Source organism: Hemitrygon akajei, chromosome 3, assembly GCF_048418815.1.
Source record: "Hemitrygon akajei chromosome 3, sHemAka1.3, whole genome shotgun sequence".
Taxonomy (NCBI): Eukaryota; Metazoa; Chordata; class Chondrichthyes; order Myliobatiformes; family Dasyatidae; genus Hemitrygon; species Hemitrygon akajei.
Genome location: NC_133126.1, coordinates 85,997,813 through 86,141,991, shown reverse-complemented (window position 1 = coordinate 86,141,991; position 144,179 = coordinate 85,997,813). Strand labels below are relative to the sequence as shown.

Here is a 144,179-nt window from a genome sequence, read left to right as displayed (position 1 = left end):
TTGACTTATTATGCTCTGCATGTCTCCTGTCTACCACCACAAAGACTTCTTCAGTGGTAGCTGGGACCAGGGCCCTAGCAGCATTGGCTTTAGCTTCTTCTGGGCCCACTAGCTTCGCGGAGCCCTTGCCAGAACCTTCTTCTCCTGCGCCCTTTTCTTGTTTTTTCCCTTTACCTGGCTTCGTCATATCGTTCAGCCCGTTACAACTCACTTCAGTCACTTAAAAAATAAGAATTAACTGCTATTTGGGTGAGTCAAAAGATGAAGATAGACTCAGCTGCTGGGATGCACGTCTACTCCATACCAAGAACCCACCCCCCAAAAAAAATCTTACTAGTGAATAGCTCTTGGTAGGTGACTGCTGTGTGAACCTTCAGTCCTGAAAGAAAATCACAATAAGACTACTGAAGGGAAAATGACATGGTCCCTCAGAAGCAACCACAGGGACATCATACTTTATTTGATAATCATAATAGAGTGAAAGTCATCTGTAAATCCTTATTGGTCCAGTTACATTGGCGTGCACTGCTACACCCATCAAACTCAGATCATGGGAAACGTTCAAAAGTAAATATTTGCCATTGATCCACGTCAGGAAGAATTTTTGTAGCATCCCAGTATTCCTCAAACGTGCTCTGCATGGTTGCCTATTTTAATTAGAGATACAATGGGGAATAGGCCTTTCAGGCCTTTCAAGCCACACCGGCAGCAACCCACCGATTTAACCCTAACCTAATCACGGGACAACTTTACAATGACCAATTAGTGTACTAACCGGCACATTTTTAGACGATGGGAGGAAACCGGAGCAGTTGGAGGAAACTCACACCTTCCATGGGGAGGATGTACAAACTCCTTACAGAGGAGACTGGGATTAAGCTCAGAACTTCCCACGCCCCAAGCTATAATAGCATCGCGCTAACCACGATGCTACCAAGCTAGGGGGTCAAAGGTGAAAATCTAGCCTGCCACACATGTGAGACATCTACGCTCAACAACGTGGACTTGTAAATCTGAAGTCCACTCCGCCCTCTGCGTTCAAAGGCCAGCAATGTGGATAGGTGACAAAGGGTATCAGAGTATAGGCTCTACATGAAGGCCTGCAACATGGACAGATGATGAAGAACATTTGTGGACGTTGAGTTGTCGCAGATCAGTGCGTCCCAGGATCAGATATCTGTGTGATCAGGATGCACGAACATGGTGAGTCTGCACTTCTGGAGTTTGAGGTCCTGTCATTGGCTAGTCCCAGGAACAACTGGAAGTCAGAGCCCAATGGCCAAAGCCTGGAGACTGGAGGCCAAGAGGCCCGGCCTGGATTTGGAGGAGTGTTTGTGTGTGGATGGGACAGAGGAAGGGGGCTTGTACTTCTGTGTTGTTTTGTTGCTTATAGTGTTCTGTGCTGTTCTGCTGAGCATTGTGGGAATGCTATGTTGGTACCTGAATGTAGGGCGACTCTTGCAGGCTGCCCCAGGAGATCCTTAGATGTGTTGGTTTTTAACGCAAACAATGCATTTCACAGTATGTTTTGATGTACAGTACTGTGTAAAATTCTTAGGCACCCTATATAGCTAGAGTGACTAAGACTTTTACACAGTTCCATAATTGTCAACCTGGAGCAGAGAACAGAGTTTGTAAAGTCATAGGATGTTGGGAATGGCATGGGTGAAGTGCTGTGGGAGGGGTGGGGGCAGGTGGCAGAGAAGGAGTGCCAGTGGCAGGTGCAGACACACCCAGCCTTGAGACACCAGGCAAAGTCATTTGATTCCAAACAGTTGGTTTATTGATCATTACAGGATGTCTCTCTGGTGCTTCCCACTCACTCCCCTCTCCCTTAACCTTTTCCCAAAAATGATTCCCCTCTCCCTGCCCCCTTCCCACTCTCAATCCACAATAGAGATCCATATCAGAATCAGGTTTATCATTGCTCACATATGTCATGAAATTTGTTTTATTTTGGTGGGGGTGGGGTGGGGCAGCAGTCCAGTGCAATGCATAAAATTTCTACAGTACTGTACTGGTAAAGATCTGAATCTGAAATTTGTGCTCTGAAGGCTCTTTCAAACAGTCGTGAGCTAATGAATTGTTTTACTTAGTAAGCAAAATAATCTAAGATATCACACCTTTCTTTTGAGTAGTACCTTGAGTAGAATATGGAGAGTATCTTTGACCACTTTGTGCACCAAGTGGTTTGACTTTGGATGGACTGCTGTTGGCTGGATGTTAGCAGCAGCGCTAGAAGCTCTTTTCTGGTACTTGTCTTATTAAAAACCAATACAGAGAAGAATCTACTGCCATGACATTGAGGACAAGTTTGGGTTTTTGCAGCTGAGAAAGGACCAAGGCAGAAGCCAAGCATAAGGGCAAAGAGAGCACAGTTCTCAAGATAAAATATCATCAATGGTAGGTGGCAGACGTATCGATCAGTTGTACAGTTTGAGTGGTCAAAGTTAGACCACAAGACCATAAGATGTAGGAGCAGAATTAGGCCATTCAGCCCATCGAGTCTGCTCTGCCATTCCATCATGGCCGATCCTGGATTCCACTCAACCCCATACACTTGCCTTCTCGCCATATTCTTTGATGCCCTGGCAGATCAGGAAACTATTAACTTCTACCTTAAGTATACCCACTGACTTGGTCTCCTCTGCAGTCTGCAGTATAGCATTCCACAGATGCACTACCCTCTGGCTAAAAAATCCTTTTCGCCTCTGTTCTAAAAGGTCACCCCTCAGGCTTCTGGAGACCCCCGCCATAGGAAACATTCACTCCATATCCACCCTATCTAGTCCTTTCAACATTCAGTAGGTTTCAATGAGATCCCCACGCATTCTTCTAAATTCCAGTGAGTACGGGCCCGAAGCTGCCAAACGCTCCTCATATGTTAACACCTTAATTCCTGGAATCATCCTTGTGAACCTCCTCTGGATTCTCTCCAATGGCATCCTTTCTGAGATATGGGGCCCAAAACTGTTGCCAGTACTCTAAATTGTGGCCTGACTAGTGTCTTATAAAGCCTCAGCATTATCTCCTTGCTTTTATATTCTGCACTGTACATTGGAAAAAGTGGAAAGTTTCCCAAGTGTTGTTGAAATCCAAAAGAGGACCGAGAGCAGAACCACGCAGCCATATGCCAGCACTCTTTTGGAAATCAGGACAGGAGAACTATAAAGTGCAAGTATATTTGTTGGTGTCTTCAAGCATGGGCAAGAACTTCCATGAGGAAATGATAAGAATTTTAGTGGAACATTTAATCCAGAGGTTTGTGCAAGATCTGCACTCTAGGGCCAGAAAGACGGTGTATATTATCAGGCTGAAAACTCCGGCTAAATAGTGCAACTTAGGCCTTTTGTGTTAGGCCCCTCATGGAAATAGATCATCGCCAACTGGAATTATAAGTTCTCTGTGATGAAGCAGCAAACAAGATCACAGGCTCACCCTGATAGTAAACTAGTGCGTGATGTCCTGTTGAAGTCCTGACATGAAAAGCTGTCATTCAGTTCAGTATTGCAGCTACATTTACTGTAGACGACATTCCCAATGACTCACTTCCAACTTGCAGGCAAACCACTGACTTTATTCACTTTCAGTAAAACAAAATGCTTTGGCCTAGGATTGCCAGGGTTGGAATCATCCCTAGAGGTTTGATCACACAATCTGACTCCAAAAGCTGGCTGCTGCACGCCACACCACACCCACAACCATCAACGTTTTGCCAACAAGCATGCGATGCACTCATCTGAGACGAGTGACCGTCATCATTAATAAACTTGTTTCCCCATTGCCATTTTTTTAAATCACAGGCAACTGTGCTAAAAAGAAGCCTGTAGGATAAAACATTATTCTTTTGCAATCTTCCTGTGCTTCATTCAAATCACATTAATGTCTTGGAAAACACACTTCAATTCTTGAAGTTATCGAGGACAATCTTGGAAGTTTAGCAAACGACAGCCTCTCCTTGACTTGTTCAAACTTTGCAGTTTCTTTAAATAAGTAGAAAATTTTTGTTTACTCGAAGCAGCTTTTGTTTTAAAAGAGAAATCTTTTAAATATGTTTCCTTCTCCTGACTATTCGCATGGAACAGTCAGAGTAGTTTGCATTGTCTGCCTGATTACCGCAGATAATGAGGGTCAGAGGCTTTGTTACAATGAAAGGACAGCATGACATGACCTCTGACCTGTAGCTTGCTTGGTACCGTTGCTTGCAATAAGCCTTTGTTCACCCTGAAGCCATAATAACTGTTATTACTTGGACAGAAGGAAAAGCTTTAACAATCACTGGAATGAGTAAAAGTTAAGTCAGTCCATCAAACCCTTTCTATCTTATGCTGAAATGCACAATCACATTGTGCTGGCTTCCCTGAGCTCTGAAAGACTGTTAAATAGCTTGTCTGAAGTCCGAAGTATCTCTGCATCACAGCAGTGTCACACTCCCATCAACAGACACACAATCTAACCCTAACATTAGTTGCAAAACAATCACTAATTGCCCCTTTCAAAATTGTTTGCGCTTTCATTCTCTTTCCAGCTGTTCTTGCCCTGCCCACTGGGTTCCGAAAGCACCACAGTGACAGAGCTTCACTTTCAGCTACAATAAGGGGTTTAGGAATACTGTAGAAACTGAGAATCTGAAATAAAACATAGCAAGCATTGTGGGAAATAAATTGTTACCTTGGTTTACACCAAGGTACAGTGAGAAAGGTTTTTTGCCCGCCATCTATACAGATCATTTCATCAGATCAGTGCATTGAGGTAGTACAAGGGGAAATGCAAAAGATGGTGTTACAGTTATGGGAAAATGCAGTGCAGACAGAAAATAAGATAAGGTTTAAAATGGTAGAACAACTAAAATAGAAGTAATAAGTATGTTTTCAGAGAGTGGCTTGCAATGAGTCACCATACTCTGGCGTCATCGGGTTATTCTAATGAAATCTCATTGACCTTAAATGTTAACTCTCTTTCTTCCTCAACTCCATTCAAAATTGCATTACTTTTCTTCATTTAACCTTCCACTAAAATTAAATTATATAATTGCAAGTGTCATTTTTCCATTAATCTACAAAATCGGGCTGTAGCTTAGAACAGTTTATTCCATTAAGTATTAATCCAAAATTACTTATATCCTTAAGGGTACAAACTTGATACTGGTTTATTAATGCAGGTGAAATTTTATCACAATCACTATTGTTAACGAAGTGCACGGACTTCAATTATCTTGATTTTTTAAGCACTGAGAATAAGCAGGTAAAGTCATTTATTGTGCTGGAGAATATATTTAAAATGAGTGCCTTTGGACCTAATGAATCATTTTAGGTTTGAAGATATAGGCGTTACTGAAAGAAGAATACATGATCAAGCAGGGTTGATGATGTTTGCAACAATTGAATCAACCAGATTTGGCAAACTTTCAGATTAACTTTCCTCAGAAGGGGATTAGGCGGGTGTATCCAGCAAATCAGTGAAACCCACTGGAAATAGAACAAAGAACAAAGAACAATACAGCACATTACAGGCCATTCGACTCACAATGTTATGCCGACCCTTAAACCCTGCACCCCCCCCCCCCCCATATAACCCTCCACCTTAAATTCCTCCATATACCTGTCCAGTAGTCTCTTAAATTTCACTAGTGTATCTGCCTCCACCACTGACTCAGGCAGTGCATTCCACGCACCAACCACTCTCTGAGTGAAAAACTTTCCTCTGATATCCCCCTTGAACTTTCCTCCACTTACCTTAAAGCCACGTCCTCTTGTACTGAGCAGTGGTGCCCTGGGGAAGAGGCACTGGCTGTCCACTCTATCTATTCCTCTTAATATCTTGTATACCTCTATCATATCGCCCCTCATCCTCCTTCTCTCCAGAGAGTAAATCTCCCTTAATCTCTGATCTCTCAAAACCAGGCAGCATCCTGGTAAATCTCCTCTGTACCTTTTCCAATGATTCCACATCCTTCTTATAGCTAGGCGACCAGAACTGGAGACAGTACTCCAAGTGTGGCCTAAACAGAGTTTTATAGAGCTGCATCATTACCTGGCGACTCTTAAACTCTATCCTTCAACTTATGAAAGCTAACACCCCATAAGCTTTCTTAACTACCCTATCTACCTGTGAGGCAACTTTCAGGGATCTGTGGACATGTACCCCCAGATCCCTCTGCTCCTCCACACTCCCAAGTATCCTGCCATTTACTTTGTACTCCGCCTTGGAGTTTGTCCTTCCAAAGTGTACCACCTCACACTTCTCCGGGTTGAACTCCATCTGCCACGTCTCAGCCCACTTCTGCATCCTATCAATGTCTTTCTGCAATCTTTGACAATCCTCTACACTATCCACAATACCACCAACTTTTGTGTTGTCTGCAAACTTGCCAACCCACCCTTCTACCCCAACATCCAGGTTGTTAACAAAAATCACGAAAAGTAGAGGTCGCAGAACCGATCCTTGTGGGACACCACTAGTCACAACCCTCCAATCCAAATGTACTCCCTCCACCACGACCCTCTGCTTTCTGCAGGCAAGCAAATTCTGAATCCACCTGGCCAAACTTCCCTGGATCCCATGCCTTCTGACTTTCTGAATAAGCCTACATTGTGGAACCTTGTCAAATGCCTTACTAAAATCCATGTAGATCACATCCACTGCACTACCCTCATCTATATGCCTGGTCATTTACTCAAAGAACTCTACCAGGCTTGTTAGACATGAACTGCCCTTCACAAAGCCATGCTGACCATTCCTGATCAGACCATGATTCTCTAAGTGCCCATAGATTCTATCTCTAAGAATCTTTTCCAACAGCTTTCCCACCACAGATGTAAGGCTCACTGGTCTATAGTTACCCCGACTATCCCTACTACCTTTATTGAACAAGGGGACAACATTTGCCTCCCTCCAATCCTCTAGTACCATTCCTGTGGACAACGAGGACGTAAAGATCTTAGCCAGAGGCTCAGCAATCTCGCCTTGTGGATCGGCCTGGGGAATATTCCGTCAGGCCCCGGGGACTTATCCGTCCTAATGTATTTTAACAACTCCAACACCTCTTCTCCCTTAATATCAACATGCTCCAGAATATCAACCTCACTCATATTGTCCTCACCATCATCAAGTTCCCTCTCATTGGTGAATACCAAAGAGAAGTATTCATTGAGTACCTCACTCACTTCCACAGCCTCCAGGCACATCATCCCACCCTTATCTCTAATCGGTCCTATCTTCACTCCTGTCAACCTTTTGTTCTTCACATAATCAAAGAATGCCTTGGGATTTTCCTTTACCCTACTAGCCAAGGCCTTCTCATGCCCCCTTCTTGCTCTCCTCAGCCCCTTCTTAAGCTCCTTTCTTGCTACCCTATATTCCTCAATAGACCCATCTGATCCTTGCTTCCTAAACCTCATGTATGCTGCCTTCTTCCATCTGACTAGATTTTCCACCTCACTTGTCACCCATGGTTCCTTCACTGTACCATTCTTTATCTTCCTCACTGGGACAAATTTATCCCTAACATCCTGCAAGAGATCCCTAAGCATTGACCACGTGTCCATAGTACATTTCCCTGCAAAAACATCATCCCAATTCACACCCACAAGTTCTAGCCTTATAGCCTCATAATTTTCCCTTCCCCAATTAAAAATTTTCCTGTCCTCTCTGATTCTATCCTTTTCCATGATAGTGTTAAAGGCCAGGGAGTGGTGGTCACTGTCCCCCAGATGCTCACCCACTGAGAGATCTGTGACCTGACCCGGGTCGTTAACTAATATTAGATCTAGTATGGCATTCCCCCTAGTCAGCCTGTCAACATACTGTGACAGGAATTCGTCCTGGATGCACTTGACAAACTCTGCCCCATCTAAACCATTGGAACTAGTCAGGTGCCAATCAATATTAGGGAAGTTAAAGTCACCCATGATAACAACCCTGTTATTTTTACACATTTCCAAAATCTGCCTCCCTATCTGCTCCTCAGTATCTCTGCTGCTACCAGGGGACCTATAGAATACCCTCAGCAGAGTAACTGCTCCCTTCCTGTTCCTGACTTCCACCCATACTGACTCAAAAGAGGATCCTGCTACATTACCCATCCTTTCTGTAGCTGTAATAGTATCCCTGACCGGTAATGCCACCCCTCCTCCACTTTTCCCCTCTTCTCTATCCCTTTTAAAGCACTGAAATCCAGGAATATTGAGAATCCATTCCTGTCCTGGTGCCAGCCAAGTCTCTGTAATGGCCACTACATCATAATTCCATGTATGTATCCAAGCTCTCAGTTCATCACCTTTGTTCCTGATGCTTCTTGCATTGAAGTACAAACACTTTAGCCCTTCTACCTTACTATCTTTACACCCTTTATTCTGTTTCTCTTTCCTCAAAGCCTCTTTATATGCTAGAAGAACAACACACACAAAATGCTGGTAGAACACAGCAGGCTAGGCAGCATCTATAGGGAGAAGTGATGTCGGCGTTTCAGGCCGAGACCCTTCATCAGGACGAAGGTGTCCTGATGAAGGGTCTCAGCCCGAAATGTCAACATCGCTTCTCCCTATAGATGCTGCCTGGCCTGCTGTGTTCTACCAGCATTTTGTGTGTGTTGTTTGAATTTCCAGCATCTGCAGATTTCCTCATGTTTGCTCTTTATATGCTAGATCTGGCTTTACTCCATGCACTATGCTTGCAGCTCTCGCATGACCTTTATCCTCCTCCACCTCACCATCTGCTCTAACACTCTGGTTCCCCTCCCCCTGCAAATCTAGTTTAAATCCCTCAAAGCAGCACTAACAAACCTTCTTGCAAGGATGTTAGTCCCCCTCCAGTTCAGGTACAACCCGTCCCATTGGAACAGGTCCCACCTTCCCTGGAACAAGGCCCAATTGTTCAGAAACATGAAGCCCTCCCTCCTGCACCAACATATTTTGCTACATTATCTTCCTATTTCTAGCCTCACTAGCACATGGCATAGGTAGCAATCTTGAGATTGCAACCCTGGAGGTCCTGTCCTTCAACTTTGCACTTAACTCCCTAAATTCTCTTTGGAGGTCTTCCTCCTTCTTCCTATCCACGTCATTGGTCCCTACATGGACCACGACATATGGCTGCTCATCCTCCCTCTTGAGAATACTGAGAACTCGATCCAAGATATCATGGACCCTGGCACCAGGGAGGCAACAGACCATCCGAGATTCTCGATCTCTTCCACAGAACCTCCTCTCTGTCCCCTTAACTATCGAATCCCCTGTCACTATTGCTCTCCTCTTTTCCCTCCTTCCCTTCTGAGCTGAGGGTCCAGTCTCGGTGCCAGAGACGCAACCACTGCAATTTGTCCCTGGTAGGTCGTCCCCACCAACAGTATCCAAAACGGTATAGTTATTATTGACAGGAACAGCCACAGGGGTGCTCTGTTCATTCTGTCTAATCCCCTTCCCTCTCCTGACAGTCTCCTGACTCTTAGGGGTGATTATCTCCCTGTAACTCCTGTTTATTTCTGCCTCTGCCTCCCGAATGATTCTAAGTTCATCCAGCTCCAGCTCCAGTTCCCTAACACAGTTTGTCAGGAGCTGCAGCTGGATGCACCTTTTGCAGGTGTAGTCATCAGGGACAATTGTGCTCACCCTGACTTCCCACATACTACAAACGGAGCACTCAACTGCCCTAACTGCTGCCTCCATTACCTACTCCTAAGCTAATTAGATTAATTAAAGGAGCTTACCTGGCCTTACCCAACTGGGAGCAAGCTCGTCCTCAGCCTCTCGAGCCAAAGCCTTCCTACTCTGTCTCCCTCTACTCCGTCGGCCACTCCATTAATCTGCTCGCTTCTTAAACTCTCCCCGCTGATCTCAGAGGCCGACCATCACACGCTTGCGCAGTCGTGCCCCATTCAAACTGCTGAAGAAATGACCGCCCCTTCTCAATCTGCTCGCTTTTTAAACTCTCCCGCTGATCTCAGAGGCCAACCATCACACGCTTGCGCAGTCGTGCCCCATTCAAACTGCTGAAGAAATGACCGCCCCTTCTCAATCTGCTCGCTTTTTAAATTCTCCCTCTGATCTCAGAGGCCGACCATCACACGCTTGCGCAGTCGTGCCCCATTCAAACTGCTGAAGAAAAACTTGTAAACATAGAAAAAGAAGAGGAGATAAAGAAAGGGAGACTGTATTCTCAAGTGTGTTAAATAACCAGAAGGACTGCAAGGAGCTTTTCTCTCCCTATGATTATCTGTCTATGACTTATACTTTGAGCCAGATGATGTTGCCGTTTGTCACTTCATCAAGTTCTTTGGGAAGTGGAGTCATAAGGAATGGGGGCAGACTGAGAAACTGGTGGAGTTCTAGAATTCTCCATGAACCAGAGCCTATGCAGACTCGGCATTCAGCACGCTGACCCTTATTTGTGTGACTTCTAGGAGAGCCACCATTTAGATAAGTAAACAGAGATGATCAGGAAGCTTACAGGTCACATCTAAAACCTAAAGGAACTAGGAACCCCTTTGAATGGCCTGGCACAAGACATGTTTGATATTTGACTTTTTTTTTACTGGACTGACTGCCCAGAATTGGCACTTTTAAATACTGAATGCAGAACATGGTCATGATTGTAATAGATGACAAATTATTGCTCCTGTGTTCAGTTCAGTTCAGTTCAGTTTCAGTTTATTGTCATTTATAAACCACAAATGCAATGCAGTTAAAAAATGAAACAACGTTCCTCCAGAATTATATTACAAAAGCACATGACAAAACAGACTACACCAGAAAATCCACATAACGTTTGGCAATCCCCAATCCAGAGTCCGGAGAGGCTGCTGCGTATTAATATCACGCTACCGTTTTAGCGCGTTCCCCAGAAAGGAGCTCCAAATCCACCAGACAAAACAAGACCAAAAACTAAAGCTACAAGTCCTGCACAAAACCACAAAGTTACAACATATAGTTACAACAGTGCAAACAATAGCATAATTGATTTAAAAAAAACAGACCATGGGCACAGTAAAAATAGTCCAAAGATGTTAAAGGACTATAAGTTCAAAAGAAATCACCACACAGTTTCCACAAGTCCCCAGGGTCTCGACAGACTCGCCATCCCACACCGGTAGCAGAAGGGAATACCCCCACTATGGACTTTTACGGCGCTGCCCAACTCAGCCTCGCAGACGCAGCACACACTGAAAGCGACCTGACCGCAGCGGACTCCGAGTCTGTCGAACCTCCGAGCCGACGACCATCCCCTCCGGCACAGCTTCTTCAAGCACCATCCTCTGCCGAGCGTATTAAGACGGCCCTGCCAACGGCCATCGGCAACGCGACCCCAAGGACTGGGGGCCTGTTCTTCCCAGCAGAGTCCCGGACCTCACAGCAGCAGCAGCAACTAAGAAGGTCTTCCTGGAGATTTCCCGATGTTCCTCCATGCTCCCACGTCTGTTTTCAATCGATTATGATTGTGCACGGCACCCCACTTCACAAATAACAGATAATCAGCACCGCTGCAAGCTGCATCGTGCTGCCATCTTGGAAATCAATGATAACTTACAGGGTCAGCGAAGCAGCCTTGCCAGAGTGAACTCCAGGTCAAGGATTATTAAGGTCATTCTTTCAACTTGATTTGATGATTTGAAAATCTGGGAGTCAATATTAGTATAGCAAGCTCTCACAAACAGCAATATGAAAATCCCCAGATTAGTTTTATTTATGATTACTTCAGCACGTTAGGCAGCATCTGAGGAGAGAGAAGCAGGCTTAATCTTCATTAGAACTTTGCAACCGTTAACCCTCTGGAGCATTGACAGAACCTGCTACTTTTTCAGGGGTGTTGACCTGAGTCTGGTCTACTCTCCTTGGTCAATGCAAAGGCTTTCACAAAGCTGCTTTGAAGGAAGCTATCAGTCATCTCTCCAGATTAGCATTTATCCCTCAGTCATCATCATAACGTGGTCATTATTACTTTGCTATTTGTGAGATATCCTTCACTCTAAATTGGTTTTGCAATTTATTATACCATTAACATTGTCTATTATTCTAAATTATGTCATAGGTTGTAAAGAGTTTTGGTACATCTTGAGAACAAGAGACATCAATGCAGTTTCTTTCCTTCACATTCCAGGAAAGCGACTCATTGTCTATACTTTCATATCCCTTGAAACACATGATGTATTACAACATGAGGGAAGAATCTGATTTTGCTGTGTACTTTTGAGTCACTAACTAACTAAGTTAAATGCTTTCTTTCTGAAATGTTCCCCCCCCCCCCGTTCATTTATGCTGTGCTCTTTTGATTGTTTTTCTAACGAGTCAAAAAGTTGTCTGCAGTGAAAGAATGACCTTAATAACCCTTGACCTGGAGTTCACTCTGCCAAGGCTGCTTCACTGACCCTGTAAGTTATAAGAAGTGCTCTTACTTGACTGGAAAAGAAGAACTTACAATCATGATAATAGGTCGGAGTACTTCAACAGTGTTTGAGCACAGAAAGAGATCACTGGTTATCTAAGTGAGCTGGGCCAGCAGGAAATGGTGGCTCTGAGAAAATCTTAGGTTCATTTTTCATTCCCCATTCCACCATGCACCAGACGTCAGTGGAGAAATTATTCTTAATGCTGTGAGCTATGGATAAGGAGGAAAATGACTGTGCTTCCTGTTGCCAATTATATCCCACCCCAAATAAGACTGACTTTGCACGTAATACATACAATATATATAATATGCTGTAATATACAATGTTTATCATGGGATATGGTTGCCTAGACAAAGAGTTGAGCCATCCAAGACCATGGCAGGAAAGAATGGGTGCTGATTTGGCTCTTTTTCCTAATCCTTGGGATGTACTGTTGCTGAAAGAGTGGTTGCTTCAAATGTTCCTGATTACAGCATCAATGTTGGGGCCTAGGGCGAGGCAGCACATGAAATGGTGAAACTGCCCATTGTTATTCACTGCTAATCAATTTTACATTTTGTTTTCATAGTTCCATCATACATTGAGCCGCACCACATTAGCACAGTGCAGACTTTGATCTATTCATACAATAGAGCTCGTGGAATAACTTAGGTCTTTATTGTTTGTAGGAACTTGTTATGCATGAATGACTACACCTCCGAAGTATATTATTAGCTGTAAATTTTTGGAAGATCTCAAGACCACTTAAGAGAACCTTATCTCTCACTCCAGATCATTGCATCTTATTTGTCTACCTGCACAGCACTTTCTCTGTAACTGTAATGCTATATTCTGCATTCTGTTAATGTTTTTTCCCCTTTTTACTACCTTGGTATATTTACATTTGGAATGAAACACATTAATGGCATGCAGAACAAAGCTTTTCCCTGCATCTTGATGCATATGACAATAACAAACAAATGACCAATTACTGCATAAGTTTAGAGTAACACACACAAAATGCTGGAGGAACTCAGCAGGCCAGGCAGCATCTATGGAAAGGGATAAAGAGTCAACATTTCAAGCCCAGCCCTGATGAAGGGTCTCAGCCCGAAATGTTGCCTCTTTATTCTTTTCCATAGATGCTGCCTGACCTGCTGAGATGCTGGATTTTCATCATCTGCAAAACATCTTGTGCTTATGATTTATTGCATAAGTTCAAGTCCTTTCATCGTGGCAGTGATCACAAAGGCTTTTGAGTTGAAAGTCCTGCCCTGTGCCATCAATAGAATTTCACTGCTGTGCCTGGGTTTCAGTAGTTAACGTAACAATGCTTCAAACCAGTAGCTTTCTGGTGGCAGTGACTTGGATGAAGAGAGTGGTTGCTTCAGCATTGACCCCCGCATTAAAAACAAAAGTGTTTTTTCAAGAGTGTCCATAATACATGTCAGCATTGACGTCACAAGTGTCCTGTTTTTCAAGCTTTGTTACAATTAAGCCCTGTATATACCACAATTTGTACTGCTTTATGATTCACTCTTGCGAACCCTTATGATGATGCCATAAGTGCAGTGGCACAGAGAGTGGGAGCAGTGCACTGCGCTGGAGGTGAATGCAAGTGAGAATATTTTATTCAGCGTACATATGCTGGGTAATGTATGCCTGCTTGCCGGGAACTCTTCAGTAAACAGATAAACACAAAACAACAGCAGGCTTCAGAGGTTGAGATTAGGCCAAAACAAAAGGAATTGACTCCCTCTCATGGAAGTCTAATTGAACAACTGCCAAACTGAGCTCCATTTAACTTGACCACAAGATGCTTAAATGATGGTAACTAAGTTGTGTGGATACTTGTATTAAGTGATTAACAGAATTTTAATGCATTACTAAATTTTACCATTTCGCTCTCTCCCCGCTCGGTATGACTCTCCTTGTCCCAGAACAAATGCAGATCACAAGGAGGATGAAACTAGCTGGCCTGATACGACTGGAGCAAAGCTACACAAAACAAACCTATACCTTTTGCTCTTTCATAGCAGATAATCTTCTAGGACCATAGGGAGGGAGAGTGGCAGAGAGAATTAGGCGATAAATTTAAAATCTCTCTCTCTCTCTCTAGAAAAGTAAGGTCACTGGTAGCAGACATCCCACCCTGCAAAAACTCATTTCAGGGAGGTAGCACCCCCGCCTGGTTGACCTCCAAGGGTGTATGTAGTATTTTGTTTAGTGATTTTGTCTAATCTGTAAAGCAAGTTGGGTATATGCAGAAAATATGACATTAAAATATGTACTTATATTATCATGGAGTCGTTTTTTAAAAATCTATTACAACTTTAAGCAAGTCTACAGGGAGTTTGGCCTCATCACGTAGGACATCAATAGAGTAGCTCCTTAGCAGCTAGCCAGCTAGTTTAAGTAACGTTAGCTATGCTAATGAACGAATGACACCTGTTAAACTCACCACAACATGTCTTTTACAGTCATTTAACCCACCATGGGCAATAGAAAAGTCACTGTTGCGAACAGCGCAGCGAGCAACACTCATTATTTTTGACCGCTATTAGACAGGAGTACACTTTAGTGTAGTCTGGGGTGAAGTACGTTTAATATTTTCTTTTTTTGAAACACTCTGCCATGGCGCAGCAGGACACTAAACTGAACTGATGGCCAATGAAAGAGAGAGGTCGACTGTAAAGCCCGCCCACAGAGAAAACTGATAGGTCTACTTAGCACAAAGAGAGACCAATCAGGATGCTCCCTCTCGCTCTCGCTCTTCCTCTTCCTCTCTCTCTCTCTCAAAAAATCAATTTCCGGGATATTGTATATAATTTGTGGGCATCAGGGAGCCGCTATCAATATGCGGGAGACTCCCGGAACTTCCGGGAGAGGTGGGATGTCTGTGGTAGCAAGGTGAAGTGATGAAAGTTAAGGATTTTCAAAGGACCAGAGAAAGATGTATGTTAGATAGTAGAGGAAGTTACAGAGATAGAGTGACAAGGCAGGATTTGACTGTGGGAATGGACAGTTCAAGGCTCAAAAGCAGTATCTAGTTAGATTTCTTACCTTGGAAAGAAAGAGAAATGCAGGTTCGATCCTGACCTTGGGTGCTGTCTGTGCCCTCCCTGTGACTGCGTGGGCTTCCTCAGGGCGCTCCAGTTTCCTTCCACATCCAAAAGACATGTGGGTTGGTAGATTAATTGGTCACTGCAATTTTCCCCGAGTGTGTAAGTGAGCGTGGAAATCTGAGGGAAGTTGACGGCAGTGTGGGGAGAATTGAGACACCATTTATAATCATAACCTTGAGAACGTCTGCAGATGCTGATGATCCAAAGCAGCACAAATAAAATGCTAGAGGAACTCAGCAGGTCAGGCAGCATCCATGGAATTGAATAAGCAGCCGACCTTTTGGTCCTGACAAACCGAAACATCGACTGTTTTGTCATTTCCATAGGTGATGCCTAACCTGTTGAGTTCCTCCAGTATTTTGTGTGTGTTACAATTTATAATCAAATGTCCAAGGTTTATCTAGTTCATCATTTTGATTACAATAGTGTTCGCTAACTCAACAAACAATCCTGATTGGTCAGCCAATGCCAAAGATAAGGAAAACTCCAAGAATGGGACAAGGCCTTCTTCCCCCTTCATTTCCAGTCCTGATGGGTCTTGGCCTGAAGCATTGACTGTTTATTCCTCTTTGTAGATGCCACCTGACCTGCTGAGTTTCTCCAGCACTTGTGTGCGTTGCTGAGGAAAGACCTAGTAGTTCAGAGCTTCAGAAGTCATAGGTACAAAGTCACCATGTCTCCTGTTCCTTATTGCAAGTTCTGCCTCAGATTACTCACATACACAGTTTCTGAGAACTTTTCCTTCCTGAAAGAAATCTGCTATATCTGCATTTGAATGAATCAATACGAATTGCATTCACCAACTCCTTAAAGAGCCTCCCATAGGTTTCTTGTTAAATTAGGCTGCAAAATTCAGAAAGGAAAAGGTATCCTTTGTTTGGTCAACAATTCCTTCATTGTGCTGGAGAAAGAGTTCAGAATGGGAGAGGGGAGAGGGGGGAGGGTGGTTTAAAATTATGAGAGGGTTTAACAGAGTTGAATCTGTTTCCACGGGCGAGTGGGCGGGAAACCAGGATATACATATTTTAGGTTGTATTTTTATTGTTTATCGTATCACCAGCAAGGGAACAATTTATTGACCATCCCTTACTGTGTTCCTGAAGGTGGTCATGTGCATTTTCTTGATCTGTTGTGGTTCATGTAGTGATTGAACTTACTTATTGTGTGATCAATTTGGTGTAACCACGTTCATGTGGTTTCTTTTGCACATTGCTCAAAACCACGTTTTGAGAAAAGTTGAACAAGTTAGGTCTTTATTCTTTGGAGCGTAGAAGGTTGAGGGGGGACTTGATAGAAGTATTTAAAATTATGAGGGGGATAGATAGAGTTGATGTGGATAGGCTTTTTCCATTGAGAGTAGGGGAGATTCATACAAGATGACATGAGTTGAGAGTTAAGGGGCAAAAGTTTAGGGGTAACATGAGGTGAAACTTCTTTACTCAGAGAGTGTTAGCTGTGTGGAACGAGCTTCCAGTAGAAATGGTAGAGGCAGGTTCAATGTTATCATTAAAAAAAATTGGATAGGTATATGGACAGGAAAGGAATGGAGGGTCATGGGCTGAGTGCAGGTAGGTGGGACTAGGTGAGAGTATGCGTTCGGCACGGACTAGAAGGGCTGAGATGGCCTGTTTCCGTGCTGTAATTGTTATATGGTTATATGTTTCTTTGCACCATAAGTCTGGGCATTAGGAAAACAGATCTTCTGACAGTATATAGGGAGGTTTCACAAGAACTCAAGAAACCTGGAGCCGGATTAGGTCCTTCAAACTTGTCCTGCCATTCAATATGGCTAATCTCTCATTTATGCTGGTGTCAACTCCTTGTCTGCACCAACTTCCATTATGCCCAAAGTAAACTTATTACCAAAATACACATATGTTACAATATATTCCCTTGAGATTCATTTTCTTGCAGGCATTCAAGTAGAACAGAGAAATTCAACAGAATCAATGAAAGACTGCACACAAAGATTGACAAACAACCAGTGTGCAGAAGAAGACAAACTACAAATGCAAAAACACTAATAATAATAATAAATACTGTAAATAATAAATAAAACTGAGAACATGAGTTGTAGAGTTCTTGAAAGTGAGTCAATAGGCCATAGAATCAGTTCAGTCTTGAGGTGAGTGAAGTTATCCACCCTGGTTCAGGGGCCTGGTGGCTGAAGGGTAATAACTGTTCCTGAACCTGGTGATATTGGACCTAAGGCTCCTGTACTTCCAGTCCAATGTTAGCAGTGAGAAAAGAGCATGGTCTGGCTGGTGGGAGTCCGTGATGATGGACGCTGTTTTCTAGTGCCAGTGCTCCATGTAAATGTGCTCAATGGTGGGGAGGATTGACACTATTGGAGTGAAGAATGTTTGCTTTCGATAACTTTCTGCTTTTATGGTGGGGGGGGGGGGTGATTGATAAGTTTGTGGCCTAAGGTAGAAGGAGTCAGTTTTAGAAAACCTAGCACATTTACTTTTCAACATAGTCCCGTCCTACACCTACACACTTAGTCCAGCGGTTGTGGAGCATATAGATCCCTTCTTTGTAGAAGTGGTTCACAACAGGGGTGATTGATAAGTTTGTGGCCTAAGGTAGAAGGAGATGAGTTATTAACTTCAAACTTTCTGCATTATCACTCAAAGAGTTGAACTGCACGTGCATGTAACGAGAACGTCTTGGACCCCCTGGTGGTCCACAGCAGGGGTGATTGATAAATTTGTGGCCTGGGGTAGAAGGAGATTAGCTATATAGCTCTCATTAGATGCACAAGCAGTTCAACTCTTAGAGTGAAAATGTAGAAAGTTTGAAGTTATTAACTCATCTACTACCTTAGGCCACAAACTTATCAATCACCCCATGCTGTGGACCACTTCTGGAGGTCCAAGATACCAACTTCTACAAAGAAGGGATCCATATGCTCCACGACCACTGGACTAAGTATATAAATGTAGGAAAAATAAATGTACTAGGTTTTCTAAAATTGACTCCTTCTACCTTAGGCCACGAATTTGCCAATCACCCTTCGTAAATAATGCTGGTGTGTTTACCCAAAAGGATAACAAGATTGCTTGCCATATTTCATATATGGATTTTCATGAAGTACTTACTAGTTATAAGTTGCTTTACCAATCACAAGCAACTTTTCACCCAGCTTCAGGAGTTCTATTCAGACAGAAATCTGCTTTCATATAGTGCCTTTCATTGTATTAGCTCGTATATAAAATCTGGAAGAGTGGTGCTACAAGTCAAACAGCTTGGTTGTGGAGCATCAACAATGTGACATACATGAGGGCAAGATGAAGAATGACATTAACAAGTTAGCACAAATGCAGAAAAAATCAGTAAAACCATGGGAACTGGTCCAACAATAATCAGATACGCTAATTCTATTGTTGGTATTACAAAATAATTTTAAGGTTCTATGGGTTTGTGTGTACCCCTCTTCCTCCCACCCCAACCTTGTGACCTGCCCATCACCTCTGTCTGATTTCTCTCCTATCAGATTCCTTCTTCTTCAGCCCTTTACCTTATCCACCTATCACCTCGCAGCTTTTCACATTATCGCCCTCCCATACCCAGCCACCGTTTCCCACTCACCTAGTCTCATCTATCATCTGCAGCTTGTACTCCTCACCCTCCTCCAAGCTTCTTATTCTGGCTTCTGTCCTCTTCTTTTCCAATCCTAATGAAATATCAACTATTTATTTCCCTCCATAGATGTTGCCTGACTTGTTGAGTTCTTCCTGCATTTTGAAGGAAGGCAATTGAGATTGTTTAGATGGGAGTCTTGCTCAGCATGAACTGGTTTCCATGTTGTACGACTCCATAGAGCACATCATCTCCTGCACATTCCATTTTCCTGGAAGAAGTGAGTGTGAGTCATTGCTTCCTTCTTCAACTGAATCCGAAAGGAATCAACTCACATAATTTAAAAATGGAAAGTGCAGGAGATCCTGTACAACTCGAGTTCCGACCTCAGATTCCAGTCATACAGCACAAAAAGAAGCTCTAGGAAATGTGGAACAAAACCTCGTACAGCAGAGATCAGGGCCCTTGGCCCAAACGTTCCATGCTATCTACTGTCTCTAATTACCGGCATTTGGCCCATAGCCCTCTGTGGCAATTCAAGTACTAATTTCAGTAACCATCAGACTGTTAGCAAAGGAATATGTTTAACTAACGAGCTTCAAGATAGGAAACCTACCATCCCACCTATGTTTGAGTAACAAAGGTTCCTCTGTCCACCAAGCCCACAGCATTGGCCTCCCCAGCAACCAGGACATTTTCACGGAGCGCCTCAGAAAGGCGGCATCCATCATTAAAGAATCCCCTCCCCCCCCATCACCCAAGATATCGCCTCTTCTGATTACTACCATCAGAGAGGAGGTACAGGAGCCTGAAGGCACACAGTCAATGATTCAGGAACAGCTTCCTTCCCTCTGCCATCAGATTTCTGAACGGACATTGAACCCATGAACACTACCTCACGACTTCTCTTTTCTCTTTTTGCACTAATTTAATTAAACTTATATATACTTATTTCTGTAATTTACAGTTTTAATTATTTTATTATTATGTATTGCAATGTACTGCTGCTGCATAACAACAAATTTCACAACATATGTGGGTGATAATCAAACCTGACTCAGAACCATCCATTCACACCTATTTACACTCGTCCCATTTTATTCTCCCCACATTCCCAATCAACAACCTCTAGAGTCCGCCACTCAACAACACAGTTGGGGGTAATTTACAGCTGCCGATTGACCTACCAACCCATACTTTGGGATGCCCAAAGCACCTGTGGGAAACCAGAAGGGAGAATGTACAGATGTCACACCACAGCTGAGGTCAGGACTGAAGCTGGGTCACAGGAGACAAGTGGTTCTACCAGCTGTAGCACTGTGCCACATGAAAAACCACACACACACACACACACACACACACACACACACACACACACACACACACACACACACACACACACACACACACACACACACACACACACACACACACACACACACTTAAAGGCATACACCTACATGGACTTTATAGGAATAGTGTTTAAAGTGTCACAATGAGACAGGGCATCAACCAACAAGCGAGACACAAGGGACAGCGGATGCTGGAATTTGGAGCAACAGCCTTTTGAATAACTCAGCAAGTCACTCAGCATCTGTAAGGTGTGGGTGGGGGTGGAGAATAATTTTGTGTGTTTCAGGACATCAACCAAGTGCTGGGAAATGGGATTACTTCAGCTAGAGTTGACGCAAAGGGCTGAATGGCTTCCTGTCATAAATTTCAGTTAAGTGCGTCAGGTACAATGACTAACCAACAGAACTGGGAGGGTGCAGGAATCTCTGAACTGCTCTACCCCAGAGGTATCCCTCTGATCGCAGCACAAATCTTCACCATTCCTTCCAACCTTCCCCTCTCTGAGGCAGAACATTCTGCCCTCAGCAAGGGTCCTACCTTTGCCCACCTTTACCCACACCTCAGTGAGTTCTGTGCCCACCATGACACCAAGCACTTCTTCCATCACCTCCATCTCTGAGCCCACTCCTTTGGCAAAAATTCTTCACCTTGTATTCCCATATTGATGACCTCTTCTCCCATATCCAACCCTCCTCTTCTTCTTGGACACCCCGCTCTGGTTCTCTGCCTGTTCTGGATCTTTTCATCTCCAATTGAAAACAAGACATAAACATCCGGACTCCTTTCTCCCCTCTGAACACAGTGCCCTCCACTCTCTCTTCACCAATCCTATCCTCACCATCAAACCTGCAAACAAACCGGGAGCTGTTGTAGTATGGCAGACCAACCTCTACCTTGCTGAGGCCAGGTAGCTACCTTCTTTTACCTACCCCTTGGAGAAGATCCTACTTTGGACCATCAGAAAGCCGTCTCTGATACTTTCACTGACCTCATCAACTCTGTAGGGCTCCCATTCACTGTCACCAAACTCATAGTTCCCCTTTCCTGCACTGTTCATTTCTACCTCCTTCCCAAGATCCAGAAAACTGACTGTCTAGGTAGACCCACTTTCTTCCTGCTCCTGCCTCATTGAACTTGTGTACGCATACCTCGACCGTTCTAATACCCCTTGGTTCAGACCCTTCCCACCTACTTTCATGACATTTCATATGCTCAAGATCTCCTCAGTAACTTTCAATTCCCTGGCCCTGACCATTTTCACCAAGGATGTTCAGTCCTATGCACTTCTATCAAGGCCTCAAAGCTCTCTTTCTTTCTCAATAAAAGAACAAATCAGTTCCCCTCCACCACCACCCTCCTAGCAGAACATGCCCCCACACCCTCAACAGTTTCTCCTTCAGCTCCTCACACTTTCTCGAGACTCCAGGGGTAGCCATGGACACCCACATGGATTCTAGCTATGTCTGCCCTTTCGCTGGCTACGTGGAACAGTCCATGTTTGAAGCCTTCCCTGGTAGTGCTTCCCCGAGTCTTCCTGTGCCACAGTGACGACTGCACTGGTGCTGCTCGGTGCACCAATGCTGAGCTTGTCAATTTCATCAGCTTTACCTCCAGCTTCCTTCCTGCCCTTAAATTCACTTGGGCCATCTCTGACACCCCCCTCCCCTTTCTCAATCTCTCTATATCTGGAGATAAACTATCTACCGGCGTCTTTTATACACCTACCAATTCCCACGGCTATCGTGACTATACCTCTTCCCACACTGTCACCTGTAAAAATGCCATTCCCTTTTCTCGGTTCCTTGGTCTCTGCTGCATATGTTCCCAGGATGATGCTTTCCTTTCCAGGATATCAGGGATGTCTTCCTTCTTTGAAGAACAGTTTCCCTTCCTCCGCCATTGATGCCTCCCTCACCCACATCTCCTCCATTTCCTGGATATTTGAGTTCACCCTATCTTTTTGCCTCCTTAACAGGGTTCCTCTTGTCTTCACCTACCATCACGTACCCTTCCATATCCAATACATCATTCTCTACAACTTCCACCATTTTCAACAGGATCCTACCACCGTGCATTTTTACCCCCCTTTCTCTGCTTTCCACAGGGATTGCTAGCTCTGTGATTTCCTTGTGCATTTGTCCCTCCCCACTAATCTCCCTCCTGGCACCTATCCCTGCAAGTGACAGAAATGCTGCACCTGCCCATTTACTTCTCCCCCCACCTCCATTCAGGGGCCCAAACATTCCTTCCAGGTGAGGCAACACTTCCCCTACCAATCTTTTGGGGTTGTCTACTGTGTCCAGTTCTCCTGATGTGGCTTCCTCTACATTGGTGAGATGCAACGTAAATTAGAGGACCATTTTATCGAGCACCTCCGCTCCATCTGCCAAAAGTGGAATTTCCCGGAGGCCAATTATTTTAATTCCTATCCCCATTCTGACATGACGGTCCATGGCCTCCTCTGAGGCTACTCTCAGGGTGGAGGAGCAACACCTCATATTCCATCTAAGTAGCTTCCAACCTGATGACATGAACACCAATTTCTCCTTCCAGTGATTTTTGTCCCCTCCTCCTTACCACTTCTTCTATTCCCCAAACAAGAGAAGATCTGCAGATTCTGGAAATCCAAGAAACACGCACAAAATGCTGGAGAATCTCAGCAGGTCAGGCAGCATCTATGAAAAAAGTAATCGACATTTCAGGCCTAGAGTCCTGTTGAAGGGTCTCAGCGTGAAATATCGACTGTACTTTTTTTTTCCCATAAATGCTGCCTGGCCTGGCCAGCATTTTGTGTGTTTCTTCTAGTTCCCACTCTCTGGCCTCTTCTCACCTGCCTCACACCTTCCCCTGCACCCCTCCTTCTCCTCTTTCCTCCATGGTCTACACTACTCTCTTATCAGATTCCTTCTTCTCCAGCCCTTTACCTCTCCCACCCACCTGGCTTGACTTATCTCCTTCCAGCTATCCTCCGTTCCCCTCTCCCCCACCCACACCTTTTTATTCTGGCCTCTTCCCCCTTCCTTTCCAGTCCTGAAGAAGTGTCTCGGCCCAAAATGTCGACTGTTTACTCATTTCCAGTGATGCTGCCTGACATGCTGGGGGCTCAGTCATTGTATTTTCTTTTCAAATATCCGGTAAGTTCAGCCATGATTTTGTTGACAGAGAGCTGAAAAGGTTACCACTGCTCTTTTGGCCTGGCCCCACCTGGACAATGAGCAATAAACCAATAAATAGTCAGCAAACTCATTTGTTTTCATTAGACATGAGGAAAGCTGCAGATGCTGGAAATTCAAGCAACACACCCAAAATGCTGGTGGAACGCAGCAGGCCAGGCAGCATCTATAGGGAGAAGCACTGTCGACGTTTCGGGCCGAGACCCTTCGTCAGGGCTAACTGAAAGAAGAGATAGTAAGAGGTTTGAAAGTAGGAGGGGGAAATCCAAAATGATAGGAGAAGACAGGAAGGGGTGGGGTGAAGCTAAGAGCTGGAAAGGTGATTGGCAAAAGGGATACAGAGCTGGGGAAGGGAAAGGATCATGGGATGGGAGGCTTCGGGAGAAAGAAAGGTGGAGGGGAGCACCAGAGGGAGATGGAGAACAGGCAAAGAGTAATGGGCAGAGAGAGAAAAAAAAAGGAGGGGGGAATAAATAAATCAGGGATGGGGTAAGAAGGGGAGGAGGGGCATTAATGGAAGTTAGAGAAATTAATGTTCATGCCATCAGGTTGGAGGCTACCCAGACGGAATATAAGGTGTTGTTCCTCCAACCTGAGTGTGGCTTCATCTTGACAGTAGAGGAGGCCATGGATAGACATATCAGAATGGGAATGGGACGTGGAATTAAAACGTGTGGCCACTGGGAGATCCTGCTTTCTCTAGCAGACAGAGTGTAGGTGTTCAGCGAAACAGTCTCCCAGTTTGCGTTGGGTCTCACCAATATATACAAGGCCGCACTGGGCGGACCAGACACAGTATACCACACCAGCCGACTCACAGGTGAAGTGTCGCCTCACCTGGAAGGACTGTCTGGGGCCCTGAATGGTGGTGAGGGAGCAAGTGTAAGGGCAGGTGTAGCACTTGTTCTGCTTATAAGGATAAGTGCCAGGAGGGAGATCGGTGGGAAGGGATGGGGGGGGGGGAAACGAATGGACAAGGGAGTCACATAGGGAGCGATCCCTGTGGAAAGCAGAAAGAGGGGGGAGGGGAAGATGTGTTTGGTAGTGGAAGGTGGCGGAAGTTACGGAGAATTATACATTGGACCCGGAGGCTGGTGGGGTGGTAGGTGAGGACAAGGGGAACCCTATCCCGAGTGGGGTGGTGGGTGGATGGGGTGAGGGCAGATGTGTGGGAAATGGGAGAGATGCATTTGAGAGCAGAGTTGATGGTGGAGGAAGGGAAGTCCCTTTGTTTAAAAAAGGAAGACATCTCCTTCACCCTGGAATGAAAAGCCTCATCCTGAGAACAGGTGTGATGGAGACGGAGGAATTGCGAGAAGAGGATGGCATTTTTGCAAAAGACGGTGTGGGAAGAAGAATAGTCCAGGTAGCTGCGAGAGTCCGTAAGCTTATAGTAGATATCAATAGATAAGCCGTCTCCAGAGATGGAGACAGAAAGATCAAGAAAGGGGAGGGAGGTGTCGGAAATAGACCAGGTAAATTTGAGGGCAAGGTGAAAGTTGGAGGCAAAGTTAATGAAGTCAACGAGCTTAGCATGCGTACAAAAGGCAGCATCAATGCATTTGTCGATGTAGTGAAGGAAAAGAGGGGGACGGATACCAGTATAGGCATGGACTGTTCCACAAAGCCAACAAAAAGGCAGGCATAACTGGGACCCATACGGGTGCCCATGGCTACACCTTTGGTTTGGAGGAAGTGGGAGGAGCCAAAGGAGAAATTATTGAGAGTAAGAACTAATTCTGCTGGACGGAGGAGAGTGGTGGTAGAAGGGAACTGGTTAGGTCTGGAATCCAAAAAGAAGCGGAGAGCTTTGAGACCTTCCTGGTGGGGGATGGAGGTATATAGGGACTGGACATCCATGGTGAAAATAAGGCGGTGGGGGCCAGGGAACTTAAAATCATTGAAAAAAATTTGAAGCGTGAGATGTGTTACAAACATAGGTGGGAAGGGATTTAACAAAGGAGGATAAAACAGTGTCGAAATGAGTTCGGTGGGGCAGGAGCAAGCTGAGACAATTGGTCTACCTGGACAGGCAGGTTTGTGGATCTTGGGTAGGAGGTAGAAATATTAAGTGCGGGGTGTGGGTACTATGAGGTTGGTGGCAGTGGATGGGAGATCCCCAGAGCTGATAAGGTTGGTGATGGTTTTCATTAGACCATCAACACCAGTGGTAGATGACGTCCTTCTTTAAGATGCGTGGCCGGAACTGACCCTCCGCACAATTTCCGAAACAACACCGAGCAAGTGAGCAGACTGGCGGGCCGACAGGGGCGGGGAGACAAATGGCCGCGTTTGGTTGGCTAACACAAACAACTTTTCGCTTGGAAACCGAAGTTTTCCATTTTCTGATTGGTGCGGAGGTTCAGCTGATATTACGTGTGGTCGGTCTCGAGACGTTGACGCGTTGCAAAGGGTAGCGCGCAGCCGCAGAGACCCAGTGTTCCGAATGCGTTCAAAGGCGAACTGAGCCGTCCGAGCCTGCGGGCGGCGCTGTGGTTGGCTAAGCGGCGTTCAGGACACTACAGGCAGGAGGAGAGAGCAGCCTGCGATTGGCCACTAGAGGCGCAGGGGAGCTCGCTGCTGATTGGCCATGTCATTATGACGAACCCTGATTGACAGTAGAGACAGGAGGTAAACAGCAGGTCGGCGCGCAAATCGCGGTGATTAATCAGATTACTGTAAGGAGTGTGCACCGTTCGATTTAACTCGACTCAGTTACCTACGGATAAGTAAGTACACCTTCAAACCACCAAGCTTCTGTCAGTGGTGCATCTCTTTTATTTCTGCATGAATCAATTGGACTTCTGTCCCCCCCCCCTTTTGTCCAATGAATACTGTAAAACATACTTGATTGTTTCTTTGTAAATATTGCGTCTACATCACTAGCGGATCAGTATTGCATGCGCGTTGTCAAGCCAGCACAGATGATCTGGTATGCTTTTCTTATCGAAAGGGTGCTGTGTCCTTTTAACAGTGAAAGGGTCAAAATAAACTTTTCTGTGTGTGTATTTTCGCTTTCTTGGATGTTAACGTTTGGGCTTTCTCGTTGTACTTCAAGCATTTATTTCACTTGTTCACATTTCCGGAACATGCCTGGGCAACAAACGGATGGCAGAAATACACAAAGTTTTTGGTTGCCAAAGGCTATTTTTGTACGTTCGGGATTTATTTGTTTTACAAGTTAATTGATGCTGTTCTGTTGACTTGGTACTTGAATTTTTTGTTTATCTTGTGCATTTATTGTTTATCTCCGATCGAAATAATTGTCCTCTATTGGGTACGGAAATATAAACTTAAGTCTGGTGTTGACAAACAGGCATAACAGTTTGGAGACTCGGGAGACAGAAGGTGCTGAAAACTGGGGTGAAAGCCTGTTTGTGCTTTTGGAGTTGTTTTGCCCAAGCTGGTTCCAAATCGGGTGTGAACCCGCTTGGGGCTTGAAATTAGGATGCAGGATCTAGGGACAAGAGGTTCACCCGAGTGCGGGGTTGTCCCTCGGTAATTCGGAAGAGTGACCTCCGTCTACGTTGTTCTGCTCTGGGAAAGATGCGCCGATAGTTTGGAGACAGGAGTTCTGAATTGTCTCGGTTTCGGGGGGGGGGGGGTGGTTTAAAGTTCAAAAATTACTTTATTCTCCTTATGGGAATATCTTTGTGCGACTCTATCCAAATGATAGTAATATCTCATTCCATCTCTAAATCAGTACCAACATTCGTAATGAAACTGGTTTTGATTACGATACATTCTATACTTGATGAGTATATTCCATGAAGGGTCTCGGCCCGAAACGTCGGCTCTACTCTTTTCCATGGATGCTGCCTGGCCTGCTGAGTTCCTCCAGCATTTTGTGTGTATTGCTCGGATTTCCAGCATCTGCAGATTTTCTCTTGTTTATTATTCTACACTTCTTTCTGGCTCGTTCCAATCACGCACTCGCTATATCTGCCGTGCCTCTCGGAAGACCTATTTACCTGTAATGTAACTTATTTTCAGCAGCTGATGTACTGCGCCTCCCTCTCTGCCCAAGTAACTCGCTGTCACAGTCTCACCTTGTCGTCCTTTGTAATTCCCCATTATCTGTGCCCCCATTGTAGTCGTGCATTGATATCGAGTGTAACTCCGTCTCACATGGTTCACTCAATGTAGCTAACATAACTGCTTTACCGCGTGTGTGTGTCAAATGTATCTCGGGCAGTCTATCTATTACGTTCACTTCTGCGCCGAGCGCTTTCCGTTCAATATAACTGTCTGATGCAATTGTCTGTTTATCCTACCCAGTTCCTATCCACTGTAACCGAGACCACGGTACTTTCAAGACATTTACTTCCGTTCTTAACTCATTAACAAACACTTCCTCCATCGTCAGTCTTGTGTGTGTGTGTGTACCTAACAAGATCAGAACAACAACGTTCTTCTCCGGTGAATCATCTGCCAAAATTTTTCGTATAACTCGAATTCCACCCCCCCCCCCCCACCGTAACTTCCTGATTGATTCTCACATCATTTCTGGATTTTTTCATTTAACAAAGAAAGCCATGGAAGGGAGCTGTTTTTACAAGTCAGCCGTCTGCAGTGTGTGCTGTCTCACACCTTGTCCCCAAACTCCCACTAATTTGGCCCGGTATTAGCCGATCCGGGCGGGCGTGTATTTGCTGTCGGCTCACATGTGCTGGAAGGCAGAGAGATTGCTTCTGACTGATTGACGGCTCGTCCCCTGGGTCCTGGCTCCTGTCTCGTGTTTACAGCTCCAGTCTACAGCGGAGCAGTTTCGGAGCCAGCGCTCCTGATTCGCTGCCTCAACGCTGGTGTAAACAATGAAGTTTCTGCGAGGCGATTTCGGAAGTGAAATGCGGCGTGTGGCCGCCAACATTACCCAACAAGGAGGAGGTTTTAGCAGTCTTATTGATTATTGTTCAGCTTTGCTATCAGTTCTTTTCGAAATCTGCCCCTATTCAGCATCTTATTCAACCTGAACTCAACGTCTGACGTCATGAAGTCAAGCGAAAAATAAATGCTGGAAGCGTTCAGCGGGCCAGGCAGCGTCTGGGGGGAGGTAAAGAGTTAAGAGTTCAGGTACAGGGCCCTTAATCAGAGTTGGCCTGAGTTCATAGTCCCTGCAACCAAACAAAGACTGTCTGCTTTCAGCTCCACAAACTGTCCCTAGGCCAGCCCCATCTGAAGTGAAAACACACAACACAGCTTTTGGTACTTTGAGACTCAAGTTTCCAGCGTTCTTTTTGTACAAACTCAAGCATATCTAAGTCCTTTTTAACGATATCCCCTCCCCACACTGGTTCTCAGACAAACACCATGACAAGCTTCTTAATCCTCGTGTTTCAGGCTCTTTTTGACAATTAACTCCACAATCCAGGGGTTCCCAACCTTTTTTTTATGCCATGGACCCTACTATTAACTGAAGGGTCTGGACCCCAGATTGGGAACCCCTACCATAATCATAACCTCCTTTACCCTGACACAGTTTAGAACATAGAACATAGAATAGTACAGCACATTACAGGCCCTTCAGCCCACAATGTTGTGCCGACTCTCAAACCCTCCCTCCCATATAACCCCCCCAACTTAAATTACTCCATATACCTGTCTAGTAGCCTCTTAAACTTCACTAGTGTATCTGCCTCCACCACTGACTCACTTTCATTGCTCCCCTTGTCTACTCCGTGCCTGATCAACTATGCCCAATGATCGGATATGGTAGATTTCTCTGCCTCAGCGCCATTCCAGCCCCCTGGGTAGCAAATTCCAAATGCTCACGACCTTTTGAGTAAAGAAACTTCTCCTACGTTTTGTTTCTGAGACTGTGACCTCCTCCACCAGGCAAAAAAACGTCCTCCCTGCGCTCATCCTTTTAAATGGGAGAATACAATCCCAATCTACTCAGGCTCTCCCCACACAGCAACCTCGCTCTCCCAGGGTGAATCCCTGTGGCAGGTGTATCCATTTTAGATAGGGAGACCGTAACCGTGCACAACACTTTGAGTGCCATGCACTATGAGGCATCCTTAATCATGTACTCAAACCCTTGCATAAAATAGGCTAACAGACTTTTGAGTTTCTGGTTGTACTGGCATTTTGGCTTTCAGTGTAATATGAGAACATCTATGCCCTTTTCAACACAAATGTTTTACCAGCATGTCCCTATTTAAAAAACCCACTGTTGTTTGTAATTAATTAGATTACATCATATCCAATCACCTGATACTCAGCCTGCCTGGTTCTCACCCAGTCACTCTACTTGCTTGTATCCCTGGAAGCCCCTTCGCATCTTCTGCCGTACCCACTATCCCACCTAGTGCTGTGTCATCGGCAAATTGGAAAACACGACATTTGGTTCCCTTATCCAAAGAGTCATATGTTCATTTTAATGTCGGAAAATGTATACAGTATACAACCTGAAATTTGTACTCCTCACAGACATCCACAAAACGAGAGACCCCATAAAGTGAATGATCAAAACATCAAAGATCCTCTCCTTTCACCCAATCAGCAGCAGATGCATCGAACCCTCAACCGCACCCCCCCACCACCATACAAACAACAGCACAAGGCCCCAAAGAGAGCTTGATCCATCAGTACTATAGTCCATAACCGTTTAGTATCTCAGACAAGCTCTCCCTCTCTCCATTGAGGGAGAGAGAGAGATCGCTCCTGCAACAACGAGAGCAGAGACCAGCGACTCACTGTTCCGATGTTGCAGTCTTCCGCGCCTCTTCCCCAAGCCCCCCATCTCAAGGACTGACAGGCTCTCACTCTCCATCAAAAGAGAGAGAGAGGGGGGGAACAGGGCCCTTTCTCCAGCTGCAGCCAGCACACTGGCTGATGTTTCGGTGTTTCAATTTCCCACCATCTGAATATGGATCACGAAGAGCTCAGGCCTAAACGCCAAGCCCTACTGTACCCCATGAGTTACAGCTGTTATCCTGAGAAGAATCTTGTTATTCCACTCTTTATCCACAGTTTCTGAATTCTACCCCTTTCACTTCTCTCTGTTACACAAAAGTTTTATTAGTCTTCAACTATTTCCCAGTTCTTATGAAAGGGAATCAACCTAAAACATTAAACTCTATTTCTCTCTCCACAGATCCCTGCCAAATATTTGAAGCCTTTTCTGTTTTACTTCAGATGTCCAGCATCTGTGGTATTTCTCTTTTGAGTTTTGCGATCTCTTCCTCTAACAGAAAACCCTTTATGTTGCACCAATTAGTACTTTTCAATCCGAGATGAAAAGATGTGTATTTAAGTCTCATTCTAGAGACACTGGCGCATAGACTCAGCTGCCAGTCAGTGATTGGTTTATTATGGTCACATGATTGCAAATACAGCACAAAGGGTTGAGCAATAACAGAATGTGGAACATCGTGTCACAGTTTCAGAGAAAGCGCAGCACAGGTGGACAAATAAACAGGTTTAAAATAATATTATTAGTAATTCTTCAAGTCATAGAATTTGGTAGGGTGATTATAATAAAGGCTATAAAAAGACCTGTTGACAGAAGCCTGCAAAGAGCCATCAAACTCTGGCATTGTATGAAGAGTTCCTTCACTGAGTATCTCCAGCATTTTGTGTGTGTTGCTTTCTACATTGTGTTTAGTGTGTCTTTTTATTTTGCCAGATGACCATTTCTGCAAATGATGGACTTTCAGCTGCATTCCCTTCCTCCTGTAATGGATCATTCTGCAAGATGATCCCAGATAGCTAATCTCCATAGGCACCTCTACACATTATCCAGGCTGCACAATATCAAAGAAGTGCTGCCTTGTTAAAGATGCTACCCTTTGACCGGACTTCAGATCATTCTCCCATCTTCCCTCTTAAAGGGCGGAGGTGAAGTTTCCCTTTGTGTCTTCACTAACCCACATGTTACAAACATACCGGCAGGTTGTTTATGGCATTGGCTGTTCATGGATCAGGGCAGCACTGTAGCAGAGCGGTAAACATAATGCTTTACAGCACCAGCAACAGGAAAATCAAGGTTCAATTCCTGCCACCATCTGTAAGGAGTTTCTATATTCTCTCCATAACCATGTGGGCTTCCTCCAGCTGCTCCGGTTTCCTCCCACGTTCCGAAGGTATATGGGTTAGTAAGGGTTAATAAGTTGTGTTGGCACTGGAGGCATGGTGATACTTCGGGCTGCCCCAAGCACAGCTTCAGAATGTATTGCTCATTGACACAAACAACTATGTTTCAATGTGTATATGGCAAATAAAGCTAATCTTTATCTTTTTCTTTATACTTGCTGAGGTCACAGTATTTGCTGCATTTTCCTGGAATGTAGCAGTATTGGCATATCCATAAACACTTTATTGTAGCCCATTTCCATATTCTTTTAATCTCCACACAGACTATTCTATTCACCTTTTTTTCTAATCTATGCATGCTCAACATTGGTTGGAAATCCAGTCAGAAGTTCCACACAGACTCCTCACCCTGTCATCTATGTATGCTACTTACCCAACACATAATTGCTGTTTTATAATCTAGAATGACAATCCCTATCTGGAAAATTGTTGAGGCTAAATCATTAGAGGTATTTAAAGAGGAACTGCATACGTTTTTGAAGGATTGGATAGTTGAAGACTATGTGGACCTGGCACAGAAGAACACTGGGGCAGACCAGCCATGTTCATATTGAATGACAGCGCAGGTTTGAAGAGAGCTCTAGGCCTCTTTTCTTCTATTCTCTCTCCAGTCCCTAGGGGTCGCTGTTGTCAGTTGTAAAGGTCTCTGTAAATACTTGTGAATATATGGCATCTGGGAACCAAATGAAGAATAATCTGCTCGTGTTCACATTGTAAACTCACCTGTGAATACAGGTTGCTTGTTTGAGATAATGTTGTATTCCAAAGGAGAAGTGAAACCAAGACTTTTATGATCTTAACAGCTTGGTATCAGGCCAGACTTGGCACTGACATACCAAAACATGAGATAACTATTTAAATCATAAAGTTGGCAAAGGACAGAACTTGCAGTGGTTGGAAAGAATTCTGTTGTGCTTGCCTCTGTAAGTCTCTGGCCTTTCAGGAGTATAACTGGAGCATGAGGTTTAGCAGAGTAATGAAGGATTTTGATGAGGATATAGGAGAAAATTGTTTCCACTGACAAGGCAGAGGCAACAGGAGTAGGGATTGAAGGTGATTGGCAGGCTACCCAGAAGTATCATGAAAATAATTTTGTTTTACTGCAGCAAGTTTTGATAAAATCAGAAGAAATAGGAGCAGAGTTACGACATTTGGCACGCCGAGGCTGATTTATTATCCCTCTCAATCCTATTCTCCTGCTTCTCCTGTATCTTTTGACACCCTTACTAACCAAGAGCTTATCAACCTCCACTTTAAATATACCCAATGACATGGTCTCCACGTCCACCCCTGGCAATGAGCTCCACAGATTCACCACGCACCAGAAATTCTTCCTCGTCTCTGTTCTATAGGGATATAATATTCTGAAGCTCTGCCCTCTGGTCTTAAATTCCCTTACTGTAGGAAACATCCTCTTCACGTCCACTCTACCCAGGCCTTTCAATATTCAATAGGTTTTAATGGATCTCCCCTCATTCTTCTAAACTTCAGTGAGTACAGGCTCAGAGCCATCAAACACGTCTCATACATTAATGGTTTTAATGCCAGCATGTCCTTTCTCAGATAAGGGTCTCAAAACTGTTCACAACACTCCAAGTGTGCTCTGACCAATGCCTTATAAAGCCTTAGCATTACATCCTTACATCTATATTCTAGTCATCTTGAAATGAATGCTAACATTGCAGTTGCCTTCCTTACCACTGATTCAACCAAGTTAACTTTCCCCCCATTTAGAAAATAGTCTATGCCCTTATTCCTTCTAATAACTATACACTTCCCCCCGCACTATATTCCATCTGCCACTTCTTTGCCCAATGTGTGCAAAACTCTTGCACTGTGCAATCTTTTGTCCAGTGACAGCAATATGTGCATACTGAATAATTTCTTCAATACTAACAGTTATAAATAAGCCCGTTTTAAAATCTGCACATTGCAACATCATTCACATCAGAAATTGGAAAAAGGAAATGTGATGGATTACGACCGTGAATTATCCTTAACATGCCAACAATTGACAAACTTCTGCACGTAATTCAAATTACTTTGTGTGCTGGTAGCAAAAGATGTGTACATGCACAAAGACACGCAGCTTAGAAGGAACATTGTCGTTGTCATAATCCATCTAATTCCTTCTGCAGATGCCCGTCTTCCTCAACACTCTCTTCCCTCCACCTCTCTTCATATCATTTCCAAACTTGGCCTCATAGCCATCAATTCCATCATTTGAATTGACATATAACGTGAAATGAAGTGGTCTCAACACCAACCCCTGTCAATAACCACTAGTCACCGACAGCCAATCAGAAAAGGCCCCCTTTATTCCCACCCTTTGCCTCCTGCCAGTCAGTCAAACTTATATGTATGCTAGTATCTTTCCTGTAATATCATGGTGGGCTCATATCTTGTTTAGTAGCCTCGTGTGTGGCATCTTGTCAAAAGTCTTCTAAAACTCAGAGCCACAGATGCTATTACTGCTTGGGGTGTCAGAGTTCTGAGTTCAATTCTGGCATCCTCTGTAAGAAGGTTTCTATGATCTTCCCGGGTGCGCATGGATTTCATCCGGGTGCTCCGGATTCCTCTCACAGTCCAAAGACGTACCAGTTAGCAGCTTAGTTGGTTATTGTACATTGTGTTGTGATTAGGCAAAGGTTAAATCATTGTACATTGTGTTGTGATTAGGCTAGGGTTAAATTAGTGGGTTGCGTAGTGGCGTGGCTCTGAAATCTGGAAAAGCCTGTTCTGCACAGTATCTCTAAATAAAAAATAAGTTAAAAAAAATACAATAAAAATAGAAGTAATTACCATCCACTGAGTCTCCTTTGTCTGTCCTGTCTGTTATTCCTCAAAGAACTCCAACAGATTTGTCAGGCAAGATCTCCCCCTGTGAAACCATGCTGACTTTGGCCTATTTTATCATGTGCTTCCAATGTACCCTGAGACCTCGTCCTCAATAATAGACTCCAAAATCTTCCCAACCACTGAAGTCCCTTACATCTTAAAGAGCGAAGTGACATTTGCGATTTTTCCAGCCCTGCGGAACCATTCTAGAATCCAGTGATGTGGATCAAGATCTGGAATGTTCTGCCTGAAGCATGAGCATGTTTCAAAAAGAGAACAGATTTATACTTGGATCAAACAGAGCAGGGGAATGGTAATAATTAGTTCATTCAAAGTCTGACATTGGTATAATGGGTGAAATATCCTCTTCCTCACTATCTAATTCTGTACCAGTCAGTCTGAAATGCTGCAGTGGTGGAGAATTGAATGACTAGCCAAGAAATCCTTCGGCAAACAACCAAAAGCCCAAAGTTCAAATCCCACAGCGGCAGCAGTGCAGTTTAAATTCAGTCTAAGTTAAGATCCAGTAAGATGGCACCACATCAGATCACAGCAGCTCCTACCGGGTCAACCAAAGGTCTTATTGTCTTTCTTAAACATATTTTTTAATGGTCACAAGACCCTGCCAGACATTAAGAACTTGAACAAGTGCAGGTCTACCCCATCGGTGATTTGCTTGTTGGCAGAGAAACTGAAGGAGCTGGACTTGACATGGATCGTGCTGCTGCCCGCATCGGAGGAGTTGGTGCGTGAAGGCGATGCGTGGTCTAACAGCAAGTGATTTTCTTAAGTTGCTTTTCTTGCGATTGCAAGACCCCGTTGAACATCGTTAATGTGGAATGCTGCAAGTCCGATTCACTGATTTATTAGCAGACGGCAGGGAAACCGCGTGGCCTTGGTCATAGCAAGGACTAGGCCTGAAGCTGCGGCGTCACTTGTTTACAGCTGCCCAAGAGAGAGGCGTCAGAGTTCACGTGCTCCACCAGAGGTGGTGTGGCTGGAATCAGTGCTGCCCCCAGTGCTTGCTCGGCAGAAGGCAAGCAGTATTGTGTTCGACTGCAGACTGCTGCAGTGCTCACGGGCTCAGGATCCTGGACTGTATTTGTTTGTGTGACTGTATTTTCCTGATATATGTGCTGTGTGTGTGACTGTTGGTGCTGTGTTTTGCACCTTTGCGCTGCTTCATTTGGCTTTATTCATGGTTATTCATATATGGTTGAATAACAATTAAACGTGAACTTCAAATTCAGCCATTGATGTTGAATTGAGGACAATAACCAGTTGGCAGTATGTATGACTGGATTGTTGGTTAAAAAATGGAGAACCCATTTGGTTCATCAGAGCCTTCTGAGGTAGGGAGTTCATAGTTTCTCTGATCTTTATGTGCCTCTAGGCACCTAGTTGGCTCTGAAGTGGTCTAGTATGACACTCAGTTCAAGAGCAGTTAAAGATAGGCAACAAGGGATACTGGCTGCTTTTGCAAGCGATAGCTAGATAATGAAAGCTAATCCTATATTTTGTGGTCCTTATGCCATGTTCATGAGCTGAACAAACAGCAACCACTTATTTTGTTTGTTCCTTATATGCTGTGTCTTATGATGTGGGCTGTCACGCTCGATCCATGACCATGATTGTTCTCGGCAAATTTTTCTACAGAAGTGGTTTGCCATTGCCTTCTTCTGGGCAGTGTCTTTACAAGATGGATGACCCCAGCCATTATCAATACTCCTCAACCCAACCAGGACTTGTGATGTGCACCACCTGCTCCTATGGCTTCACATAACCCTGATCTCGGGTGGGGGGCTAAGCAGGTGCTACACCTTGCCTAAGGGTGATCTGCAGGCTAGCAGAGGGAAGCCTTCCACCTCCTTTGATAGAGATGTATCTCCACCCTGCCACCATTTTACTTAACCACTTACTTAGGCATTTTTAAATGTTTATTTTTAAAGGATTGCCATAAACCTTAGTCAATAAAGCATTATTTCTTCTTGCTAGGAGACTGTCTATTAATGATGCCTGTCGGTTAGCAGCCAAATTAAAAAAAAAACCTTTCTTCCTGTTATTTCCATATTCATGCACCGTCAGATTGCAAAGGCTGGCGATGTTAACAGGAAACCCCACTATACCTCTAGTAAAAGGGAAGAGAGTCTGCAACAGTTATTTCGAGCTCTGGACAAAGTCAATTAGAGTATTGTCAACCGTACAGGGCACTTGGCTGGGAGAGTATTTGGCGAGCTTCACAGGAATAATAGGCTAATGGAGTTAAATTATGAGGATAGATTGCATAGATTGGACATCTTTTTTGAGTAGATTAAGGAGTGGCATAATTGAGGTGTTTAAGATGATGAAGGGAATCAAACTTGGCAATTCCATTAGCCTGAGGTATTTGAAACAATTACATAGTCATCCACCCCCCCCCCCCACCCCCACTGTTCTCCTTTAATTGCCCTCGAGAATTGAATTTGGGTTGAATTAGGGACAGTGGAGTCGGCATGACCCATCTTGGCCATCAGGGGGAGCTCTTGCAGGAATTCTGGGATTATTCCCTCTTAGCCAAAGACTAGTGTCTGACACTGGAGTATATTTAAAAAAGGAGAAAGGCTAGAATGGAACACAATGATATATCACAATAGTGCAGTACATTTTTTTGGTTGGTTCATCTAAATGACTCACTTTTTAGAAAGAAGGACCTATTGTGACATCCCATGGATCTAAAGGTAATTCAACATTTAGTAAACTTGTCAATTAGACTTCTCAACATCATTCTGCCTGGCTCCTCTGATGCAGCCAGATCACATTGTTCAAAATTAAAAGTAAATTCATTATCAAAGTACATAAATGTCACAATATACAGCCCTGAGCTTCATTTTTCTTGCGGGCATTCACAGTAAGTTTGAAGAAATGCAATAGAATCAATGAAAAGCCACACACAACAAGACAGACAAACAGCCAGTGTGTGAAAGACAACAAAGTGTGCTAATACAAAAAGATGTAAACACAAAATAATAATAATAAATAAATAAATAAATAAACAATAAATATGGAGAACATGAGATGAAAAATCATTGTAAGTGAGTCCATGGGTTGTGGGAACAGTTCAGTGTTGGGTTGAGTGAAGGTATCCCCTCTGGTTCAAGAACCTGATGGTTGAGGGGTAATAACTGTTCCTGAATGTGGTGGTGCGAGTCCTGAGGCTCCTGTACTTCCTGATGGTAGCAGCGAGAAGTGAGTATGGCCTGGATGGAGGGGTCCCTGAGGATGGATGCTGCTTTCCTGTGAAAGCGTTCCTTGTAGATGTGCTCACTGGTGGGGAGGGCTTTACCTGTGATGGACTGGACTACTTTTTGTAGGCTTTTCCATTGTGGGCTTTCCCATTCACAGCATTGGTGTTTCCATACCAGGCCATGATGCAGTCAGTCAGCATACATCTATAGAAGTTCTTCAGAGTTTTACATGGCATGCTGAACCTTCGCAAACTTCTAAGGAAGTAGTGGTGCAGGCCTGCTTTCTTTCTAATTGCACTTATGCACTGGAACCAGGGCAGGTCCTCTGAAGTGATAACGCCAGGGAATTTAAAGTTGCTGTCCCTCTCCACCTCCCATCCCCAGTGAGGACTGGCTTATGGACCTCCAGTTTCCCCCTCTAGTAGTCAATAATCAGCTCCTTCATCTCAGATCGTTGTTGTGGAACCACTCGGGGAGATTTTCAGTCTCCTTCCTGTATGTCGATTTGTCACCACCTTTGAAATGGCCAACGATGGTATAGGTATCTGACTGGAAATCTCCCCAGGGCGGGGAACTCTGGAGCATCTTTATCCATCCTGTAATGTAATAGTGATTAGATAGAGGGAAGTTTTTTTCCATCTTATTGTGTGTGCACATGTGTGTATGTATGCATGTGCATATGTCAATGGGCAGGATATTACACAAACATTAAAAAGTACACTTTCCATATCTCCATTCATCACTGTTCTGTGAAATAATCTCTATATCATTACCACCTTTGGTAAAGACATAAATGCTAATTTATTTACAGCTTTTGGTCTTCCTCCTTAAAGGTACCTTTTTACAGTATGTTCTAACTTTTTTGACAGCCAGTGAGGTACTATTGGCAGGTGGGAAGTGCCAAAGGCAAGTTGCAAACACCGAGGTTCCACTGGAGAGTGGAGTGATCACAGTCAGATAACCTGTGAGGGTACAAGCAGCTAAGTATAGACAGGAAGGCCTGGGAGAAATCTCCTGTGCTTCATTAAAGTTTTGCAACATCTTCTATGCCAATGTGAACGGGCAGAGTAATCTAAAAGTGTTATATACGGCAGTCACATTGGAGCATGGGCTTGGTTTTTTGTAATCCGGTGTAGGATTCAATGCAAAAACTTTTTGATTCATGGTGAGATTGCCATCCAATGAGTCTTGGCAGATGACTAAGGTGTGTGTGGTTTCAAGATATCCTTTATACTTTTGGAACGTGCTAAATAGTGAAACATCTTGTTTCTGTCACTGTTGATGAATCTTCAAGGACATTCTCCTCCTCCAGAGTTGGGAGATCTAACACTCACTCATGAGGCACCCCCTCAAGAGGAATATCTACTGTTCTTATGCACTCAGATTCCAAAAGGAAACATGAATCCACGGACTTCTGGCTCTGAACTGGAGTCAGCTTGTTATTGTCACGCATACCCAGAGCAGAAGCAGAGACAAGCTGGCAAAGGTAAAGCTAGCACTGGGCCAGAGAGCATAAATGTACTGAAGATGGATGACGTATCCACACACACACACACACACACACACACACACACACACACACACACACACACACACACACACACACACACACACACACACACACACACACACACACACACACACACACACACACACACACACACACCTAGTGTCACTCTGCAGTTCTAACTATCTTAGGCTATTCTTCACCCTTTCCCTTCTATTTTTCATAACTGCTTAGGAAATGTGATTCTCTGAATTCAAGAGCATAAAAAAATTCTTTCCCCAGAATCAAGAAACTGATCAATGACATGAGACTCCTTTAACCCAGCTTGTTATTGCACCAATCTGCTACTTTCTCCTTCATATACTTATCTAATTATATCCTTATCTAATATCACTTACTTGATTTGGATCCCCCCCCCCCCCACCTTTAAGTTTGCATCTAATCATCCCCAGTTATAAGGACAAGAGATTCTGCAGATGCTGGAAATCTGAGCAACACACACAAAATGGTGTAGGAGCTCAGCAGGCCAGGCAGTGTGAACAGTTGATGTCTCGGGCTTGTTACAAACTCAGGTTGTCCAGGAGTTGTTTTAATGTACTCTGGAAACACGGTTATCTATTGACACTGGCTCGCTCCCACAAAGACTGATGTGAAAATAGTTGGTGATGAGGTGTAAAGGTTGGACAGAACTCTGGGGCCACGTAAGGCCAATTTGCAAGAGGTTAGACTGGCCTGAGTTTAACCCACAAAAGATGCACAGAGTAATGTTTCCTCAATACCACACAGGAGTGACCGTGGCAGGGCCCTCGAACCCACCAAATTTTCAAAATCGTAAATCATAACTATTGAAGAACACATGACACTAACAGAGGAAGTGGTGCAGTAGGCAGAGAGTTAATCCGTGCCTGTGCCTGCTGAGTTGGAATGTTCCTGCTGTGTGCGCCCCTATACTGCATAGCATCACGCCTGGTGCTGTCGGTGAATGACTCGTGTGCTCTTGGCCATAGTGGGTGAGGCTGGCCTTTGCGAACCCGGGCTACTTGTCCTTTGGCTCACAAGAATGGCATCACTGTGGCAGCACAGTGAGTTGCAGACCCTCTTTGCTTGGGGTAGTAGGGCAGTTGAGAGGCATAGCTGGTGTCGGTGCTCCGTCACTGCTCTCTCAACTTGGCTTCAGTCCAGATCTCGGCTGCTGCGTGTGTTGAGTCTGTATATTCTCCGATTGCATGGGTGGTTTCCTCGGGGCGTTCTGCTTTCTCCCACATCACAAAGACAGGCGAGTTGGTCGGTTAGTTGCCCACTGTCAGTACAGATTAAAGATTTAAAGATTAGCTTTATTTGTCACGTGTATTGAAACAAATGGTTGAATTTAATACCGGAGAATGTGCTTCATATACAGCCTGAAATTCTTACCTTTTGCAGACATCCATGAAACAGGAAAAAAACCCTGAAGAATGAATGGGAGAAAACGTTAGCAAAACATACAGCAATATGTATTGTTTGTATTAAATCAAATCAGTGAGGCTTGTGCTGGGAGGCCCACAAGTGTTGCCATGCTTCCAGTGCCAACGTAGAACGCTCACAACTCACTGACTCTAACCGTACGTCTTTGGAATGTGGGAGGGAACCGGAGGACGCCCACATGCTCGCTGGGAGAGCATCCTTACAGACAACGGCGGGAACCGAACCCTGTTCTTGCTGTAATAGCATGCTGATATCTACTACTGTACTTTGCTTTGTAGGTAAGTGGTAGAAAGTGAGGGGAATTGGTGAGGATGGGGGTGAGGAAAGAGCGGGAATAGTGCAAGATGAGTGTAAAAGTGTGGTTCGTGGTCAGCATGGAATCAGTGGGCCAAAGGGCCTGCTTCCAAGATGAATGACTCTGTGATTGATGCAGCTTCTGGCAAACTGATGTGGATTGTCTTGAATACCTCATGAATGGAGTCACCTTTGACAATGCACCACATTTTATCAACCTGGATCTGAACTTTTCAACACTTTCTTTGCATGTACTGCTAGAAGTTCTGAAACATTTCCAGTAACTTTCTCCCTCTGCAGGTATGAGTACATATTTAGAAAACAGTGGCTCCGCAAATATTTGCAAGGGAGGTTGCCATCAGTATTGACAGATTTATCAATGTGAAGTGGATGAATGGATTTATTGAGATAGTGGATAGGTTAGTTGTATATTTGAATGTAGAATCGTAAGGGGCACATTTCTCCAAGCCATTGTTAGAAAGCTATAAAGTGTCTGTGACGAGCTGACTGAGGTGTGAGAGATGATGTCAGTTTGGCTGAAGCCCGGGATTAGCCTGGAGGGTATTCAATGCTTGAAGTGGTCCGTTTTGGAAAGGCAAGTCATGCAGAGTTGGAGGTGCATAGGTGTATAATGTGCGTTCTGTCTGAATCTATGTGCCTGTGATGTTGCTACAAGCAAGTTTTTCATTATACCTGTACCTCACCAAACTCGTGCAGGTGACAGTAAGTTCAACCTAACTGACCAATGGGGGATGTGACTACAGACCTCGATTCAGCAAAGTGACATGGGCAAACCAGGGGCAATTACTCTGGCCAGTTAATTTAGTGTACTCCTTTAGGATGTGAGAGGAAATCGGAATTCCCGAGGGAGACACGCCTGGCCACAGGAAAATGTGCAAACTCCACGCCAGCAGCACCCAAGGTTAGGATGAATCCTGGATCGCTCCGATGTAAACAAAAAGTCTGCCGTCCAAAGTTCAAACTATGCTTATTATCAAAGTGTGTACACTATATGCAATATAGAGATTTGTCTCCTTACAGGCAGCCACACAACAACAAAACCCAATAGATTGTCAAACACCTAATGTCAAAAAAAAACAAATTGTAAAAGTAAGCAAATGACATTCAGAACTGAAGGCCACGAAGCCAGTCACCACTGCAGCAGATTCAGGAGTTCATTAGTTGCAGGCCACAGCCTCAGTTCAGCACAGAGATGATTCAACCTCACAGAATAGCCAGCTGAACTGGCCTGTCCCTCACCTCCAGCCCTGACACCCTGACCTTTGATACATTGATAATAAATGTACTTTGAACTTTAAACTTTGAACATTTCACAGGTTGCTGCTCACTGCTTCATTGGTAGTCGCTGGTGCCCACTATTCAAGGATAAAAAAATCTTCTACTTTTCTTTACATTCTCAAGACTATGCAGAGACAACTTCAGGCATCCACGTTACACTCATGACCTTAATTGAACTATCCATTGCAGCCTCCGGAGTTACTTCCTCTGCAATTTGAGCAGAACCAGTGTACCTCTGTGGTCCCCATGCACAAAGAATGTCAGTGGAGCATCTTGGGACGCTTTGCATCTAACTCAACGGGGCAGTTGTGACCTCAGTTTAATATTTTGGCGGAAATTCAGTATCAGAATATTCTAGGTGTTTCAAGGATACTGGGACAAGTTTTAAAAGTAGGTTACATCATAGGTGATGGTAGGCCTACAAAGCTGCAAGTGTAGAATTTATTACTGAGGCAACATTGTGTGGAATTGCAGTCATGGATCCTGTAATGTCAGTCTCACAAAATCTCCAGTTTACGGTTATCTGAAGCTAGGTTTCATGCCCAAGGTAGCCTCTGGACAGTGAGAAGCTCCTAGAGAGTTTATGCTTGGTGCTGCCCTGTGGTAATCTGGGAGGCTGAAGCCTAATGACAGCGCTGTGTGTGGGTGGAAACCAGCAAATAGCATGGCATACTGCAGGCACCATGGAAGGTCACACAGGCACAGTTACTTTGGTTAGAAGTTAAACCAAGCATGAGAGAGTTTTTCCTTATTTACCTCCATTAAAACACACACATACACACAGTGTTTCACCAGCTTCATTAAATTTCCCCTAAATCTTCCCTGCTGTGTGGTGAGCAATACCACTAAAATGTCCTCCAGTGAAAACATGGGTTTTCTTTACGCATGCAGATCGTTAACAAGAAAGGACTATGAGCTGGGAGAGGATAAGAAGCAACATTCTGTTAAGAGCTCGGTGATTCCTTTAGTACTGTTGATCCTGGTCTTCCGTCTTCGATTGTGACACCACCTGGAGATGTAGGCAGCTGTTATAGGAGGCAGTAGCTGGTCCCTATAGTACCAATACATTTTCAAAACTTGCAGTACCTGGTTGAATTCCCAACTTTCTTTCACCATAGATTAAATCTGGCCAGTTTGTGAGAAGATTGGTGTGCTGCTGCTAGTAAGAAAGCTTAAATCTTATTTCGCATTTTCTTGGCAAAACAGAAGGCAGCCATTTTCGCCCATTGAACCTATTGTAGCTCCTGTTAACCACTCATTTTCGCTATTCTCCCCACATTCCCATCAATGTCCCCCACACTATCACCCACTTTGGAGGAATTTGCATTGGCTATAATCTACCGACCTTGATAGTAAGACAGATTGATAAAGGAGGCAGATGGCATACTTACCTTTATTGGTCGAGGATTTAAGTTTAAAAGTCGTGAAGTCATGTTGTAGCTTCAGTTAGGCCACATCTGGGCTACTGCATAAAGTTCTAACTGTCCCATTATAGGAAGGATGCCAAGGCTTTGGACAAAGTGCAGAAGAGGTTTACCAGGATGCTGCCTGGATTAGAGGGCATGTGCTACATTGAGAGGTTGGACAACTTGGGTTGTTACCCCCTGAAGCAGCGGAGCCTGAGGGGAGATGTGATCGGACTTTATAAGATTATGACAGGGATAAATAGAGTGGACAGCCAATATCTCTTTCCCAGAGTTGTAATTGCTAATACCAGAGGGCTTGTATTTAAAATGAGGGATAAGTTTGTAGGATGATGTTTGGGTTTTTGTTTACACAGAGTATTGTCTGCAGTGGAGATGGAGACCTTTTATGTTTCAGAGCCTTTTGGGTAGGGACAGGAGTATTCAGGGAGTGGAAGGAATTGGACATTGTGTTGGCAGAAGGGAATAGCTTAGTTAGGCACTTGATTACTAATTTAACACAGAGCCTGTCCCTGTACTATACTGTTCCGTGTTGTATGTTGATCTCAGAATGGGAAATCCTGACCAGGTCATATTCATTGTCCCTCATCTGCTGCCTTGAGAGGTTTGAAAGAACGGGGGCTGGTGACGGGCTGTGGAAAGCAATGAGTGAGTGTGCTTGGCAGCTTCATAGTTACTTTTTTTTTGTAATTTATTTTTTTTATTGAAGTTCATCATCAAACAAACATTTCCATAAGATGTATTTCAGACATTGTACATATATATCATATAATCATATATATCACAAATCTCCGCAAAGTATTTATCTGAGGTATAAACTTATAAAAAAGAGTGGAAAGAAAAAACAAGCAAAAGGAAACAAGTAGGGAGTGATCTTTTGTTTTACAACAGATTCATTGATTTGTGAGAATAAAATCAGGCCTATGAGGCATTATGTAGTTAAACCATTTTTCCCAGTATGAATCAAATTGTTCCAGCTTATGGTTAACAGATGCTGTTATCTTCTCCATTTTGTAAATGTCCATTGTAATTTCCATACATGTATTTAAAGTTGGGCTCTCCTGTGATAACCATTTCCTAGTAAGAGTCTTTTTACCAGCCACCAACAGTATTTTCATTAAATATTTATCTCTTTTCAACCATTCTTGAGGTATATATCCAAAATATATGGTCTTACTCTCTAAGGGTATTACACATTTAAAGATGTCTTGTAGGCCATTGTGTATCCCCCTCCAATAGTTTTTGATAACAGGGCAGTCCCAAAAAATATGATAATGGTTTGCATTTTGATTTCCACAATTTCTCCAGCAAACAGGGAGGTTACTATCATAATGGGATTTCTGAGAGGGTGTAATAAAATATCTTATCAAGTTTTTCCATCCAACTCCCTCCATTTCTGTGAACTGGTACACTTCCATTGATATCTTCATATTGTTGTCCATTCTTCCTCAGATATAATTATCCCTCCTTCCTTCTCCCATTTTGTTTTAATGTATGAAGTCGAATGTGTTTTACGATTTGACAACCCCTTATACATGCTTGAAATGATTCTACTACCATTATCTGAATTATATGCTTTTCTAAATAGCTCTATCAATCATGTATTTGCCTTGGTTACATTTTTAAGTGTCTTATTAACATATTGTCGCATCTGTAAATACCGATAAAAATCTTGTTTTTCTAATAAGTGTTTCTCTTTAAGCATTTCAAAACTGAACAGTGTTCCTTCTTTCATTATGTTGCAAAGAACTGTTATTCCTTTAGCTGTCCAGTCCTTAAATCTAGCATCCAATTTATTTGGTGTAAAATCAGAGTCATATGCACACCATTTAAGAATTGCAATATCTCTCTCTCTAGATTATATTCTTTTATAGTGGTTTTCCATATTTTAAGAGTCAATTTCACCCATGGGTTATCAATAGTATTTATGTACCTTTGCAGGTTGTTATCAGCCAAAATTGCTTGTATGGGGATGGGAAGTACCCGCTCCTCAATGTTTTTCCATTGAGCATCATATGATGGGTTGCACCAACATATCACAGCTCTCAACTGTGCTGCAAAATAATAATCTCTAAGAGCAGGTAGGCCCCATCTCCCCTTTTCCTTTGCTAATTGCCTTTTACCCTGCCAAATATACCTTGAGAGCATCTTGTTCCATTAATTGAATTGATTTTGATTAATCTCTATTGATAGGGCCTGAAAGAGATTGGTAGAGTCTGGGCAGTATATTCATTTTAATAGACTCAATCCTTGAACTGAGACTGAGAAAAGGAATCAGGCTCCATCTTGCCACATCTTTCTTAATTTTTTTATATAAAGGCTGATAATTACATTCTGATCATTTTGCCAAATCTTTTGTCATGATGATGCCCAAATATTTGAAAGACTCTGTGTGCCATGCCCAGGGGTATTGACTTTCAATTTCTCTTGGTGGGCTATAGTAATATGAAAGTAATTGGGTTTTATCTATGTTGATCTTGTATCCTGATAATTGACCATATTGTTCAAAGGATTGCATCAAATTAGGTAAAGAGTATGTTGGTTGCCTTAGATAGATCAAAATGTCATCCGCATAACAAGCCAATTTATGCTCTGTCCCTTTAATAGTAATTCCCCTGATATCTTCATTTTGTCTGATGTATTGAGCTAATGGTTCCAGATATAGCGTGAAGAGTAGTGGTGACCGTGCACAACCCTGTCTCGTGCCCCTTTCTAGGGTAGACTATTTGATAAATATCCATTGATTTTAATCCTAGCAGTAGGATTGTCATATAGTGTCTGTATAGTTTTAATAATTGTGTCTTGGAAACCAAATCTATGTAAAACTCTGTAAAGAAAATTCCAATTAACCGAATCAAATGCCTTTTCAGCGTCCACGCCTATCACTATTGCTTCGATTTTATTTTTTTATATATGATCCATAATGTGAAGTATCCTTCGTATATTGTCTTGAGTCTGGCGTTGTCGTATAAAACCTGTCTGATCATTACGTATCAGTATGGGTAGAAACTCCTCTAATCGTTGGCCATGATGGAGGTAAATAACCCATAATCTACATTAAGAACGGATATTGGTATAAATGACCTGCATTCCATTTTATCCTTGCCTTCTTTCGGTATAGCTGAGATTATCGCTTCCTTCCAACTGGGTGGCATTTGTGCCTTTTTTAGAGCCCAGTTCAGTGTGGGGAGTAAAACAGGAATTAACTCATTTTTAAATTCTTTGTACCACTCTGCCGTATACCCATTTGATCCTGGTGACTTGCTTAATTTAAGCCTACTAATTGCAGCTTTTAATTCAACTTCAGTTATGTCAGCAGTCATCCTTCTATTTTGTTCTTCGCTTAAAGTGGGTAACTCTAGAGAATTCAAGAAGGTGTCAATTTGGGTTATGCTTTCCCCTGGAACTTTGGAATATAGTGTTTTGTAAAACACTTCAAAAGCTTCTTGAATTTCACTTAGCTTACTTTTTATCATTTCCGTTCTTGGGTCCCTAATTCTATGAATTGTATTTTCTGCTATCTTCTTTTTCAGTTTCAACGCCAGTATTTTCATAGATTTCGATCCACTTTCATAATGTCTCTGTTTCAGAAACATTGTTTTTCCTGATTTCTTGCGTAGCCAAATTATTTATTTCATTCCTAATTATTTTAATTTCCCCTAATGTATCCTGTGCCAAATTCAATTTGTGTTTTTTCTCTAGTTCCTTCAGTCTATTTTGTAATTCCTCTAATGTTTTATTCCTTTTTTTTATATGAAGATATTGCTATAATTTTCCCTCTTAAGACCGCCTTCAGAGTATCCCATAAAATGGGAGGTGAAACCTCTCCATTATCATTAAATTCTAAGTAGAGACCAATTTCTTTTTTAATTTGTTCCTTAAAGTACGGATCATTGAGTAGACTTGAATTTAGTTTCCAAATAGTATTCTTTGGTTGTAGGCCAAAATCAACAGGTGCATGGTCACTTACATCTATTGTCCCAATTCCACAGGTGTTTATTTTGTCTTTGTCTTTTCCAAATGTTATGAAATAGTCTGTTCTTGTATATACAGAATGTGGAGCAGAATAATGAGTGTAATCCCTTCTATCAGGGAAAAGGTCCCTCCATATATCAATTAAACCAACATCCTCAAAAAGTGTATTAACTTTCTTATGTAAAGATTTTGTTTCATAGCTTTTTCTATTGGAAGAGTCTAAGTTTGGTTGTAATTGTAAATTTAAGTCTCCCCCGCATATCAGGAGACCTGTTTCCGTTACCATAATATCAGTAATTTTCTGAAAGAAACCAATATCACTTCCCAGGGGTGCGTATATATTCAATAGAGTAACTGAATTGCCGTCTATATTCCCCCTTACCAGAATATATCTGCCTTCCTTATCTCCCATTTCAAATATTTTTTCAAAATATAGCTTACTTGAGATAAGAATAGCAACTCCTCTCCTATGTCCTGATTTATATGAGGAGAGAAAAAGATTAGTGAAGCCCATTCTCTTTAGTTTTTTATGCTCATTATCACTTAAATGAGTTTTCTGTAAATATACTACATGGGCTTGTTCTTTTTTTCATTTTGGATAAAATTCTCTTACATTTGATTGGATTTAATAGCCCATTTACATTCAAAGAAATGAATTTTACCTTGTCCTTAGCCATCTGTATTTATCTGTCACTGTATCATTGAAATTAGAATAAAACTTAATCGATCTACTCCATGAACAAATAAGAACCAAGAAACTCAAATAATAACAAAAATGGCAACGAATGTGTGATCCCAAGGCTGAGGTCTGTAGTAAATGACCCTCCGTTGAGCTAGAGGAAATATCTAGCTGTGGGGGATAACCCCTCCTATTTGTGAGTTGAGGGCCCCCATTGCAGTATTCATAAAAGTCAGTGAACAAATCCATTACACAGAAAAGATTTCCCTGTGTACTCCTCCTATATATATACACACACACATATACACACATACACCATACACACACACACACACACACACATACACACATACACATATATGCACACATATATATATATATATATATATATATTCTCATTTTGGTGGGGAAAAAGGAGTAAGTGAGCGAATAAAGAATAACAACTAAGTAATATAAAATCCACATTATAATAAGTATTTCTCGAGATAGGTATATCACCGTGTACTTTTGCTTCTGTTTAGCTTCTCAGCATTTTTAAAGTTAGCCAAACCTTATGGCTCTTCTGAAAGGGGTGAGGACTGTCTTTGAGAAACTGCCGGTCTCTTCCTGATTTGTTTCTCTCGGCTTCCTCCTTCTCGATTCTCGCACTATTTCCCAAGCTGAGCGAGACAATTCCTCAGCCAGGCTTTCTTTTGGTTTGGTCATGCTGACGGACAACCCTCTGGCCTTCATGTCTGTAGTCACCTCTTTCACTGGCTGGTACAACCGCGTCCCGTCGTCATAAAACATTCGAAGTTTAGCAGGGTACGGAGTTTGAAATCTAATCTTATTTTGCTTTAGTACTCGCTTTACTTCAGAGTATTCTTTGCGTTTCTGGAGGACCGCAGGGTGGGGGGTAATTTTGGTCAAAATATATTAATTTATCCTCTAAAAACACTCTCTTCTTACCCCAGGCCCTTCGTAGAATCTCCGCCTTGGTGCTGTACCGAAGGAATTTAATTAAAATTGATCGTGGCTTTCTATCCTGGGTAGGTTTTGGGACTAATGCGCAGTGCGCTCTTTCGACTTCCAGCTTCATAGCCAGGGGAAGCTCCAGTGTGTCCCGCAGTAACTTTCCAACAAACTCCGTCATAGACGGGCCCTCCGCTCCTTCGGGAACGTTGTAGGTTCTGATATTTTTCCGCCGTGATCTTCCCTCCAGATCAAGCAGTTTACCTTCTTGGTGATGTATGATTTTTATTGTCTTGCTCAGTATCTGTTCCACATTTTGAACGCTATCTTCCACCTTCTCATTGCGAGTCTCTGCCACCGCTATTTTTTGATTAACGCTGGCGAGCTCTGCCTTAATATCACGGAGCTGCTGCTTTATATTTTTCTGGACCTCCATTATTTCTTTCAGGATTTCGAACATATTCGCCGCTTCGTCTGAACGAGGCCCGGCGGCTGCCCCGCTCGCACACGGTCGGGTCGGAGAGCCGTTTGCTGCACTCCTCTTGGACGCAGGCTCCGCGGTGTCGCTTTCTTTATTTCCGTTCTTTTCCCCCATTCTTGCCCCTCTTTTCAGTTCAAATATTTTTCGAAAAATACTATATTTGACGGGTTAATGGGGCTTAATACGCATTTTTCCGGAGGAGCTGGTGACTTAAGCTGCCGTTTTCAACGATGACGTCACCAGAAACCCTCTTCATAGTTACTTCTAATATATTTCCTCAAATGCTTCTTTAATCATCTGTGTGGCTAAAATAATGTCATAGCCAACAGTAATAACTGGGATGGAACATCGCTGGCTTGTGGACTTGATGAGATGATATAGACCATCCAGATCTTGAATATCTTTCATTTTATTGTAGTGACACTTGTCTTTCTTCCTCAGTCTGGGACGTCCTTGGAATTGGAACTCTTCCTGGCTTAGAGCTGCAGTTTGGCCTTTGACGAATGGTGGTGTAGTGGTTAGCACATGGGTTTACAGTACAGACAGCCCAGGTTCAATTCCCACCACTGTCTGAAAGGAGCTTTGGGTGGTTTGGGAGCTCCGCGACCGTGTGTGTTTCCTCCCATAGTCCAAAACTGTACCGGTTGGTAGGTTCATTGGCCATTGTAAGTTGTCCTGTGTTAGTTTGGATTAATTTGGGGGATTGCTGGGCAGTGTGGCTGAAAGGGCCTAGTCTGCACTATAGCTCAATAAATAAATAACTTTGTAATCATGTCCTGATTATCCAGTAATTCAGTGTAATTAAGTTGCCTAAAAGGCTGAAAGTTTAGATCATCAAACAAAAAACACAATTTTGAATTAAGAATGATTCTATTGCTGTACATTCCCGAGGGGGAAGCAGACCCTACAAATATTGGTTCTTTGCTGTCTCTGTCCAATCGTCGGAATTGTGAAAGTGAATCACAGGGAAAACTAACAGTACCTACACAAGTTTTTAAGGATTCTCAGATGCGACAGCGTATTTGTGACTGAGCAAATTATGCTTTGGCCTTATAGGACATTGGTGAGATCACCTCTGGAGTATTGTGTGCAGTAATAGTCTTACAACGCTCCTTTGGCCGACTTCTTCTGAATAGATCATTAACCCATCTTTTTCACTTCTTTTGTGGCTTTTACGTTTGTCTCTCATCTTGAACATGATTCTGGGACTGTTGGATCCTGTGTTTTGCTGTTTGGAGATGGTTTGGGTGTTTCGGAGCTCTGCCGTCTTTGAGAGGATTCTGGGAGGCAGAGGCAAAAAGGCTGCAGGATGGCGCACGAGTCAATGTATGACCCCATTTCACCGATTAGAGTAGTGGTTGCCAACCCGTCGATCGCGATTGACTGGTCGATCTTCAAGACTTTCTCAGTAGATCCCGAAATTTAAAAAAAAAATACACAAATACTGTTGAGAGATTGTTTCCGGGTTGTGGGGTTTTAGTTCCGTTCTTTCTGCCCAGTGCGCATGCGTATATCTCCATCGCACTACACAGTGTAATTCAGTGGTCCCCAACCACCAGGCCACAAGGAAACGATGAGTCAGCTGCACCTTTCCTCATTCCCTGTCACGCCCACTGTTGAACTTGAACCCATGCGAGGTCATCAGTCGCCTAAATGCCGTGATACCCTTGCGCCAGGGATCACTGGTTGGCCTCGCGCAGCCGGTGGGAAGTGCCGTTGCTACTGGCCTGGAGCGTGGACAGCTGGGCGCCACCTCTAAACCTGTTCAGCACACCGAATGTTCGTGGGGAACCCAGTGCTAAAATATTCGCAGACTATCTAATTCGGGCTCAGGGTTCCGTAGGTATCAGAGCTGCTACTGCGCTGTGATCTACTGAAACAAACTTTTGTCGGCTGATAGATCCTACAAGGGGAGCGGGCGCACGTCCTCTCGCACTCCTCGGTTGGTCGGTCGCTCTCTCCGGACTGCACTCTCTCTGGACTGTGACCGCCGCGGCCCCGGTATGGGGACCTCCGGCTCTGACCTTGTCCTCTCACCCCACCCACGACCAGCCGCACCTGGCCAAGGCGTCTGGTGGCGGACGGGCAGGAGGCTGCAGTTGGGGCCGGGAGGCTGTCTAATGAGGCCATGAAGCCCTCAAAACTGTTTCGGTATCCTGAGTCCAAGTACTCCACACGGAAAGACAAATGCGTTGAGTTTTTTCAGCAGAAAAAACGTGAGCAAGCGGGACAGTAGCCAAGTGCCAAGAACCGTGAAAGCTAAATTGCGGAATAGACTGGACATAAGGAACCTGCTTCGAGTATCGCTGTATTCTGGTCGTGTTTAACACATGGTTTCATGGCTACCCGGAGAGTTGAAGAATTTCAGAGTAGAATAAATGAACCTTTGAACCTATTTATGAAGGATACGGATAGAATGGAAACAGTTCAGATATACCTGTAATAAGCAAGTAACCTCATGAAGAAAGGTTAGACAGAGTATGTTTATATCCACTGGCATTTAGGAGACTTGATTGAAGGAGAATCTACAAACCCCATTTCCAGAAAAGTTGGGATATTTTCCAAAATGCAATAAAAACAAAAATCTGTGATATGTTAATTCACGTGAACCTTTATTTAACTGACAAAAGTACAAAGAAAAGATTTTCAATAGTTTTACTGACCAACTTAATTGTATTTTGTAAATATATACAAATTTAGAAATTGATGGCTGCAACACATTCAACAAAAGTTGGGACAGAGTTAAAATAAGATTGAAAAGTGCACAGAATATTCAAGTAACACCGGTTTGGAAGACTCCACATTAAGCAGGCTAATTGGTAGCAGGTGAGGTATCATGACTGGGTATAAAAGTAGCGTCCATCAAAAGCTCAGTCTTTGCAAGCAAGGATGGGTCGTGGCTCACCCCTTTGTGCCAAAATTCGTGAGAATTGTTAGTCAGTTCAAAAGGAACATTTCCCAACGCAAGATTGCAGAGAATTTAGGTCTTTCAACATCTACAGTACATAATATTGTGAAAAGATTCAGAGAATTCAGAGACATCTTAGTGTGTAAAGGGCAAGGTCGGAAACCACTATTGAATGCGCGTGATCTTCGAGCCCTCAGGCGGCACTGCCTAAGAAACCGTCATGCTACTGTGCCAATTATAGCCACCTGGGCTCTGGAGTACTTCGGAAAACCATTGTCACTTAACACAGTCCGTCACTGCATCCAGAAATGCAACCTGAAACTGTATTACGCAAGGGGGAAGCCATACATCAACCCTATGCAGAAACGCCGGCGAGTTCTCTGGGCCTGAGCTCATCTCAGATGGACTGAAAGACTGTGGAACCGTGTGCTGTGGTTAGATGAGTCCACATTTCAGCTAGTTTTTGGAAAAAATGGGCGTCGAGTTCTCCGTGCCAAAGATGAAAACGACCATCCTGATTGTTATCAGCGAAAGGTACAAAAGCCAGCATCTGTGATGGTATGGGGGTGCATCAGTGCCCACGGCATGGGTGAGTTGCATGTATGTGAAGGTACCATTGACTCTGAGGCGTATATTAGGATTTTAGAGAGACATATGTTGCCATCAAGGCGACGTCTCTTCCCGGGACGTCCATGCTTATTTCAGCAGGACAATGCCAGACCACATTCTGCACGGGCTACAACAGCGTGGCTTTGTAGACACAGAGTGCGTGTGCTTGACTGGCCCGCTGCCAGTCCAGATCTATCTCCTATTGAAAATGTATGGCACATCATGAAGAGGAGAATCAGACAACGGAGACCACGGACTGTTGAGCAGCTGAAGTCTTATATCAAGCAAGAATGGACAAAATTTCCAATTGCAAATCTACTACAATTAGTATCCTCAGTTCCAAAACGATTAAAAAGTGTTATTAAAAGGAAAGGTGATGTAACACAATGGTAAACATACCTCTGTCCCAACTTTTGTTGAGTGTGTTGCAGCCATCAATTTCTAAATTTGTGTATATTTACAAAATACAATTAAGTTGGTCAGTAAAACTATTGAAAATCTTTTCTCTGTACTTTTGTCAGTTAAATAAAGGTTCACGTGAATTAACATATCACAGATTTTTGTTTTTATTGCATTTTGGAAAATATCCCAACTTTTCTGGAAATGGGGTTTGTAGTTCTGGAGTCAGTGTTTGAAGATGAGTATATTATCCACAGTTCCATGGGCTCCAACCTTGTTTACCAGCCTGCTATGAATTGTGGGACTTTTACTAAAAGCCCTCAACAAATCCAAAAACACTACATCCACCAGGTTCCCCTTCATTTACTCCAGTACATATATCCAATAGATCTCCAGATGATTAGACAAGACACAATTGCTTTTCATAAATCCACGCTGCTCATTCAGATACTTATTTTCCAAAAGATTTGATGCTTCACGTTTCTCCTACCACACAGTGAGAGGGCGGGAGGTCCCTGTTTACTCCATCCCTCCTTTCTTAGTATAGCATCCACTGTTCAACAATTGCAGGAAGCATTCTAGGATTTGGGAAGATGCCTGTTGCAACAGTCTATAGAAAGGGTGGATCGCTAAGCCCTTCAAGCCTGCCTCACTATTCCATATGACTTTGGCTGATCTGGCCCAGTTTCCTGTCGTCCTCAATTCCCAGATGTTGCGCAACCAGATTATATGCTTCCTCTCTAAATACCCCCCCAGTGGTCCAGCCTCCACAATGCTGCAGGGCTGAGAATTCCAGAGATTTGACAAACTGTTTAAGAAGAAGTCATTACGCCCTCCCTCCCCAGTTGTAATTGACCATCCCCTAATCTTATAACCTCTGATATAGTTCCTGCTTTAAAATGGTGGGATTTGGAGCTGACATGTGCGACGAGAGAGAAAAACGCAAAACTGGAACTGGTTCAAAGTAAACCTGTTATCAAAATACATATATGTCACCATATATAGACCTCAGATTTGTTTTCTTGTGGGCATACTCAATAAACCTATAGAATAATAACCATAACAAAGACAATAAAAGATCGCACAACTTGGGTGTTTAACCAATGTGCAAAAGCAAACAAACTGGGCAAATACATATTAAGAAAATGATAACAATAAATAAATAAGTGATTAATATTGAGAACATGAGATGAAGAGTCCTTGAAAGTGAATCTGCTATGTACAGAACATCGGTGCAGTCCACCAGTGCTACTGTGATGTGCTCCCCCTCCCCCTCCCACCCCCACCCCCACCCCCACCCCCATCAGTGGACCGGTTGATGTAGAATGCAGCTCTTGCTGAAAAACTGAAATAAAAGAGAAGGTTTGAAATAGCAAGTCAGATCACATCTGTGGACAGAGAAGAGTTGATGACTTAGTGTCAGAACAGATCAGTCCTGACATAACGTCATAAAGGCTAGTTACATTGCCTATAAAAAGTATTCACCCCCTTTGGAATTTTCATGTTTTATTGAATGACAATGGATTTAATTTGGCTTTTTTGAGACATAGATCAACAGAAAAAGACTGTTTCGTGTCAAGGTGAAAACCAGATCTCTACAAAGTGATCCAAATTAATTGCAAATATAAAACACAAAATAATTGATTTCATAAGTATTCACCTCCTTCAAGTCTGTATTTAATAGATGCAATTACATTCTTGGTCTGTGAGGATAGGTCTCTATCAGCTTTCACATCTGGACACTGCAGATTTTCTCCATTCTTCTTTATAAAACTGCTCAAACTGTCAGACTGCATGGGATCATGAGTGAACAACCCTTTTTAAATCCAGTCACAAATTCTCAATTGGTTTGAGGTCTGGACTGTGACTTGGCCACTCGATGACATTAACTTTGTTGTTTTTTAGTCATTCACTGTACACAGGTCTCCAAAAACGTATCTCCATTTAACTCATTATGTGACTTCTGAAACCAATTGGCTGCACCAGTGATGACTTGGTGTGCAACCAATTATTTTGTGTTTTATACTTGGAATTAATTTGGATGACTTTGTAGAGATCTGTTTTCACTTTGGCACAAAAGAGTATCTTTCTGTTGACCAGTGTCAAAAAAGCCAAATTAAATCCACTGTGATTCAACGTTGTAAAACAATAAAACATGAAAACTTCCAAGAGGGGTGAATACTTTTTATAGGCACTGTATGTGAAGTTGTTGAATTAAGGACCGATCCCCAGGGATTGCTATGTGGCTAAACTTAGATAAGTGCATAGATAAGTATCGTACCTCAACTTTATTCTGCTTCCAGCCATGCAAATGTGTAACATTAATTCAATGATCTGAAAAGTTAGCTGCTTTCCTCTCTCCAGAGATACTGCCTGGCAAGTTGAATATTTCTGGCATTCACTGTTTCTGTTTCAGATTTCTAGCATATATGATATTTTTTGGCAGAGGACTAGCTAGATTTAGAGGTAGAATGAGAGGGAAGGAAAGATAAAGAGAAATGGAGTCACAGGTAAATATTAATAGAGAGAGAGAGAAAAACAAACATGATGAAAGAGCCACATAAGCAGAAACACAGAAAAAGATGTAGGTACAGGAAGAGTAATATAAGAACAATAAAGAAGAAAGAAGAGACAGGCAGGAACAGACAGAAGCACACGCTGTACAGCATACAGAAACGGATGCAGAGGGATAGAATTAGAAACACAGAGACAGGTGCACAGAGAAACAGAGACAGTGGCACACACAAACAGAAAGAGACAGAAACAGGTACAAAGAAAAAAAGATAATGGGTTAGCAGAAACAGAAAATAACTCAACCACACAGTTTCAGGCAGGCTAGAACACAGTAGGGGACTAGGAGAATGATTGTCGGACAAGAGATAGATGGAGATGCAAAAGTGACACTCAAAGGGAGCTGGAAGCATGCAGAAATGGAGTAAAGGAGACGTGTAGAGAAAAGGCCACAGAGAGGGAAACAGAGCCTTTGGGTTAAAATACAGACTTTCATATTTCCTATTATGATGTAGAAGGAAGCTATTTGTAGGGTGGTCCGTATGTGGGATGAACTGCAGAGGAGGTGGTGAGGCAGGTACATTAACAACATTTAAATGCTACTTAGATTGGTACATGGATAAGAAAGATTTAAGAGTAAAATAGGACTGTCTTAGCTGGGGCATCTTGAATGGCAGGGCCTGTTTCTATGCTGTATAACTCTGTGACTCAGAACAAAACATCATTGGCATAGCCCTTCCCTCCGTCAATGGTATCCACACGATGTACTGTCCCAAAAAGGCAACATCTATCATTAAAGATCCCCACCATCAGGACTATGCCATCTCCTCACAGCCACCAGTGGGCAAAGTTCAGAGTAAATTGATTATCAAAGTACATAAATGTTGTCATGTACAACCCTAGGATTCATTTTCTTAGAGGTATATTTAATAAATCTGCAATAGAATAATAACCATGGCAGAATCAATGACAGACCGGACCAAACTTACATTCAACCAGTGTGCAAAAGACACTGAGGTACAGAAGCCTGAAGCATCACACTACCAGGTTCAAGATTAACTACGTCCCTGTCACCATTTAGTTCTTGAACTGTCCTGCACAATCCTAATCACTACATCAGTAGAGCAACACTCGGACAACTTTGCACTGAAACGGTCTTTTTCTTGTTCTCATTGTGTCCTTTCTAGTAAAAAATGTGAATAATTTAGGTTTAATTTGTGCTTCTCCGGTGGATGTTGTGTGCCTGTGATGCTGCTCTAAGTAAGTTTTTACTGCACCTGTGCGTTCACATAATTGTGTATATGTCAATAATTTTGACTTTGGCTTTGACTCTATTTCAGTTTATTGAGTCTATATGTCAGATCTCAGAGTAATCGCATCAGTCCCATTCCACCGTGGATTTTCCCTGTAAACTATTCCCCCTACATTCCTATCGACTCCACAGATTCTACCACTCCACCTACATCAGCGGCAAATTACAGTGGCCATAATTGACCATTGGGATACAATGGCAAACTGGAGTGCCTGGAGGAACGTGCAAAACCCACATGGAGTCCCGATGAGGGGTCACAGCCCAAAACATCGTCTGTTTACTCTTTTCCATGGATGCTGTCTGGCCTGCCAAGTTCCTCCAGTTCTTGTGTGTGTTGCTTTGGATAGCGCAGAAGGTCGGGACTGAACCCGTGTCATTAGAGCTCTGAGACAGCAGCACTACCAGCTGCCCCACCACATAAGTCCTCTACATCTCTAAGAATACCGCAATTCTAATGCCCATTGGCCTTGAAGTTTTGGAAATATCCACACTGGATTTAGTTGCCCCTAGTGTGATTTGTCACGTTCAGAGATAATCAATGACCTTCCTTCATCCACTCTATTAAGGACTACCTTCTCACATCCTCCAACAGAGTGTGTGTGGTAATTACCAGCAGACCTCTGCTGTAATAAGAGCCAGAAAAATGCTGGAAACATTCAGCAAGTCAGGCAGCAGAATGGAACAGAGACTGAGAAAAGGTCTCCAACCTTCCTACCTAAAACATTGAACCTGTTTCTTTCTCCCTCGATGCTCCCTGATCTGCTGACTGTCTCTGCCATTTTATGCTTTGATTTCAGTCTTCCAGCATCTGCTGTATTTTTCAGTTTCATACACTGCAAAGACGGCCATTCACTGCATTTACTCTTCCCTGCAGCTGGCAGCATCTTCCATTTATCGTTTCCCATTGTTACTTCCTAGAGGAGGATGCACTGGGCTGCTCCTTTGCTTTCTACTGGAGATTCACCAGACAGAGAGTGAGCAATGTTACAGACGCATGTTTCACTACTCACCCCTGAGAAAATAGTGTCGATTTCACAAATTGGAATGGATTGCCAGAAAAGAAAAGATCATTGTTAAATGACGCCACTCCTGGGGCAGCAAGAAAGTGATCCATCAAGCTGTGGCCAGTGATGTTCTTCCTACAATTTGATGGTTTAAAAACCCATTTTCCAAATTCCTGCGTGAGAATAAACTTGTGTACTGGGACACTGGACAGCACCTCACACAGGGGAACAAAAGAAAGATTGGATGGATGAAAGACAGACTTGCATTTATAAACTTCAGCTGTGTTGTACTACATAAGAGTAAAGTGCAGAAGCCAATTAAGCTTGGATTAACTGCACAAAAACACTTACATCACCTGCAAGAGGGTTTTAAATTCTATTTTAGATAATTAAAGCAGATTCAGGAACGTTAGAAGCTTATGTATTGCAATTACATTTGTGGTTATTTGATATTTCTACAAAAATATGTTTCTGAAATCTGTCTAAATGAGATTGTCATTGCAAAAGTAAGAGATGGGATAAGGGAAGTGGATTAACGTGAGTGCAACAACAGACATCTGAACAGGCCATCCGAGTTGGGGTTGGAAGAAGTTAAAGAAGTGAAGAGGGTGATGTTGAAGAAGAAGTTTAGGACCTTCTTCCTAAGTATCTGTTCTCGAATTCTGTCATGAAAAGGAAGGAATGGTGGGGGTGGAAGGTGTGACCTGTGGAATTATTACCTCAGCTCAACTTTCCCCTTCCTCCTGCACACCCAGCTCAAATTGAGCCCTCGTAAGAATTTGCAGGCCTAGGGGTGTGTGCAATTTCAGGTCCCCATAGGTTTCAGGCCTGTTTACAGCCAAATAAATGAAAGCTAAACTGCTTAGTCATCTGAGTCCAAACTCACAGCACTGTTGCCATGCAGTAGGTCTCACTTCCGCTGTTTCGCCACTGGCTGATATATTTAGTGAACAAGCACCGGGTTCAGCCAGTTTGTGGTTTTTGTTCAGATCTATGAAATAAAGTTATGTTTACCTTCACATTTAAGCCTCACTTTGAGGTTGGAAAGAGGAGGGGGTGGTGATGCAGGCCAGCCAATGTGAACCCAGACATTTTGGGGACCCTCTGATTACTTGCCAAGCTTCATAATGGAAAGGAACTTAGCCTTGAGAGGGCCCTATTGATGTGAAATGATTTATATGTATTTTTGTAGGACAAAATATGCTACAGACCTAAACCTAAGCCGCACCATAGGAAGAAAAAAGGTTCTTTAGGAAATCAGAAGGTTTGTGGAACTTTATTATTAGTGTTCTGGTTCATTATGGGCAACCAATCTATCTCATCTTGACATCAGCTGAACTCTTCTGATGGGCAGACAAGAATGAATCTCTGCTTAATGTCAAGTTCCCTTCGCCTGAGGATGGTGATATAATCAGTAGGGCCCACTCAGAGACATGCAGTGCAAACCTTTCTTGTGTCTTCCTCAAAGTTAGTGCGTTTTGGTTTTTTGAATCACAGAAGTATCATCAGCCTCTGGGAGAAGACGGTTAAGACCAAAAGTCCGTAAGATACAGGAGCAGAATTAGGCCATTTGGTCATCGAGTCTGCTCCTCCATTTCATCCAGGCTGATCCATTTTTCTCTCAACCCTAATCTCCTGCTTCCCACCCCCAGATCCTTTCATGCCTTGACCAATCAAAACTCTATCAACCTCTGCCTTAAATATACATAAACACTTGGCCTCCACAGCTGCATCTGGCAACAAATCCCACAGATTTACTACTCTCTGGCTAAGGAAATTCCTCCTTGTTTCTGTTCTAAAAGGACACCCCTCTATTCTGAGGCTGTGTCCTCTGGTCTAAGACACTCCCACCATAGGAAACATCCTCTCCACATCCACTCTATCAAGGCCTTTTACCTTTCTATTAGGTCACCCCTCGTTCTTCTGAATTCTAGTGAAAACAGGCCCAAAGCCATCAAACACACTTCATATAACAAGCCGTTTAATCCTGGAATCATTTTTGTGAGCCTCCTTTGAACCCTCTCCAGTTTCACCACATCCTTTCTAAGATAGGGGGCCCAAAACGATTTATAATACTCTAAGTGAGGCCTCACCAGTGCTTTTAAAGTCTCAACATTACACTCTTGCTTTTATATTCTAGTTAAGGAGGAACTTGGTGCTGATTCCCTGTGGCAGGAAGCAGGAGACTCGTTTGTGGTTCCCTCTGTGGGATGTTTCTCTTTTCCTAAATGGTCACGATTATGGTGTCTATGAGATCTCTTAGCATGTTTTCTCTTCCCAGATGTGGGAGGTGATGCTTTAAGTTTGGCTTTGAGTGGGCCTTACTAATATGAAGGAATTATATATATTTTTACAAAATACAATAAGCTACAGGTGTAAACTCAATTCATTCACGTCCTGAACTATGTCAAACATCGTTTTCAACAGGCTATAACAATATTTGCAGAACTTCATATTAGCAAGAAGATCCTTGTGCATTAAAGGTGATAAGCCAGTCTCATTTCAACGTCAGCTGTACGATCAACAGATAGAAAAACAGCTGCACAAGGACTCCCAACTATTCATAATCTACACTTAGTAGCCACTTTATTAGATACCTTGTTAATATGGCCGCTGAGTGTATGTCCATGGTCTGCTGCTGCTGTAGCCCATTCACTTCGTTTCGATAGATAGTACGTTCTGAAATACTCTTCTGACACCACTGTTGTAATGCATACTTTTACAGTCACCTTCCTGTTACCTTTCTTCTTCCTCCTCTGACCCCTCTCATTAACAAGACTTAACTGCCGCTCTCTGGACTTTATTTTTGCTTTTCACACCATTCTCTGTAAACTCTAGAGGGTGTTGTGCGTGGAAGTCACAAGAGATCAGTAGTTTCTGAGATACTACCAACGGTTCACAGTCACAGTCACTAAGATCACATTCTGATGTTTGGTTTGGACGGAACTGAACCTCTTGACCATGTCTGCATGCTTTTATGCACTGCGTGTCTGATTAACGAGCATGTGTAGCTAACGAAGTGGCCACTGAGATGTATCAATGCTTTAGCTAAATGGACCAGATGTAATATTTTGAAGTTTGCTAATAGCACGGAATTTAAGAATATGAGGAGTGATGAGACTTGAAAAGGATATGGAATGGCTGAGTGACCAGGCGACAATATGGCAGATGTAGAACCATATGGAAACTGTGAGACTGTCCACTTTGGTAGAATAAGCACAAATGCTAAATTGTTTTGTGAGATTGGGAAATACTGATGTTCAGTTGGACATAAGTGCCCTTTTATAGAAATCATTGGAAGTTAACAAGTAGATACAGCAGGTAATTAGAAAGACAACTACAAGGGAAGCTATATGTTAGAGGATTTGAGCACAGAATTATGTGCCTTGCTACAGTTATGTTTAGCGAGTGAGGGTGATGGTATTGCATCTGGACTATTAAGTATTGCATTTGATTTTCTTACCTAAAATAGGATTACCTACTAGAAAAGGAGTGCAGCAAAGATTTACTAGACTGGTCCTGATGATGGTAGGTTTGTCAAATGAGGAGACACCGATCTCTGGTGATAAAAAGGATGCGGGATGACCTTGCCGAAAATGTATATAACTGTCAGACAGACAGAGGAGATCCAGGGTGAAGGATTCTTTGGCTAAGGGGTCTTGAATGTAAGGGAACAATTTCAAGTTAAGGAGTGGGCTATTTAGGCCTAAAAGAGAAGGCCCAGAGGGTGGCAAGTTCCAGCATGGCCTAGTCTTGGCTTGCATTCAAAACAAAGCAGATTTCTGTATGGGAGGGCCATCAGGAGGTGAAGTAAAATAGAACTGAGGTAAGAGATCAGCCGTGATCTTGTTAAATGATGGAGTGAGCTTGGTGGGGTGGGAAGTTCCCTGTTCCTTTTTATTGCAATAAAACTAGAAGATCCTAGCAACCTTGTTCTGAGATAGTACTCTGCAAGTCAGGCAGCATCTGTGGAGACAGAGGCAGGGTTAAAATTTCAGGCTGATGACCTTTCATTGGGCCTAGGAAATGTTAAATTCAGCTACATCTTAAGTTGCATGGAAGAGGGAAAGAGCGTAAAAAAACAAATGGCGGTTTCTGCTAAGCTGGAGACCTAAGGTGATGGAACAATGCAAGAGCTGGTGGTGCTGGCTGCATAGGGTATTGAGGGCTTGGTCATTTCAGCCGATCTGTCTGGAGGAGTGAACAGAATAAAATGAATGAATTCAGATCAGAGAGAGAGAAAAGAAATGCTGGAATGGTGTGAAGTAGAATATTGCATTTACAGGTAACATGCAATAGAAGAGAATTCTGGAAATACTCCGCTGATCAAGTCACATCGGTTGAGAAAGAAACTGAGTTGATTTTATAGGTCAATGATTTTTCATCGGAACTGTGAAAGTAAGATAAGCAAGGCTGATGGAGAGAACTTCCATTTCCAGCTTGCTCTACATCAGTAAACTTCTTTTGTTTCAACCCCTTCCAAACTGATGAAATGTCACCAAACTGTAGTGAACTCCACAGACACTGCCTGACCTATTGAGTATTTCCAACAGCCTCTGCTTTAGTTCATGTAAAACTTTTTGAGTATACTTTTCCAGCTGAAAATTAACTGTGCAGATTGGAGTCGTGTCTGTTTTAAGTCCATGTTAGCTGTTTGCATTTTATTGTCTCTTTCCTGGAATTTGTCTTTTTCAGAAGGTGGGTCTGTCTCTGTGCTCGTGATTTGCATGGCACTTTGTTTGCCTGTCCTTCCAACTCTATCTCCATCTGTGCCACCTGTGGTTCTGTAAACAGAACGACATTTTCTCAATAAAACACAAGGATGTTGTTGTAAATTGCCTGACGTCATTTACAGTAGACTCTCAGTATCTCACCAACGTCTTGCCTCTTCCGTGGTTGTGTTTAGGTTATGTTTTTAGTATGCTGCTGATCTGGAGCAAGCTGAAGGCACTTTTGATGTCTGCTCTGCAAGTTGTTGGTGGCTGTGCATTTGGTGTGGATGTTATTATCTAAGATGGCATTTTCTTATGTAGTACTGCAGGAGTGCTGCGTTTTGTAGTACATCACTGCCCTCCCCAGTATCTGTGAAAGAGCAGACTGTTCTGCTGGAAGGAAAACACAGCGTTTCTCCCCTGCATCCTGAGTGGTAATTGTTTCTCTGCAGCAAGACTCAAGCAGAGGATCTAATTTCTGTTTTGTGGGAACTGTGCACAAAATGACTGCCACGGTTCATAGTTTATGACGGAGATTTTAAGTTTTGTGCAAATGAAAGTGAGTGTGAGGCACTGATAGGGTAGATAGCGATAAACTTCTGTTTTCCCCAGAGCAGAAATTGCCCAAGACTAGAGATTTAAGGTGAGGAACAAAAGAATGGGTTGTGATCTCATTAATTCTCAGTGAAGCAGCCAAAGCTACAAGAGGTCTGACTAAACACATGATATTCCACAGATGCTGGAAGTCGTGGGCAGCACACACGAACACTGGAGGAGCTCTGCATTCTGCTGACTTGAGTCCTTAATCAGCTACCTGATGCTGCTCGATGCCCTGCGTTCCTCGGGCACCTTGTGTAAGGACTGACTAGCCTTGGCAACTCGCTCAGCAGACCTTCCGCAATGGGAAACCCAAAGTCAGCAAGATGCAGGCTCAGCCAGGATGCTTTTACCCTGTTGCTTTAACCAGTCTTTTCATTCTGATCTTAGGTACCATCCTCTGCTTCCATTTCCGAGAGAGCTTCTCCCAGAGGGTAAACTGTAAGGCTAGGGTTGAATGACATGGATCTGTGCGACGCGGAGGAACTTGACACTGACGATGAGGTGTTCGACCATGACCTGATGCCTCCCGACAGTGGGTACAGCGAGGCCAGAGGGAACTGTCCGCCCAGCTGGAACGCAGCCCGCCCCCGGCTGTTATCACCCGGTGCACAAACCTACGGATCGCCGTATGCCCACAGGGAACAGTGCGACAGGGGCACCCAAACATCCGGCTCCACTCCGCCGTCCCTGCACCCGGAGTTACCTAACCCCATGTTGCCCAGTGGAGTTGGAAGTGAGCCGCAGAGACTGTTCTATGGTAATCTTTTTTTTTGCTTTCCATTGACATTTCACTTGTTTACTTGGACACACAATGTTCTATTTTTTAATAGTGCAAGAGCGTACTTTTGCTTCAAGATTATTATCTCTGCACTGAGCAGCATGGTCAAGCAGCCCTTTCTCATTCAGGACTTGTTTTAAAATCGAATGCAAGGAAGACATTCAGCTGATCTCTTTGTCTCTCTTGTTTGTGCTAACTGGCTTGCTCGATCTCTGCTCATCTCGTTGTCTCTCTATTCAACCACTTTCTTCTCCCCTTGGCTTCCTTTTCCAGCTCTCCCTCCCCATCTCCGCTCTGCCTGTCGTTTCTCTTTCTTCACCTGTGTAGTGACGACTTGAAAATGAACTCAAATTCGCCAGGGGGCTCAGTGAGGGAGTATGACACTCTTTCAGCTAACTGAGTTCCAACTCGATAAAGTACGTTTAATCTTTTACTACAAACCAGCTATAAAATCATTCGATTCTTCGGTTATTCACGTAAAACAAAGACGAGCGAGATGACTGTAATTGGATCAAATTCAAACAAAGATGAGTAGCCAACAAAAAATATGCACTCTCTACTTCTCCCCCCCCCCCCGCTTTGTATGGCTCCAAGGCGGCAAACAGGTGACTATATTCACTTATTTCTGATAAAGCCACGAGACAGATAACCTTAATCCAGAGTGAGGACGTGCAACACAAGTACAATACAGACAGGCAACAGATACTTGGTTTCTACAGCCTCCATGTCTCATTTCGGCCTTCTGTGTTCTCAGCCTTCCCTTTCCACTCTTCCCTACCTCTCCTTCATGCCTCACTCTTTTTTCCCTCCTAACTTTATTTACTTTTCTCTGCTGTTCCTTTTTTTGTCTTCCCCTGTTTTCTCTTCAAGCTTTGTAAGTGTTGTTGGAGCTACACTTATCGAGGCGAGTAGAGAGTGCTCCATCACGCTCCTGAATCATGCCTCATGGATGGTGAAAAGGTTTCAGGACGTCAGCAGGTGAGTCATTCACCATAAGATATCTCAGTATATACAGTGCCTATAAAAAGTATTCAACCCCTTTTGGAAGTTTTCATGTTTTATTGTTTTACAACAATATTGAAGACAAGTGTGTCTCTTCAGGCCCCTGTACCTTCTCCCTGATGGTAGCAATGAGAAGAGGGCATGACCTGGGTGATAAAGGTACTAAATGATGAATGCCACAGTTTGAGGCATTGCCTTTTGAAGGTGTCCTCTGGGGAGGCTATTGTCTGTGATGGAGCTGGCTGAGTTTGCAACCTTCTGCAGGTTTGCTGATCCTGTGCAGTGGCCCCTCCGTACCAGGTGGTGACACGGCCAGTGAAAATGCTCTCCACGGTGTATCTGTAGAATCAGATAACTTTGGTGTCATACCAAATTTCCTCAAACTCCTAATGAAACATAGCCATTTTTGTCCCCCCTTTGTGATTGCATCAATATGTTGTGCCCAGGATCTATCTTCAGGGATGTTGACCCCCAGGACATTGAAACTGCTCACCCTTTCCTCTGCTGATCCCTCGATGAGGACTTGTGTGTGTTCCCTCGACTGAAGTCTACAGTCAGTTCCTTGGTTTCCCTGACTTTGAGTGCAAGGTGGCTGTTGCGACATCACTCAACCAGATGATCTATCTCACTCCTGTATGCCTCCACGTCATCATTTGAGATTCTGCCATTTGTGTCATTGACAAATTTATAGGTGATGTTTGAGCTGTGCCTAGCCGCACAGTCACGGGTAAAGAGAGAGCAGAACAGTGGGAAAAGCACACATCCTACAGAAGTGCAATGGTGTTGATTGTCAGCGGGGAGGAGATGTTATTTCTAACCTGCACTGACTGGTTTCCTAATGATGAAGGCAAGGATCCAGTTGCAGATGGAGGTACAGAGGCCCAGATTTTGAAGCTTGTTGATTAGTTTTGAGGGCATGATGGTGTTGAACACTGAAGTGTAATCAATGCACAGAAGCATGATGTCCAAATAGTCCAAGGCCAAGTAGAGCAGTGGGATTGTATCCTCTTTAGACATATTGTGGTGATAGGTAAATTACAGCAGGTCCAGGTCCTTGCTTAGGCTGTCATAAGGGGACAGGAGGCTGGACCCAAGCACAGGACACAGGCACTGAAGTACTAGGGGCAGGACAGGAACAACTAAACAATAGACAAGTGATGCACCATCAATAACTCTCAGAGACAGGAGGCGAACGATAGGCTTTTATTAGCATCAAAACAGAGCACAACATCTCAGAGACTGAGGGAGGGGAGCAGTGCCTCCATTCGCCTTTATATAGGGGTCTGTGGGGGGAGGCACAGGAGCAGTCAGCAGAGGGGCATGTCCAGACAGGTATACATAGTTTACCACAACAAGATGTGGTGACTGTGGTGTGCATGAGGGACGTGACATTCAAGGTGATTCTGGGGTTCCGGGAGAGTTTTAGAGTTCAGACAGGCAAGGCAGGATCCCAGAGTTCAGGCAGGCAAGGCAGGATCCCAGAGTTCAGGCAAGGAGGATCCCAGAGTTCAGGCAGGCAAGGAGGAACACAGAGTTCAGGCAGGCAAGGAGGATCCCAGAGTTCAGGCAGGCAAGGAGGATCCCAGAGTTCAGGCAGGCAAGGCAGGATCCTGGAGTTCAGGCAAGGTCTAGGAGTTCACTGGGCAGGGCCTAGACCTCCCAGGCAGGAACACAGGGGCCTGAGCAGGTCACAGAGCACCTGGATAGGTTGCAGGGCACAACCCATCAGCAGCAAGGGGTGGAAAGGGGCAGAGATCCCCACCAGGCAACAGCAGTGCAGCCAGGCTTGCCTGACAGAGGCAAGGGATAGGAAGGGAACTAGGTCCAGGGTGACTGCCACACTTATTCAAAGAACTCATCTTTAACAAGGGGAACTCCAAGCCAGTGCAACCAGATAGGCCAGACAACACACACCTCCAACTCCACACAGTCCCAAAGCCCCCTATATACACTGCCAGCCGATGGGCATCAGGTGCGCTTCCTTGAGCCCCAACAAGCCACGATGATCCACAGGTGTGGCTAATTGGGCTCAAGGGTGAAAGGAGGGACGGCTACAAGACCCGGAGTCTGGAGTCCTCGGATCAGATCAAGACCCGGAATGCGGGTTCCGGACCGGGCCATAACATAGGCAGGAGTTGATTCTGGCCATGACCAGCCTCACAAAGTACTTAATCACAGTAGATGTGAGAACAACTTGGCGAAAGTCATCGAGGCAGCTCACCCTGCTCTTCTTGGGCACTGGTATGATTAATGCCCTTTTTGAAGCAGGTGGAACCTCTGACTACAGCAGTGATGGATTGAAGATGTCGGTAAACACTTCAGAACATACTTCAAGAGGGTGAACCCTCACAGGCAGTCAGGCCCAGATGGTGTACCTGTTCTGGCTCTGAAAACCTGGCCCGCAGTTGGTTGGCACAGGTTTTTAGAGCCCGAACAGGTACAACTATGCATCTGACGGCCTGTGAGGGTTCAGCCTCTTGACGTATGTTCCGAGACAGAGGGTTAGCAGATGTTGCAGGGATTCACACAAGTGTAGTGTTATTCTCCCTTTGCAAGTGTTCATGAAATGGGAAGGGGGGGGGGGGGGAGAGGGATGCAAAACAAAGGACAAGGTGTGGGGCAGTTAGTTAAGCCTTCAGAAGAGTGCATCATCATCATTTTCATTTCCAGCATTTGTTGTTTAATGACTTAGGTCTTGTAACAATCTAAACTCAGCTTTCTTTCCCAGCGTGGTAAATAGGCAGAGCCAGATGAAACACTTAAGACTGACCGGGATGGATCATGTCAAGCAAGGGATCAGGGACTGGTTAAGAAGAAGATGAGGGATAATTCAACTGAATCTTTGTGTGGTCTTCCTGGGCTTATTTGGAAAGCTTCTTGTTTCTGTATCTTTAACTGCATTAAGAGCTTGTCATTAGAGTTCAGCAGGCACGGATAGTTTATTTCCAGGGATATTTCAGTTCAGCCCCCACCACATTGTGTGGTACTAAAACACTGGAGAAGAAGGTAGCTTCTTTTTTTTTAACGTACAAAGAAGTAAGTGATAAGCTATCTGGAAATACAGTGCCTATAAAAAGTATTCACTCCGCACCCTCCCTTGGAATTTTTCATGTTTTATTGTTTTACAACATTGAATCACAGTGGATTTAATTTGGCTTTTTTGACACTAATCAACGGAAAAGAGCCTTTCGTGTCAAAGTGAAAGCAACTTTCTACAAATTGGTCTAAATTTATTACAATTATTAAACACAAAATAATTGATTGCATAATTACTCACCCCCTTCAAGTCAGTATTTAGCAGATGCACTTTTGGCAGCAATTACAGTCTTGAGTCTGTGTGGATAGGTCTCTATCAGCTTTGACATCTGGGCACTGCAATTTTTCTCCATTCATCTTTACAAAACTGCTCAAGCTCTTTCAGATTGTATGGGGATCATGAGTGAACAGCCCTTTCTTTTCAAGTCCAGCCACAAATTCTCAATTGGATTGAGGTCTAGACTGTGACTTGGCCACTCCAGGACATCAACTTTGTTGTTTTTAAGCTATTCCTGTGTAGCTTTGGCTTTATGCTTGGGGGCATTGTCTTGCTGGAAAACAAATCTTCTCCCAAGTTACAGTTCTCTTGCAGACTGCATTAGGTTTTCCTCCAGGATTTCCCTGTATTTTGCTGCATTCATTTTACCCTCTGCCTTCACAAACCTTCCAGGGCCTGCTGCAGTGAAGCATTCCCCCCCCCCCCCCCCCCCATGATGCAGCCACCACCAAGCTTCACGGTAGGGATATTGTGTTTTTGATGATGTGCGGTGTTTGGTTTACACCAAACACAGCGTTTAGTCTGATGGCCAAAAAGCTCAATTTTGGTTTCATCAGACCACAGAACCTTCTTTCAGCTGACTTCAGAGTCTCCCACTTGACTTCCAGCAAACCCTGGCCAAGATCTGAACTGAGTGTTTCTTCAACAGTGGCTTTCTTTTACCCACTCTCCCATAAAGCTGCGACTGGCGTAGCACCCAGGCAATAGTAATGAAGCTTCTCAGCCACTGAAGCTTGTAACTCCTCCAGAGCTGTTATTGGTCTCTTGGTGGCCTCCCTCACTAGTCCCCTTCTTGCACGGTCACTCAGTTTTTGAGGACGGCCTACTCTAGGCAGATTTACAGCTGTGCCATATTCTTTCCATTTCTTGATGATTGACTTAACTGTACTCCAAGGGATATTTTGTATTTTTCTTGTATCCATCTCCTGACTTGTGCTTTTCAATAACCTTTTTGCTGCGTTACTTGGAGTGTTCTTTTGTCTTCGTGGTGCAGTTTTGCCAGGGTACTGACTTGCCAGCAGTTGGACCTTCCAGATACAGGTGTATTTTTACTATAATCAATTGAAACACCTTGACTGCACACAGGTCTCCAAAAACAGAGCTCCATTTAAATAATCATGTGACTTCTAAACCCAATTCTGGCTGCATCAGTGATGATTTGGTGTGTCATGTTAAAGGTGGGGGGGGGTGAATACTTATGCAATCAATTTTTTCATGTTTTCTATTTTTAATTGATTTGGATCACTTTGTAGCGATCTTTTCACTTTTACATGAAAGAGTCTTTTTCTGTTGATCGGTGACAAAAAAAAACAATTTAAATCCACTGTGATTCAATGTTGTAAAACAATAAAACGTGATAACTTCCAAGGGAGCTGAATACTTTTTATAGACACTATTTTGAATATGAGTTTGTAAAAAAAAAATTGCACAAGTATTGCTGCATTTGTGAAGTCCGTGTGTGTGTGTGTGTGTGTGTGTGTGTGTGTGTGCATGTGCAATTGTGTACATGTACTATTCATGCGTGTGTGTGCACACGTGTGCACGCCTGTACATGAAGTGTATCAACTTGCTGAGACGAATGCTGCCTTTGTCCTCCAGCTTCACTCCCCATGGCTAGTAGTAAAGGTTAGATGCTTGGAAACGAGCCTTTAATCTTCAGGAGCTCAGGAGCTGAGGTTAATCTTTGAACTAAATTTAAAGGCTACTGCCTGAGATTCTGCGCAGAATGCAGTCACGCTCATCTGTTGTATTATCTGCCAAGAACTTTGGGGGAGATTCATCTGTCACCCTGTTCCTAACTCTTATACTTTTTTGAGCTTTTTCCCCCAGTTCAGTTTTGAGTCTTTGTATTGATTGGAGTTTGCTGAACCTCCCATCTAACCTCGCTGGACAGCAGAGATCAATTCCCTTGGGTACTAGGGGCTCCAATAGTGCATCGCATGAAATTGAAAAGGGGCTCTACCCCTGGGAAAGGCAGCAGGCAAAATTGTGCACAGTGAGATCTCACAAAGTAATGATGACCTGTTCCAATGAGGTTAGTTGAATGACATTTACCAGAATACCACAGTTTAGCAGGGAAATAGTCTGTGGTGTTCTAGTAAATGTCACCTTATCCAAAAGAGGTAGAAAGGCTTCATTTTGGTGCCTTAACCAAAAGATGGTATCAATGATGATTTTAGTTTTACCATCGCAATCCCTTATCCTACTGTTTCTCATGCCCTGGCTTCTCCTGTGATGATCTGTCTGCCCCCAATTAAATCCACTGCCTCTCTCCCATCTTTTCCTATCTCAAAACGGCCCACAGAAATCCCTTTTCCTAAGAATGGTTCCACTCTTCAGCTTCTTATTTCCCCCACAATTGTGACATAATTTTACAAAATCTCCTCCCTCCTTTGAATGCCCTGCTGATGCCCCAGGCACTCTTTAGAGCCTGTGTCTGTGTTGGAAGAGTCATCCTATTGCATCCCTTTCTTTATCTTAACGTCATTCCTTCCTTTTAACCCCCACAATTAATTGCTCGGCCTCTCATAATAACCCATGCACCATTTTCCTTAACCCTTCCTTGCCTGTCTCCCAACACTAATGTATCACTGAGTGTTTAACTCAACACTACATTCCAATGTAACCCAAGCAACAGTTGTATTTTCTTAACTCTGAAATTATGTACCGTAGATTCCGGACTACAGAGCGCACCTGATTAAAAGCCGCTGGCTCTAATTTTAGAAATAAAATCAATTTTTTACTTGTAAAGTCCGCACCGGATTTTAGGCCGCACCGGATTTTCGGCCGCAGGTGTCCCACGCTGTGAGATATTTACACAGAAAGATATTACACGTGAGGATTTTTTAACTTTTAATTAAATCCATATGGTAACAAAAACAAATACATATTGCAAATGTTTTTTTTCGAACCGTGCCCGTAACGCGGCTACTTTTAAATATACGTTGCGTATACTTCTTTACTGAACAACATTCCAATATCTCCTAACGACTGGTAAAAAATATATATATTGCAGCCTACCAGGAAAAGTTATTGATCGCCTTTAACTTAAAAGCAGCGTTTTGGCTCCGCCGCTCCCCCCCCTCCTTTCCGTTTATCGCAAACTGGTATCCCACAAGACGCGGCGAAACCGGGTGTGACGTCATAGCATCCCGCGATGTAGTACAGAAAACAAATATAGTTAAAACTCTTCTAACTTTAACTAGAAAATGAATTACTAAGCGAAAATATTATAAACTAAATAACTGCCATAAAGGCAGCACAATGCTTTTCTTCGAGTGTTTTCCATGTTGATGAGGGTGAGTACAAATGACTGATTTACAATAATTTAATTGTGAAAGTGCGCTTGATTTATCGTACAATTTCATTGGACCTCTGTGAACTACTCATCAATTTTATTGGTCTACTGTTACGAGGCAAAATGTTTACGAGGCGGCATGAAAAAAAATAATGCATTAGCCGCACCGTATTAAAGGCCGCAACGTTCAAAGCAGTTCAAAATGTGGGAAAAAAGTAGCGGCTTAAAATCCGGAATCTACGGTACCTTGTGACAGACTGTAGCTTTCTGTGTATCCTTTTTGATCCCCTTTGGACTTTTAGCTATCACAGTAAATCTTAGATCCCCCACTTCATCTGTATGTCATTAGTTGACATTCCACTCGCCATGCTGACACTATTTGGCACTACTTATTTGTTTATGCAACTTATAGCGATTTTATGACTTTGCGCAGTACTGCTGCTGCAAAAGAACAACATTTCACATAGTGACTGTGATTGATGCCTGTGAATCTGCTGGGGTTGCCTGTTGTGTCCAGTGCTCCCGAAGGGGCCTTCTCTACATTGGCAAGACCCGTCATAAAATGGGGAACCACTTCGTCAAGCACCTCCACTCCATCCGCCACAAATGGTTCTTCCCGGTGGCCAAACGTTTTAATTCCTATTTTCATTCACGTTCCAACGTGTCGATCCATGGCCTTCTCTTGTGCCAAAGTGAGGAGCCCACCTTCAGGGTGCAGGAGCGACACCTTATATTCCTTCCGGGTACCCTCCAACGTGATGGTATGAATATTGATTTTTCCTTCTGGTGAACAAATCCCTCCCATCTCTCTATGTTTTGTGGTATTACATATACCATGCACTCAGTGGCCACTTGATTAGGTACACCAGCTCATTGATGCAAATATCCATTCAGCCGATCATGTGCCAGCAACTCAATACATGGTCAGTTGTTCAGGCGAAACTTCAGAATGGGGAAGAGATGTGACCTAAGTGACTTTGACCGTGGAATGATTGTCGGTGCCAGTCGGGGGTGGTTCAGGTATCTCAGAAACTGCTGATCTCCTGGGATTTTCACACACAAGTCTCCATGGAGTTCGCAAAGAATGGTGCAAAAAACGAAATAACATCCAGCGAGCTGCAGAGTGAAAATGACTTGTTAATGAGAGAGGTCAGAGGAGAACGGCCAGACTGGTTCAAGTGACAGGAAGGCTGACAGGAAACCACACTTTACAACAGTGGTGTACAGAAAAGCATCTCTGAACAGACAACGTGTTGATCCTTGAGGCGGATTTGCTATAACAGCAGAAGGCCATGAACATACACTTGGTGGCCACTTTACGAGGTCCAGGAGGCACCTGATAAACTGACCACTGAGTGTGGATCAATTGCAGATAGAAATGGAGAAATGGCAGATGGAGTTTAATCTGGGCAAGCATGAGGCTTTGTGTTTTGGGAGATTAAACGTAAAGGGACAGTTCTAAATTAATGGTAGGATCGTTAATAGTGTTGTTGAACAGAGGGATCTTGTGGTCCAAGTTGGTAGCACCCTGGAAGTGGCAACATAAGCTGATGGTAAAGAAGGCATATGGCATGCTTGTCTTCATTAGTGAGCATACTAGCTCATGAGGCAGATTTATAGAATACTGCATTCAGTTGTGGTTGACCCATGGTCAGAAGGATGTGAAGGTTCTGAAGAGGATACAGAAGAGATTTACCATGATACTTCCTGGATTAAAGAGTGATTTATTGAACTGTTTAGAATGATTAAAGTTGTTGATAGAATAAACAGAGGAAATCATTCCCTTGTGAACATAATGTTATTGCCTGAACCAACCCCTGCAGTTGGGATGTGGGAAGCAGATCCTTGCAGAAAGTATCATGAAAGATGGAGTGCCTTCATCCCAGATTTGATGCCGGCAGTCAGCAGAAAATCTCAGAACTGAAGGAGGTAGGTTTTTGCTGCATTGGATTATCAAAGGACATGGAACTCATGCTGAAGCAGATCAGCTGGGATTAGGCGGAGGTAGATTTTTGTCATGGAAAATTTGAACTTCAGTCATGGAGCAGTCATGGTGTGTATCACAAAAGCATGGAAAAATAACATTGCAGTAAGTGGTGCATTAACACACACAAGAAATATAAATACAAACACTGAACTAAACTTAGGAACTGCCTTGAAAAAAGAGATTTAAAAATGTTGAACATTTCCCTGTCTTTGAAAATAAAGCGAACAAGGTAAAATGAAATTGCTATGCTGTTCTGTAGAAGTCCACTTTTTGTTGTTTCATGCTTTATTCTGGTGCAAGATGTTGTATGTTGGGAGCTCTGGTGGCCTAATGGAACGGAAAGCCTTGTCATAGGGAATGAGTGGTCTTTTAGTATTAACATATTTCCAAATGGTAGCTGCAGCAGGTGTTGAAACCTTTTGATTCCACCTTCTTCCAAATCTAGTGAGCACGGCTGCATTTTTGTGTAACTCTCCATTATGCAACAAGCACAGTGTTCACTTTATGGGCCTTTTTTCAAACAAAGGAGCGCGCAGCCTCGGCCAATAGTATGAATGATGCTCCCAAGTATAATAGATCTAAGTTTGCTAATGATGCAAAGCTGTGCAGTGGAATGGATTGTGAAGAGGCTGCAGAAGGGCGTATGGCCAGGATAAGGGGACAAACAAGGAGTAGAAGATAGGAAAGAAAATATGGACATTTGTGAGCTTATTCGTAATGTGGCGGAAAGTAGGAAGATTGATGTATTTTAAGTAACGAGAGACTAAAATGAGTTGGTGTTCAGAAGAACTGACTATTCAAATTATTAAAAGTTAATGTGAAGGTACTGCATGAAATTAAAATAGTAAATGGAATATGTTGTAATGTGAGCATTATTAAAAGTAAGTTAATACTAATCGGGAAGCTGTTGGTAGCAAGAGGTGGGATCCGGGGTTGGCGGGGTCTTTACTTCTGTTCCTTTTACTCCCAGTATGCATTGTATATCGTTCCTCCACCCATGCTGCACGAGGTACCTGGAAGCCTCTGTATTGTAAATATCATTTGCCGTCCCAGATAAAGATGCTGTTTTGGCCATCAAATTGTCGAATGGTCTTTTTGTAAAGTAGAAGTTACCACATATTTTTGGCGATGAGGTAAACTGGTTTTGTGGACGGGTTGGCCCTGTTTTCATTCACGAACTGTGAGCGGGCAAGGAGCATCGTGTTCGGATGGCTACGTTCGGTACAGTGTGTGTTCGACAAGCAAATCGAGAAGTGGCCGGAGTATGAGGAAAGGTTAGGCCATTTTTTCTGTGCTAATGGAATTACTGAGGAGGCTAAGAAGCGCTCTATTGTCCTTAGTGTGTGTGGGGCAAGGACTTACAAGCTGATACGGAACTTAGCTACACTGCAGAAGCCGGGAGAACTTCCATACGACGAACTGGTCAAGCTCGTGGGGAACCACCACAATCCGAAGCCTTCAGTGATAGTTCAACGGTTCAAGTTTCATAGCCATGTCCGGAAGCCAGGTCAGTCTGTGGGCGGTTTTGTGGCTGAACTTCGACAGCTGTCGGAGCATAGCGATTTCAGAGCCGTGTTGGATGACATGCTCCGGGACAGATTAGTATGCGGCATTAATAATGTTGCTGTACAACGCCGCTTGTTGGGGGAAACCCCACAGTTGACTTTCAAGAAAGCCCTAGAGATTGCCCAAGGCATGGAAATGGCTGCTGATAATGCCAAGGATATACAGAAAGGATATGGGGGTCGGAGTCGACGGCAGTGCTCCAAGTCAGGAGGGAGACTGGTAAACAGGCAAAGCGGGTGAAATGTTTTCGGTGTGGAGGAACGCACCATGCAAATGTTTGTAAGTTCAAAGATACTGCCTGCCATGCTTGTAGCAAGAAGGGACATTTAGCTAAAAAGTGCAGGAGCATAAAGGGTGAGGTTAAGCCTGGGCAGGGGAAAGCTCAACAGACTCAGGCAGCCACACACCACCTAGGAGAAGCAGACGAAGAGGCAGCGTGTGCCTACAACATGTTTGGGGTGGAAATGGATGAGGGACCACCTGAACCATATTATGCCACAGTCACTGTCAAGGGAAAGGGCATTAAGTTCGAGGTTGATTCTGCATCGGTCATTAGTGAAGAGACCTACAGGAGGATCCAACCTGCCTCCCATCAGACCATCTAAGCTCCAACTCAAGACCTATATGGGGCTGCCCATACCTCACTTAGGGGTGTTATATGTGGATATTTCGGCCGGGGTCCAGAAGGCTGAAGCCAGGCAGGTGACAGCTAAGGGCAATGGGCCGCGATTGGCTTCGCGAAATCCGGCTCAACAGGCATGAATTTAAATATGCACACATGACGGAAGAGCATGAGGTGCAGCGTGCAGATGAAGTCGCCGATGGCAATGTGAGTGACAGACATAGTCCGGACACATTTGAGAGTGAGCTCACAGCGCAGCTTGCGGCTCTTCAGCCTATTACAGGAGCAATTGATGTCACCCCCCTCGGCACTGAAAGCCAGCACGCCACTTCTAGTACGGTGAAGCAGTGACCCAGCTCTTGTACCACCTGCATAGTTACAGCAAGTTGCATCTCAGCCTGATGATTCCGCTAACAGGAACCTGCATGTGAAGCCAGTCGTAACAGTAGCAAACGGGGCACCCGCAGACGATGTAAGAACAGAGCCTCCAGGACCACCAGACAAGCATTCAGAAAGCACTCTAAGTGATTTGACAAAGAAAGTAGAATTTTCTGGAGGCGGTGGCCCCCTGGGAATCCATGTGGTGCCTTTTAACTCTACGCTGAGTGGAAGATTCCTTGGCCTGAGTATTCGTGGTATTGAAGAGAACAGCCATTCAAGAAAAGAGAACCTGCTCCAGGAGAATGAATGTATCATCAAAATCAATGACTGTGATTTAACAGACAAGACCTTTGTTCAAGCACAAGAGGTTTTTTGAAACACATTGCGATTTCCTACTGTTGAACTCCAGATAGTTCCAAGTTATAACAAGGAATTCGATGAAAAATTTGCAATTGGGTCTATTCTGAGCCACAGTCGTGATGGTGGTTCAAAAACCAAAGTTCCTTCTTCAGTGCGTCCCAAGCTAGGTGACAAACCTGCAGATGCCATTTATCCCAATAATGCTGAGAATAGCTTGCCACCGATCTCAAAGAAGCTCAGTCATACTAAACAGTTAAGGAGCAATGACCACTTAATGCATACCAGGAAAGCATGTCTACCAGTGACTTTGCTAGAGGGAGAGACACTGGCAGAGGGGGCAGAGTCCCCTGAAGAGGATGGACATTCTCACGCGGACACACAGACCCCTCTCGTGTCCCCAACAGTAGATCCACCCAAAACATCCTCACCAGCGGTGCCTGCTGGGTCACCGGGAGTAGTGCGTAGATCGCAGCGCCCTCGCAAACCTCCTGACAGACTGAATCTTTGATTGGATAGTTTCTTTTGTTGCTAGATTGAATGTTGAATTTGCCATGTTTTCTTTTAGGTGTTTTTGTATTGGTAACCTGTTACTAATGATACCACTGTTTCTATTTCCCAGTTCTTCTATATTTGGGGAATGTTGGATTTTAAAGGGGGAGAAGTATTGTAATGTGAGTATTATTAAAAGTAAGTTAATACTAATCGGGAAGCTGTTGGTAGCAAGAGGCGGGATCCGGGGTTGGCGGGGTCTTTACTTCCGCTCTTTTTACTCCCGGTATGCATTGTATATCGTTCCTCCACCCATGCCGCACGAGGTACCTGGAAGCCTCTGTATTGTAAATATCATTTGCCGTCCCAGATAAAGATGCCCTTTTGGCCATCAAATTGTCGAGTGGTCTTTTTATAAAGTAGAAGTTACCACAGAATATACTTTAGCATTTAATATAAGAAGGTTTGAATACAGGAGTAAAGACATCTTACTGCAATTATATTGGGACTGCATCTGGATCTGCATCTTTGCTTCAGTATTCACAAGTGAAAAGGATCTTGATCAGGTTGAGGTCAAAATAGAGCAGGCCTGTGTGCTGGACAACGTGGAGATTAAGGAAGAAGAAGTGCTGGATCTTCTTAAAAACATTAAGATTGATAAATCCCCTGGGGTGGATATGATACACCGCAGGTTGTTGTGGGAATTGAGAGAAGAATCGCTGATTCTCTGGAATTGAGAGAAGAGATTAGCTATGATCTTTGAATCCTCTTTGGCTACAGGGGAAGTGCCGGAGGACTAGAGAATGGCAAATGTAGTTCCCTTGTTTAAAAAAGGTAATAGGGAGAAACCTGGGAACTATAGACCAGTGAGTCTTACGTTGGTGGTCTGCAAACTACTGGAAAGGATTCTTAAGGATAGGATCTATGAGCATTTGGAGAAGTACAGTCTACTCATGGATAGTCAACATGGCTTTGTGAAGGGAAGATCGTGCCTCACGAGCCTGATTGAGTTTTCTGAAGAGGTAACAAAAGAAATTGATGAGGGTAGGGCAGTGGATGTGGTCTACATGGACTTTAGCAAGGCATTTGACAAGGTCCCTCATGAGAGACTCATCCAGAAAGTCATGAAGCATGGGATAAGTGGAACCTTGGCTGTTTGGATAAAAAATTGGCTTAAAGAAGGAAAGCAGAGGGTAGTTGTGGAAGGAAAGTATTCTGCCTGGAGGTCGGTGACTAGTGGAGTGCCACAGGGATCTGTCCTGGGACCCCTGCTATTTGTGATTTTTATATATGACCTGGATGTAGAGGCGGAAGGATGGATGAATAAGTTTGCGGATGACATGAAGATTGGAGGAGTCGTGGATGGAGCTGCAGGTTGTCGAAGGTTACAAGAGGATATAGACAGGCTGCAGAGTTGGGCAGAAAAATGGCAGATGGAGTTCAATCCGGATAAGTTTGAGGTGATGCATTTTGGAAGGACAAACCAGAAGACTGAGTACTGGATTAATGGTCAATTACTTCAGAGTGTGGATGAACAAAGGGATCTTGGGGTTCAAATCTATACATCCCTCAAGGTCGCTGCGCAGGTTGATATGGTAGCTAAGAAAGCCTATGGGATGCTAGGCTTCATTAAACAGGGGGATTGAGTTCAAGAGTAGAGAGGTCATGTTGCATCTCTACAAATCTCTGGTGAGATCGCACTTAGAGTATTGTGTTCAATTCTGGTCACCTCATTATAGGAAGGATGTGGAAGCTATGGAGAGGGTGCACAGGAGATTTACCAGGATGTTGCCTGGTTTGGAGAACAAGTCATTTTGAAGCAAGGTTAGCAGAGCTGGGACTTTTCTCTTTGGAGCATAGAAGAATGAGAGGGGACTTGATAGAGGTCTACAAGATTATGAGCAGCATAGATAGGGTGGATAGTCAGTACCTGTTTCCCAGGGCACCAATAGCAAACACCAGAGGGCATATGTACAAAATTAAGGGAGGGAAGTTTAGGGGAGACATCAGGGGTAAGTTTTTTACACAGAGGGTTGTGAGTGCCTGGAATGACTTGCCAGGGATGGTGGTGGAGGCTAAAACATTAGGGGTATTTAAGAGCCTCTTGGACAGGCACATGGATGAAAGAAAAATAGAGGGTTATGGGGTAGTGTGGGTTTAGTGCTTTTTTTAAGGATTATATGGGTCAGCACAACATGGAGGGCTGAAGGGCCTGTACTGTGCTGTAATGTTCTATGGTTCTATTATGTAAAGGTGTAGTCCCCTACCAAAGGAAGAATTCATTTGTGGCGGGAGTGTGGAAAAGATACTACAGATTGAATTTGGATTTGGGGTTAAGCAACTGGACCTTGAGTTTGGAATGTGTAGCAATCTCATTGAAACATGTAGGGCTTGATAAGATAAATGCAGAGATGATATTTCCCCAGCTGGGGTATCTAATCGCAAAACAAGCTTCTCAGCCAGTCAAGACTCAGGTGTAGAAACCACCAGAGTCTGATATACCTTTGGGATTCACTAACCAAGATTCTTGTGGAGACTGAGTCACTGAGTCTGTATATTCAAGATAATTTTTGAGATATTAGGGGATGAAGGGATGGATATGGGGTTAGTGCAGTGAAATAGAGCGGTGGTAAATGATCAGCTGCAGTATGAGTTCACCGAATGACAGAGCAGGCGTGAGGGGACTTATGACGCCTTCCGTGTTCAATTTCTCAAGTTCTTATTTTGCCAGATTTGGCCAGGCATTGAAAAGTCCTGAGGCACGTTGCCAAAACCAAGAATGGCTCCATGAACAGGTCACCATTTGCTGCCCTTTGCAGCGTGGGACTTTTCTGTATGCTGTGCCCGTTCAGTAGCATTCCTCTCTACCTCTGTGTGCCTCTGTATGCCTTCTATGCCTGTGGCTCATGTGTCCAACCGGCTTGGACAGATTACCTGCAGACATAAACTGTACTGCATTTGAAAGCTGAGCTTTCATACACCTTCGGTAAATGTTCATCGTGGATGCTGCTTTATTCCACGTGAGAGCAAAGGGAATCCCCTGCTCTGTCTCCATAGAACTACCCTCGCAATCTTGAAGTTAACACTGTGCAAAACAGCAGCCAGTCAGATGCACATCCATCTTAAGTTCATGCTGCAGTTTGTTTAGAGCAGCCAGATGTTGAGAACATCTGTGTCACATCAGCAACAACACATACCAGGCATTCAGTTTTTCCTTTATCTCTGTGACATACTTTTCAAGCATACTCAGCAAGTATAATTTTCACAATAATATTGATGTGTTGTCAGATTACATCTCAAATGCTGTTCAAGATGCAGGCTGCCAAAAATATACGGGGGAATATTTACTACAGTGAATTGTTCCCGGGGCTGTTCATTTGCTTTGGTTTGAAATATCTGTTACAGTTTTCAGCAGTTCCCCTTCTCTCCTGTTTTACTAGCTCAGCGTTTATAGGACCCTGCCTCTACAAGCATTTAACAGGAGCTGTGCAGTCAACTGGTGCCATACATACAGTGCAGAGCAATAAAGCTCTGCTTTCATGGAACATATTTGTGGGACATTGTAAAGATCATGATCTCGTATTGCTTCTTGCTGTTTTCCTCATTTTGTCCGTGAGTACATCACTGCCACACAGGTGGTTGCATTAGTCCGAAAAGCACAAAGGCTGAATTTTAAAATAACTCCTTAAATAGTCCAAGAGAACAATGAAAATCACAGACATTAACAAAAGTTACAACATCCTTCATACCCGTGATTTCTATTTAAATTAAATTGATTGAATGTAGTAGTGGAACTACCGCAAACAACTGAATAGCCTCCCTCTCTATTCTTTATAAATTGTTATTCACTATAACATACACTCAGTGGCCACTTTATTAGGTACACCGGCTCATTAATGCAAATATCCATTCAGCCAATCATGTGGCAGCAACTCAATGCATGGTCAAGAGGTTCAGTTGTTGTTCAGGCCAATCTTCAGAATGGGGAAGAAGAGTGATCTAGCTGACTTTGACCATGGAATAATTGTTGGTGTCAGACGGGGTGGTTTGAGTATCTCAGAAACTGCTGATCTCCTGGGATTTTCACACACAATAGACACTAGAGCAGAAGTTCTGTGGGCAGAAACGTCTTGTTAATCAGGGAGGTCAGAGGAGAAAGGCTAGACTGGTTCAAGCTAAGAGGAAGGCAACAGTAATTCAGGTAATCACAAGTTACAACAGGGGTGTGCAGAGGAGCATCTCTGAACTCACAGCATGTTGAACCTTGAAGAGGATGGGGTACAGCAGCAGGAGACCTCAAACATATTGTCAGTGTCACTTTATTAGATACAGGAGGTACCTTAGTAAAATGGCCAGTTAGTGTGTACTCCATTATAAGTAGCAAATTACTATAAATAATATTGTTAATGAATACTTGTTATAATTATTATCAATATTTTGAACTATAGAACATTTTTAGACAGTAAGGTGAGTGGGGTTAACACAGCAATGCATTTCTAAGATAAAATATCAGCTGTGATTCTACTGAATGGTGGAGCAGGTTCATTCAGAATCAGAGTGCGGTTTATTACCACTGACATGAATATGTCTGAAATGTGTTGTTTTGCAGCAGCAGTACAGTGCAATTACATAAATCGTTATAAATTAGTAAGTAAATAAATAGTGAAAAATAAAAAGCATAATAAGGCATTATTCATGGCTTTATGGACTGCTCAGAAATCTGAAGGGAGAGTGAAGAAACTGTTCTTGAATTCTTCAGTGTGGATCCTCACACTTCTGTGTCTCCTCCCTGATGGTGGTAACAAGAGGACATGTCTGCGTGGTTCATGATTGTTAAAGACATTAAAAGTTACAGGGAGAAGGCAGGAGAATGGGGTTGAGAGTGATACTAAATCAGTCACGATGGAATGGCAGAGTAGACTCAACTGGCCAAATGGTCTATTTCTGCTCCTAGGTCTTACGGCCTCATGGACACCGAGGGACCTTAGTGAAAGATGATGCCTTCTTGAGGCATCACTTCTTGAAGGTCATCCGCACTGTGGGGAGCGCTGAGTTTACGATCCTCTGCAGCCTCTCGTGATCCTGTGAATTGAAGTCTCCACACCAGACTGTGATGAAACCAGTCAGAATGTTCTCCGGTGCGCATCTGTAGAACCAAATCTCTTCAAACTGATGTAGCTGTTGTGACTTCTTCATGATTGCATCAATATGTTGGGCGCAGGAGAGTTCCTCTGAGATATTAAAGCCCAGAGACTTGAAACTGCTCACCTATCCACAGTCAACCACTCAATGTGGACTGGTGCATGTCTTCCCGATTTTCCCTTTACTGAAGTCCACAATCAATTCTTTGCTTCTGCTGACATTGAGTGTGAGTTGTTTTGTTGTTGTGACATCACTCAGGCAGACAGACATACTTTATTGATCCCGAGGGAAATTGGGTTTCATTACAGTTGCACCAACCAAGAATAGTGTAGACAATATAGCAATATAAAACCATAAATAATTAAATAAAAATAGGTAAATTATGCCAAGTGGAAATTAGTCCAGGACCAGCCTATTGGCTCAGGGTGTCTGACACTCCGAGGGAGGAGTTGTAAAGTTTGATGGCCAGAGGCAGGAATGACTTCCTATGACGCTCAGTGTTACATCTCAGTGGAATGAATCTCTGGCTGAATGTACTCCTGTGCCTAACCAGTACATTATGGAGTGGATGGGAGACGTTGTCCAAGATGGCATGCGGCTTGGACAGCATCCTCTTTTCAGACACCACCGTCAGAGAGTCCAGTTCCACCCCCACAACATCACTGGCCTTACGAATGAGTTTGTTGATTCTGTTGGTGTCTGCTACCCTCAGCCTGCTGCCCCAGCACACAACAGCAAACATGATAGCACTGGCCACCACAGACTCGTAGAACATCCTCAGCATCGTCCGGCAGATGTTAAAGGACCTCAGTCTCCTCAGGAAGTAGAGATGACTCTGACCCTTCTTCTAGACAGCCTCAGTGTACTTTGACCTGTCCAGTTTATTGTCAATTCTTATCCCCAGGTATTTGTAATCCTCCACCATGTCCACACTGACCCCTTGGATGGATACAGGGGTCACCGGTGCCTCAACCCGCTAGTATATCTCACTCCTGTACACCTTCAGATTCTACCAAAAACAGTGTTGTTACGGGCAGGTCAGAGTCAGGTTTTGAAGCTTTGTGGTTAATACTCAGGGCATAATGGTCTTGTTGCTGAACTGTAATCGACAAACAGTAGCTTGGCTTTGCTGTTGCTTTACTGTTGTCTGGATGTTCCAAAGCACAGTGGAGAGCCAGTAAGGTTGCATCAGCTGCAGACCTGTTGTGGCAGTGGGCAAATTGCAGTGGTCCATGTCTTTGCTCAGGATGGAGATAACCAGCTTCTGGATCACGGTGGTTATGAATGTTAGGGTGGTAGTAACTGAGGCTGCTCACACTGCTCCTCTGATGCACCAAGTATGATGGCTGCCCTTTTAAAGCAGGTGCAACGTCACGCCTCCGCAGTGAGAGGTGGAAGATGTCTTTGAACACACAAGCCAGTTGACCGGCACAGGTTTTCAGAACCCTGACAGGTGCACCATTGGAGCCTGAGGCCTTGTGAGGGTTCACCCTCTTAAGGATGTTTTGACATCAGCCCCTGAGACAGGTATCACAGGATCGCCAGATGCAGTGGGGATTTGCATGGTGTGGCATGATTGCCCCTTTGAAAGGTGTTGAGCTCATTGGGGAAAGAAGCGTGACCACCCTTTATGATGTGAAGTTTCACTTTACAGCAAGTAATGGTGTACGGACCCTATGTCACAACTGCTGTGCATACATTTCCCTCTCTTTTCACAGGGAACAGCCTTTTCACACTTAAAATGGCCTTATGTAGGTTGAACCTGGACTTCTTCCAGGAATGTGCATTGCTGGTCTTGTGTGCCACAGATCTAGCCCTCAGCAGACTGTAAATCTCCTAGTACATCCAGGGCTTCTGGATTGGGAAAACACATACTCATCCACGCCAGTACCGATGAAGTTTGTGGCGGCTGTGGCATATTCATTCAGATCGGAAGATGAATCCCTGAATATGGTCCAGTCCATTGATTCAAAGCAGTCCTGTCAACTCTCCTCCATATGTCTTGACCATACCTTTGTGGTCCTCACCATTGGTGATGTGGTCCTCAGTTTCCGTGGGTAGAAGTACAGCCAGATGATCAGACTTGCCAAAGTTCAGGCACGGGATGGCAGAGTAAGCGTTCTTGATGGCTGTGTAATGGTGGTTGAGTGTAATGGCTCCTCTGGTTCTGCAGGTGGTATGTTGGTGTAGTCTGACAGAGACTTCTTCAAGCTGGCCTTTTTGAAGACTGCCCCCCCGATGATCAGGAAGGCATCATGCTGCACTGTCTCATGACTGTTGATCACAATGCTCTGCTCCTCCAGACCTTTGTCAGAGGTAAAATGACAAATTCCATTAAGATGGCAACATGTTTGGATGCAGCAGCCTCTTGGGGGCCAACCAAGGGTTTTTTTTGTCCTTTTTATGATTGCAAGACAATGCTGGACATGAAGAACTTCCAAGTACTGCAGGTCGACACCATCAGCGAGTCCCTCATTGGTGAAGGAGCTGGTATGCATTGTTGGTATGCATTGGTATGTTGGTATGCATTGTTCTTTTGCCTGCTACGGGAAGGCGTTGCAGTTGATCTGAGAAGGAGGTGTGCAATCCAGCAGACAGTGATTGTCTGACATGTTTCTCTTGCACTCACAAGACCCTTTTGGACATTGGTAATTTAAAATTCTGCAAGTACGTTTCCCTTGTTTATTGGTGAGATAGATGGCAGGGGGGCTGCGTGGCCTCGGTTGTAGTGAGGACTAGGCCTCAAGCCACTGGCTTGCCTGTTGCAGCAGTCCAGGAGAGGAGGTGCCAGAAGCGGTGTAGCGTGGTGTCCATGCTGAGTTAGGGGCTGGCCAATCCCATCAGTGCTGCCATCCAGTGCTCGATCATAGAATGACAAGTTGTATTGCGTTCATGTGTGCATACATTTGTCTGTAGACTGCTGAGAGCTGTTTGATCTTGCCAGTCACACCCATGCCCCATCAATACACTATGCTAATGTGCTGCCCACCACAGAACATATCACTCAAGGACTTGGACTATATATATCTATGTGACTGTTTGTTTACTTGCTCTCTTATACGTGCCTTGTGCTGTGTATGACTGTTGGGACTGTGTTTTGCACTTTGGTCCCGGAGGAACACTGTTTCATTCTGCTGTATTCATGGTGTTCATGTCTAGTTGACTGACAATTACACTTGAACTTGAACTTAAACGTACACCACTGCCAGAATAACAGCAGAGAACTCTCTCGGCAGAGAGACCGCCATTTGTTTCAGGTCAGGGGAGCAGGACTGAAATAGACCAACATGTTTGTGATGAATTAATCATAAAGCAAATGCCTTTACATGATGCTGCCAGCTCCTTAGTTCTATTTCTTAAATCCATTGATTCTTACATTTTTAAAGAATACAAGACAAGCATCACAATAATGGCACTCCCCATCCCCTTTTTTAATCAGTTGAGAATAACAAGAGAAGCATCTAGAGTCTAGATTCTAGACTGAGGTGAAGCTGTGAGAGGAAGTCACCTATGCATTAGTTTCAAGATAATTACGGAGAAGGATTGATCTGATCATTGGGATTGGGTTCTAAGGGCTTCTATAGATACACTAAGAGCAAAAGGTTAGCAAGGGATAAAACTGGTCCTCGTGAAGATCAGTGTGATCATCTGTGCCAAAGGAGATCTTGAAAGGAGACTCAAGAGGCAGGCGGTCTATAGATATGAGACGAAGCAGCAGTGAGGTCATGGACCCTATACAGGTTACAGAGGGAGAGGTGGACGCTGTTTTGAGGCAAATTAGTGTGGATAATTCCTCAGGGCCTAACAAGGTGTTCCTGTGGATTTGTGGAAAGCTAGTGCAGAAATTGGAAGGGCCCTACCAGTGGTATTTAAAACGTCCCTAGCTATGGGTGAGGTGCCAGACAATTGGAGTATAGCTAATGTTGTCCCATTATTTAAGAAAGGCTTTAAGAATAAGTCAGGAAACTATATGCCAGTGAGACTGACATCAGTAGTGGGTAAGTTATTGGAAGGGGAGAGGGGGGTCTAAGGAACTGTACATGTAAGTATTTGTATAAACAGGGACTGATTAGGGATAGTCAACATGGCCTTGTGCATGGTAAGTCGTAGCAAACCAATCTTAAACAGTTTTTCAAGGAGTTTACCAGGAAGGTTAATGAAGGCAAGGTAGTGGATGTTGTCCACATGGATATGAGTAAGGGCTTTGACAATATCCTACGTGGGGGATTAGTCAAGAAAATTCAGCCATTTGGCATTCAGGATGTCAATTGGATTCAACATTTTGCCTTGCAGAAGAAGGCAGACAGTAGTAGATGGTTGCCTCCGTGACTGGTGGTGTGCTGCAGGGATCAGTGTTGAGTGCATCGTGGCTTGACATCTATTTCAATGATCTTGATGATAATGTGGTAAATTGGATCAGCAAATTTGTGGATGGCAGCAAGATCAGGGGTGTAGTGGACAACGAGGAAGCCTACCAAAACCTGCAGCGGGACCTGGACCACCTGGAGAAAGGCGCTGAATTTTAATGCAGACAAGTGTGAGGCGTTGTACTTCAGGAGGACAATCCAGGATAGGGCTTACTGCTTTCCTCCGTGTAGGGCATGGAGGAAAGCAGTAGAACAAAGAGATCTGGGAATACCGGGAATACAAATCCTTTGAATGGGATGGTCACAGGCAGATAGGGGCATAAAGAGAATTTTTGGCATATTGGCCTTCATAAATCAAAGTATTGTATACAGGAGTTGGGATGTAATTTTGAAATTATATTGGATATTGGTATTGTGTGCAGTACCCACTACAGGAAAGTTATTAATAAGATTAAAAGAGTATGAAGAAAATGAACACGAGTTATAGGGAAAGGTTGAAGAGGTTGGTGCTTTATTCTCTGGAGCGTAGAAGATTTGATAGACGTATATAAAATTAAGGGGGCACGTGCAAGCTGGTTTTTTCCACTGAGGCTGTGTGGAAAAGAACGAGGTCATGGGTTAAGGGTGAGAGATGAAATGTTTAAAGGGAACATGAGGGGGAACTTTTTCACCCCGAGGCTGGTGAGAATGTGGAACGAGTTGGCAGTGGTAGTGGTGGATGCAGGTTTCATTTCAACATTTAAGAGATACTTGGATAGGTACATGGATGGGAGGAGTACAGAGGGGTAAGGTCCATGTGCAGGTGGATGGGACAAGGCAAAATAATAGTTCAGCATTGACCAGATGGGCCGAAAGGCCTGTTTCTGTGCTGTAGTGCTCTATGACTCAATTCAGGTTTGCATTCTGAGTGCATTTCTCATCCTCATTCCTGGCTGCTTGTGCTATCTAGACAAACTTGTATTACTTGTAAAACAGACTTAGGAAGGGAAGTGAATATGTAAAAAAATATGAGATCTGAATTTCCTTTCAGAGGTGAGAGCTTCTTTCCCCAAAAATGAACTGACTCTCCATCAGCCATAACTCAGTGGTGGAAATTCTCCCTTCCTGAGTCAGAATACACTACTTTGCAAAAGTCTTAGGCACATGTACAGCACCTATAAGAAGTATTCCCCTGGCCCCACCTCTGAAAGTTTTCATGTTTTATTGTTTTACAACATTGAATCACAGTGGGTTTAATTTGGCTTTTTTGAAACTGATCACCTGACAAAACTTCCAAACGGGGTGAATATTTTTTATAGGCACTGTACGTGCTGTAGCTAGGGTGCCTAGACTCTTGCACAATACTGCAGTAATTTTATATTTTGCACTGTCCTGCTGCCACAAAAATACCAAATTTCATGACATATGTGAGTCTGATAAACCTGATTCTGATGTGCATCTCTGTTGTGGACTGAGAGTGGGAGGAGGGGCAGGGAGAATGGTTGGGGAAAAGGGGGAGGGAGTGGGAAGCACCTGAGAGACATTCTGTAATGATCAGTAAACCAATTGTTTGGAATTAAGTGACCTTGCCTGGTGTCTCAGGGCTGGGCGTGTCTGTATTTATGCCAACCCCTGCCCCAGCACTGCTTCTCTACCACCTTTCCCACACCCCTCCCATGGCGCCCCATCCTCGCCATTCTCAACATCCTTTGCTCCCACCAGATTTACAGACTCACTCTCCGCTCCACGTTGACAAATACGGTACTGTGCAAAAGTCTTAGGCACCCTTGCTATAGTGCCTATAAAAAGTATTCACCAACCCCCCCCCCCCCACCCCCACCCCTGGAAGTATTCTTGTTTTATAGTTTTACAACATTGAATCAGAGTGGACTTAATTTGGCTTTTTTTAAACTGATCAATAGAGAAAGACTCTTTCAAAGCCAAAAAAAAATCTCTACAAAGTATACACACAAAATGCTGGTGGAACACAGCAGACCGGGCAGCATCTATAGGGAGAAGCTCTGTCGACGTTTCGGGCCGAGAACCTTCGTCAGGACTCGGCCCGAAACGTCGACAGTGCTTCTCCTTATAGGTGCTGCCTGGCCTGCTGCGTTTCACCGACATTTTGTGTGTGTCGTTTGAATTTCCAGCATCTGCAGATTTCCTCGTGTTTGCTCTCTACAAAGTATTTTCACTTTGACACGAAAGAGTCTTTTTCTGTTGATCAGTGTCAAAAAAGCCAAATTAAATCCACTCTGGTTCAATGTTGTAAAACAATAAAACATGAAAGCTTCCAGGGGAGGTGGTCGATTACTTCTGATGGGCACAGTATATACAGTATATATGTTCCTCAGACTTTTGCACAGCACTATATGTAACAATATCCTTGTGGAAGCCCTGTCAACAGCCTTGGTCTGTAAGGCATATAAGACAGTGGTTCAATAAGACAGTGCAGTCCATAAGATTGCTATTGGAGGCACTCTCTCTCAAATGGGAAGTTAAACCACTGGCTCCTTGGTTGAATGTAGGAACAACACCTCAGAGATGATCCCCTATTGTCCTGCCTTCTCTGTGATTTGAGATCTCAACATAAGTTATCTGTCCATTTGTATGTTTGCTGGTTGTGTGGGAGCTTGCTATCTGTGGAATGGCTGCTGTATATTTTTCTTACACCAGGCTCTCATCACCAGAATATAATTCCCTGAACGTTGGGGGGGGCGGGGTGTGTGTGTGTGTGTGCGTGTGTTTCTTGGAAGAGATCTGCTTTGTAATCATTTATATGTAACAGAGATATGCATCTGGTATCAGGATTGCTAGATTCCCCACTTGTGAGGACTAAGATTTTAAATATGGCTCCATGCTGTCTGTAAACTTTCAAAAATTCAAGGAGAGGTGAAGAAGAGCCAAAACAACACACACAAGATGCTGGAGGAACTCAGCAGGCCAGGCAGCGTCTATGGAAAAAAGTAAACAGTCGATGTTTCGGGCGAATGCCCTTCATCACGACTGAAAAGGAAGGGGGAGGATGCCTGAATAAAAAGGTGGGGGGAAGGGAAGGAGGCTGGCTGGAAGGTGATAGGTGAAGCCACGTGGGTGGAGAAGAAAGAATCTGATAGGAGAGGAGAGTGGACAGTAGGAGGGGGAGGGGACCCAGGTGGAAGTAATAGGCAGTTGAGAAGTGAAAGGTCAGAGTGGGGAATAAAGTGGGAAGTGGGTGTGGGTGGAAATTTGTCATTCGGAAGGAGAATTCAATATTCATGACCTCAGGTTGGAGGGTACCCAGATGGAATATAACCTATCAAGTCATCCTAGAATAGAGAAACGAGCATCTTAACCAAATGTTTCCCCGACTGTTCACTCCATCCTCCATCCTCACCTCTCACTGGAAGTCAGCAATGCATTGGAACAGGCAAAGATAGTAAAAAGAAAATAAGCCTGGATCATCACTCAAAGCTTTATTTCTTTGTAATAAAATTCTGATAACATAGCACACTCCAGAGTTTAGTGATGCTGGACCGGTGGATGTCTGGATTATTGGATGTAACGCTTGCCAATGCGTAAACACATTCTTTATTTCATTTTTTGCATCTTAACAGTAGTATAGTATTTCTTTCCAGTTAACCTGATGAGCTTAAAGGGAAAGAGAAATATACTGTCATTCCATATATATTGAGGCACGACACTGAGTCATGTCATCTGCAGAAATTCTCTGTTAATTCAGCAGTAGTTGGGTGTATAAGGGGAGGACGGGAGGATGAATACAGGGCCCTGGTGGAGGACTTTGTCAAATGGTGCAAGCTGAATCATCTGCAGCTCAACGTCAGTAAGACAAAGGAGATGGAGATGGACTTTAGGAAGACCAAGCCTGCACTGCCCCCTGATACTATTGATGGTGAGGACGTGGATGTGGTGAGGACCTACAAGTACCTGGTTGAGAGACTTGAGTGGAGCACCAACACAGAGGCTGTGTACGAGAAGGGCCAGAGTCACCCCTACTTCCTGAGGAGACTGAGATCCTTTTGAGTATGCAGGCCTCTCCTTCATAAGTTCTACCAGTCTGTTGTCGCCAGTACAATCTTCTGTGCGGTGGTGTGCTTGGGCAATGGCATCAACACGGGTGATGCCCATAGGCTCAATAAACTGATTAGAAAGGCTGGCTCTATTATAGGAGTCAAACTGGACACAGTGGAGACTGTAGCAGAACAAAGGACCCTCTAGAAAATCCTGTGAATTCTGGACAATGTATCTCAACTTCTACATGCCAATTTGGCTGAACAGAGGAGCACTTTCTATAATAGACTAAGACAACTGCACTGCCCCCAAAGAGCGCTATATGAGATCATTCTTACCCTCGGCCATTAGGCTCTATAATGAGTCAATCTATAGCTGGGGAAGTGATGACCCCCTCCTGTTAGACTGTTTCAGGTAACTTATTTTATTATTATTTCTTTCTTCTCTTCTAATATTTGTATCTCTGTGCACTTGTACTGCTATTGTGACACTGTAACTTCCTTCGGGGATCAATAAGGTACCTATCTATCTTATGGTCTTATTCCAGGCCGTGGCTCCAGTCTCAAACCTTCCCATGATCCGTACCCATGGTGTTCCCGACCCTCATCAAGTTGTGCCTTGCTGTTAGTTTATAAGCCTGCACATGGATCTCCCAGCTGACCATGTGCCACAAGTACATTGTGCGTTTGTGTGTGAGGATGCAGTTCCTATTTGCATATCTGAGGAGGCTACACCTCGGCCTTTTGGGTGCAGTTTAGCCCCACCCTGTTGGTATTTGGTCATCCAGTATGGAGGGGAGGGGTGGGGGGAGGACGTCGTATTAAATTTGCTCCTGGGGTTCATCATGTGTCCCGTGAAGTATGATGTGGGTAATCATGGTCTTTCACCTGTCTTTAATCTCTCTTTCCATCTGTTGTTCTTAATCTTTTTTCTATCTGTGACCATGGCTGTTCTTGGCAAATTTTTCTGCAGAAATGGTCTGCCATTGCCTTTTCTTGGGCAGTGCCTTTACAAGATGGGTGACCCCAGAAATGATCAATACTCTTCAGAGATTGTCTGTCTGGTCTCATAACCATTCAGTGATATGAACCAGCTGCATATAAGACCATCCATCACCTGCTCCCATGCTGTGATGTGACCCTGATCGTGGGAGGCGGGGGCTAAGCAGATCCTACACCTTGCCCAAAGGAGACCTGCATGCTAGCGGAGGGGCAGAATGCCCTACACCTCCTTTGCAGGCAGCTGAGGGTTCCACTTGGGCTAACTGTTCAGCAATTTTCCAGGGGTATGTTTGTACCCAGGTATCCCTGATGAAAGAACACAGCGAGCATCGTGGAGGTGCTCCAGGACCCTTGGGCAGTGCAGGAGATAAATTTCATTCTAAATGAGGCTGAGAAGGTGGTAGCAGCGTTTTTATTGTACTGTTGTCGTATGGCAGAGCTTGAAATAAATGTATTTTTGTAATTAAAAAGAAATGTGTTCCCAACCCCAACCCTTGCTCCTGCTGTGCACCGACCCACTGTCAGGACCACAGACCTGGCTGCACACCCTGGACGTCTGGCTCACGTTTCAGTCCAATGAGTGAACCTGCTTCTGAACCATCAGCATTTCCAGATAGTCAAATGCCAGATTATCAGAGTTGTATTAATTAAGGCTCCAAACAGGAACTGTGAAAGCATGCAGGAGGTCAGCTGGCAATTGTGTTCCAGACTCCTGTGAGTCTGTATGGAACGTGGGAAGCAGGTTTGGGGGAGAAATATTTAACATCCACGCTTTACTTCCTCACTGATTGTCAGAAGCACAACGAGCTTGGAATAAATTTTCTGTCCATTAGCTACACCATCCCAAACAGGGATCAGCCAAGGTCAGACTGAATTTCCGGGCAGGCTCGAGGAGGAGAGATTCCAGCTCTGCTTTTCTTGGGGTCTTGCGTCTGTTGGCAGAGTGAAATATTTACCCAAACATCTGTGTTCAAAATCTCTATAAAATAATCATCAAATTCATGTTTGCTTTTCCTTCATTTCAACTGGTTTTGAAATTTTATTTTGAACTATTTGCAGATAGTCATATGTCAATGCGTGCATATTCTTATTTGTATCTGTGGGTATTTCTGTGTTTATGTGAAGACAGAATAATAAGAGGAATAAGAGAATAATATTTTCAATGGAGGGGGAAATTCTAATTTAATATACATAGCCTTTTCTCATCACAAATGCAGTCCCAAGTGTTGAGCTAGTTGCAGGTCCATCCTTTTAAGTCAGGCTAGGTCCATGAACAGAATTGACCAGTTTTATCAACACACACAAAATGCTGGTGGAACGCAGCAGGCCAGGCAGCATCTACAGGAAGAAGCACAGTCGACGTTTCGGGCCGAGACTCTTCGTCAGGACGGTCTGAAGTCCTGACAAAGGGTCTTGGCCCGAAACGTCGACTGTACTTCTTCCTGTAGATGCTGCCTGGCCTGCTGCATTCCACCAGCATTTTGTGAGTGTTGCTTGAATTTCCAGCATCTGCAGATTATCAGCCGGTAATCACAGATTTTTGCTGTGTCAGTGCTTCAAATGAACCCTCAGAAAGAGCAGGACGTTTATTTTCCCTGCACAGTTTATTGAGAAGGGAGCTGGGGGAGGTGAGTGGGCTGAGGAACTGTATCTGTGCTGGGCTGATGGTTTGCTTGACTTCCCTTCCAGGTAACGCAGGGCACCGGCTGCAATTTTCGGAGGTTTTCGAAGTGCCGCGGCCCAGCAGAGCATCCCTCGGCGATCAGGCGGATGACATCCCGCTGGATTTGCTCCCGGTGGAGAGAGTGGAAGTCCGGATCGGGCAGAAACTACGGCAGATCGGGGATCAGTTCCACAGCTCGTACGTGGAAAGGGTAGGTTGCAAAGTAAACTAAAACGTGTGTGGGTCGGGTGTGGAGTTGGAGTAAAACCCATCCATGACTGACAAACTATGGTTGCAATTGTGCAGAGGCTAACTCTGCCTCCCAGGTATCCTCGTCACTGAAACGTTCGTTCAAATGTGCCCTTGGGGTGCATTGCTTTTGCATTGGTGTCAAAGTACTGGGACCCAGCTGAGGAAGTAATTTACCTCAGGCTCCTACAGCAGCAAAATACCATGTGACTGAAGAAAACTGCAGCACAAATCTGAATCGATATCAGCGGAGGTGCAGTCGGCCATACAGGATGCTGGAGAAGAGGGGTTTACTGAGTGACGTGTGAAGGAGCTGGATTAACATCAGTGGAGATACAGCTAGTGACACAATGCTGAGGAAAACTGGGGTTACCGAGTGACAATGTGAGAGCTGATGGACACTAAAGAGAGATGGTCAGTAACACGTATGCTGCTGTGGGAGAGGGGTTGCTGACGGACTGTGTGAGGGAACTGGACTACTACCATTGCTGATACACTTGGGGACACAGCGCGCTGGGGGGCGGAGGGGGGGTCTGCTGAGTGATAGTGTGGGAAGTTTCAAGAAGGCAGAAAGCAGTTTACCACCATCTTCAGGGCAACTAGGAATGGATAACTTATCCAAGCCTTGTCAGTGATGCCCAGATCCTGAAAATGATTTTAAAAAGTTAGCCAGCAGCCCAGGGTGCTGCCATTAGTTTTACAGAGTGACTGTGTGAGGGAGCCACAGTCATTTCAGCGCAGGTTCGGTGAATAACACTGGGACCTGGGAGCGGGGTTATTGAGAACTGTGTTAAATCACCAGAGACAGAGAAAGCCAGCAGGCAGGAAGCTGCTGAGTGATGAAATTAGGGATCTGTATTTAGATCAGTTGGCTATCAACCAGCAAAAGCTGATGAAACTAGATCAACGTCAGCTCTATCAGAAATTAACTTCCCTCCTCCCTTCCTCCATCCCTCCCTTCTTACTTTCTTTCCTTCTGTCCTTTTTCCTTTCTCTTGGCTTTGACATACAAGTGTTTGTTGCCTGAAACTGATACATTCTGAACACCAATGCAGAACAACAGCTTTGCACACAGGGAGCATCCAGTGCTTATATGGTAAGGGGTTATCCTTGGCAAAAGGTGAGATATGATGCTTCTTAAATGCTGGCACTGGGACCGCTGCTGTTCACCATACAAGCTAACATTTAGGATTCAGAAATACAATTTCAAAGTTGGTGAGTGAGCCCAAATTGAGTTAATACTCAGTAAAACCTAGAGTGAAAAACAAAACAACATTAATACTTTGCGGACCGGCAGTTAAGTGAATTCCAGTACGTATCTGTGGGAGAGAGTGCATTTTGAAATGGGGAATAAGGAGCCCCATGCTGTTTGGAAAATGAAATGGGTGGAAAGCAAAGGGATCAAGGGATATACATTTACAAATCATTAAAACTAGCAAGGCCAGAACAAATATCAGCAGAACACTGAGTTCATCTCCATGGAATTAGAATTGAAACGCAGGGAAGTTACATTAAATCTACTAGACCTTGGTTGGGCTACACTCAGGAGTATTGTGTGTGTTTATGATCATTGCAAAATGATTCTAAAAGAAAAATATGTTTTGAAAAAAATTTCTTAGTGCTATGTAGAAAGCCCATCTAGGTTATTTTTTCTGGGATAAGGAGCAATGAATTCTCTTTAAAAATGGTCTTAATAAAGCAGAGATGGAGAAAATGTTTCCATGCTGGTAATGGGACAGCAGGGTTCATAAATTTGAGATAGTCACAAATAAATCCAACATTGCTTCTGGAAAAACACCTTTACATTGTGGAAATGACTATTATTTGCAATGATTGGATAGTTGTATTTATGTATGCAAGCTAAATATACAAGAGGGGAAAGGAATGGAAAGATTTATTTATAGGTTAGATGAGGTAGAGCAAGGGAGGCTCAAATGGACTAGTTGGGGTTGGGGGGTGTGAATTTTCTGTTTCGGTTTAATCTACTTAACTCCATTAAGGGACTATTTACTTTAATTAAAATGGAAGGCTTAGGTGCTTTCTTCAAACAGCTACGTACTGAATAATCTGAACTGTTCTGAATTAAAAGATGATTCCAAATATACACTCTCTGTGACTCTTTGCCGGAATGAGTATGATCTCTGGTCAAGACTCAGACATTTCAAGCTGTTTCCTATCTTGTTGGGGTGCAGTTAAAAGCTGGAGATTGGCCTGCTGAAGAGTAATCTTGCTGGCTGTGCACACGGGTAACCTCCCTATGCTGCCGGGATCACAAGGACCATCCATGCACTCTGTTCCAGCGTTAGCAGATAGTATAAATAGACCCAGCCTCATGCCAGGACAGCGGGCTGTGTGCCAGTCAAGCATAGCTTGCGTGCAAAGTAAAAGGCTGTCGTTCTCTCTGCACTTAGCATGTAAATAGAGGCTCCAGAGAGACCATGTTTTAAAATTTCTGACCTTTATTACCTATTACAGGAATGATAAAACCCATGGTTTGTGGTTTCTTAGTGATTTTTACAACATAAATGTCAAAATAAAACTTTTTGTGATAGCAAATTCTTGCTTCTAATTAAAAAAAGGTTGTGGTTTTAAATTACTCTTCAGAAACATGAGTCCATAATCATTCAGTATTGGAGGCTATGTCCTAATTATGTGTTGTTATACTGTGGACCCATTTCCCCTTTCAAGTGGATATAAAAGATCCCATGTCACAATTTTGAAAGTGGACTGGAGGAAATGTTCCCAGTATGCTGGCCAATATTTATCTAGTGGCCAACATTAATTAAAACAGGTCACAAATTCCTACTGGTTGTAGGAACTTGTTCTGGAACGCTTTTCAGCTGTCTTTAGGGTAGAGTAGGCTAGCTGTTATCATCAGAAAACTAGCCCATTTAATGTCCCAAATTAAGAAAAAGCAGTGACTTGCATTTACAAGTGTGACTTAACAGGTGGATCTTCACAGACTGATAGAATGGTTATAGCACAGAAAGAAGCTATTCAGCCTATCCTGTGTATCCCACACAAAATGCTTGTGGTACACAGCATTTTGTGTGTGTTGCTTGAATTTCTAGCATCTGCAGATTTCCTCGTGTTTGCTATCCTGTGTGTGCCAGCTCTCTACCAGAGCAGATCAATAGTTCCACCCACTAACCCCTTCTCTGCACACTTGTAAATTTTTCTCCGTCATATATTTATGCAACTTTTCTTGAAGGCTAAAATGGAGCCTGCCTCCGCAATATCTGCACAGTGCAATCCAGATCTCTAATAAGATTTTTCAGCCTTAATTCTCTTCCCTTCGTCTCTCTCTAGTATTTGCCCTCTTCATCAATGGAACCAGCCTCCTACTTTCTGCTCTGTCCAGACCTTTCTATTGGCTCTCCCCTCTGCCATCTCCTCTCCAAAAATAAATGGTCTGAACCTTTGTGACTTTAGCACCTCGTGCCAGGACCATTCCTGTAAATCTCCTCTGCTAGACATCTAAAACCTTTACATCCTCCCTATAAGGAAGTGAACACAGTGTTCCACTTATGGCCAAACTAGTGTTTTGTGAAGGTTTGTCGTGATGTCATGATTCACCCTCATTTACACTCTGTGCCTCTAAAGATTGAGTTTTTCCTGTCTTATTAACTACCTGCCTTGCGACTTTCAGTTATGTGCACCTCTGCTTCTGAATTCCTTGTTGAATAATGCCCCTTTATTCAATATTGTTCTTTCACTTTCTCCCAGCCCACATTTCCCCACATTAAACCATCTGCCACTCCTCTGCCCATCCCACCAGCCTGCTTACCAGCTGCAGTCTATCACCACCCTCTCTGGAATTCACAACACTGTCAATATTGACAATGTGTCACACTCTGCTACATGAAGAGATGGTGGGGCATAAATAAGGAGTTGGTCAACAAAGAAGAGGAGAGAAAATTAGTGAGATGGGGCACTTAAATGAGGGAATTCCAGAACTAAAACTGTCATTGTGTGGAAATAAAGAAATCAAAAGTGAACAAGAGGCCAGAGTTGGGGAAGTACACGTGGAAAATAGTTGTAGAATCATCTGCTGTGTTCAGAGCAAGAATGCAAGGGACCCAGTGACCGATGGAAGAATAAAACCACAAGTGAGTCAGGGACTCACAAACAAGTTGGCAGTTTAGTTTTGGCAAACCATCAAGACCCTTTGCGGATTCTTAAAGTAAGTCTTAAGTGTTAATGCTTGGAACTGATTGCAAATTATGCTTGCTCACCCAGTGTTGCAATCAATGTCCGTTTCACTGACCACAAGGTACTATCATGATATAATGGGAATTGAAAAAGGATTTAAAAATACCTACCTCATTTGACCTCTACCATCTAGATTACTACAGGATATAACGATAAAATACCAGTGGTGGGGAGTGCAGGGAACTGTCCACCTTTTCTAGGGATATTATTTGCCTGATATATTCCTGTTTACACAGCCTTGTGGGAGCTTTCCTCTCTTTCTTTATAAATTGCTGATCATATCAAATCCCCCAGTTCCCTCTTCCTGATCCAGAGAGCTTAGGCAGAGCCCTAGAATGACCCAAGAACAGTCATAGTCATATTGTAATACAGCATGAAAATGGGCCCTATGTTGTCCAATATGTTTATTAAGGTAGTCACACTTGGCCCATACTCCTCTAATCCTTTTCTGTCCTTGTATCTGTCCAAACATCTTTTAAATATTACTACTAGCTTTAACTGAGTAACAGATTCATAAAGAAACACAGCACAGGCCCTTTGGCCCAGCTCATTCATGCCAACCACCTAAACTAATCCCATTTGCCTGCATTTGGACTACATCTCTCTGAACCAGGGGTTCCCAACCTGGGGTCCACAGACTCCACAGCAATAGTAGGGGTCCATGGCGTAAAAAGAAGGTTGTGAACCTCTGCTCTAAATCTTACCTATTCATTTCTTTATCTAAGTGTCTAAAATATTACCATGCCCAACTGCTTTCTCAAAACACACCCAGCTTTGGCTATGTGATCACCATCTTGGTTCTTACACAGAGTAACAAGAGACGTAGTTGACATTTCGGGCCGAGATGTTGACTGTTTACTCTTCTCCATATGTGCAGCCTGGCCTGCTGAGTTCCTGCAGCATACTGTGGGTATTGCTCGGATTTCCAGCATCTGCAGATTTTCTCTTGTTTGCAACAAGAGCACTACCTGCTGGGAAACAAAATGCACACCTCATTCCTGTGTCCCCTAAGACTTAATTGGAAGCCAAGAGGGACTCCTGCACGACCACTGCTTGGACTATGAAATGAGCCGGAAATTACTAGACCCACTGTATGCAGCAGACACAACATTCTGCCCACGATGAGGCAGGGTGAGTTATGGAGGAACAGGCAGTGAGCTAACTCCACCATCAGGGCATTGCTGGTGTGAGCTAAGATGAATCTGAACGGATTTTTGGAAAAAAAGCAAAAACCCAGTTCTTTAAACACCCATGATTTGTTGGATGGCTGAGCAATGGTTCCTGAAGTACTCCAACCTCCATTGCTTAATCAACAAATTCTTATCAGCACGGGCCAAGATGAGCACTCTTACACAATGGTGCCTTTGTCAATGGTGCATGCAACAGATTAGCCCTGTGGTGACTGCTCCTAGCTCATGTAATGTCTGTGTTGATGTTTTGCGCTATATTTGGTTAGTGAGTCATCGCCTGCACTGTCGGCATGAGTTGCCACAAAGTCTCAGGGTCAGCCTGCTTGTCTTTTAGTCTGTAAGTGAGGCCACTGCACGAAGGAGAGATAAACGCTGGAGGGCTCAGGATATGTGGCCCCACCTTACTCACATCTCGGAGCTGGTAATAGCTCTGCCAGTGTTTACCTCAGCGTATTCCCGCCTCGGGCATGCTCAACACGAGCTGCCTCTCCACGGACCACACAAAGGCAACAGCGTCCTTTAACCCTTTGGCTCCTTAACCTGGGGGTGAGGGGGTGGGGCGGGGCATGCAATCCAGATGTTCCCGATGCAGGTCATGACTGCAGACTTCCAAAAACAGAAGGAGAAAGGAGAGCGAGGAGGGTTTGAGAGGTAAAGCTGTGTGCAGGGAGGTTGGAGAGAAGGGGCTTAGGAGGAAGAGTGATGGGAGAATGGAGAGGAGCTTCATCTTGGCTACCACGAATGATGGTAGAGCTAACGTTGTGCTTCTGGTTTCCATCACCTGTGCTTCTGGCTAAAGTGAAACAAGTATTGACTCTGGCCGGTGTGACCAATGGGCGATGAGCACTCAGCTGACAGCGTGACTCATAAGAGGACCACAGCATAACCTATTCTGTGGCCATCACTGTGATTGGGGCTTGTGGAGACCATCATGATATCTGTGGATCACACAACATATGTGCTGACCAGTACTGTGACAATAGCTGGTGTGAGCAAAGTAGTGAGCTGAACATTGGCTGAGATTTTGCTTGACTCGTGAGGTGACCGACACCGATAGTGTGACAGGTATACAGCTTTGTCGCTGTGGGCACTGTGACCCAGGTGTGTGTTGACCCAAATGGTGGGCAGCACTCCTGCTGGCCAGTGTGAGCAACTCTGACTGGCTGGAGTAACGCCAGTGATGAGCAGCACCGATTGCCTAAAATGTCCGATGTGTTGAGCTGATGTGACCCATGGAGTCACAAGTGCTGTGACCATAGCTGGGTGGTTGGGTGTGACCCATGCTGTGACCAGTACAATGACTCTGTCCAATGTGATCCATATGTCAGTCAGCACTATCAAGTGGCTAGTGTGCCCCACGTGGTCACCAGCACCTTCAGTGCTGACAGTTCACCCATGAGTTAGGGGTTTGAGGTTTTTGATGTTTCAACTGCCATTTTTCACGATAAGTTAGTTTTTGTGCAAGGGAGGGGTTGTGGGTTTTGAGTTTGCGAGTATTGTTTCTTTTTCTGTATCATGTTCAGGGGTGGGGGGAGGAGATGATGTCTTTTCTTTCAACTACCCCCATGGCACCAAATTTCTTGGTGTTCACCTGACGGAGAATCTCACCTGGTCTCTCAACACTGGCTCCATAGTAAAGAAAGCCCAGCAGCGTCTCTACTTTTTGCAAAGGCTGAGGGAAGTCCATCTCCCACCCCCCATCTTCATCACATTCTACAGGGGTTGTATTGAGAGCATCCTGAGCAGCTGCATCACTGCCTGCTTTGGAAATTGCACCATCTCGGATCACAAGACCCTGCAGCGGATAGTGAGGTCAGCTGAGAAGATCATTGGGGTCTCTCTTCCCACCATCATGGATATTTACACTACACGCTGCATCTGCAAAGGAAACAGCATTATGAAGGACCCCATGCACCCCTCATACAATCTCTTCTCCCTCCTGCCACCTGGGAAAAGGCACCGAAGCATTCAGGCTCTCACAACCAGACTATGTAACAGTTCCTTCCCCCAAGCTATCAGACTCCTCAATACCCGAAGCCTGGACTGACACCTTGCCCTATTGTCCTGTTTATTATTTATTGTAATGCCTGCACTGTTTTTGTGCACTTTATGCAGTCCATTGTAGGTCTGTAGTCTAGTGTAGCTTTCTCTGTGTTGGTTTTTTTTTTACGTAGTTCAGTCTAGTTTTTATACTGTGTCATGTAACACCATGGTCCTGAAAAACGTTGTCTCATTTTTACAATGTACTGTACCAGCAGCTATGGTCAAAATGACAATAAAAGTGACTTGACTTGACTTGACTTGGTTTTTCTGTATTCCGTGGCTATCTGGAGAAGACGAATACCAGGGTTGCATTGTACATGCATACCTTGACAATAAAATTAACCTTTGAACGTTTGTTCATAACTTCATTTGTTATTAACGAAGCACGTATACAGCTCTGAAATTTGTGTTTCCAGATAACTACGAAACAAAGAAAGAACATGGAAGTTATTTGGAGAGAAACATCAAACCTACACATACAAAACAAGAGTGGTATCCTGATGATCAACCCTCCAGAAGCACTGCAATCGCAGCACTAGTTGCTGCATGGGTCCTGCATGCTTCCCGCCAGGCCAAATTACAATGCCAGTCTATACACAGATCACATTTCTACAGCCATCGCTCTTATTTTCTCTGTGGAAATCAGGTCTTTGGTCCTTGTTGCAAACAGCCCTGTGTCTGGTCCATATGGCACCCAGCACCGTAACTGTGGGGAAGATAATTGGAAATCCCCCTCCAAGTCACTCACCATTCTGACTTGGAAACGTCGCCGTTTCTCCATTGTCGCTGGAAATCCCCCCCCTTAGCAGCATGGTGGGTGAACCTACACCTCAGGGGCTGCAGTGGTTCAAGAAGGCAGCTCATCACCACCTCCTCAAGGGCAACTAGGGATGGGCAATATATGCTGTCTTACATCCACATTCCATAAAGGAATACATTTTTAAAAATTAGCAGCCTGTGGTCACCAGCATTGACTGACTCGCTGCCTGACACTCAAAAATCTTTCTGTGTATAGCAGTAAACTTAACCTTGACTCTGGCATTGTCTTGGGCTACCCTAACCAACACCATAAATGTGTTGGCATGCCACATGTGGTGACCAGGGACACATTGAACTACCATTGTGACTGTGACCAAACTGATAACAAGTGGCACATGTGGTAACTGCAAATGACCCACATTGTGATTTGATCTTAGCCAAGGCTACTGGATCCATGTCATTGCTAATGCTACTAGACCGATCTAGCAGTACTGTGAAGTTTGTTGAGTTCTTTGACTAATGCAACGTGTAGGACAGAGTACTCTGTTGCCATGTGAAACTAAAGAACTTCACAGTATTGAAACTGGCTATTGAGGCCCCGGCATCTCCCAATCCTGTGATTGGGCTGCATCAGATCAGTAATTATGATTGTGTCTGTGAGTGCTGTGACAGCACCTATTATGAACCTAGCTATGGGGAGGTAGGCAGCAAAAACAATGAGCCATTTGTCCACCTCTTAAATCTGTGCAAGTGATTTCTACAAGTGAAGTGCCCCAATCCCACTTGAAAGGAAGTATTTGTTGATACTAGTCTGCGCTCTGCTGGAAATGACGTGAGTTCTCCATTGTGTTTAGGTTGCCAGGAGGGGAGTGATTGACAATCTTGCCAGACACCTGTGATAATGTTGCCAGCCTGAAAGTTTAGCGATTGTGTTTACAAAGCTTTGCTGTGAGCCTCGCTCTGCAATGTTTTACCCTCAGGGCTCTGTTGAAGGACAACCAGAGATTATCACCTCTCACCTAGTAGGCTGCTTTTGAAACTGTGGGCTTGGTACAACAACACATACAAAATGCTGGAAGAACTCAGCAAGTCAGGCAGCGTCCATGGAGAGGGAAAAACAATCAATGTTTTGGATTGATACCCTCCATCAGACCCTGTTTATTTCTCTCCATAGACACCAAGCTCCTTCAGCATTTTGTAAGTGTTACTTTCGGATTTCCAGCATCTGCAGAATCTTCTGTGTTTATTTACATTAAAGCATTAGAATCATAGAAAGAAACAGCCACAGAACCAGGCCCTTTGGATCAACAACTCTGTGCTGACTACCAACCATTTAAACTGCGGTACATGAGGTATCTGTGACCATGGATAGTGTGATACATGTGGAAAGGATGTGGAGTCTAGGACAAGAGGACACAGCCTCAGAACAGTGGGATGTCCATTTAGAACAGAGATGAGGAGGAATTTCTTTAGCCAGGGAGTGGTGACTCTGTGAAATTCATTGCCGCAGGCAGCTGTGGAGGCCAGATCACTGGGTATATGTAAGGCAGAGGTTGATAGATTCTTGATTAGTCAGGGCATGAAAGGTTACAGGGAGAAGGCATGAGAATGGGGCTAAGAGATAAATGGGTCAGCCATGATGAAATGGCAAAGCAGACTTGATGGAACAAATGGCCTAATTCTGCTCCTATATCTTATGGTCTTATGGGAGCAGGCAGTACAATGGCATCACCTATCATCAGTAGGCCAAAGGGCCTGCTTTGTTGCAGTCTGACTCTCTCTAATCCGGCTCTATGGATTAGGCAAACAACGCATGGCAATTTGTTGCCCTTGAAGGCTTTGTCAAGCACAAGGTCTATAGATTGTGCTACTGCGATTTGTACAGCTTCCATTCACAACACAATCACCTTTCTTGAGAGGAAGAGAATGCATTCTCTCGACCTACACCTTACTGCTGATGGGAACGTGGAGAGGAAAAGCCGTGAGTAGTGTAGGATAGGTGTGTGGGTTCAGTATGCTGAAGGATCCTTTTCCCCACCCGATAACTCTGACTCAATGGCAGGCCAGCAAAGAATCTTCAAATGCATCCATGCTGGCAGCTCACAAAACTCACCCACTCATAGATATCTAAAGCTGCTTTTTGCCTCCTGGGGTCCACACTGTCTTAGAGGAGGGATTCTGGGGAACTAGGGCTCTTCCTTAATTCAAGCGGCTGTGCAGTCCACTGGCAGGTCTGGAGAACAATGGCAGAAGGCATCCACACCACTACCAGTGGCATGATAAAGGCCACAATGTTGGATATTTGCGGTCCGCACCCTCGGTGGCGGCACTCTGCAATATCTCCCAGCAAAGCTACCTTACATTGTCATCTGCCACGCTTTTATTTACTTGGGCATCAGAGAAGCTGCTGCACAGCCTGACGAAGTAGAGAACGAGGAGGACCAGCTGACAGGACATCAGGAATGCCAGGGTGTAACCCAACTCTGGGATAACCTGCTGGAGCGAGAGCAAGAGGAAGATGGTGAAGACTAGGAGCAACTCAGCAACAGGAGCTCACTTCATCACTTCACTCCTGGAGCTACTGTGAGGCAGCATTTGTTCCTGGATAGTAATTACTGTTGCCATATGTAATGTGATACAGTGGAAAGCTTCAGTTTGCAGGCCATGCAGACAGATTGATTTATTTATTTTGAGATACAACACGGTAAGAGGCCACTCTGCCCAACAAGCTGCTGCCACCCAAATACACCTATGTGACCAATTAACCCACGAACCCCTATGTCTTTGGAAAGTGGGAGGGAACCTGGGTACCCGAAGGAAACCCACGTGGTCACAGGTAGAACGTACAGTCTCCTTACAGAGAGTGGCAGAATTGAACCCGGGTTGCTGGCACTGTAATAGCTGGCATTGCCTAACTGCTATGCTACTGTGCTGTTCCATCATTCCAGACATAATCACATCAAGGCAGCACCAAGGGAAAAGAAGCAATTCAGAATAAAGGCATCACAGTTTAAACAGAAGTGCCATGATAAGGTGGAACAAGAGATCAAGATTCTTCCAACTTCCCATAACTCCGCCCTACTGCATACACTTTCCCAAATGCTCACTCACTTCTAAGGTTGTATCTTGTAAATAGCCTTCAATCAACACAATACAATCAATTATTATCAACTTCCACTGCTAGATATACTGCAAGTATAAGTGGTTTCCAGAAAACTGCTTTGTTTTGAGTGGACACAGACCTTCCACTTTCAGCAAACTAAAGCCCCCGATTCAGATCTTAGTTTCAGCTAGACAGATCAATAAAACCACAGGCATCATTGAGTAAATCCACCTGTCATCATTACCATCAAGTTTTACAGCCAATATGAATGTTAGTCTTCGCTGTCCGCGCAGCCTTCAGGCTCAACACCTGCTGCATCTTGGATGAATCTTGGAGTCCAGATACCTTCAAGGCAAGCAGCTCTTCCCATTTTTAAAGCTTACAGATCTCATCAGATTGCTCACTTATGAACACTTGAAGTCAAGTACACTAATAGGTGTTGAGATCAGAATAATAGCGCTGCTCAGGGGATAAAGAGGGGGGTATTTAATAGATGCAACACCTGTCTCTTCTTCTCTTTCCAGCGTTGGTATCCCTTATGAAACATTAATTTGTTTGTATTTCTTCCTGTCTAGTGTATTGTGTTTGGAGTTCACAATGTGGTCTCTTCTGCATTGGACAAATGAAACACAGACTATGTGATCGCTTTCTGGAATATATGAATACAGATTAGGTGGTCCTGCAGCTTTGTTAAGCCACAAATATTCTATCTGACTGACGTCTGTGCCTTGTAATTGCAAACAGAACTCTTGTGCTGTAATGCAGGCTGCCATTTCTTTTTTGCAAATATTGACTTCTGGAGCTGCCTGAAACCAGCCTCAGGGTGATGATCTTACACTGAAACTAATGAGTCAGAACTGAATGACACAAGAAAAGTTTGCAAAGCTGAAATAAGATCAGATATTGCTGGAAACACTCAGCAGGTCAGATAACATCTGTGGAGATTGAAACCAAGTGAATGTTTCAGGTCAAAGACCCTTCATCAGAAAGGTCACAACTAAGAGAAATGTTAGTCCTATTTCTTTTCTCACAGATGCTCTATTTCTCTTATTATAGCACCTGTGACAGGAGAAATGTCATTAACACGTCAAGGCTGAAGTTGTGGGTACGTGCCTGATTATATGCTTGGACCCCATGTCTGTGATGCAGTCATGATCTTGATGGAGAACGGTGTCAGAGGCAGAAATGGCCAACTGCTACTCTTACAGTTCAGCAGATATATATAACCAGGAGCTCTAAGACTTTTGTGCAGTATTGTACTTGTCAATGTGGAGCGGAGAGCTGGTTTGTAAATCTGGCAAGAGCAAAGTATGTTGGGAATGGCGAGGGTGGAGTGGAAGGAGTGTGGGACAGGTGGCAGAGAAGGGGCACCAGGGGTGGGGGATAGCACAGGTGCAGACACATTTGATTCCAAACAATAGGTTTATTGATCATTACAGAATGTCTCTTTTGGTTCCCACTCCCTCCCTGACCTTCCGTCTTTTCCCAACCATGATACTACTCTCCCTGCTCTCAGTCCAAAACAGAGACCCACATCAGAATCAGGTTTATCATTCACATATGTCATGAATTTGTTTATTTTTGTGGCAGCAACAGTACAACACATAAAATTTCTACAGTACTGTGCAAAAGTCTTAGGCACTCTAGCTATATATATGTGACTAAGAAACTTAGAAAACCTACAACACAATACAGGCCCTTCGGCCCACAATGCTGTGCTGAACATGTACTTACTTTAGAAATTACCTATGGTTACACATAGCCCTCTATTTTTCTAAGCTCGATGTACCTATTCAGGAGTCTCTTAAAAAACCCTATCAGATCCGCCTCCACCACCATCGCTGTTAGCCCATTCCACGCACTCACCACTCTGCATAAAAAAACTTAGCCCTGACATCTCCTCTGTACCTACTTCCAAACACCTTAAAGCTATGCCCTCTGGTGCTAGCCATTTCATCCCTGGGAAAAAGCCTCTGACTATCCACACGATCAATGCCTCTCATCATCTTATACACCTCTATCAGGTCACTTCTCATCCTCCGTCGCTCCAAGGAGAAAAGGCCGAGTTCACTCAACCTATTCTCATAAAACATGCTCCCCAATCCAGGCAACATCCTTGTAAATCTCCTCTGCACCCTTTCTATGCTTTCCACATCCTTCCTGTAGTGAGGCGACCAGAACTGAGCACAGTACTCCAAGTGGGGTCTGACCAGGGTCCTATATGGCCATAACATTACCTCTCGGCTCATGAACTCAATCCCACGATTAATGAAGGCCAATGCCCTGTATGCCTTTTTACCAACAGAGTCAACCTGTGCAGCAGCTTTGAGTGTCCTATGGACTCAGACCCCAAGATCCCTCTGATCCTCTGCCAACAGTCTTACCATTAATACTATATTCTGCCATAATATTTGACCTACCAAAATGAAGCTCTTAACACTTATCTGGGCTGAACTCCGTCTGACACTTCTCAGCCCAGTTTTGCATCCTATCGATGTCCTGCAGTAACCTCTGACAGCCCTCCACACTATCCACAACACCCCCAACCTTTGTGTCATCAGCAAAGTTACTAACCCATCCCTCCACTTTCTCATCCAGGTCATTTATAAAAATCATGAAGAGAAGGGGTCCCAGAACAGATCCCTGAGGCACTCCACTGGTCACCGATCTCCATGCAGAATATGGCCCATCTACAACCACTTTTTCCCTTCTGTGGGCAAGCCAGTTCTGGATCCACAAAGCAAGGTCCTCTTGGATCCCATGGCTCCTTACTTTCTCAATAAGCCTTGCATGGAGTATCTTAACAAATGCCTTGCTGAATTCTATATACATTACATCTACTGCTCTACCTTCATCAATGTGTTCAGTCACATCCGCAGAAAAATTCAATCGGGCTCGTAAGTCATGACCTGCCCTTGACAAAGCCATGCTGACTATTCCTAATCATATTATACCTCTCCAAATGTTCATAAATCCTGCCTCTCAGGATCTTCTCCATCAATTTACCAACCACTGAAGTAAGACTCACTGGTTGGATCAGATTTAGAGTGTTCAGAAGGAAGAGGAAAAACAGCCAGAAGTCTTGGTACACGTTGGTATCAATGACTCAGGTAGAAAAATATAGGAGGTCCTGAAGAGAGAATTCAGGGAGTTGGGTAAGAAGCTAAAAAGCAGTACCTCCAGGGTAGTAATCTCGGGATTGTTGCCTGTGCCACGTGCTAACGAGCGGAAGAATAGCATGATCAAGCATATTAATGCGTGACTGAGAGACTAGTGTAGGGGGCAGGGCTTCGGGTTCCTGGATCATTGGGGCATCTTCTGGGGGAGGTATGACCTGCACAAAATGGAAAAGTTACACCTGGACTCAAAGGGTTCCAATATCCTAGCAGTCAGGTTTAATAGAGCCGTTAGGGAGGGTTTAAGCTAATTTGGCAGGGGGGTGTAACCGGAGTGATAGGACTGAGGAAGGGGAAAACAGAAATAATTCAAAGATAGCGTGCAACAGAGATGATGTAAAGGACAGGCAGAAGGTAAGGCATAATCACAGCCAGTGGGATGAGATACAGGGCAATAGAGGCATGGTGCAGTTAAAACAGAAAGCAAAAAATACTGGACTGAAAGTGTTGTATTTGAAGGCACGCAGCATAAGAAATAAAATGGACGATCTTGAAATTCATCTACAGATTGGCAAGTATGATGTTGTGGCCATCTCTAAAACTTGGCTAAAGGATGGCTGCCATTGGTGTTGAATGTCCAAGGATATATGGTGTATCGGAAAGATAGGTTAGTAGGCAGAGGGGGTGGTGTGGCCCTGTGTATAAGAAATAATATTAAATCATTATAAAGGGATGGCATAGGATCAGAAGGTGTAGAGTCTCTATGGGTTGAGTTAAGAATTGGCAAGGATAAAAGCACCCTAATGGCAGTTTTATGCAGGCCTCCCAACAGCAGCCAGATTACAGTTTACAGCAGGAGATAGAAAAGGCATGTCAGAAGGAAATGTCATGATAATCATTGGGGATTTTAACATGAAAGTGGATTGGGAAAACCAGGCCGGTACTGGACCTCAAGAGAGAGGATTTGTAGAATGTCTAAGGGATCGCTTTTTAGAACAGCTTGTTGTTGAGCCCATTAGGGGATTGGCTGTGCTGGATTTGGTGTTGTGCAATGATCCAGAGGTGATAAGAGAACTTGAGGTTAAGGAACCCTTGGGGAACAGTGATCACATTATGATCGAGTTTGCTTTGAAGTTTGAGAAGAAGATAGGAGGTGAGGTGAGTTACAGGGCAATAGAGGCATGGTGCAGTTAAAACAGAAAGCAACAAATACTGGACTGAAAATACTAAATTTGAATGCATGTAGCATAAGAAATAAAATGGATGATCTTGAAATTCAGCTACAGGTTGGCAAGTATGACATTGTGGCCATCTCTGAAACTTGGCTAAATGATGGCTGCCATTGGGAGCTGAACATCCAAGGAGATACGGTGTATCGGAAAGATAGGTTAGTAGGCAGAGGGGGTGGTGTGGCTCTGTGTTTAAGAAATAATATTAAATCATTAGAAAGGGATGTCATAGGATCGGAAGGTGCAGAGTCTCTATGGGTTGTTTTAAGAAAGGACCCTAATGGCAGTTGTATACAGGCCTTCAAACAGCAGTCGGGGTGTGGATTACAATTCACAGCAGGAGATAAAAAAGGTGTTTCAGAAAGGCAATGTCATAATAATCGTTGGGAATTTTAACATGAAAGTGGATTGGGAAAACCAAGCCAGTACTGGACCTCAAGAGAAAGATTTTGTAGAATGTCTAAGGGGTGGCTTTTTAGAACAGCTTGTTATTGAGCCCACTAAGGGATCCGCTGTGCTGGATTGGGTGTTGTGCAATGATCCGGAGGTGATAAGAGAGCTTAAGGTTAAGGAACCCTTAGGGAACAGTGATCACATTATGATCGAGTTTGCTTTGAAGTTTGAGAAGAAGATACTAAATTCCAATGTGTTGGTACTTCAGTGGAATAAAGGAAATTACCCTAATGGCATGAGAGGGGAACTGGCCAAGTTTGACTGGAAAGGGACACTAGCAGGAAGGACAGCAGAGCAGCAATGGCTGGAGTTTCTGTGAAAAATGAGGGAAGTGGAGGCCAGATATATTCCAAATAAGAAGAAATTTTTGAATGGAAGGACACTACTGCGGCTGACAAGTGAAATCAGAGCCAAAGTAAAGCAAAAGAGATGGCATACAAGAAAGCCAAAGCTAGTGGGAAGACGGAGGATTGGGAAGCTTTTAAAAACTTGCAGAAGGAAACTAAGAAGGTCATTAGGAAGGAAAAGATTAATTATGAAAGGAAGCTGGCGACTAATATCAAAAAGATACTAAAAGCTTTTTAAGTATATAAAGGATAAAAGAGAGTTGAGGGTAGATATAGGACGAATAGAAAATGATGCTGAGGATATTGTAATGAGAGATGCAGAGATGGCGAAGCAATGCTAGTATACTGCATCAGTCTTCACAGAAGAAGACATCTGCAGTATACCAGACCTTCAAGAGTGTCAGGGAAGTGAAGTATGTGGAGTGAAAATTACAACTGAGAAGGTGCTCAGGAGGTTTAATGGTCTGAGGTTGGATAAATCTCCTGGACCTGATGGAATGCACCCTTGGGTTCTGAAGGAAGGACCTGGAGAGAATGCGGAGGCATTAAGAATGATCTTTCAAGAATCAATAGATTCTGGCATTGTACCAGATGACTGGAAAATTGCAAATGTTATTCTGCTATTTAAGAAGGGTGGGAGGCAGCAAAAAGGAAACTATAGACTTGTTCACCTGACGTGAATGGTTGGGAAGTTGTTGGAATCGATTGTTACGGATGAGATTACAGAATACCTGGAAGCACATGACAAGATAGGCCAAAGCCAGCATGGTTTCCTGAAAGGAAAATCCTGCCTGACTAACCTACTGCAATTTTTTGAGGAAATTGCAATCAGGGTAGTCAAAGGAGATGCAGTAGATGTGGTGTACCTGGATTTTCAGAAGGCCTTTGACTAAGTGCCACAAATGAGGCTGCTTAGCAAGATAAGAGCCCATGGAATTACAGGGGAGTTACTAACATGGGTGGAGCATTGGGAATAGAGAGTGGAAATAAAGAGATACTATTCTGGCTGGCTGCCAATTACCAGTGGAGTTCCACAGGGGTCGGTGTTGGGACCGCTGCTTTTTACGATGTATGTCAATGATTTGGACTATGAGATTAATGGATTTGTGGCTAAATTTGCCGATGATACAAAGATAGGTGGAGGAACGAGTAGTGTTGAGAAAACAGAAAGCCTGCAGAGAGACTTAGATAGTTTAGGGAAATGGGCAAAGAAGTGGCAAATGAAATACAATGTTGTAAAGTGTATGGTCATGCACTTTGGTAGACTATTATTTAGATGGGGAGAGAATTAAAAATGCAGAGATGCAAAGGGACTTGGGAGTCCTTGTGCAAGATACTCTAAAGGTTAACCTCCAGGTTGAGTCGGTGGTGAAGAAGGGGAATGCAATGTTGGCATTCATTTCTAATGGTATAGAATAAAGATGTGATGTTGAGGCTCTATAAGGCACTCGTGAGACCATACTTAGAGTATTGTGTGCAGATTTGGGCTCCTTATTATAGAAAGGATATACTGACATTGGAGAGGGTTCAGAGAAGAGTCACAAGAATGATTCCAGGAATGAAAGGGTTACCATGTGAGGAATGTCTGGCAGCTCTTGGGCTGTATTTCCTGGAGTTCAGGAAAATGAGTGGGGGATCTCATAGAAACATTTCAAAAGTTAAAAGGCCTGAACAGATTAGATATGACAAAGTTATTTCCCATGGTAGGGGAGTTTAGGACAAGAAGGCACAACTTCAGGATTGAAAGATGTCCATATTTAACAGAGATGTGGAGAAATTAGTTCTGTCAGAGGGTGGTAAATCTGTAGAATTTGTTGCCACGAGTGGCTGTGGAGGCCAAGTCATTGGGTGCATTTAAGACTGAGATGGATAGGTTCTTGATTAGCCAGGGCATCAAAGGGTATGGGGTGAAAGCAGGGGAGTGGGGATTACTGGAAGAATTGGATCAGCCCATGATTGAATGGTGGAGCAGACTCGATGGGCTGAATGGCCTACTTCTGCTCCTCTATCTTATGGTCTTATGATTTATAATTTCCTGGGCTATCTCTACTCCATTTCTTGAATAAGGGAACAATGTCTGCAACCCTCCAATCCTCTGGAACCTCTCCCATCCCCATTCATGACGCAAAGATCATTACCAGAGGCTCAGTAATCTCCTCCCTCACCTCCCACTGTAGCCTGGGGTATATTTTGTCCAGTCCTGGTGACTTATCCAACTTGATGCTTTCCGAAAGCTCCAGCACATCCTCTTTCTTAACGTCTATATGCTCGAGCTTTTCAGTCTGCTATAAGTCATATCTACAATCGCCAGGTCCTTTTCCGTAGCAAAGTATTCATTAAGTACCTCCGCTATCTCCTCTGGTTCCATACTTTTCCACTGTCACACTTGATTGGTCCTTTTCTCTCACATCTTATTCTCTTGCTCTTCACATACTTGTAAAATGCCTTGGGATTTTCCTTAATCCTGCTCATCAAGACCTTCTCATGGTCCCTTCTGGCTCTCCTAATTTTATTCTTAAGTTCCTTCCTGCTAGCCTTATAATTTTCTAGATCTCTATCATTACCTAGTTTTTTTGAACCTTTTGTAAGCTCTTCTTTTCTTCTTGACTAGATTTTCAACAGCCTTTGTACACCACAGTTCCTGTACCCTACCATCCTTACTCTGTCTCATTGGAGTGTACCTATGCAGAAGGCCACTCAACTATCCCCTGAACATTTGCCACATTTCTGCCGTACATTTCCCTGAGAACATCAATTTATGCTTCCAAGTTCTTGCCTGATAGCTTCATATCTCCCCTTACTCCAATTAAACACTTTCCTAACTTGTCTGTTCCTCTCCCTCTCCAATGCTGTGGTGAAGGAGATATAATTGTGATCACTATCTCCAAAATGCTCTTCCCCTGAGAGATCTGACAGCTGACCAGGTTCATTTCCCAGTACCAGATCAAGTACAGCCTCTCCTCTTGTAGGCTTATCTACATATTGTGTCAAGAAACCTTCCTGAACACACCTAACAAACTCCATCCCATCTAAACCCCTTGTTCTAGGGAGATGCCCATCAATATTGGGGAAGTTAAAATCTCCCATCATGACAACCCTGTTATTATTGCACCATACTTTTGCACAGTACTGTATTTCTAATGCTTTTGAGAGTTCTGATATCATACTAGTTTAACACTTCCCCAGTTGTTCAAAGTATGCTAAGAGCTTGTACCTTTTGCTCTAGGGTAAAAGTTACTGTACTTAGGACTGGCAACTAACTACATGTGAGGTTGTGGTGTTGTCTTATACATGTTCAGGTTGCTTTACATGCATGCAAGGATACGTACTGATGTAAGAGCCAGGAGCGTGTCAATTCCCTGCAAGGTTTTTAATGCAGAAGGTGTTCCCCGTGAGCTTACTCTGATGTTACAATGCATTAAACCTTTGACCTGTTGGGGTGTACACTCAGTGCACCTCAGTGACTCTATGGGCTGTTACTAGCATCTTGCTAATAACACCCTACCAAAGCCTGTATTAATAGGGATGAAATGGAAGGGAGCTGTCTTGGCTGCTGGGGCATCCTCTACACCTATAGCTTTGATTGAGGTTGTGCTAAAGTGCAATAAGGTGATCTGGGGCCAGCTGTTCTGCCTGCCCCAGTAATTGTTGAGCGTCCCCTGGTCAGCCTGGACGGGTTGGACCTAATGTCCTGTTTCCATCCGGTACAATCCTCTGACTAACTCTCCTCCAAAGCCACCATTGTGCTGCTGTGGTGTAGAGGACCAAGTGCCTATTCCTGGACACCACAGCACTGAAGGATATTTGAGTAGACATGACGGAGGGGTGGGATAGGGAACTGCTGGCTGATGACTCCAGAGACCCAGGTGCAATGCTGGCCTTCGGTGCTCTTTGTGAGGAGTTTACGTGTTCTCCTTCTGCATGTCCTGATTCCCTCCCAGAACCAAAACATTTGTGAACTGGAACATTAAATGGCCACGGTAAAGTGCCGTCAGCGAGTGTTATACCCCAGAGGCAGGTAGAGAGAACAAGACGGGAGTCGTGTAAATGGGCTGCTGAAGGCGGGTGCAGAGTTGGTGGGTCAAAGGGCCTGTTTCCATGCTGTACGACTCCTGGAGGGGACACATTGGAGAAAAAGGTGCAATGGTAGGGCAAGAGGGTGGGGGACAAAGGCAGCAGAAGGCACTACGTGGAAAGCAGCAGGGAGAGTGAGAGGCAGAGCAGGAAAGAATGGGGGGGAGTGACAGAGCAGAGGGAAAACGAGAGGGGATAGAGGAGGAGGAAACAGCACATATATGTGAGTGAGGGAATGAAGAGAATAAACAAAAGGCATTGATAGAGTGTGTGACTGGAGGTGTAGGCACAAGCTGTAGATGCAATGATTTATTTATTTATTGAGATGCAGGTTGGTGTATGCCCTTCTGGCCCTTCAAATCATGACGCCTAGTAACCCCCGATTTAACCCTAGCCTAATCACGGGACAATTTACAATGACCAATCCACCTACCAACCGGAACATCTTTGGACTGTGGGAAGGAACCGGGGCACCCGGAGGAAACCCACGCCTCGTGGACAGCGGTGGGACTTGAACCCGGGTCGCTGGTACATTGAGATGATACCTCCTGTCAGGATCCATCCCGACCAACGTTTGTAGCAATATGTTTTTCTGCACGGGGCAGTAGTGTTAGGGTTGTTGCTTCTAGATGGCATCTCCCTGGCACCCTCCAGAGGCTATGTGGTCATCCTGCACACATTACTTCCATCCTGCATGTGATACCGTCCACCAGTCTCTTCAGGTCCCTCTCAGTAAACCCTGGAGCACACTCTCTGCCATTGTAATCACAGCTGTAACCACAGTGAAGGAAACAGCACTCTAGTGTTTACAACAGTACTGTGGAATATCACAGCGTTCTTCAAAGCAGCATTGTGGAGAAATACAAAAACGTTTTAACATTGCATGCAAATTGTTAAGCTATAATCTGGAACTCATCACAAACTGTGGTTCCTGTACCCTAAGCCTCCCCTTCGTGATCACTCCTCCCCTACTCCCGCACTCCCTGCCCTGGGTCCAGCATCACATCAGATTTAAAGCTTTCATGGTGATACTTAAATTCCTCCATGGCCAAGTTCGCCGCGCCCCTCCCCCACAACGTTTATTGAAGGGTGGCGTGGCAATGGAAACCGGCAGTTAGTGCATCGCTTTACAGTGCCGGCTGTAAGGTCGTTGTTTGATTCCTACTACTGGAGCTTGTATGTTCCCCTCATGGCCTTTTGGGTTTCCTCCGAGGGCTCCAGTGATCTCCCACATTCCAAAGATGAACAGTTTGGGTTAGTAAGTTGGCACGGAAAGTGGGATGCCCAGCACAATCCTCACCGGCACAGACAATGCATTTCACTGTATGTTTCGATGACAAATAAAGCTAATCTTTCTTTCTTTTCTCTCCCAACCCTGTGAAAAACCTTGGTGCTTTTTCCCAAGTTGAAGGCATTATATAATGCAAGTAGTTGTGAGAGTCAGTCATTCCCTCTACTGGCGAATTGATGCTGCTGCCAGAGAAGGGAGTTCCACAGGGTCACTAACGGAGAGCACAGCCCTGAATTGTACACCTGTTTTGTATATTGCTGAAAGTAAAATCTGATCTGGTAGCCCAATTGTGCAGCTTGTTTGAATCATTATTTCTATAAAAAATCTTTTAAAATTTCTATAAATTTGTTTAAGAATTGTAATTTATTAATGTAGCTGGAAATGGCCTCTCCAAAAATAATCATTTTTGCGTCTTATCAGTTATAAAACGGTCAGTAAGTAAGGCTCAAAACTAAAATGCCATTAAGCTGGAAAGAGTGCAGGGGAGACTTACACAGGTGTTGCAGGGATTTGAGGGAATGAGCTATGGAGTGAAGTTGAACAGGTTGGGGCCCTTTTTTATTGGAGAAGGAGAATGAGTTAGTAAGTTTATAGAAGAAATCGGAATGCCCCTCCACCAACACCCTCCTCCACGTGGCGAAACTGCTTCTCACTCTCAACTTTTAGCTCCTTTCACTTTCTCTAAATCCATGGGCGCTTATGTGGGACCCAGCCATGCCTGGCTTTTTGTTGGCTCTGTGCAACAATCCTTCTTCCAAGCCAACACTGGTAATGCTCCCCACCTTTATCAATGCCACATTAATAGTGCTGTTTCCTGCACCCATACTGAGAGCATCAACTTTGCTTCCAACATCCACCCTGCCCTTGTATTTGTTTGGTCCATCTCTGATATCTCTCCCCTTTCTTGATCTCACTGTCTCCATTTCTGGAAGTAGACTATCTACTGATATCTTTTATAAGCCTACTGGTTCTCACAACTATCTTTACTATACCTCTTCCTACCCTGTCGCTTGTTAAAATACTATTTCCTTTCCTCAGTTCCTCCATCCCCACTGCAACTGTTCTCAAGATGAGGCTTTCCATTCCACAACATCAGTGGTGTCCTCCTACCTCAAAGAATGGGCTTTCCCTTCCATCACCATTGATGCTGCCCTCCTCCAGTTCCACACATCGATCTTCACCCATCCTCATGCCAACATAACAGGGCGAGGGTCCCCCTTGTCCTTACATACCACCCCACAAGCCCGTTTCCAGCACATCATTCTCCATAACTTCCACCACCTACAATGAGATCTTACTGCTAAGCACATTAATCCCTCCCCCCACACTCTCTACTTTCCAAAGGGATCTCTTTCTATGTGACCCCCTTGTCCACTCATCCTTTCCCTCTGATCTCCCTCCTGGCACTAATCCCTGCAAGCAGGACAAGTGCTACAGCTGCCCCTGTACCTCCTCCCTCACCACCATTCATGACCCCAACAGTCCTTTCAGTTGAGGGTCATATACTGTATCCGGTACTCCCAGTGAAACCTCCTTTATATTGGTGAGACCTGACGTAGATTGGGGGACGGCTTTGTTGGGCACTTTAGCTCCATCTGTCACAAAAGGCTCAATTTTCTGGTGGCCATGTATCACAGTTTGTCGCTCCATTATAGCTACGATGATAAGACACTTGGGTCAAAGGAGCAACACTTCATATTCAACCTAGGTAGCCTCCAAACTGATGGAATGAACATCTATTTCTCAATCTTCTGGTAATTTCCAGTTTTTTTCTGGGTCTTCCTGTGAACAACTGGTTTCTGTGATTCATACGCTAACAAATGGTTATAATTCAAACCCATTTAATTGGTTAGAAAGCCAATTCTATGTTCATGAAGACTGTAGGAATCCAAGCCTCACACACAAAATGCTGGACGAACTCAGCAGGCCAGGCATCACCTAAGGAAAAGAGCAAGATGTTTTTGGCCAAGACCCTACATGAGGACTGGAGAGAAATGAGGAGAAAGAAGGTAGGGGAAGGGGAGAAAGAAACTCAAGTTTGTAGGTGATAGGTGAAACTGGGAGAGGGGGAAGGGTGAAGTAAACAGCAAGGAAGTTGATTGGTGAGAGAGATAAAGGGCTGGAGAAGGGGGAGTCTAATAGGAAGGCCATGGAGGAAAGGGAAGGGGTAGGAGCACCAGAGGGAGGTGATGGGCAGGTCAGGAGATAAGGTGAGAGAGGGAAATGGAATGGGGAATGCTGAAGGGGAGGGGGCACATTACCAGAAGTTTGAGATATTGTTCATGCCATCAGGTTGGAGTCTACCCAGATAGAATAAAAGGTGTTGATCCTCCAACCTGAGTGTGGCCTCAATGTGGCAGTAAAGGAATCCGTAAACTGACATGTTGAAATGGGAATGGGAAGTGGAATTAAAATAGGTGGCTACTGGGAGTTCCTGCTTTTTCTGGCAGAGAGAGCATAGACGCTTGGCAGATCGGTCTCCCAATCTACATTCGGTCTCATAGTTATACCGGAGGCCACACCAGGAACACCGGATACAGTGGATGATCCAAACAGACTCACAGGTGAAGTATTGCCTCATCTGGAAGGACTGTTTGGGGCACTGAATGGTAGTGAGGGAGGAGGCATAGGGGCAGGTGTAGCACTTGTTCTGCTTGCAAGGGTAAGTGCCGGGAGGGAGATCAGCGGGGATGGACGAATGGACAAATGAGTTGCGTAGGGAGCAATCCCTGAGGAAAGCAGAAAGTTGGAGAGAGGGAAAGAGGTGCATGGTGGTGGGATAGTGTTGGAGATGGCGGAAGTCACGGAAAATTATGTACTGGAGGTAGAGGCTAGTGGGGTGGTAGGTGAGGACAAGAGGAACTCTATCCCTGGTGGGGTGGTGGGAGGATGAGGTGAGGGTAGTTGTGCGCAGAATGGAAGAGATGTGGGTGAGAGTAGCGTTAATGGTAGAGGAGGGGAAGCCCCTTTCTGTGAAGAAGGAGAACATCTCCTTAGTTCTGGAATGAAAAGCCTCATCCTGAGAGCAGAAGCAGCGGAGATGGAGGAATTTAGAGAAGGGGGTGGCATTTTTACATGTAACAGGGTGGGAAGATTTATAACCCAGAAAAAGCAGGATCTCCTAGTGGCCACCCATTTTAATTCCACTTCCCATTCCCATTCCAACATGTCAGTCCGTGGCTTCCTCTACTGCTGTGATGAGGCCACACTCAGGTCAAAGGAGCAACATCTTATATTCCATGTGGGTAGCCTCCAACCTGATGGCATGAACATCAATTTCTCGAACTTCCATTAATGCCCTTCTCTCCTCTCCTCCATTCCCATTCCCCTCTCATCTTATCTCCTTCCCTTTCTTCCATAACTTTCTGTTCTCTCCTTATCAGATTCCCCCTTCTCCAGCCCTTTATCTCTTTCATATATGAATTTTGGAGCTCTTTACAAACCCCTCCCCCTCTCCTCCCAGTTCCACCTATCACCTACTACCTTGTAATTTTTCCTCTCCTCCCCCCAACTTCCTACTGTGGCCTCATCTTTTTTCTGCAGTCCTGATTAAGTGTCTTAGTCCGAAACATTGACTGTTTACTCTTTTCCTTAGACACTGGCCTGCTGAATTCATCCAGCATTTTGTGTGTGCTGCTGGAATTTCCAGCAGCTGCAGATTTCTCCTGTTTGTGATGGGAATCCAAGCTTCTCTTACTGCACAGTAAATAGTGATTTATTAAATGAATTACTTCTGAACTGAGCTGGTGATATAAGAATGCCTAAAGCAATCAAAACTCTGACGTTTTGATCAGTTGCATTGGTTCTTTCAAAATCAGAAAATATGGAAATTTGAGCAGAACTTAGAGTTCAGCATGGCTATGTACTTAATCGTCCTGGAGCCTTCACTAATTGAGTCCTTTGGGAAATTGTAAAGGTTATTTGAGTTCTCTTTGGCAAGAGGATAAGTAATAATTAGCATAACATTTTTGAAAGTTATTTATTTTTGTTTGCTAGATATAATCTTAGTCTTCAGCAGACCTTTGAGATTGAGGATGACTCACTTCCACTACTGCTTCTTGTGATCTGAGGAGATCAATTGAGCTCAATATGAATCACAACCCTTTCCCCAGATGTGATTGTTATTTGTGTAAGATTTGATTTATTATGGTCACATGTTCTAAGACGCAGCGAGAAACCTTGATTTGTCCAGGCAGATCATCATCATACATAGTACATCGTTGAGGGCAAAAGAAATTAGAATGGCAAGTTTCATGTGGCAGTTACAGAGAAGGTTCAGTGCAGGCAAACCAATAAAGTGGAAGGGGCTGCAATTCAATAGATCCAGGTGGGGCATTTGTTTGCTGCTCATCCGGGCTCCCTCCTTGCTTTGATGTTCTCATTCTCAATACCATCCACTAGACAACAAACTTTTACAAAAGTGTTGCTTCCTCAGAATTTTTATTTTTTTATGATAGACTGCTTGAAGATGAACACAAATATAACTTCAGACTACTTGTATCACATAGGAGATTGGAGAAACAACAAATTATCTTTTATTGAATATGTGTTTAATCGCATAATGGTGCTGATGCTTTGCAATAGTTCAACTAAGTTAAAAATGTTTTGTTGATGATTTTCATTTGTACTCAGTGTTTGAGGCTTCTTGCTTAATTGTCCAACAATAGTTCGCCAGCATTGATGGATTCTGGTTGCCCTGGTATCTTTTCTCCATGATCGCAATGTCCTGGTGAAACCTTTCACCGTGCTCGTCACTAACAGCATCAAGATTTGCAGGGAAGAAGTCTCAATGGGAATGCAGAAAATGAATCTTTAGTGACATGTTGCATTTCATGGTTTTATATGCTTGAAGCATGCTTTCAACCAGCTGCATGTAGTTTGGTGCTCTGTAGATGCCGAGAAAAATTTCAACAACTTCTTTGAATGCCTTCCATGTGCTTTTCTCCGTTCCCACTAGAAATTCTTCAAATTGCCTGTCGTTGATGACCTGTTTGATTTGTGGACCAACAAAAATGCTTTCCTTAATCTTGGCATTAGTTATTCTGGGAAGCATCTGTCTCAAATATCAAAATCCTTCATAGAAGTTTTTGTGCCTGGTGATAGCAAATTCCATCCTTACAGTCCTGAACCCAACAATTATTACTAAAACCTGTCCTGCCATGCAGAAGCCATGCCGCCTAAGCATGCCCAAGCATGCCTGGACAAGATAGGAAACTTTCCAGCTTACATTGTAGGCAACATTTTAATTGACTTAAATTATGAATTGAAATAATAAACATAAGTGATTTCAAAAAATGGTGTGTAATAGGGAAATTTCATGGTGATTTTCATGATCAGTAGCCCAAAATTCATAAGATACACCTAAAGATATTCAGGAAGCAAAATCATTGTTGTCCAGTTAATCGTGTTTGGCTTTGAGCAACTTTGGGTCAGTCATTCCTACTAGGGAGGTTGCATTTTTTCAAGGGCATTTTGACCACATCCTTGAATCTTTGCCCTTGTCCAGCTGTGGAAGAGCTTGTGATGTTGCAGCCATTTTGGAAGGCTTGTGTTGGATATGGGAATGGTATAGCCTGTCCATTGTAACTGACCTAGTATAACTAAGGGCCTTATTGCTGGGTATGTTGACTCGGCAGAGGGCACTGGCAATGGTAAAGAGATGCCAGTGAATCTTTGGAAGTCCCTGCTCCAGAGGATTATGGATGCTAGTTCATCTGAGGTATTTAAAGAGGAAGTGGATGCATTTTTGAAAGTTCAGAGTTCAAAGTATTGAGGTTCAAAGTTCAAAGTAAATTTATTATCAAAGTACATATATGTCACTATATACAACACTGAGATTCACTTTCTTGTGTGAATACTTAGTAAATCCGAGAAACGTAATGGAATCAGTGAAATAGCGTACCCAACAGGACAAACAACCACAGTGCAAAAGACAAAATTTGTGCAAATACAAATGAAAATAAATAGATAGATAGATAGATAAGCAAGCAAGAAAACAAACAAGCAAGCAAGCAATAAATACTTGAAAGTGAGACCATAGGTTGTGGGAGCAGTTCGGTGATGGGGTGTCATTGACAGTGGTGTTGTCAGCAAAAATGAATATGGCATTGGTGCTGTGCTTAGCCTCACAGTCCTAAGTATAAAGTGAGTAGAGCAGGGGCTAAGCACACAGCCTTGTGGTGCACCTGTGCTGATGGAGATTGTAGAGATCTTGTTACCAATCCAAAGTGACTGAGGTCTGTGAGTGAGGAAATTGAGGACCCAACTGCATTGGGAGGTATTGAGGACAAGGTCTTGGAACTTATTGATTAGCTTTGATAGGACAATAGTATTGAATACTGACCTGTAGTCGATAAAGAGCATCCTGATACATTCATCTTTGCTGTCCAGATATTCTAGGGTTGAGTGAAGAGCCAATTAAATGGCACCTGGTGTGGATCTGTTGCACCACTAGGCAAATTGGAGCAGATTCAAGTCTCTTTTCAGGCAGGAGTTGATACATTTCATCAGCAACCTCTCAGAGCACTTCATCACAGTGGGTGTAAGTGCTACTGGATGACAGTCATTGAGACAGGTTACCATGTTTTTCTCAAACACCGGTATAATTACAGCCTGCCTGAAGCAGGTGCATATGTCAGACTGCTGAAGCGAGAGGTTAAAGATGTCAGTGAACACTCCAGACAGTTGATCAGGACAAGTCTTGGCCAGGTGCCCCATCTGGACCGTGCGCTTTCTGTGTGTTCATCCTCCTGAAAGATGCTTTCACTTTGGCCTCAGAGATTGAAATCATAGGGTCATCATGGGCTGTGGGAGTCTTTGAAGTTCTCTGGATACTGACACAAAAGAGGAACTGAGACCCAGGGCAGTTCAACCAATGCCACATAGAATGTGTTGAACACCAAATTCCCTCTCTGGACTCCATCTATCAGCACATGTAGGAATTTTGCAAACAGGAACAGACACCCGAAAATCACACACCTGTCGATATTCATGTAGGGAAAGACCGAGAGATTTGTTTCAAGCTTCCATTATTTACCCCATAATCCTGTCCATTGAAATATTTGACAGTACAGTAATGGTGGGGATGGGAGTGATGTAATAAAACCTACAGCGACTATGTTCAAATCTGACCTCTAGTGCTGTCTGTGTGGAGTTTGCATGTTGTCACTGTGATTGTGTGGTTTCTTCTAGGTATCCTTCCACATTGCAAAGATGTGTGAGTTGGGAGAGTAATTGCCAACTGTAAGTTGCCCCTACTGTGTAGGTGACTGGTGTTATCAGTGGGGGAGGGGTGAGTTGATGGGTATGAATAAAAGATGGTACTAATGTACGATTAGTGTAAATTGGAGGTTGGTAGTCGCCCTGGACTCAGTGGGCTGAAAATCTTGTTTCCATACTGTATGACTCTGTGAGTGACGGAGAATCTGATGAGAATGGACCAATGGCAGCAAAGTTTCCCAGGACGTCATGTGATCAGATCTCAAGCATGCACCTCACCTCAGTTGAAGCACTGAGTCTGTGTAGCCCAGTGCCAACACCACCAGCTCAGCTGCAGCTCAGCCTTAACAGGGCCACACTCTCCAGAGTGTTTTTCCTGTGGATATGAACAATGCTGAAGTTTGTTTTGACTAGTGAACGTTTTGTAACACTATCATGGTTTAACTCTGGGGAACACTCAGCCACAGTCCAAGTGCTGAGCGAACAAAAACTAACACAGAGTGGTGAAGTGCAGAGGTAGTTGCTGAGCACTGCGTTACTATTTGAAAAGAGTTTCCCGATTAGTTTTTCTCCACTGCTCATCCTCCACGGCCCAACTAAGCTTTCCTTTTCCTTTTCAAATGCACTTTGGAAGTCACTGCTGAATATGATTGTGACGGTGGATTCCAGTTCATAACAATAGGAGGCAAAACAAAAAAAATCTCCTCATGTTCGCACCTCTTCCTTTGCGATTCAACTTAAATCCATGTCCTCTGATTATTGCCACCTGTGCACGTGGCAAGAGCTTTTCCTTTCTCTTTAATTCCTTATAATTTTGTAAACATCCAAGAGAGTGCTCTTTAACATTTATGAACTTACAGGTTCTAATGTCTCTCCAGGTAACTAAGCTGTTGGCAATTAGATGCATAATTGTAATTTTTCACTACATGAAGGGGTGTAGGTTCAAGCACTTGCATGAGTGCCTGTTCACATACCTTTCAAGGGGATGGCATGTCTATGTAAAATGATCTAGCATGGAAAAGGCCCTTCAACCCATCAAGTCCATGCTGACCATCAATCACCCATTTACACTAATCCCATTTTATTGTCCCCAAATTCCCATGCACTCCCCTCCCAGATTCCATGAGCCACCCACACATTAGGGGCAACTTAACAGTGGTTTTTTACCGTACCAATCTGCATCTCTCTGGGACGTGGAAGAAAACCAGAGCACTTGGTGGGGAGGGGGAGGGGTGGACCCCACATGGTCTCAAGGGGAACTTGCTAACCCCACACACTGACGGCTCTGGTTACTGAAGCTCTGCAGAAGCAGTTTTACCTACTTCTGAATATATACCTGGGTGTAGGTAGAGTGGGAGTAAAGGCTTGAGTCAGGAGGATGAAGGGCAGGGAGATGCACATGGGAGATGGGTAATGGTCATAGATGTGTGTGGAATAGATACTGAGGTATGATCATTTGGTGTGAATGAGGGATTAAGGGTGGCAGCAATTCATGGGAGATTGTGTGTAGGTGTAAGGTAGGCTTGTGGGGTTGAAGCATTGGATACACTTTATCCGACTAGGTGGAATAAAGAGAGTTTATGGAGATTGAGATGGATGGAGGAGCATGGTTATATGGGTGTGAGGTGTGGAAATATAAATCTGGAGGTTATGGGTGTGGTGTCTGTGTCTGTGGGTGTATATATGTGTGCAACTAGACATGCAGAAATAGGGCTTAGACATAAGTGTTCCTTGCAAGCCAAGGATTAGCTGTGCCATATGGTGAAATATCATCAACAAATGTCCACTCGGACCTCTCTATGACCATCTCCTCCCCAATCCTACCCCTAGGTGATGAGATGCCTCTGGTAATTGGGGCTTTCTTAAAAAGAAACAGTATCAAGAATCCAAAATGCCATTTTGTATTCAAGCATATGGTAACACTTTAAAACACCGGCAAATTCGCACAGAGGACAGAGAATCTGTGAAATTTTCTACTCCAGAAGGTCATGAAAGCTAATCAAGGCATGACTTAAAGGGGAAGGGGATCAGTTCTTTGGAAGGTCAGGGAAATGGGGACTGTGGAGAATTAGCATAGCAGACCCGGGGCAGATCAGCATGGCCATTTGAACAGTGGGGCAGGGCTGAGGGGATGAATGGTCTACTCCTTTAATAGAGTCATACAACACAGGAAAAGGCCCTTCTGCCCAACAAGTCTGTGATAAACAAGATCCCCGTTTAAGCTCGTCCCATTTCTTCGCATTTGACTCTCATCTGAACCTTTCATATTATCCACCTGTCCTAGTACATTTCAATTGCTGTTGTTGCACCTACCTCAGCCACTTCGTCTGGCAGTTCATTCCGTATAGCGAGCACCCTGTGGGTGAAAAGTTACTCCTCAGCCTCCTGTTAAACCTCTTCTTTCTCCCTTTAACCTATGACCTCTAGTTCTTGATTCTCAACCCTGAGAAAAAGGCAGTGTGCATTCACTCTGCCTATGATCCTCAGGATTTTATACACTTCTATAAGATTACCACCACGCTCCGATGAAAACAGCCGGAACCTGCTCCATAACTCACTCACCTGCCTCCCAGCAACATCCTCATCAATTTTCTCTGCACTTTTTCCAGCATAATGACATCTTCCTTAAAAACTGGAACGCAGTGTTCCAAATGTGGCCTTAACACCGTCTTGTAAAACTGCAACATAACATCCCAGTTTCTGTACTCAATTCCATGACTGATCAAGGCCAGCACTGGAAAAGCCCTTTTCATCAGTCTGTTTACCTTTATGTTATTATATGTTGAACTATTTAGTCTTGTGAAATGTTCTAAACTTTCTCATAAAGAACTCTCTTCTTCTTCCACAGAGGAACAGAAATGAAAATCGTGCTGACCAGCCATTCTGGTGGAGGCTCCTAGTCCTCATTTTTGCATTAATCTTTGATCCAGACGAGAATGTGGAGGCTGCAGGTCAACGGCGAGGCTGAACAGCATTCCGCCTCGCTAAAGAAAGCAACATACTACGAATGGCACTAAACAAGAGAACAAAAAGCACGGGTTTGAAGATGCACACCGCTGGTCGGATGGTGTTTCTTTATATTATATATAAACATAGTGTGGAAATACTGCATTATTTACCACTGATCTCCACTAAGCACTGTTTAGCAATACGTGCTCATCACCTGCCAGCAGTGCCTCTTCCTTCAAGAGCTGGACTCCTCGTGAGATGCCTCTGAAGCAAAGAACATATTGTGCTCCGTTCTCTCAGTTCCTTCCCAGCCTCAGTTTTAACATCGACAATAGAAAGCACCAACAAGCGTGACAGTGAGGAACAAGTTTTCAAGGTGCTTTACACCAATCCATCAAAGTCGTACCAAAGAGTTTTTAGTGCTTCGGTGAAGCAGCTGGATTCACTGATGTGTAATCCCTTTGAGGCTTAATCTATGTTTTGTTTCTGTCCTCCACCATCTTCCCCACCCCCTCCACCTCCAGTTCCAGGCCCCACACCCGCCATCACCAGAACCCTCCACCTCATCATCTTGTAGGACCTAACAAAGGAAACATCCTTGAAAACTGTTCTCACTAAAGGGGTTAAGGATGCAGTGCTTAAACGTTACTGCCCACTGGTACACAGACACCACCGTCTCCTTTGATCCTGCTGAAAACTTCACTTGTCAGTGGTTCATTTATGTTACGGTCACTTTTGAGGTTAAAGCTTTCTTGACATTCAAACCTGAAGTATCCTCATTCTGGCAAGCCAGTAGTCATAGACTGTCCAGAACAGAATCTTCATTATTGAGAGCTTTCCTCTCTTTTTTCCTTGAAAACTTAATTAGCTTCTGGATGGAAATGAAAAATATTGCACAGCAATAATGGTTTTATTAAAATTTGTTTTAATCATGTTTGATGAACGAAGAGAAAGAGAGAAATCAAAGGCTCCTTCAACGACTGAACGGTCAGGAATTGCACATTCTTCCCTGGTTGTTCACCCTCTCCCTCGCTGGGTTTGATGGTGCTACAGAATGTATCTGGCTACAAATATTTGGGTTAAAGAGTGAACCTGTCAACTTTCATTCATCACAGAGTTGGAATTTGATTGCCAGAAAAATCAAACCCGGTCACTAATCTCAAGTGTAGCTTCCAGGGAGATTCTGGTTGGACTAACTTTCAGTTCAAATTCTTCATCAAGAGCTGTTTCCTCTTTGCATCAGGTTCTCTTCTTTGCTGAATGTTTTTTTTTATTATTAGGGGTAGATGTTTTGGCCAATTTTTCAATGCTTATTATTCAATAGGTCTTCGATATGGTTAGATATGACACCATAAACAAGCCTCATTCATCAGTCACTTCTGGAGACCATTGTGGCTAGAACAGCTGGGAACTTAAAGTTTTGAAGCTTTCCTCCCTAGCCAAGGCATTTTACAGCTAAGATCAGCAACACAAAATCATGACAGTTTCAGTAACTCACTTGATTAACTTTTAAGTTGTTGAGAAAAGTCTGGAGCACTTAGAGCCATAGCTCCTCTAAACACCCCACTTCTTATGAAATCTTGAATGGTGGTCACTCCTGATTCTTGGAGACTAAATCTAACACTGCAAGGCTTTGCCCATTCCCAATAACTATTGAAAACTGATCAGAAGTTGTTTACTGACATGAGGTTATGCTCAAGGCAGTCTTTGTATGACACTTGAAGAAGTCAGTAATGCACAAGCTCTGAACTTGCCCATCACTGCAGGAATAATTGGAATTTGGGTTCTGCCCTGGGTTGGAGTCACACAACATGCATGACATATTTCCTGTCTTTTGGTTTGATCTGTGCATATCTTGACATCCCAACCATCTTTGTGACCATTCCTTTAAATGGGCCCAGATTACCAACAACATAGTAACCTTAAGCATCCTATTTCCAATAGCAGCCCACCAACGGCTGGCCAATGCCAGTGACCATGCTTAGGTGCTCTTATGAAAGGAGAGTGTAGAGTGACACTCAATGACTCATATAAGTACTGGACCCAGTGAGGGAGTGGTGCTGGGCAAATATAGGTAGTGTGAGTGATCATGGACTTGCTTCCATTTGATGTAACTGGCCTTCTTTATCACATCCAATATCGCCACGATCCCACTCTCCATGTAAGCCTGCACTCTGAGCTGAGTATGACTACACCAGGTTCATAGATCAATCTTGTTTCCAAATTCTGGGATCAGTTACCTAGGTTGGAAATGGTTGGACTACAGATAGCACAGCAAATACTGTTGCAGCCTGAAAATTCTGGCTATCCAACCTTTCCTGATTTTGTTTGACCATTTTCAGACCGATACCACACATGACGGTAAACTTACATGTTGTGCCAATTGATCTGGTGTGTTCGATTACACCCAGTCACTAATGTAGAGTTTACCCATGCCGACTCTCCCTGCATCACAGCATTAAGAATCTACAGGCTTTATGCAGTGAGTCCCTTAGTATGTTTCTACATGTTAGCAGAGCAAGACTCTGGATTTAAGGATTTGATCGCAGCCTCCTGGGGCTCTGTTAACGCCCAGGAAGGTAAAGATCAAGTGACAAGGTTGGTTTTCTTTTATGAGCTAGAAGGGGAAAAAGTGCTGGCAAAAATATTTTGCTAAAAGGTGGCTCCATGATGTACCATATTTTCAAAATATATATTTGTGTAAGAACCTATAATGATATTCAAGCATTTGGTGTAACACAGCAGTTTGCTGTAACCAGCAGTGGCACCCACACTTAAAAAACATAGAGCACACAGTGGGCAGTATTCTTTAGTAAATGGATGCACAGTTTGGAGCGATCCTTTCACCTTCTAGTCCTTGTACAAAACTTCACATGCACAGACTGAAATGAGATCAAATATACACAGTTGGATTTGTACACAAGTTAGTCTCAAAAGCATCAGTGGAGAAGCTAAGACATAAAATCCTGAAAATACTTCCACACCAGTGACACCTGCCTGTGGACCTGCCCGCTACAATGTCCTATCGAGCCCAAGGCCAAAGCAACGTGCACTGGAACATCAGTCTGGGGCTGCATGTGCACACCATTAGCTCTGTTGTGGTGCTGGTCGAGTAATAAAGGTGCATCACAGGGTGGGAGAGGGGTCTCAGGTAAGAGATGACCAAGGATATGTCACTAGTAATCGGGATTGTGGGAGTTGCAGTTCTTGGAGGGATATGTTGAGGCATCTGCTGGGGGGGGGAAGGGTTGGACACTGCTAGTGCAAGTTGTGGGTTTCCTAAGGAGAAGTTGTAACCTGACCATGAAGGAGTGTTGGCTTGGAATGAAGGGTAGGTACAAATCTGAAAGGTAACCTATTTCTAAGGGGATCCATACACTAAAGCCCACAGTCACAGAATTAGCAAGCATATTCCTATTATGGTCACATTGTAATTGGAATTGCCTGCTTCTGCATGAGGGGGCTGCAGCTTAGATAGGTTTTTGCATGCACAAGAAAGGCAGAAGTTGTAACGCTACTGGGCACATTGTACAAATGAGGACCAGAAACCGCTTTGACATCCTACCAGGGCCAAGTATTAAGTCAACACTCCCCAGAATTTTGACCATATCCCTTCAAGATGAACCCACAAAAAAAGCTGTGCTACACAAAAGAATTTCTAAATTGAGATGGCTTACAAGTGAATTTGGAAGAAAGACGGCTGGGTTTATGATGCACCCCATTCCACCCATATTTTCTCTAATCTTTCTCTTTTACTGCCTTCTCAGTCCTTCTGTCGTTCTGCTTTTCTGATATTTTCACATGAGAAAAGCATCAATTTGCTTATTTTAATATGAGGTTTAAGGAAAAAATGTTTCTTAATATTGGGCAGACTGCAAAGATGAGTGTCTGGAAGTATCTGAAATACTTCCCATAAATACCTCACTGAATAAGGCTCCATGATGCTCAGCATTTCTGCACAGCCAGACGATCTCGATGGCTTTATAGTCAGACTGCGGGACTGGAACTGGTTTATTATTGACACGTACCAAGATACAGTGAAACGCTTTCCCTCCGTACTGTTCATACAGATCAGATCACGACTACACAGTTCATTAAGGTAGAACAATGCAAAACAATAATAATGCCCAGAAAAGAGCGTCCGTCTGGATCTACTTCAGAGAAACTTCAGGAGAGCTGGCGGAGGAACCACCTTTCAGGTGAAGTCCTAGACTGAGCCCCTGCTTAATTACTCTCTGCGACTGAAGAGATCCCATGACACTGTTTGGAGGAAGTATACAGAAGAAATAGGAGCATGAGTAGGCCATCTGACCCGTCAGTCCTGCTCCGCCATTCAATAAGATCATGGCTGATCTGACCATGGACTCATCTCCACCTACCTGCCTTTTCCCCATAACCCTTAATTCCCCCACTATGCAAAAAATCCACCCAACCTCAGTAAATACATACACCTGATATCATGGCCACAATATACAGTATCCTTCTAAAAACATCAAGGAAAACCAGATTTTCCAGCCACTGTTGCTCTTCTGTTTTGTGGAATCTGTGGTTTACAAATTGGCTACATTATTTTTTTAATCACACCACCAATTGAGCCAATATATTACTTCAATAATACTGGAACCTCGCTCCTAATAGTAATACCAGTCTCTACAAATGTGCCAAGTGATGACCAGGCCTTGGTTTGTAATTGAACAGAAAAATCATGGAGCTATACTGCTCACCACGCCCATACCAGGAGTTAGACCCATCACTGCTAAGCCCATATACCTACATTAAGTCATTCTTCTCTGTCATGTTTGTATTATTAACCCATTGCTTAGATAGATGACTGGTTCCATGATGAGGCAAGTGAAATGAAATCTGTATTTGGTATAATTTTGCTGGCCTCATTTCAGGTTCAGGTAAACCCTACAGGCTTTATACTGCTTGCAGTCTCTCCCTCTCTGTTATACTTAATATCTTCCTACTGCTTTTTTTCCCCAAATAGAGCACAATGTTTTCTAGAGAAGTAAAAGGAGGAAAGGGCTAATGAAAGGCTCCAGACATTTTAATTAGTGGGATGTGGGTTGGTGTGCAGGAAGCTGTAATCCTTATCTGATCCTGTCATCGTAGCCCGCCAGTTGCAATTAATGCTTCATCCAAAATGTTTAATCTCACGCTATCTTTCAGTTAAACATTCCCCATCTTTTTTATGATGGTCCCACCTTCCATCTTTTCCTTTCCCTCTCGAGGCTTTCCACCTCTTTTGCTATCTCATTCTCTCCATTTCTTAATGCCTCTTTCCATAAGTGTGCATTTTTCTCTCCATTCCTTTTGCCTTCCCCTCTGCCCCCCTCCCTTTATTATTTCTCATTCTCCGCCTATTCAATTTCTCTCTCCTTTCCCATTCTCTCCACAATCTGCAAGAAGTAGGCATCAGTTGTGCCCTATTGTTGAAGAATGATACATGCATTGGGGCAGGTTTTAGGAATGTGTCAAAGGCTGCCCACTTAGATTCGGGAAAAGACTATGGGAGCACTGACCACTTATCTGCTCAAGCCTTTCCTACGATTCATTGTGAGATGCCAGATCTGTGATCTAACTACATAAAGACCATTACATTAGCAGTAAAACCTTTACCAAGGCATTATACTATCTTTTAACATCTTAATACCTGTGTTTAACAATAATCATATCAATCTCAGATTTAAAATGACCAAATAGCCCCACAACCTCTCATTTATGGAAGTGCTCCAGACTGCTTTCACCTTTAGAATATAGAAATGTTTCCGAATTTCACTCCTAAATGATCTTGCTCTTGTTTTTTTTACACTTTCTAGTCCTATACTCTCCTCCTTCCACTTTTCCTGTATACGGAAAACTTCCATTCAAATTAACCCTTGAGCTTTTAGATTCCACGGCGTATAATCCTAGTTTATGTCACATTTCTTCACAGATTAACTCTCTGCGAGTACATCTCTCCGACGATGTGATGCCCATTCCTGCTCACAGTTCTTCTTAGTCAAGATAGAACAGTGGACTTCTGGCCGGAAGTTGCTCAGGCACTGAGACTACATCAATGCAGAATTAGTGCTTAGATCAATGATTTTAGATTAGAACCATGCCACATATATCTGTGACCTTGCTAAACTTAAATATGCTGCTTTCATCAAAGTCAATAATAAATACTGTGAATAGTAGAGAGCCTAACACAGATTCTAGAGGTCCACTTTAGCCAGCTCTGCTGCCTCCTCGTATTCTGAACTAGTGCTTAACTTGCCTTCCACTCAATGACCTGCATTCACTAACAGTCAAATGCTTCTTGGATCACTATAAAAAACATGCACAGAAATTCCCCTGTCCATTATTGTCATACCTACCAATTTTCTAGCGGTTACAGTTTCTGAATCAAACTAATTTTGGAGGATTAACAACTTCACATGTCATTTATATCTTTGCTCAGCAACCCTTCTGTTGCTGGGGAATTTTCATTTTTTTTAGTGTCATTATTTGATTACTTTTGTTTATAGTTATTTATTCCTGATTTAATTGTTGGCCTATCTGGCACGCTATCCTTTTCCTCTGCAATAAACTTAATGTTCATCATACATCATTTCCTTGGTTCATTAATAGCATCACTATTATCAATATTCCACATAACAACCCGCTTTTCCCTGAACTTCCCCTTAGATATGCTTGCAGCAGTCTCCTGGAGAACAGTCTTGCGGGCGCCCAGGATACACTGGGTACACTGTAGATTTGGCAGCAGAAGATCACGCAAGTTGCCTTGTGATTAAAGGGAGCTGAGCTTTAGCTTTGAAAGGATTGTCAACTGGAGATAAGCAATCTATACTTGGAGTCTGATGACAGACTGAGTAGCAGCGAGGCTTGAGGGAGTCACAGGCAGAGTATGTGAGGGGAACATGTGGTAGCTTCAACAGTTACCTGCCAAGACTTTGGAGGTCATCCTCTTTTAGTTCTGTAACCATATTGCCCGTGACACCAATTCCCTTGCAGTTTTGCAAGACTGGCCAAACATATATTAGAAAGGGCTTTGTGGTAACATTGCACTAAAATGGGACCAGTGCAGTTCCGGAGGTGGGTCGGGGCGGAGAGTGGGGTGACAGCCTGTAAGGTTCTCAATTGTTGCATCACTGCTGTGTTTCATGTGAGTGAGACACCATGGAGTCTTTGAAAGAATTAGCATGGAAGTGAGCCCTATAGATCATTAAATGTTCACTGATCATCAGTCACCCATTTTATACTAATCTTCATCCTACAACTTATGACCTATACCCAGAACCTCCCACTTCTGCAGCAATGTGGTAGGCAACTGGTGACATCATTAGCAGTGTGACTGACGTCAGCAAAACACCAGGACACACTGAGATGATTGACACCCAAAATTCTGCAGGCCATTTTCCTAAAGGGCGTGACTTCCCCTGGCAAAGATCTCTAGTGTGACTCAACCCGTGATTAAGGGGTTGATGCAATTGGCTTCAATCTTCAGGCTTTTGTGTCTTAGCCCTCCAGAGGATAAACAATGCATGAACAAACATGTTAATGCACATGTTCATAGGATCATCTTCATGGGGCCATTCTTTTAGTGGATTGCTTCATGGTTCTTCCTTTACAAGTGCCTCATCAGGGGTAGAGAGCTACTTTTCAGCAACCTCCTCCTCCCCGACTCTTCATTTATTGGCAATCCACCACTCGCACCACACCGATGAAGAGTTGGAACATTTGCTCAGGAGGAATGAGAAGATCAAATGCTTGTAGTTACACTGTTCAGGCAAGTTTTATGGATGCAGTCATTTTACAGAAGTGAACAAATGTTTCCTGCAATCATTGAACGCTGAGCCAGTTAACGCAAAAGAACTGCCTAGGGAATGGACAAATGATTAAGAAACTACACAGATGTTCATCACTGACTGCTTACATCAGCCTTGTAAGAAGTGCAAGCAAAGTCCTTTTTTTAGCTTTAATTTATTCTATATAATTTATTTTGTGTATTAGTAGCCTAGTTTATTTTTTTCTGGTGTGCAATTTCTCTGCAATTCGTTGGGGCAGCAACACCAGGTCGAATGGTGTGGCCCTGTACAATCACATCCTGAAGCGGGCACCCCAAGGTTGGCACAGGGAGAAAGACAGTGCTACCAACCACTGGTGAAGTGGACATAACGATCTTATGTAGGAAGAGTGATGCTTTCTCCCCGACGTTGGGACAGCTCCCTGTTACATCAGTTAAAAGGAACTGCCTTTGTTGAGTGCGGTAAAGCCCTCCCAACCAGGTCAATACTATCCTCCACTCAACTCACTGTCCTCTCGTCAGCAAGGCCTAGTTCAGGGAAGGCCACTCCATTCCTTGCTCAGTGTGCGCGCGCAGGGGGGAGCAGTAACCTCAGCAGAGGTGTTTAGTGTCTTACCTAGCCGAGTAGCGAGATGTTTTTATTGTTGGTTTGAGAAGTTCGAGTTGGACTGCAGGAGGGAAAAAGAGAAATATACGATGCTTGGTAGCAATCCCCTTCCCCATCCCATTTAGTCATCCTTTACTTGCCAAGCTTCAAGAAGAATGAAGTTAAATCTCAAGGACTGACTTGTATCATGGGCCAGAGCCAAGTGGAAACAAGGGATAAAGAATGCATAGTTCAACAAGACACTTACATATTGACTACAATCAGACAAAATATGTACTGCACAGTCCATTCTTTCCCCCACTGAGTGGCAGAATGTAAGTGACCTTATAATCGGCTGAGTGCTCAGTAGCCACCTGAGCTGAAAGGTAGTGCAAAACCATCTCCAGAACATTAATAATCATCATTACATATTTACATCAGCATGGTTTTAGAATGGCAGACAACTCGCATTACATAGAAGAGAACCGTTACATTCTGAGCTCCCGGGGTGCTTTTGTTTCTGACCTATATCTTTGCCAATCCACTTCTCTTCCAATCGGGACTTCCTCAGGCTATTTACACATTGACCACTTAATGACTGCTGTTCAAAAGCCAGCCAGGATAGCCAACACAGATAAGGCATGTCGTTGAGGCTGCCTCCCAATCTCCATAGATCCTCAGCACGGAAGTGCACCTTATTCAGAACCGCTCTCAGGGGAATTACAATCAGTAGTGTTATGCAGGGAGGGGTGGGAAGTTGGGGAAAAATGTACAACTACTGCACCTACTAAACAGTATTTAGATTAGGGGTTCCCAATCTGGGGAACCCTTGGCCCCTCGGTTAATGATAGGGGTCCATGGCATAAAAAAGGTTGGGAACCCCTGGTTTAGATGGTGACTGTTAAAAACAAACATCTATATGAAACACACAATAAATTGGATGAGTTTAAAAGTCATTTATTAAAAATATCACCCATGTTAGTAGGAGTATCATAAACAGTGGGTTGTGATTTTAACAGCGGGGAAAGATAGCCCATTTCTCAGAATCGTGAGGTAGTTTAAGAGGTTATGGGTGAGGAGGTACTCACATGACATGATGGGAATGGAATTAATTCGGACTGACTAGAGTAATATTAGCTGAAGGCTTCGGACTTCTACCATACCCCTCCTGCAGCTGTACGTCACATCATAAACACAGAAGATTATCACCAGTTTCTGTTTCATGCACTGAACAATATGGCATCATCTTGTCAATAAGAAGGCCTCCTGTGTGACATGCATTGTGATGAGCATCCTGATGATCAATTTTTGTTCAATATTTAGTACTCAAAACATGGTCCATTGGCAAAATCACTATTTAGCTTACCTTGAAAACTCAATTGATAGACGATCATTAACTGTTGGCTATGGTTCAACCTGGATATGTGTCCAGCTGGGATACTCCAGAAGTCACTCATAGAGGTACAGATAAATACAGCACACAATCTGGCCCTTTTGCCATCAGTGTCAATCCTAATCATTTTGCACATATATAGCAATACAATTTGCCTACAGTAGGACCATATCCTCCCTCATCTAAACAGTGCCTGTCTAAATGCCTTTTAAAATAGTACAGTATTTGTATCTGAATCCACCACCTCCTCTGACAATGATTTCAGGCACCAATGTGTAAAAACCTCCCCTCAAATCTTATTTAAAAAACATTTTATCCTCTCGTTTTTGATTGATGTTATCAGCTCTTGCCCTTTGGTGCTTGGATGTTTCAAGACTTTTGACCCCCTTTGAAGTCTCAGGATTTCTCCCAGCCCTGAGTTCCCAACTGGTTCTTCATTAAAGTCAACATTATACAGATACCATCCTTGAGCAGAGGTCACTGAAGTACAAGTGGCACCTGAGTCCTCAGCACTGTGATGGTACTCAGTAAGAAGGAGCCAACTTGCCCTGATCCCACTTACTTTGCCACTTGTTCCCAATTTAAAGCGGCATCACAGGACATCGAGACGTTTCAGCCAATCTGTTAGTCTCAAGCTGTCTTTTAATTACTGCGTTGATTCACTGTTCTAGTGATCATTGTGGGAGAGAAGGGCAAATCTTACCTGACAGACAGACTAGAACTGTCAGACTGAAAAGGACAGGTCTGTTGTTCTAATGTAGTGACCAACATAGAATATACAGCCTCCAGGATCTAACCCCTTGCTGGCATGGTTGAGACCTTTGTATGTGATCTTTAAATGAAATGGCTCCCTTGAGGCAGTTGGTTTAACATTGGTTTCAACTTGCTCCAACACAATTGCAAAGGTTACAGACTGTACTGGGACAGATGGAGGAACCAGGAACAAACAAAATCGCACTGGAATGTTATTTTTTGTATTATTACTGTATAATATTCTGATGTGTGCTGAAGGGCTTTGTACCCCTTTGGCCTTTCATAAGAAATGTGCCTGTACAGAGTATTTTGTGCTTTGTGGGTTTTTAGCTTGTTTGCTTTATGTGTCCAATGAAATCTATGACTACTAAGGAGATGTTCTCTTGATTTAAATATCCTCAAATTTCTTATATCTGCTGGTTACAATCATCTTGTCTCCCAGTCTCACACTGACCTGACACAGCTCCAGTAGAAAGCTCTGCCTAATGGAAACACCCCTATAGATGGGCCCAACTTGAGAAAATAACTCCATGGGCATTTGCTTCACAATCTGCAGAAGCGAGTTTCAAGATTTTACACCTGCCCAGGTCCAGATTTAACTTGCAACAAATCTGGAGCTAGCTGCTTGGGTAGCCGGGGGGTGGGGGGGGGGGTGTTTCAACAGTTCTCTGCTAGTGATGGCATTGCCTTTGCAACCACGTGAAGCAAGTGCCCTGTCCATTAGGTCTCCCTGTGCTAGATCTTTATAAGTGGAAAAACTTAAGTGTGTGTCATGCAGGAAGTACAGTTAGGAACATCAGGACAGCAGGAGACCATGCAGTTGAGTGAATCTTCCGTTTTTTGATTTTGGTATTGAAGGTCCATCTTGGTTGCATAACCCTAATTCTGTTGCCCGTTAACAACATAGGGAACTCTGTTTTGAGATTTTCAAGGGAGCCCCAGGGTTAATATTTTGAACTTAAAACTGAAGGTAAAACTCAAAGTTGTTACTAGGAGTGAGAGTTTGGGAACAGAAGCAAGCACGTGTATGATACATTAAAGACAGATTTCATTCCAGGCAGTAAATGGGTGTTAATAAATAACCATCGAGTAAATAAAGCATTGCAGACGCCTGCCTCTGAGCACTGGGAGACTAAGACATAATGAAACATGACCCCATGCAAGCTATTCAGCTGTAACGGGCAGTTGGACATAGGGGTACGTGTGCTTTCATTAATTTGATTCTTGTGTTTCCCAGCTAACATTCCATTCACTGCTGGAACTGCTTGAAGCTACTCCTTTTTTGAAATTAGTTTTGTACATATGTTTTCCCCTTGAAAATAACATCATTGTCTTAAAAGCTGCACAATCCCAGTCAACAATGGACAGGAGACCCAGTGATCATGTAGCATAGTTCAGAACAAACACATTGGGTATTGTGTGTTATTAAGACAAGGGGAAATGCACTCAGTTACTGTAAATAGCTGAAAATGAGAGCTGTTTTTTCCACTGTGCAATATAGTGCTGTACTGATGCTTGGGACCTCTCTTTCATATACTTATGGGATTAGTACTATGTAAAGTATTTGTAAACTATCATTTCTAATAAAATCAGTTGAAGTACAATGTTGATGCCTTTTTGTCTTGACATAAACCCCATTCACCACGGGTACAGTTTCTAACAATGCCTATGAATGGTGATAATGAGCTTTAAACTGAGCTTTCTTCAGTTTTTTTAAAACAAGTTCCAAATTTTCATCCTTGCTATTCCTACTCCAACATTTTTCTTTGCTGTGTTTGATAGAACATTGCAGCACAGTTCAGCTCTTTTGGACCACAACACTGTGCCAATATGTTTACCTTCACTAAGATCAATCTAATCCTTTCCTCTTACATAGCCTTCTATTTCTCCTATCATCCCTGTATCTAAGAGTTTCTAAAATGCCCTTCATTATTTGCCTCTTCCACTACCCCTGGCAGGGTATTCCATGCACTTACCACTCTCTATATATAAAAAAAATATCTCTCTTGACACCTTTCTATACTTCCCCACAATCACCTTAAAATTATGCCCTCTGGTATTAGCCATTTCTATCCTGGGAAAAGGTCTCTGGCTATCCACTCTATATATGCCTCCTTTCATCTTGTAAAAATCTATCAAGTCACCCCTCATCCTCCTTTGCTCCAAAGAAAAAAGCCCTACTTTGCCCAGCCTATCCTTAGAAGACATGCTGTCTAATCCAGGCAGCATCCTGGTAAATCTCTGTACCCTCTCTCAAGCCTCTATGCTGACTAGAACTGAACCTAATATTCCAAGTGTGGTTTAAACAACATTTTATCGAGCTGCAACATTATCTCACAACTCTTGAACTTAGTCCCCTGACTAATGAAGACCATCACACCATACGCCTTCTCAACCACCCTATCAACTTGTATGGCAACTTCGCGGGTTCTACGGACATGGATCCCAAGATCCCTCTGTTCCTCCACCTTGCTAAGAATCCTGCCTTTCCCCATATTCTGCCTTCAAATTCGCCCTTCCAAAGTGAATCACTTCTCATTTCTTCGGTTTGGACTCCATCTGCCCCTTCTCATTCCAACTCTGCATGCTGTCAGTGTCCACTGAAACCCATGACAAAATTTTTACATTATCCCACTCTTCCACTTCCTCATCTAAGCTATTTATAAAAACCATAGAGAATAGGGGTCCCAGAACAGATTCCTGTGAAACACCACTGGCCATTGACCTCCATCTCCAACCATCATCTGCCTTCTATGGGCAAGCCAATTCTGAATCCACATGCCAAGTTTCGCTGGATCTCATGCCCCCTGACTTTCTGAATGAGCCTACCATGGGGAATCCTATCAATCACCTTAGTAAAATTCATTTATCCCACATCCATTGCCCTAACTTCATCAATGTGTTTTTTCACAGCCTCAAATAATTCCATCAAACTCGTGAGACATCACAAAGCTATGCTGATTAACCCTAATCAGATTATGCTTCTCCAAAGCTCATAAATCCTGTAAGAATCTTCTCTAATAATTTAATTGTCCACCATTGAAATCTCTATAATTTCCAGGGTTATCCCTACTCCCTTTCTTGGAAAAAAAAGGAGTAATATTTGCCACCCTCCAATTATTTGGTGCCACTCCTTTGGCCAGTGAGCTAAACCTGTCCTTTTTGGCTTTGTAATTTAGAAGCACCAAGTTTAGCTGCTGCCTGATAACTGCAGCAATCCAAGTTTGATCCTGAACTCCAATCCTGCCTGTGTGTGGAGTTTGTACCTTCTCTCTGCGAGAATCCTCTGGGACTCTTAATAAATTCCAGCTCTCAGCACAGTATCCTATACAAAATGCACAGCCCATCCACACATTGTGCTTTCAGAGTTGCTCTTCTGCACACCACTCTGGTGACATGTTGTTACCGTCACCTTCCTGTTAGCTTGAACCAGTCTGGCCATTCTCCTCTAACATCTCATTAACAAAAGCATTTTCACCCACAGAACTGCCACTCACTGGATGTTTTTTTTTGTTTATCACACCATTCTCCTTAAATCCAGAAACTGTTCTGCAGGAGATCAGCTGTTTCTGAGATAACCAAACCACCCCATCTGGCACCAACAATCATTCCTCAATCAAAGTCACTTAGATCACATTACTTCCTCATCCTGATCTTTGGTCTGAACAACAACTGAACCTCTTGACCATGTCTGCATGCTTTTGTGTATTGAGTTGCTGCCTCATGACTGGCTGATTGGAAATTTGCATTAACGAGCAGAAGCAGAGGTGTTCCTAATAAAGTGGCCACTGAGTGTAGATTCAGAAAACATGCAGAATATAAATTATATACAGAAGTCAATGAAGTGGAATGGAAAAAAAATCAAACCTTTAGTACAGAAAAAAAAAATCAACGACAAGCAAGAGATGCTCCGTTATATTCCATTGCCCAGGGAGGGTTAAAGTTGATGGTTGCAGACGGTTATTGTTCTTGAACCTGTTGGTGTAGGACTTCAGGCTTCTGAATCTCCTGTCTGCCGGTAGCAGTGACCCTTTCCTATGGTTTTCTCTCCTCTGTTGTCTTGCAGAAGTACGGCTGGAGGCTAGTTGCATGTGCCAGCTGACCTTTGGACCTGGTTCCTGAGAGAGCCTTTATGATGATGATGGATGCCAGCAGCCTCTCCTGTTTGGCAATGAGAGACTCGTGCTGAATATCAAGACATCCTTTCCAGCAGATGTTTCTGGATAGTTTCAAAACTTTATTAAAGAATATAAAATGAAATGACTATGTCTTGTACAGACATATATATAGCAAAGCAAATCTCAAGAAGACGATAAATGATACAACTCATCAGTACTGACAGCACAGTGGAGGATAGGTTAAATAATTGCCACAAAAGGCCACTTTATTAGGTACACCCGTGCTTCTGCTCGTTAATGCAAATATCTAATCAGCTGATCATGAGGCAGCAACTCAATGCACAAAAGCATGCAGACATAATCAAGAGGTTCAGTTGTTCAGACCAAAGATCAGGATGAGGAGGTAATGTGATCTAAGTGACTTTGATTGAGGAATGATTGTTGGTGCCAGATGGGGTGGTTTGGTTATCTCAGAAACAGCTGATCTCCTGCAGAACAGTTTCTAGATGTAAGGAGAATGGTGTGATAAACAAAAACACATCCAGTGATCGGACTGCATATACCCAGCAAACCTTTATAGCTACTTTCAAAATCATTTAGAAACTGAGCTTATACTTAATAAAACACAGAACCAGGCCATTCATTCCATTAAGTGCATGCTGGCCCCTATATTGCCAATCCCCACATCCCTCAGCCTTTCCAACTTATTCTGTCCCACACATACCCATCACTCAGCTTTCTTTTTGCCAATGAACAGAGAACATCACAGCAAAGTGCAGGCCATTCAGTCTGTGATGTTGTGGCAACCTTTTAACCTGTTCTAAAATCGATCAAACACTTACCACCCACACAGGCCTGTAGTCCATTCTTCCAACATCCTATCTACGAGTCTCTTAACTGTCCTTAATATATCTGCTTCTACCACCACCCCAGGCAGTGTGATCCACACATGCACCACTCTGTGGAAAAATCCTACCTCTGGCATCCCCCCTATTCTTTCCTCCAATCACCTTAAAATTATGCATTCTTGTATTTGCCATTCTGCCTTGGGAAAGGGAGGTTGACTATCCACTCTCTCTATGCCTCTTACCATCTTAAACACCTTGTTCAATTCACCTCTCAACTTCCCTATGCTCCAAAGAGAAAAGCCCTAATTCACACAATGTTTCCTCATAAGACATGCTCTCTAATCTAGGCAACATCCTAGTAAATCTCCTCTGCACCCTCTCTGAAGTTTCCACATCCTTCCTATAAAGAGGTGACTAAAATTAACCTACCGGTAGGCCTCTGGGACATGATGGGAAACCAGAGCAAATGGATGAAACCAGCACAGTTGCAAGGAGAGTGTGCAAACTCCACACAGACAGTACCCAAGGTCAGGATTTAACACAGTCCTCTGGCACTGGGAGGCAGTGGCCTGGCTTATTGTTCCATTGCCTCACAGCACCAAAGACCCAGGTTCAAGAGGGGGGAGCGTATGAGGGATATGTGAGGGATGTGGGTGCGGTATGTATGAGGAGGGAATGAAGAGGAGTATTGGGGAAAGGACAAGTGTGTTGGGAACAAACAATGACTAAGAGTGGTAACTTCCAGAGGGTCCAAACACTGGAGATCAAGGCCACAGGCTCTGGGTGGGACTGGTCCTCGTTTACTGATACAGGACTAGGTCCCATATGATTTGTTACGGACAGTATTGCATGGGTGGCCTGTGCTGTTTGAGATCATGGATAACATTAAAAACAGTGTTGTACACTAGCTACCCAGTGTATTGTATGTCTAGTGGTTTGCATGTGTATACAATTTAGCAAACAGTGTAAAATCTGCATGACGCATAGGCCTGCAATAAGTTATTTAGTGTTATACTGAATTCCGCTGGGTAATGCACAGATCACTGCACTGTTTCAAAGGGTTTTGAGGCCAGAGAATAGTTCTTAAAAGTAGTGGCTCAGATTGGAAACAGGTGGGAACACTGCACTGGGATCAGAGCTGTGGTTCATCATCCAAGATTTGGAAGTACAGTTTCAACAACTGCAGAAGACATCAGGCTGAGAGGGGGGTTAGTTAATAGAAGCTAGAACTGTGACAAAATAAATATTAGCAAACTTACAGAATGGATATGTAAATAGAAAACAACTCATATGGAATCGTAATTTAAAAATAATCGGACAGAAGTGTGGGCAGTTGGCCAACTGTGTCCCTATGGGAAAGAAAGGAGCAAATTAAGCTACTCATTCTTCTCATCTCTTTGTCAAGTAGCCTTGCAGGGTGAGGCTCTTTGTGTGATTCTCCAGGCACTTGTGGACTTGCTGGGGGTTCTGCCTTCACCACCCCTTCAGCCAATAAAATACTGACACCAACCAATCTTATAATGAATAAACCTTTCCACAGATTTCCCACAATTCTACCAATTATCTTTCAATTTATGCCTGCTAGTTATTGGCATGTCTGCTAAGAAAAATAGATCCTTCCTCCTTATGTGCCTGTCTCTATTAAATCTCCTTTCAATCTCTTTTTTTCCCATTCCCTAACTGATTCATATAATTTTCCAGTACTTGCTAAGAAAATACTGCCAATGCTGAAATTTATTTTTTCTTATTCTGTATCCTGGTAACACCCTTGTAAATCCCCTCTGCACCCCCTTCAGTTTTACCACATCCTTCCTGTGATGAGGTGACCAGAACTGTAGACAATTCTCCGGCTGGTGCTTTATACAGTTCCACCATGATCTGCCCATATTTGTATTTAATGCTTAGACCGTTTAATCAGGGAATTGCATCTAACTTCACTATCTTATGCCACTGTCTTGCTGCTCCACAGATTTGTAAGCTGGTACTCTGATTCTGTACAGTGCTTAGCATCCCACCATTGTATTCCACTGTTTTGCTTGCTCTCCCCAAATCCATTCGTCGCACTTCTCCAGACTGAGTTCCAATTGCCACCTCTGTGCCCGGGTCAGACCACTGTTGCTCGCCATCTACAACTTTTCAACTTCACTGTCATACTGCCAATTTTGGTATCATCAGGCAAATCTCTTAATCACGGTCCCTATTGTTTAAATCATTAAAACAAGGGGGCTAAAACTGAACCAACCAAAACTACAGCTCATGTAGTTCTGGAATGGCCAAATCTCCAGCAAAACACTACTCTTGAGGCAGCTCACCATATACTTCTTTAATTCTAGACCTTGGCCTCTATACCTCCTTGTGCAATTGGATCCTGGATTTCTTCACTTGCAAACCCCAGTCAGTTTGGGTTGGCAACAATATCTCCTCCAGAATCTCCATCAGCACTGGTACACCACAAAGCTGTGCGCTTAGACCCCTGCTCTACTCACTTTACACTTATAACTATGTGGCTAAGCACGGCTCCAATGCCATATTCAAGTTTGTTGACACCGCTGCCGTAGGCCTAATCAAAGGTAGTGATGAATCAGCATATAGGAGGGAGATGGAAAATCTGGCTG

General features: G+C 43.7%; 1 protein-coding gene across 1 annotated transcript; it reads left to right on the top strand.

Moving 5' to 3' along the window:
• Positions 1–26,219: 26,219 nt before the first annotated feature.
• Positions 26,220–138,202, top strand: LOC140725173 (bcl-2-modifying factor-like). Its single transcript, XM_073040274.1, has 4 exons — positions 26,220–26,323; positions 64,270–64,639; positions 93,868–94,052; positions 125,974–138,202. The coding sequence occupies exons 2-4, from the start codon at positions 64,342–64,344 to the stop codon at positions 126,091–126,093; spliced, it is 603 nt and encodes a 200-aa protein (XP_072896375.1). The 5' UTR covers positions 26,220–26,323; positions 64,270–64,341; the 3' UTR covers positions 126,094–138,202.
• The last annotated feature ends 5,977 nt before the right edge of the window (positions 138,203–144,179 follow it).

What these genes read in the sequence shown, in the direction of transcription:
- LOC140725173 (XM_073040274.1), top strand. Translation starts at nt 64,342, where the DNA reads ATGGATCTGTGCGACGCGGAGGAACTTGACACTGACGATGAGGTGTTC. An exon ending in GCCGCAGAGACTGTTCTATG is followed by an intron (nt 64,640 to 93,867) that starts GTAATCTTTTTT and finishes CTTCCCTTCCAG; the next exon opens with GTAACGCAGGGCACCGGCTG. An exon ending in ACAGCTCGTACGTGGAAAGG is followed by an intron (nt 94,053 to 125,973) that starts GTAGGTTGCAAA and finishes CTTCTTCCACAG; the next exon opens with AGGAACAGAAATGAAAATCG.